This window comes from Chiloscyllium punctatum, chromosome 7 (assembly GCF_047496795.1).
Source record: "Chiloscyllium punctatum isolate Juve2018m chromosome 7, sChiPun1.3, whole genome shotgun sequence".
In the NCBI taxonomy this organism is placed as follows: domain Eukaryota; kingdom Metazoa; phylum Chordata; class Chondrichthyes; order Orectolobiformes; family Hemiscylliidae; genus Chiloscyllium; species Chiloscyllium punctatum.
The window spans coordinates 103,986,569-104,108,464 of record NC_092745.1 but is presented as its reverse complement, the minus strand read 5'-3'; the positions used below and the strand labels follow the sequence as shown (position 1 = coordinate 104,108,464).

The window sequence follows — 121,896 nt, the reverse complement described above, 5'->3', positions numbered from 1 at the left end:
TCTCAGTAACATCCACTTTGTTTCTTTACTCCCTTCTGCAAGAAGAGAGGAATGTGGCTCGGAGTAAGCTATTTAGCCTCTCCGCCCCAAGCCCATGCTTCCATTCAATTAGATCATCTGCATCTTCAACCCATTTAACTTTAGGAGAGAATTAAAAGAAGAACACTACAAAGGGAAAGAGTACACAAAATCAAAGTAACAAGCAATATGAAAGTAAAGTTCTCTGGGCACAGTATCAACAAAAGGAAAATAAAATTCAAATCAAACCTCTTTAGACAGCATCTTTGAAACTGACGTCAATTCCCAATCCCTGAATAGAAAGACAAGAGCAGCACATACAGGGAAGCATTACCACCTGCAAGTTCCCCTCCAAGCCAATCACCATCCTGACAGAGAAATAAATCACTGTTCCTTCACTGTCACTTTGTTAAAATCCTGGAACTCCCTCCCTAACTGCATTGTGAATCTAACTACAGTAGATGGACTGCAGTGGTTTAAGAAGGCAGCTCACCATCATGTCTTCAAGAGCAACTAGTGACGGGTAAGAAATACTGGCTCAGCCAGAGATGCTCACCTCCCAATTTTTTTAAAATTAAAAATAGGAAAACTACAAATGAACTAAACAGAGCCTCCTTTAATGCCAGAGAAATAACATGGGATTGAATAACTACTTGGGCTTAGTTTTTAAGAGGGAAGATAAAGGTAGGCAACACATTTCAGGGTATACTTAAAAAGAATATTAATTCAGAAAACATAACAAGGGAAAAAACTAGCAAAACCAAAAGACGATAAAGGCTTGAATGATATCAGCCCACGCATATGCAAAATAACAACTCCATAAAAAGGGGATTATGTCTGAAAACTAGTGAGCAGCTAATGATGTTCATTTTAATAAAGAGAGAAATAGAACAAAAACTTGGAATGATAGCCCAGTCAAGATAATGTCAGCAATAGGAATAATACTGGGCTTTATACTGAAAGGAGTAATGAAATAGCAGGGACAGGAAGTACAATGTAACAAAAAAGCATGGATTCTGACTGATCAGATTACATTTAATAAAGAGGCGACGGGAAGCATAGACAAGAATAATGCAGTAGATGCTATATTGGAATTTCCAAAACACCTTTGATTTGTATCACACAATAGGTTCACATCAAAGGTGAGGGCATTTGGAGTTGGGGACAAATAAGTAGTGAGTTGGCTCAAAAATAAATTGGAGTAATGTTAAATGGTAGTTATTTAAATTGGTGGATAGTAAAAGTTGGTGCTTCACAAAAATCAGTACTGGATCCACCTTCATTAGTAATATACATGAACTAATGATTTAGAGGCAAGCAAATTATCATCAAAATTTGCAGAAGATACTAAATTGGGGGTATACAGTTGTCCCCCCGTACACATGGGGGGATTCGTTCCAAGACCTACTGTGGAAACCCAAAACCGTGGATAGGAGCTAACCCATTCAGTTAAATGGGAAGCGAACCTTCCCAGAAGCCTCCTGGTCCCTGGTTCTGGAATGTTCCCATAATATCTTTGGGCCACGGTAAAACAAGAATAACTGAAACCATGGAAACCGGACCCATGGATAGCCAATACCGAGAAAACAGTCAACAACGTAATATTAGAAAACTTGCAGACTGGATAATTAAGAGATAAATGTACTTTAACATAAATAAAGATCATACAGAAGTCATTCCTCATTGAGGACAAAACTAGAAATATTACTTGCACTGTAGAAAATAAGAAACTGAATAGTCTGTGCATTCCTATTTGAATTCTTCTTAACTTTGTAGTTCTTGTGATGAAGCATTGACAGTTTCAAGATTTTAATTCCGTGACACTTAAAGAATGTAACATATGTCAATATCAGGATGAGATGGAGGGGAACTTGTAGATGAATGAATTCCCAAGTACTTGGTCCCCTTGTCTTCCTTAGTGGTGGAAGCCATGTGTTTACAAAATGCTACTAAAGGTGATACATAATTGTTATTCTAGTTAAATCAGCGGTCGCACTTGCAGTTATCTTCTTGTATTATTTTGGTATTTTTCTGATTCTGTTGGTAAAGGCAAGTGTGGATATTGCACTGCAGGTGAAAGCAAAATGGCTTGCATTCTTTTTTCAATTAAGTAGCTCAAATCAAGAAGATTATGAACACTTCATTCCCAGACCCACTTTAGTATTTTGATTGCTGCAATTTAGCTCTCTATTTTTGAAATGCTATCATACTATTGCCATTAATACCCTATTTAAAAAGATGAGCTGAGTGCACAGAACATTTGGATGAGAAAATCAGAAAACTTCTTCAGGTAATTGTTCCTCATTGTTATAAAGTTCCAGCCTCAAATAAGGCTTGTTAGGCCAAATCATTTTAGATTTGCTATTTCTAAGACCTGAGAACCCACATAAAGGAATTTTCTTAACTGATTTCATGCTCCTTGAGTGGAACATTCCTGGTAAGTTAGAAGTGTGTAATATTGTTTTCAAAAGAACAAGGAATGTTTTACTAATGGATCAGCCCACAAATTATCCAGCTTCACCACATTGTAGACCAAGTGAGGAATTGCAGATGGTGTTGAATATTGTGCGAGCATCAATGAATATCCCACTTCTGACCTTCCCTTCATCATATGGTTAGAAGTGGGGATATTTCCCAACGATTGCATAATGTTCATCAGCATTCGCCAATCCTCAGATACTGAAGCAGCCCATTTCCAAATGCAGCAGGACCTGGACAATATCCAGGCTTGGTCTGAGAAGTGGCAAGTATAATTTGTGTGACACAAATGCCAGGCAATAACTATCTTCAATAGGAGATAATCTAATAACTGCCCTTTGGCAGTGTTACCATCACTGAATCCTCCACTATCAACATCTTTGGGGTTAACCTTAATCAAAAATTCAACTAGACTCGCCACATAAATATAAGTAGCTACAAGCAGGCCAGAAGTTAGGAATACTGTGGTGAATAACTCTCCAAAGACTTTCCACCATTGAAAAGCACGTATCAGGAGTGTGATGGAATAATTTCCATTGCCCAGATGAGTGCAGGTCCAACAACACTCAAGAAGCTTGACACCATCTAGACAAAACAGCTCACTTGATTGGCACCACTTTCACAAAGTTCTGAGGAAGGATCACTCAACCTGTAATGTTTAACTCTGATTTCTCTCCACAAATGCTGCCAGACCTGCTGAACTTTTCCAGTAATTTCTGTTTTGTTTCTGATTTACAGCATCCTCATTTTTTCAGCTTTTACTTCCACAAACTTCCAGTCCCTCCACCACCGACACTCAGTAACAGCAGTGTGTACTACAAGATGCACTGTCAAAATTCACCAAAGATGCTTAGGCAGCATCTTTCAAATCCACAACCACTTCTATCGGGAAGAACAAGAACAGTAGATACATGGGAACACAACTACCTTCAATTGGCCCTCCAAACCACTCACCATCCTGACTTGGAAATCTGTCACCATTCCTACACTGTCACTGGATCAAAGTCCTGGAATTCCCATCTAAGAGCAATGTGGGTCAAGCTACAGCATGTGGCCTGCAGCGGTTCAAGTAGGCAGCTCACCATCACCTTCTCAAGGGCAACTAGCGATGGGCAATAAATGCTGGCCAGCTAACGATGCCCACATCCCATGAGTGAAATTATAAAAAAACACATTCTCCTTACCTATCCAGACGGTAGCTATGTCTCAAAAGAACAATTTTTCATGAATCTTTCTGCTGGTCAGGATGAGAGCTGACAGAGGAGACATTTTCTCATTTATGGTACATAAAGGATGATTTTATGAATGCATTTCCCCATAGTTGTTTTGGATGGTAAATCATGAAGAGTGTTATTATAATTTCCCAATGCATACACCTAATGTCCATCAAAAACTTAAATTGGTATGTGAGTAAAGAACTTTTGACCACAGCAAGGGTTAAATTTAAACATTTAAAATTGCAACTGTCTTTTATGACCCTGGGGGAATCAGAAATTAATTCACAGACAGTTAAGTACTTTTTAGGTGAAAATAGTGTTCAGACATCAGGACTGAGATGAGGAGAAACTTCTTCAACCAAAGGTTTGTGAATCTTGAGCAGTGTGGAAGCTCAGTTGTTGAGCATAATCCAGGCTAAGATTGATAGTTTTTTAGTTATTAAGGGAGTGACAGAATTTGCAGTCAGGAAAGTGGGAAGGGAATGGAGGTAGAAGATGATCAATTTAATAATGGAAAAGGCTTATTGGCCAAGTTGCCTAGTTCAGCTTCTACTCCTTGTGTTTTTCTCTCCTTGTGATGTGGGAGATTTCTGCACAGCAATGTATCCTAAACTGCAATAAAATGAGTAACAAATTTATAATTTGTGAAGAAAAAATATTTGTTGGGACAATTGTATTCCTCTTGAAGTAGTACCATGGGATTTTTTGCACTTTCATACATTACAATAGTGAGTACACTGTATATTGGAAGGTATTGAGGCAGCCCGGATTCAGTTTACATCCAAATCTTAGCTGGCAGAAAGAGTGGAAGACTCTTGAGTCTAAATTAAAATCCAGTCTCTAAAGAGGAAAAGACAGTGTTCCACGTTACAATTCTTTTCAGTGTACATTGTTGTCAACAGTAAAATACAGAATGCCACAGCAATGAATGTCAATATTGTAAAACAGGTCACATTTTTAAAAACATAAACTAATTGTAAGGACTTTTCAATCTGCAGTCAGCATGTTTGTTTTTAATGAGGTAGAATAAATGTGCAATCAGTTATTGAACAAGGCTTATATGCTCAACCAAGGATTTCAGAAATGCCACTCATTAAGCACTTAGCATTTGCATGGTAAAAGCCTGATAACAATTTCTTCCGTTTTATTACAGTGGCCTTGCAACAGATATGATTTTGAATTGATAGAATCACAGTATTTACTTTCCTCTTTTTCAACAAAACCTTTGGAGGAGATTGTTGAAATGGTCAGAAAGCCATGGTAACATTAAACTCTGCTGTATTTATTTGCTGGACAACAGCAATTCATCCTGCATGAATGGGCTGCTAAGTTGATTGCTATGGTAACTCGTTACTGTAGCAACCACACTGCAGTAACTAGGTGCTCCTTTAGCACTAGTGTGCAAAGAATATGGTAAATGTTTCAGAGTTATAAGTTGAGCCAGTGAAGGGCAAATCAAAAGTAATACAGATTTTTATACAATTTGACCCATTGCTATAACATAGACTGCTGAAACAGGATTCTGCATAGCTGATGAATTAGTCTGCAGTGTTTTCCGAAGCACAATCACAAAAGAGAGGTCATTGGTCATTCCTTCACTAAGTTTATACTATGGTGCACTGCGAGCAGTTCTGGTCACCCTGTTATAGGAAGGATATTATTAAACTGGAGAAAAGAATTAACAGGATGTTGCCAGGAATGGAGGTTTTGAGATATAAAATGGACCAGAAAGGCTGGAATATTTTTCCACTGAGCATAGGAGGATGAGAGGTGACCTTACTGAGGTCTATAAAATCATGAGGGGCACAGATAAGGTCAATGACAAGGGTCTTTTCTCTAGGGTGAGGGAGTTCAAAACTATGGCCATTTTTTAAGATGAGTTCTGGCCTTGTTAGTAATGCCAACATTCCAGGAAACAATAAGAAATAAGTGGTAAACTCGGCCCAGACAATCACAAAGGCCAATCTCCCATGAGTGGATGAGTTAAGATGAGTGGAGAAAGATTTAAAGAGGACCTGAGGGGCAATTGTTTTACACAGTGAATGGTTCATGTGTGGAATGAACTGCCAGAAAGTGGATGTGTGTGCAGTTGCAATGTTTAAAAGATATTTGGACAGGCACATGAATAGGGAAGATTTTGAAGGGATATCGGGCAAACTAGTTTGGTTTGGGAATATGGCATGGAATGGTTGGACCGAAGGGCCTGTTTTCATGCTGTATGACTCTCTGACTCTTACTCTCTGTAAATTGGAAAGAAAATTGGCCCCCAGACAAGTTATTTGTATTGGTACAATGTATGGAAGAAAGTAAAATAAGAAATGCAGAAATAAGGTGTTTTCTTTGTACTGAAGGCCTGATGTTTCCATAGATTTTCCACATAGACATCATTGCTCAGTCCATGCAGAATTTAACTTACTGATTGGCCTTAACTGGGGGACTATCTGGGACATATGAACAAGGCAGAAACATATTCAAAGGAGGCTGTGAATGTTCTGTGGTGAGGATTCATGATAAACTGCAGCTGTTGAATGTTTTGATATTTCAGAAACCATCAGAAAGAATACTCTGGTAACTTTATTTGAATTGAATTGAACTGAATTGAATTTGTTGTTACATGTACCGAGGTGCAGTGAAATATTTTGTCTTGCGAGCAATACAGGCAGATCACATAGTTAAATAGCATAGATAAGTAAATAATAGGTAAACAGTGGCAAAAACAAAAACACAGGTACAGGCGAATGTTAAGAATTTGTGAGTCCATTCAGTATTCTAACAACAGTAGGGTAGAAACTGTTTCGAAACCAGCTGGTATGTGTGTTTAGGCTTCTGTACCTTCTCCCCATTGGTAGTGGTTGTAGAAAAGCAATGCCAGGGTGGGATGGATCTTTGAGAATGCTGGCAGCCTTTCCTTTCCTATGGGACCTTGTAGATTGGTTCTGTAGATGGGAGATTGGCCTTTGTGATTGTCTGGGCCGAGTTCACCACTTATTTCTTATTGTTTCCGGGAATGTTGGCATTACTAACAAGGCCAGAACTCATCTTAAATTTAATGCTTGAGATATTTTACAATAGTATTTTTGAGGGATTGTAGATGAAGGAATGGTTGTCTAAATTGGCCAGATGGCTTACATGTGGATCAGATTTATGGGTTTGATCTTCCCATGTCACCTTCACCTTACCCATAGACAGCACTTTTCCATGGGTAAGCAAATAATTTCCTGACACCTGCCTTTGGACAGGAAGTTCGAAAATACTTTGTATAGAAATTGGTAGCCTTAGAAAGCACAGGGAGGATCTTCATGAGATAATAATAACAAATACCTGCTTTTGTACATGATTGTTGGATCTGGTGTTCACTTTAACTTAATTGCAATTGACTGAAGTCCAGCAATTAAAGTCTGAGTTGGGAGAGCTGATATTAAAAGGCATGCCTGAGACCAGATAAAGACTAACCAAGCTAGATGAAAGTGTCTTTACAAGATTCACATAATTCATTAGATTAACCACAATAAGCAGTTAACATATAACAAAACATCACAATATTATTACCTAGAATATTATCAGACAAAATTTAATACAATTGAACAAGAGATGTCAGACAATGGCCAAAACGATTGATTTTAAGGAGATTCTTTAAGAAAGAGTTTGAACAGATACACACAGATCTTGAGGAAGGGAAATCTAGGGCAGATGAAGACACAGGCATCAACATACTATTAATACAGAATATGCAAGAGGCCAGTCCTGAAAACAAAATATGTTGGAGATCACAGGGGTCAGGGAGCATCCATGGAGAGAAAGCAAGCTAACCTTTTGAACCTAGATGACTCTTCATTAGAGCCAGAGCAAGAGGTCAGAATTGACACAATATTGATGTCTATTATGGTTTAGTTTTGAAACCGATTAAGAAGGGGTTAGTTTATAGAAGAATCTGAAAACAAAGATGAGGATCTTCAAATTGTAGCATTCTTTGCCTGGAAGTGAATCAGTGAACACAGGAGGGATGGATAAATAGGATTTGTTGTGAACAATAGAGTTTGAATGAGCTCATGTTTGAGAAGGGGGGAAATGAGATGCTGGCTAAGAGTGCATTGGAACAGTCGATCTAAAACTCCAGAAGTAAGAAAGGTCTTCAACAGTAGTCAAACAGAGAGACACTCTGGTCATTTTATTTCTTATTGTTTCCTGGAAAATGGGCATGACTAGTAAGACCAGAACTTATCTTAAATTCTTCATTTCCCTGGGTTAACAAACTGTGCAGTCTATCTGGACGATGCAATGATCTTTAGTGAGTCATGGAAAGGTTACATGGTACTGTTGGCAGAGCTCTTCGAATGATTAAGAGAAACAAAATTGGTAATAAATTTAAAGAAAACTGAATTTGTGAATGCAGATGTGATGTGTTGGGACATAACATCGGTCATGGATGGTTGATCCCAAGGAACACAAAGACGAAGGCCATCGAGGGATTTCCATGACCAACCTCGAAGAAAGAGGTGCTTCGATTTTTGGGACTCAGCGGATTATACCGGAAGTTTGTTTCAAACTTCAGCAGCGTAATGGCACTGCTACCAGATTTACTCAAGAAGAACACAAACTTTCAGTGGACAGAACAGTGCCAGGAGGCATTTGACAATTTAAAAGCAGAATTAACCACTGCACCAGTTTTAGCAGCGCCAAAGATTTTGAAACCCTTCAAAGTTGCAATCGATGCTAGCGACGTAGGAGTTGGAGCTGTACTGCTACAGGAAGGTGATGATAGCATTGAACGGCCAGTTGGTTACTTTTCAAAGAAACTCAACACCCACCAGAGAAAACATCCTACCATTGAAAAGGAATTATTGAGTTTGATACTGGCTTTACAACATTTTTATGTATGTGACGAACCATGTGTCAGAGACGGTTGTGTACATGGATCACAATCCTCTTACATTCTTGGAATGATTTGAAGATGGAACTATTTCATTGGCATCTTATGTTACAGACTTTTAATTTATAAAACACACATGTTGCGGATCATAAGAATGTGATAGCAGATGTGTTATCACGGATTTAACAGATAAAGTATAGACAAGATTGAACAGATACCAGTGTTTTATATACATTTATATATATAATGGGGTTAAAAATTTTAAAAAAGCCATCTTTTCGTTATGCTCGTTAACTTTTATTTCTTAGGGGGAGGTGTTATGAAGTTGAAGCCATGGACTGTACCTTTAAGAGAGACTGTAGGTTGTTTTTCACTGAGAGCTTGCAGGCACCTGTCATGTGACTGACTCGCAGACCTAGAGAGTACTGGAAAATTGAAAATATGTCACATTTGGCTGGTTCCACAACAGTTTGAATTTAACCAGTTTACATTATGCACCAGCATACTAAAACCCAACCAAATTTGAATTTTACTGTTTTGACAACATCAAAACAATGAGATGATCTGATGTTTGGGGCATAAATAAGCCAGCATTTTAATAGTTAGCCAGAGAGTGAAACCTGCCATCTGGAGAGAAAATGCAATTCAAAACACTCTCTATCAAAGGTATCTTTTTCATATGAAACATCTTTGCAGCAAAAGACCGAAGACGACCCAGGGAGGTCTTCAGCTGAAAGAAGACAGATGCCGACAATGATAGCTGCTGTTTGGTTTTAAAAATTAAGTTGACGTAATTTTAATAGAGGCTTTTATTGGATCAGTATATTGTTATAGAGTTGGAGGTAGCTAACAGACATTTAAGACAAAGGAGGCTTCAAGTTGTAAATTATTGTTGTTGAATGTTCACTCTAGAGTTAAAGAATAAAGTTGATATTTTTCTTTAAATAGGGAATTTGGGGAGTTCTCTGTCAGTCATACTTTAATAGATTGTGAGGCGAGATGAGCTTTTCTGCGTGTTTGGTTTAATTACCAGAAGGTTCCACCACTGTGCCGTAATACTGGGATGAATGTAAATGAATGGGCAATAAATTTAAGAACCAACCTGTATTATATCTTTGTTTCATATACAAAACTACGAGTGCATGATGCTATGTTTTATGTGAGAAGTTGTAAGTACAAATCACCTTGCAATTGTTTTGGGTATGTATGGTTATTGAAAATGTAAGCAAGAAAGTATACTTCTCTTGAACATTTCACAGGTAGATAGGATAGTGAAGAAGGCATTTGGTATGCTTTCCTTTATTGGTCAAGGTATTGAGTACAGGGGTTGGGAGGTCATGTTGTGGCTGTACAGGACATTGGTTAGGCCACTATTGGAATATTGTGTGCAATTCTGGTCTCCTTCCTATCAGAAAGATGTTGTAAAACTTGAAAGGGTTCAGAAAAGATTGACAAGGATGTTGCCAGGGTTGGAGGATCTGAGCTACAGGGAGAGGCTGAACATCTGGGGCTGTTTTCCCTGGAGCATCGGCGGCTGAGGGGTGACCTTATAGAGGTTTACAAAATTATGAGGGGCATGGATAGGATAAATAGACAAAGTCTTTTCCCTGGGGTCGGGGAGTCCAGAACTAGAGGGTATAGACAATAGACAATAGACAATAGGTGCAGGAGTAGGCCATTCTGCCCTTCGAGCCTGCACCACCATTCAATATGATCATGGCTGACCATCCTTAATCAGTATCCTGTTCCAGCTTTATCTCCATAACCCTTGGTTCCACAATCCTTAAGAGCTTATCCAACTCTTTCTTAAATGAATCCAGAGACTGGGCCTCCACTGCCCTCTGGGGCAGAGCATTCCACACAGCCACCACTCTCTGGGTGAAGAAGTTTCTCCTCATCTTTGTCCTAAATGGTCTACTCCATATTTTTAAGCTGTGTCCTCTGGTTCGGCACTCACCCATCAGCGGAAACATGTTTCCTGCTGCCAGAGTGTCCAATCCTTTAATAATCTTATATTTCTCAATCAGATCCCCTCTCAGTCTTCTAAACTCAAGGGTATACAAGTCCAGTCGCTCCAGTCTTTCAGCGTAAGGTAGTCCCGCCATTCCAGGAATTGACCTTGTGAACCTAAGCTGCACTCCCTCAATAGCCAGAATGTCTTTCCTCAAATTTGGAGACCAGAACTGCACACAGTACTCCAGGTGTGGTCTCACCAGGGCCCGGTACAGCTGCAGAAGAACCTCTTTGCTTCTATACTCAATCGCTCTTGTTATGAAGGCCAGCATGCTATTAACCTTCTTCACTACCTGCTGCACCTACATGCTTACCTTCATTTACTGGTGTACAAGAACACTCAGATCCCTTTGTACTGCTCCTTTACCTAAATTGATTCAGGCCATTCAGCGTCTCATATCTGTGTTGTCATTTTGTAAAATCATACCTGATCTGCCTGAACTCCTCTTTCATGTTAGTTCCTCACAGAACTCAGCCCCTTGATATTTCAATAACTTACCTCTTTCCTCTTTAAACATTTTCAGTGATCTAGCATCCCCAACTCTGTGGATATAGAATAAAACATATTCACTGTCTGCTGAGAGAAGAAATCACTTTACATCTGAGTTTTAAAAGAGTGCCCCCAAATTCTGTAACTATTGGAAACATCTTCTCCACTCTACCCTGTCAAGCCCCACGGAATCTTATTTCAATAAAATTCACTCCTCATTTCTCTAAACTCAAATTAATAAAGGCCGAACCTGTTTAGCTGTTCTTGATATGTCAATACTTTCGTCCCAGGAATCAGCTTAGTGAATCTCTTTCAAACTACCTCCAATGCCAGTGTATCCCTTCTTAAATATACGAGCCAAAACAGTACACCATACTCAAGGGGCATCCTCACCCACACTCTGCACATTTGCAACAAGACTTTCCTATTCTTAAAATCCAAACCTATAAATAAAGATTTAAATCCTATTTACCTTCTTAATTATTTGCTGTATTGACATGTTAACCTTTTTGTGTCATGCACAAACATTCAGATACCTCTGTTCTGCATTGTTTGGAGTCTCTCTATTTTAATAGCATTATTTAATATTATATTATAATTGAATATTATTTGATTCTTCCTAGCAAAATGCATGACCTCACACTTTACTACATTAAACTCCATATACCAAGTTTTGCCCACTCACTCAACCTATCTATATTTCTTGCAGATTCCTTATATCCTCACCACAACATGTTCTCGCATGTATTTTTGTATCATTAGTAAATGTAGATACACTGCACTCTTCCACCTCCTTGAAGTCAATAACAGTAAATAATTGGGGCCCTGGTACTGTTTCTTGTGGTACTTCACTAGTTACATGCTTCCAACCTGAGAAAGGTCAGTTAATCCCAATTTATGCCTTTTTTGTATTAACCAATCCTCAATCCGTGCTAACTTACTATCTCAGTACCATGAGTTTGTATCTTTTGCAAAGACCTTTCTCTGTACGGATTGTTCCACTATAACACATGTTTCATTAATACGAATTCACTACAACGCGATGGACAAATTGGGAACACTGATTCTAAAACGTGAACTTTTAAAGTGTGTATTGATTATAAAGTGATTCTGGCCCCATTAGGTGCTGCTTTTACGTGATTTTCCTATAACATGGGATTGCACGAAAATGGAACTACCTCGTTATAGCAGAACCGACTGTAATACCTTATCGAATGACCATAAGACATAAGAACAGAAATAGGCCATTAAACCTATCTGGTCTGGCCCACCATTCAATGAGATCATGGCCAATCTGAAAATCCTCAACTCCACTGTCCTGCTTTTTCCCATAACCCTTTATCCACTTACTTGTAGTATTTGCCAACTTACTTAACATGTGTATGTCCATCTGCTGATTTGTTTGTGTCACTTGCCTTGCAAAAAATTATTGGGTCACCTACAAAGTAAGCTTCAGTACATTTACTTTCCACATCCAAGTCATTCATGTATATTTTAAATAATTGTGGCCCTTGCACACATCCCTGTGGCATCTCTGGTAGATAGAGGTTGCCAAACTAAAAATGCCCCACATATCGCAATCCTCTTCGTCCATTAGTTAGCCAATCCTCTATCTCTACGAATATACATGATTGGAAAATCACAAATAGAGTCAGTGTGGTTTCATGAAAGGGAAATTGTGTCTGACTAATTTGTTTGTGTTTCTCAAGGAAGTTTCAACCACTATGTGCAGAGGGGACCCAGTAGATGTGTTGTATTTGGATTTCCAGAAGGTGTTCAATGTGGTGCCTCACAAAATGTTAAGTCATAAGAGCCCATGGTGTTGGAAATAATATATTGGCACAGGTAAACAATTGGCTATTGGGCAGGAAACAGTGAATGGGGATAAGAGGTTTTTTTTTTCAGATTGGTCGCTTACCAGTAGGGTTCCATAGGGGACAATGCTGGAACTGCACAGTTTATATTATATATTAATGATTTGGAGGAAAGCAACAAATGTACTTTAGCCAAATTTTCAGTAGAAAAAAGAATAGGTAGAAAGGCAAAAGAGATACAAACTGTTTACAGAGAAATGTCAGTAGGTTAAGTAAATGGGCATAAAGTAGCCAGATGGAGCATAACATGGAAAAATGTGAAGTTGTTCATTTTGAACAGGAGAACAAAAGAACAGAGTATTATTTGAATGGAGAGAAACTGTAGGAAGCTACAACACAATGGAACTAGGGAACCTGTGCACAAAACACAGAAAGCTAGCAAATCAGTACAGCAGATAATCAGAAAGGCGATTGGAATGTTGGCCCTTGTTTCAAGAGGTCTAAAGTATAAGAGTAAGAGAGTCCTACTGCAACTGTACAAGGTTCTGGTAAGATGACATCAGGAGTATTATGAGCAGCTATGGTCCCCTTATTTAAGGCAAGATATCCTTTCATTGGAGGAGGTTCAGAGAAGGTTCACTAGGAAGATGCCTGGTTTGGAGGGATTGTTTTATGATCAAAGGTTAAACAGGCAGAGACTCTATTTATTGGAATTTAAAAGAATGAAAAGTGATCTCATTGAAACATATTGGATTTTTAAGTGGCTTGACAGGGTGAATGCTGAGAGGATCTTTCCACTCATAGGAGAGTCTAAGAGCAGATGACATAGTCTCAGAATTAAGGGGTGCCAATTTAAAACTAAATTTCTTCTCTCAGAGGGTTGTGTATCTTTGGTTTAGCTCAGTTGGCTGAACAGTTGGTTTACAATGCAGAGAAATGCCAATAGCTTGAACTCAATTCTTGAACTGGCTGAAGTCACTATGAAGAATGTGCCATCTCAACTTCTCCCCCTGCCTGAGGTGTGACTACTCCAACCACCACCAGTCATCTCTCCCTGATGAGAGACCAACCTTAGGACATAAGAGCTGGAAGCAGAAGCAGGCAATCCAGCCCCTCAAACCTACTCTACCATTTAACATGATCTTGGCTGATCTCATCTCAGCCTCAACTCCACTTTCCTGCCCACCCTTCATAACCCTTCAACCTGTTACTAATCAAGATCTATCTAATTTTTCCTTAAGCTTACTCAGCGTCCCAGCATACACATCACCAGTTATAAATTCTGCAGATTCATGACCCTTTGAGACAAGTAATTTCTCTTCATTTTGGTTTTAAATCTCCTACCCTTTATCCTAAAATTAAGGTGTCTCATTCTAGATTGCTCCGCATAAGACAAATCCCTCATCTCCGATTATGAACCTCCTCTGAAGTGCCTCCAAAGCACAACATCTCTCCTCAAGTAAGGGGACCAAAACTATATACAATACTCCAGATGCGGTCTCACTCATGCCTTGTACAGTTGCAACAATACTTCCTACTTTTATACTGTATTCCTTTAACAATAAATGCCAAAATTCCATTTGACTTCCTTATTACCTGTTGTACCCATTAAATCTTTTATAGTAGGCTTCACTATAATAATAAAATGTTAATTTTTGAAACAACAGATGTTAAACTAACTGGCCTACAGTTACCTTATGGATTAGAGTTACAATGGAAGTTTTCCAATTTTCTGGGACTTTTCCAAATTCTAAGGATTTTTCAGAGGTTACTAGCAGTGAATCTATTATTGTTTCAGTCCAGGATGAATCCTGTCAGGCCCAGTGGACTTATCTGCCTTTAGCTCCATTAATTTCCTTAGTCCCTTTTTTCTTGTGGTAACGATTGTAGCTATTTCCTTTACTCATTTTCTCCCTTTATTATTTAAGATTTTTTTGTTCCACCTCTGCCATGATTTTATCTGTGATGTGGAGGTGCTGGTGTTGGACTGGGGTTGACAAAGTTAAAAATCAGCTAGGTAAAAATCAGCTAGCTTTTATTCCTGATGAAGGGCTTTTGCCCGAAACATCGATTGTACTGCTCCTCGGATGCTGCCTGAACCGCTGTGCTCTTCCAGCACCACTCTAATCCAAAGTTAAAAATCACACAATACCAGGTTATAGTCTAACAGGTTATTTGGAAATACAAGCTTTCAAAATACTGCTCCTTCATCAGGTAGCTAGCTGTAGCTACCTGATGAAAGAGCAGCGCTCCGAAAGCTAGTGCTTTGAAATAAACCCGTTGGAATGTAACCTGGTGTCGTGTCATTATTTTACTAGTGGCAGGAGAAGGGGCAGGCCAGAGTTTTACCTCAATGTTTTAGGTTCCATAAAGGTGGTGGCAATGTGGAACAATGAATGTCAGGATTTTAGACACTTTAATAATAAAAGTCCCCATCACTCTTCTAAACTCCAGTGGAACCAAACCCAGCCTGTCCAACCTATTCTCCTAAGGCAACCTACTTATGCCAGGATCAATCTAAGTAAACCTGATCTGAACTGCCTCTGATATATTTGCATCCTTCTTTGAATAAGGAAATCAAAACTGCACACAGTATTTGAGGTGTGGTTTCATCAATGCTCTCTATAACTGAAGCATAGCATCCTTACTTTTATGTTCAATTCCTCTCATAATGAAGGACACTTTACGCTGTCAAGTTAAAGACATTTCACAGTTGCGAGTGGCAAAAAAATAAGCAGCTGCAAAAATTGCAAAAGATCATTCTCGAGGGATGGCTTGACATTATTAAAGGCGTACCCAAGAATATTTATTCGTTTTCACCATATGGGGGGAGCTTGCATTAGCATGCCAAGTCATTTTCAGGGACGAACAAATCTTAAATGTAAAACATTGCACCAAGATATCATGTCATAGAGTCATAGAGTCATAGAGATGTACAGCATGAGAACAGACCCTTCGGTCCAACCAGTCCATTCCGACCAGATATCCCAAGCCAATCTAGTCCCACCTGCCAGCACCCAGCCCATATCCCTCCAAACCCTTCCTATTCATATACCCATCCAAATGCCTTTTCAATGTTGCAATTATACCAGCCTCCACCACTTCCTCTAGCAGCTCATTCCATACACGTACCAACCTCTGCGTGAAAAAGTTGCCCCTCAGATCTCTTTTATATCTTTCCTCTCTCACCCTAAATCTATGCCCTCTAGTTCTGGACTCCCCGATCCCAGGGAAAAGACTTTGTCTATTTATCCTATCCATGCCCCTCATAATTTTGTAAGTCTCTATAAGGTCACCCCTCAGCCTCCAACGCTCCAGGGAAAACAGCGCCAGCCTGTTTAGCCTCTCCCTGTAGCTCAGATCCTCCAACCCTGGCAACATCCTTGTAAATCTTTTCTGAACCCTTTCAAGTTTCACAACATCTTTCTGATAGGAAGGAGACCAGAATTGCATGCAATATTCCAACAGTGGCCTGACCAATGTCCTGTACAGTCGCAACATGACCTCCCAACTCCTATACTCAAAACTCTGACCAATAAAGGAAAGCATACCAAACGCCTTCTTCACTATCATATCTACCTGCGACTCCACTTTCAAGGAGCTATGAACCTGCACTGCAAACTCTCTTTGTTCAGCAACACTCCCTAGGACCTTACCATTAAGTGTATAAGTCCTGCTAAGATTTGCTTTCCCAAAATGCAGCACCTTGCATTTATCTGAATTAAACACCATCTGCCACTTCTCAGCCCATTGGCCCATCTGGTCCACATCCTGTTGTAATCTGAGGTAACCCTCTTCGCTGTCCACTGCACCTCCAATTTTGGTGTCATCTGCAAACTTACTAATTGTACCTCTTATGCTTGCATCCAAATCATTTATGTAAACGACAAAAAGTAGAGGGCCCAGCACTGATCCTTGTGGCACTCAACTGGCCACAAGCCTCCAGTCTGAAAAACAACCCTCCACCACCACCCTCTGTCTTCAACCTTTGAGCCAGTTCTGTATCCAAATGGCTAGTTCTCCCTTTATTCCATGAGATCTAACCTTGCTAATCAGTCTCCCATGGGGAACCTTGTCGAACGCCTTACTGAAGTCCATATAGATCACATCTACTGCTCTGCCCTCATCAATCTTCTTTGTTACTTCTCCAAAAAAACTCAATCAAACTGTGAGACATGATTTCCCATGCACAAAAACATGTTGACTATCCCGAATCAGTCCTTGCCTTCCCAAATACATGTACATCCTGTCCATCAGGATTCCCTCCAATAACTTGCCCACCACCGAGGTCAGGCTCACCAGTCTCTAGTTCCCTGGCTTGTCTTTACCGCCCTTCTTAAACAGTGGCACCACGTTTGCCAACCTCCAGTCTTCCAGCACCTCATGTGTGACTATCGATGATACAAATACATCAGCAAGAGGCCCAGCAATTACTTCTCTAGCTTCCCACAGAGTTCTCGGGTACACCTGATCAGGTCCTGGAGATTTATCCACTTTTAAACATTTCAATACATCCAGCACTTCCTCCTCTGTAATCTGGACATTTTGCAAGATATCACCATCTATTTCCCTACAGTATATATCTTCCATATCCTTTTCCACAGTAAATACTGATGCAAAATATTCATTTCGTATCTCCCCCATTTTCTGTGGCTCCACACAAAGGCTGCCTTGCTGATCTTTGAGGGGCCCTATTCTCTCCCAAGCTACCCTTTTGTCCTTAGCATATTTGTAAAAACCCTTTGGATTCTCCTTCATTCTATTTGCCAAAGCTATCTCATGTCCTCGTTTTGCCCTCCTGATTTCCCTCTTAAGTATACTCCTACTTTCTTTATACTCTCCTAAGGATTCACTCGATCTTTCCTGTCTATACCTGACATATGATTCCTTCTTTTTCTTAACCAAACCCTCAATTTCTTTAGTCATTCAGCATTCCATATACCTACCAGCCTTCCCTTTCACCCTGACAGGAATATACGTTTTCTGGATTCTTGTTACCTCATTTCTGAAGGCTTCCCATTTTCCAGTCGTCCCTTTACCTGTGAACATCTGCCTCCAATCAGTATATGCTATATCAGGGAGACATGGTTATTGAATATACAAGACGGTGATCACATGAATCTGTCTACTGGCCAGGAATAAATCATGATATTCAGCATGCTTTGAGGCATGTCAAATGTCTCAACTCCAGCAGTGGAGTGAACCACTGCATCCACATGATGCTTGATCCACACTTTGAATGGGGAAGATTATACTCCTGGGTGGATTCTTTCTCCAAATTTCCAATTTATTGACAATTTAGCAATGCAGCAAGTGTGACCATGCTGGTATGATGATGCTATGTTCAGTTTATTCAGTGCTCCAATCAGATCATGGGTGACAACAGACAACAGTACACTGGCAAAATCATTTCAAGGTATGGGAAATGACCCCCTGTTGCATTGTCAGCCCATTATCCAGACTCAAACATCTAGCAGAACATATAATGTGTACTATCCAATCAATGATCATTAAAAGTTGAGTAATAAGGCACAATTTTCACATTGCATTGCTGCATTTTCAGGCAGCTCCAGAAGTTATCTCCAGGATAACTTCTGCTTGGAAGGCAAATGTGAATGATTTTGCCCCGCAGTCAATTATCTAACTATTTATAATACAGGAGAATGAAAGAGCTACATAACAAGCAAGCAGGTAATGAACTTTTGAAACTGTGCACCTGGAAGAGACTGCAAGTCAGAAATCGAAATATGAATACTTGGATATTGGCTAAAATTTATAAAATGTGCAACCAACCCAAAACATATGATGTCATTATAGATCACGATGCTATTGGGAAGGATCAAAACCCAACTTAGACCAAGGTACAGCACACCGACCATGCACATAAACAGTGAGGAAGAATACTCCCACAATGATGGTTGTACAGCCATGTTGAGTGATAGTAACCAGCAACAAGATAACCAAGTTATCCAAGCAGTAAAGCTGAGATCAACATGCACCTCTTCAGATGGACATAAGGTCACCAGTTCGGAATAACTTGTCGAATCTCCAAAGTGCTACAGTGAAGTTTGAAGTGATAGTCTTATAAAATTTGTATTACCTGTTTATATAAGTATTGAATTGTCAACACATCCCTATGTAAAACCACACATTAATCAGTTTGGGATAAGCTTCTACTTTAGAATATATTTTGGTATACTTTTAAGTGACAACATTATATCACAGCAAGTTCTGATGAAGAGTCACTGCACTTGAAGTGTTGACTCTGCTTTCTCCCCATGGATACTGACAGAACAGATGAATTTTTCCAGCAAATTTGGTTTTTGTTGTGTCATAGCGTGTGACTTGAGCATACAAAGGTCTCATTCTTCATCTGACTTTGTACTGCTTGAAGCATAACACTTCACTGGAAGCATGCTGCTTTGTTGTTACCTAATGGCGTAATATTAGCCCAGGAATTTGCATGAAGAATGTAACATTTTTTACATAATAGTTAGTTGTTATAAATTTCTATTGGATTCTTTAATATCATAATATTCAGTCCCTGTTTCACATGTTTGGGAGATAACATAAGCGTTGTCACATCAGGTAAAACACTCTGGTGGCAAATTCACACCATACTACACCTCAACTTTCTTTTTGCACTTATTAGACTTTTACAATTTTATTATATTCCATTTTTCATTTATCTAAATGACTTCTATCTTTACTTACTTATGAATTTTTGAAACATCTTATAATTTCATTTGCTTTTAATGAAATTTATTTATTCTATACTGCTAATATATTTTGAAAAACTCTCACTGTTACTGATATCCTGTAATATGCCCACACTAATACAACATTAATATGGAGCACTTCAATTCTGAATGCATCACTTCTTCTCTGCATTAATCATCCTTCCAGTATCTATTTAACTGTAGTGCCATGCAGCCATTTTTCTTATTTCACTTTCACTCCGGATAAGACCATAAGACATGGTGGCTCGGTGGTTTGTACTGCCACCTCACAGCGCAAAGGATCCAGGTTCAATTCCACCCTTGGATGACTGTTTGTATGAAGCTAACAATGAGCCACCACCACACTCCCGTTTGCATTGTCATTCACCTCTTCAGGTGGCATAGTAGTTAGCATTGCTGCCTCACAGCGCCAGAGACTCGGGTTCAAATCCCGCCTCGGGCAACTGTCTGTGTGGAGTTTGCACATTCTCCCCGTGTCTGCGTGGGTTTCCTCCGGGTGCTCCGGTTTCCTCCCACAGTCTAAAGATGTGCCGGTTAGGTGAACTGGCCATGCTAAATTGCCTGTGATGTTAGGTGAAGGGATAAATGTGGGGGGATGGGTTGCTCTTCGGAGGGTCAGTGTGGACTTGTTAGACCGAGGGGCCTGTTTCCACACTGTAAGTAATCTAATCTAATCTATTTAAGAGCAGAAATTAGGCCATTCAGCCCATTGAGTCTGCACCATGGCTGACAAGTTTCTCAAGGTGAAAGTGAGGGGCTGCAGATGCTGGAGATTAGAGTTGACAGTGTGGTGTTGGAAATGCACAACAGGTCAGGCAGCATCCTAGGAGCAGGAAAATCAATGTTTCAGACAAAAGCCCTTCATCAATTTTCCTGCTCCTTGGATGCTGCCTGATCTCCTGTGCTTTTTCAACACCACACTCTTGACTGATAAGTTTCTCAACCCCATTCTCCTGCTTTCTACCCATAACCCTTGATCCCCTTGACACCCAATAACCTATCTAGCTCAGTCTTAAAAATACTCAGTGATTTGGCTTCCACAGCCTTCCGTGGCAATGAATTTAATAAGTGTCAGTTTAATGTGAAAATATTATTAGTGTTAAATTGTCCAGCTATTTGTAGTTGTGAGTTTTGAAAAATGTTTGTAGTGAATTGGAATTAAACTTGAACTATAAAGCTAGGTTAATATTTAACAGTACAAGGAACCTTTTAATGTCAAAGTTAATGCTCCTACAATGCCACTCTATCTTTCTGGCCAAAGAAATGAAAAATTTAAACTATGGATTCTAATTGATGTGACTAAATTGTTCTTAAAGATTTTTGAAATTCAAGTTTAAAATCTTTGTTTTTCCTTACTTTCCTACTCCTTTTTCTCTCATTCTCTTAATCCAGTATTTCTTTATTTAGTTTAACTTCTCTATCTACACTTGATTTGATCGTAATTCACCCAAATATCTTTTCATTATACTTTTATGTTTCTCTATCCTTTGAATATATTGGCTGCGGATCATGATATAAAATGTGGGCTATTTAATAATTAAAACCTTATTAATTAACTTAAAAGCCTTGGACTTTGGGTTAAGAGAAAAAAGTTAAAAATAGACATGGAAACATTGAAATGGCTGGAAAAGTAACCAAACTGCCAGGAAAATACAAAGGAACGTCTTAGTTGGGATTGGCTACCACACTGGAAAGGCTATCTGATGGATAATTACCTGAATATTAACCTATGTCATCTGGAATATATAATCCTCAATGAAACTTCCAAATATCTCTGGGGACAAGAGTTCCTAGCTATAGGTATTGCGAACACAAAGACTTAAACCTGAAATCCATTTTGCAAAGGGGAAAATTGAAGCCCCTCTATCTATGTCAAAGGATAGCTAGGGAACTCTGACAATGCAACAGCAAAGCTTTTAAAAATGGATTGTCCCCATTGTGGACTGACATCCAGTTTTTCACACATCTTCTGAGCTGTGGCTTTTTGTTACAGAATGAAATATAGACATCTGGAATAATGGTGTTAAATCCATGAATTTGCATTAGCATCAAGAATAAGGACTGTTGCCCAGTTCTGTAAAAAGTGATCAACTGAGAGAAAACTGACTGCAACTTGAGATTGTTTAAAAAATTTAGACTACTATACAAATGTCTCCAAGAGAACTTCCTCCACTTTTATATATCTGTCTACTTAGAACATAGAACATTACAGCGCAGTACAGGCCCTTCGGCCCTTGATGTTGCGCCGATCTGTCATACCAATCTGAAGCCCATCTAACCTACACTATTCCATGTACGTCCATGTGCTTGTCCAATAACGACTTAAATGTACTTAAACTTGTTTGCATTCTGTGTGTATTTGGGACTTCTTTTATCTTTTAAACATATTTTATATCTCACTTCAGTAAACTAAACTCCTTTAATTATGATAAACTTAAGGAGGTTTGTCTAACATTTTCTTCATAGCTTTACTGCACGTAAAAGCACTTATAGACTAAGGAGAAACCACATATTTTTAAACATTCAAATTTTGTTATACCAATGTTGGAAGTAAGAAAGGAGGAATTTATTCTGTTTCTGGGCTTGTTTATAACACTAGAAAGACTGTTAGTCTTATCATTCACTAATGCCCTAGGTGTTCTTCTTCACACCAATAACAATTTATATTTCCAACGTAAAAGAATTTTAGCTGAAAATTGAAGTGAACAGTCAAATGCTAGTGCCACAAGATGTGCAACTGCAGAAAACATTGAGCCATTAATGAGTTTTTCCTGTGATGACTTAAAAAAAAAATTTTTTTCTAAGACATTATACCAGCAGAATTTTTTTAAAAAAAAGTTTGTTCATAGATGTGGGCGTCACTGTCACGATCAAGTTGTCAGTCTATTCTTAATTGCCATGTAGATGGCAGTGCTGAGCTACTTCCTTGAATTGCTGCTGTCAACATGATGTAGATACACTCACAATGCCTTGTGGGAGAGATTTCCGGCATTTTGATCCAGTGACAGTGAAAGGACAGTGAAGGAACAGTGATATATTTCCAAGTCAATATAGAGCTTGACTTGGAGGAGAACTTGCAGTTGTTGATGTTCCCATGTGTTTGGTGCCCTTGTCCTTCTATGCAACAAAGACTGTGGGTTTAGCATAAATGATGGAGAATGAGACATTTCTTCACATTTGGTACATAAAAGGCAATTGTACCAGATTAAAAATCACATCGAGTCTACTACAACTTCCCAATATGCAGTCTTGGTGTCCACTGGTTGCTCAGTGATGTGAAAATAGTCCGTAAAGTGTTAAAATGAAGTACTCACGGTGCTTCAACTAAGCAAGGGTCAAAAAGAAACAAGTCTCATTTATGTATTAACCTTCACAACCTCAAGATATCACAAATTGCACTACTGATAATGAAATACTTTTGAAGTTAGTCATTGTTGTAACAGAAAAATACTGTGGCCTATTTGCACAAAGCAAGACTATATAAACTTCATTAATAAATAATCTGCTTTCATGCTTTTCAAATTTAAACTTGAAAACGTTAGTAATTAATTTTAATTGTGTTGGGTTGACCTTGGGATAATTTACGAATTAATGCTGCATGTATATACTGTTCCAATACAATAACATTTTATAAACACACTCCTCAGCAAAAAGGCAAATTCAGAAAAATAGAAACTTGATGTCTGTGTCGATATGTGCGATCTTCTTGGAGATCCTCTCCACTTTAAGCCGGCAGTTTGTGGTGTCGATAGTAGTCATGATTTGGAGATGCCCGTGAAGGACTGGGGTGTACAAAGTTAAAAATCACACAACACCAGATTATAGTCCAACAGGTTTAATTGGAAGCACACTAGCTTTCAGAGTGCCACAACCTGATGAAGGAGCAGTTCTCCGAAAGCTAGTGTGCTTCCAATTAAACCTGTTGGACTATAACCTGGTGTTGTGTGATTTTTAACTTTGTACAGCCCAGTCCAACACCGGCATCTCCCAATCAGAAAAATAGATTTGTGTCATAGGAAACCCAGTAGCAGAGAAAAACCCCAACTTTTAGCTGTAACTGAGAGAGGGAAAAGATAGCTTCGACATCTTCAAAACTGCAGCAGCTTCTGCTCTGGTGAGACTCCAACATCAGTTGCTTAAAGCTAAACCGGAAAACCAAAAAAACCCTCAAAATCCTAGTCTGTGAGAGCTGGCCATACCCATCCAGGCTGCTCCTACTGTTCCAACCTTTTAAAAAAACCCAAGGCCTCACAAGCTATTTACTTTACTGGCTTTTCCAAGCAGGCAGCATGGTACCTCTGTCTTAAAACCTTTCTCTGCAGAATGAATGTGCTCATGCATCAAATGCTTGTGAAAAGTGCCGCACTGTCAAGGGGGCAATGGGATGAGTGGAAAATATCAATTAAGTATGTGATGATATTGGGGCTTTAAGAGGTTATTTTGTCCTTTTTTTAAAAATATGTGCAAAGATATATTTCCATGTTAAGTGTAGCTGCAGTTTGCAAACATATGCTTCATGTATTGTCCCTTCAATGTCCTAGCATCCAACAGACATGGATCTCATGCTTTTGACCATCAAACTGACACTGATTCTGCCTCCCCTGACCATTGTCTCAGCTACTTTCAAACTTCTTTTCCAATCTAGAGAACAGCATATAATGGCAGGGAATTATCTCACAGTGGATACCATTAAAACTGGGCTCTGCCTGGTCATTAGGTACACCCCCAGAGTCTCCATGCCTCCTAGTATCTTGTTCTACCCCAATAGCTCATTTCCACCTATCCCCAACATCATATGGAGACTCACCCATCAAACTTTGCCTCCTACTGCCCTTCCCACACCCTATAATTACATCTTAATGATGCCCACCCTGCTCTTCCATGCTTCCCCTCTGAAGGCAATGGTGGTGGTCACCAAGAACCATTTCCCCCTCATAGCCAACCATGCCCTCCAATGCTGTTCCTCATCACCCCCTAGAGATTCTCCTCATCATTGTCCTTGTTCGCACCTCCACTAATTCCTCATCTTTCCATCCTTCCCTGGCCCCCCCAAACAGCCTTGACACTCTCTGCTCCTGTTCACTGTGATCCCACACAGCATATTAGATATTAGATTAGATTAATTACAGTGTGGAAACAGGCCCTTCGGCCCACTTGCCTGCCAACCTTTTTAAAAAACCCAACCGGTTCACACCGACCTGCCAAAGCGAAACCCACCCAGACCCATTCCCCTACATTTCACCCCTTCACCTAACACCACGGGCAATTTAGCATGGCCAATTCACCTAACCTGCACATTTTTGGACTGTGGGAGGAAACCGGAGCACCCGGAGGAAACCCACACAGACACGGGGAGAACGTGCAAACTCCACACAGACAGTTGCCCGAGGTGGGAATTGAACCCGGGTCTCTGGCACTGTGAGGCAACAGTGCTAATCACTGTGCCACCGTGCTGCCCATAACCACTATGCCACCGTGCTGCCCATCTTTAGGCTCTCCTTGTGTCTTCCTATATGATCGACGGACAGATCCCCAGGACAGTATTCACTGTTGGCATCTGACTGACTTCAGCAAGCAGCCTTTAGACATGACTAACTAGAGCTCTGATGGCTGCTTTTGCAGCTCCCTTACTGATGGTGTGTGACTCCCATGGCTGCTAAGAGACTGATCATTCCCCATTCTCCAGACTGCAGTTGGACAGATCCCCGAAAGGTGAGCATACTAAATGGATGACTGACTGTGGCCAAACCCATGGACTGTATATGGACTGTGCCTCTGTTGACAGTCCCCTTGACAACAGCAGGTCCCTCTTGTGGGGCTAAGAATTAGCCCCAACCCACTTCCCAGTTTGGCCGTTTGATTGAAAATACACGTGCAGTCTGTCTGTCGTGCAATCTGCTGGCACTCGCTGTAGGTGTCAGATTGATGTCTCAACATGTCGTACAGCAGGAGCTCTCCCACTCCCCAATCCATATTGCCTACCTGTGTCTCTGTGCAAAAGAGCATGTCAATACAGCAGCGGTGACAGTCTTTGGCTTGGTCTAACGTACCAGCACGTGAACACATATTGCATGGCAAGGCGAAGAGTGGATGCTGAGAATGTGTAAGTAGGCACTAAGTAAGTGAACGCTCAGAAGGCAAGTGAGTTCATGGATGATGGGTACCCAATGCTGGTACCCGTCGATTGTCTCTGAGGTGCTGTTTTGTGCTGAGCAAAAGGAAGGCACTTTACAGCTGAAGTGAGCTGATGTTGTCGGATAGCCCACTCTGACTTTCATATTGAAGTTTCGTAGTTTGTTTGGCACGTTTGCTAAGATAGGAGTTTGAATATTGCTGCTGTGAGGTGTGGCATTAATTAGTCATTTATATAATCTCCCTTAACTGACAACTCCTCACACCTGAGTGAGAAACTCTCTGCAGTGCATAGCACAAAAGATGCAGCAAGAAGCACCTGACATCAAGACAGACTCTGCCAGGCTGAATGTTTTCAGCATAGTCTGCTTTTGTTCCAGATTTCCAGCATCTGCAGTATTCAGCTTTTTGCACTTGCCTTGATTAGGGCATTTTCTGCTACAGGCTAAGTTTATACTTTCCTTGCTATCTGCTTCTGCAAAGTTAACAATAAGCACAGTTAGCCGAACTGGCTTTACTCTTGGAGGTCAGGTCATTTCAATTCATTATTCCTTGTACAGCTTTGGTCTTGAGCACAAAGCAAACCTGAAGCAGGGACATGGAGTGAAACATCTGGCCAGCTGATTAAATACAAAATGATGGCTGTAATTATAGTAATGTGTCCCAAATGCAGACAAATATTATTGCTGTTAAGCTAATGGGGAGAAGCAGCAGCAGCAACTGACCAAGTAGCATGGCAACCCCTGTTGCAGGCATGCAGAGGGTACCCTCCTAGGTGTTTGACAGTGCCATGATAAACATAAACAGAATGTTTCCCTAACACGGTCTGACCAATCTCTGAGAATATGTGGGCGACAAAATGAAAGGCATGGCATTAAGACAAGGTACAGTTCCTCAGAAAGGCACTATCATTTGTGATTTTATGTTGCCTTGCTTTATGCACAATTTGAAAGATGAGAGGTCAGCCTGAAAGAAGTCCAGGAAAAGACAGTACAGCTTCAATCTTGGGACAGAACATTAGAAATTGTTCTGAGCAAGGCAGTGCAAGGAAGGCTCATCATTGTTGGCTCAGGCATGCTCCTCACAAACCTTCCGTCACACAAAGAGATGGCAAAGTAGGTCAATGCAGTGGCTATTGTTATGTGCTCTTCCTCTCCCAAGGGGAAGACGCTTCTGAGGGAAAGTATTATTACTAAGGTCTGAACATACAAATTAGGAACAGGAATAGGCCCCTCTATTGCTCCAGCTTGCTCCCCATTTAATACAATAGTTGCTGATCAGATTACTCCATATTCCTGCTTACCCACAACAACCTTTCAATCCTTTAACTCAATTTCTTTCTACTGGTGCTCCCTGACCTGATGAGTTTTTCTAAAACAATTTCTGTGCAATTCCCCTGGCCTGTCACACTCTTTGCTTGAGCTGAACCAACTGTGGTACTAAAGTCTAAGCATTTGCATTTGATATTTCATTTGCATGGACTTCTTGCACAAGAATAAGACAAGCTACATTTATACATGATACATATTTTACGTACTTGAATATTGTTTTTTTGCAAAGCTTTTCTTCTGGCAGTCAACAGGGCAGTTTGTAAGAATGTCAACATAAAGGGGAACAATATTTTTATTCTACAGAGTTAGTAGAGGCATTGCTATTGGGAATGCATCAGTTAGATTAAGACTGACAATTAACTGCCAAGCTTTGTTTAAATTTAAACTAGGCAGGATGACTCTGTTTGGCCAAGTTAATACTTTGAAAAATAAACTAGAGAATGGTTGTCATTTGTTCAGTTCAGTCAGAACAGGTGAAATTTGTGTGTATGTTCTTGCTGCCTACGATGGTTGGAGCCCTATGCATTTCTATATAAAGTTCAAGCCTGTGCAAGTGAGTCACACCACAAACTCAACTGACAATTTTAAATTGGTTGTCAGCATCATTCTTAACACACTCAGAACTATTTAGCAAATACTTAAAATTGTGCCATCACATCCAATGTGGGACCCTATGTTTAGAGTTTTGTAAGCAAAGGCTGGTTGGCCATATAGTATCTTGCCTGTTCAAAATAGCCAAAGGGATATGATGTTTGATATGATCTGCCAGTCTTTGGAACATCAGGCCAACATCATATCATTACTGAAATTTAGGTACTAATTTTGTCACTTGTATGACAGGAAAAACTTCTTTTTGACTTAACGGCAACACCATGGAGCTCATTATTCTCAACCAGCCTCTGCAGGCTCATTATCATTGGATTTATGTTCCTCTGTAAGGTTATTGTGCCCTGTGGCATTTTGTTGTGAGGGAAATTATTAAGTACCACAACATCTTAGCATGTGTAATCTACTGAAAAATATTAGAAGGCTTCTCTTACATAAGAAATATAACATTTTTATGCTTTTACTGGAACAGCTATCGAGCAAAATTGTGTAAGCCTGAAGCTGTCAACCTATAAGGCAGAGCAACAATTATTCTACTAGCTCCAAGCAATAACCCAGGAACCGAAGCAGATGAAACTCAAGGCATGAGTGAGGAGCACAGGCAGCAGTCATGGACAGGGCCAACATTATGACCAGTTTTAGGGCTGTGAGACTGTGTCGATCTCTCTCTCTCTTTCTCTCTCTCTCTCTCTCTCCACCCCCCACCCCACCCCCTGCCCCCACCCCCACTCACCGACTCAGTTGGAAGATGTGTGTAGTAGCAGAGATAGCAGAATGGTAGTCTATTCATGGATATCCCAACAGTGGCATGTTTCTCAGGGTATGGCAAGTATTAGCAGTGGGCTAACATTGGACTAGAACATCACTAGAAGGGTTTAAATAGTTAGAGGCAAGTTTGGTAAAAAGTTCTGTTGTACCTTGCAGAGAGAAATACCATGCAATTTGACAAAATTGACACATCTAATATATGACAAGCTTTATCCCTTTGAATTTGTTCATTCAGTAAAGTAGGAAGATGGGCGGCACGGTGGCACAGTGGTTAGCACTGCTGCCTCACAGCGCCGGAGACCCGGGTTCAATTCCCGCCTCAGGCGACTGACTGTGTGGAGTTTGCACGTTCTCCCCATGTCTGCTTGGGTTTCCTCCGGGTGCTCCGGTTTCCTCCCACAGTCCAAAGATGTGCAGGTTAGGTGAATTGGCCAAGCTAAATTGCCCATAGTGTTAGGTAAGGGGTAGATGTAGATGTAGGGGTATGGGTGGGTACGCTTCGGCGGGGCGGTGTGGACTTGTTGGGCCGAAGGGCCTGTTTCCACACTGTAAGTAATCTAATAACAGAGTTCATTATGCAGCTGAATAATTCTTAAGGTAAAATCCAAAAGGCCCTTATACCATGATAGTTTGCAGCTTTCTACAAAAAATTGCTTTCAAATTGCAGCTTCACAGATTGGAATGAAGAATGTCCAGCCTGACTGTGTTTTTTAAATTTATTGTTTTTATGGGATTGCCCTGATATGAAACAAAGCCGCAATGTCTAGTTGAAAAAAGGTTAATACTTACATTAAAGGCAGACAGTCTTCTATCATACAAATATACAATGCAATCAAATGCTGGTATTCCAGAGTTCAATGTTAATGGTCTTGGGATGAGTGGTTATTAAAATGGTGATTGCTTGAATGAAAACTACAGGCTTACAGAAAAAAAAGGCGTAAATTGAATTCTGTGGCATAATCATTCTGTACTTTTGTAATCTCAGTATTATTGCACCTGCATAAATGTTTGTATCTGATCTCGTGAAGAGCATTGATTGGTTTTAAATAGAGAACATTGTATCTATAGAGATATTAACATGTTGTAAAAAAAGTTCTGGAATTCCCTCCCCAATGGCATTCTCACTTTATCGGCAGCACATACACCAGGAAGTGGCTCACCACTACCCTCTCAAGGGTAATAAGTACTGGCCATATCAGTGACATCCACATCCCACAAGTGAACTGAGATAAAAATGGAGATTATAATGACAGAAATTAGTCTTATTTTTCTGATGTAGTTTGGTGAATTTGTGAGAGTACATATTTATTCATTATTTATTCATGGGATTTTGGGCATTGTTGGTTAGGCCAGAATTTATCGCTCATTCCCAATTGCCCTTGAGAAGGTAGGGATGAATTGTTTCCTCAAACTACTGCAATTCTTGGGATATAGATACCCACAGTGCTGTAAAGGTGGGGGGTCCCAGAAACTTGGATAAGTGACAGTCAGAGAATGGCAAAATAGTTCCAAGTTGGGATGTTTATGGCAATAGTTGCCAAATGTTTGGAAGGAGCTTTTTAAGGAGCCTTGGTGAGTTATTGCAGTATCTTGTAGATCGTACACATTGCTGCCATTCTGCATCGATGATGGAGACAGTGAAGTAGAACATGTTAGATAGGGTGACAATCAAATGGGCTGTTTTACCTTGGTGAGAGTATTCCATCACAGTTGTGACTTGTGCCTTGTAAGTAGTTAAGAAGCATTGGGATGTCAGAAGGTGAGTTAGTCATCACAAAGTCCTTAGTATCTGACCTGTTCTTGTAACCAGTGTATTCAAACAGGTGGTCAGTTCAGTTTCTGGTCAATGGTAATTCCAGAACGTCGGTCTTTGGGGTTTCAATGATGATAATGCCATTGAATATCAAAGGACAATAGTTGTATTCTCTCTTGTCGAAGATGGTTACTGACACTTGGATGGTATGACTACATTTTGCCACTTTCAAGACCAAGAGACAGAAAAACCTACAGATGCTGGAATCTAAAGTAGACAGGCGTGAGGCTGGAAGAACACAGCAAGCCAGGCAGCATCAGGAGGTGGAGAAGTCAACGTTTCAGGTGGAACCCTTCTTCAGGAGTGGGGATGGGCGTAGGGAGAGCTGTAAGTAAAAGGTGTGGTGGGTACAGGGTGGTGAAGTGGGGATAGGTGAAGACAGGTGGAGGGTACGACCTGGTTGGTCAATGGGAGGAATGTATGTGGTCAGTGGCAGGGAGCGGTGGGAGGGCTGTAGGCTGCATTATGTTCCTCCAACAACTTCCACCTGGCCAGCCTACAGCCTGCAGGACTCAATATTGAGTTCTCCAATTTCAAATAACCTCCAAACCCATCCCCCAACTCCCACCCCAGCCCCCTTCATTCCACTCCTCCCATCCACCAACCAGATTCATTCCTCCCATTGACCAACCAGGTCATACCCTCTACCTGTCTTCACCTATCCCCACTTAACCACCATGCCCCAGCCACCCCCTTTATCTGTAACTCCCTCCACACTGACCCCCAGTCCTGAAGAAGGGTTACACCTGAAACATCGACTTTCCACCTCCTGATACTGCCTTGCTTGTTGTGTTCTTCCAGTCTCCTGCTTGTCTACTTACTAGTCCAAGCCTGAATGTGTCCAGGTCTTGTTACATTTGCATACAGATTCCTTAATTATCTGAAGGTTGTGAATAATGTTGAACATTGTACTATCATGGGAGAACTTCTGATCTTATGATGGGGAGAATGTCTTTGATGAAGACAGGTGAGCTGAGGGAAGGTTTCCTCACCCATCTTTGACCTCATGCCATGAAATTTTATGGGGTCCATAGTTAATATTGAGGACTCCAAGAGAAATGCCCTTCCAACTTTATATTAGTGTGCTGCCACCTCTGGTAGGTCTGTCCTGTTGGTGGGATAATGATGATAATGTCTGGACCATTCTTGTGAGGTATGATCCCAGGAGAATGATTATGTCAGACTACTGCTTGACTGGTTTATGGGACAGATTCCCCAATTTTGGCACAGGACCCCAGAAATTATTAAGAAGGACTTTGCAAGGTTGACAGAGCCTGTGTGCCATTCTCATTTCCTGCGGTTAAGTCAATGCTGGTGGCCCTTCTTCCTTTATACTTCTTTTTATCTGACATTCTATGATTCATAAAACCCGTACAGCATTTCAGAGTGCATTTAAAAATCAACCACATTATTGTAGTCCTTGAGTCACATGTAGGCCAGACCAGGTAAGAATGGTAGATTTTCCTTCTCTAAATAACATTACCTAACCAAGTGGATTTTTAAAACAATATAGTCATCATGACAGTGACTTTACAAAAACTTCAATTGTTATTGAATTCAAATTTAAATTCTATAGGCTTTTGTAATGGTTTACTATTGAATTCAGACTCTCAGCCCTAGTGCAACAACTGGAGTATTCATGAGATTGGTCTAGTTGAATATCTGGACAATGGTGACCATGGGATGTCAATGTTGGGAGATTTGACAATGGTAAAGTCAATGAATATGCAGGGGGTATGGAGGGAGGGTCGTAGCTTGATTCTCTCTGTTGAAGATGACCATTCTCTGGAACTTGTGTGACATTACTATTACTTGCTTTTTACAGCTCAGGACCCTATATTTTTCAGGTCTTGCTGTATGTAGGCACAGATGGCATCTACAATTTGAGAATTAGAGTATTGCATACAGTTCTGGTCACTGCATTATAGGAAGAATATGGAAGCTTTGGAAAGGATTTAGAGGTGATTTACTCGGATGTTGCCTGGTATGGAGGGAAGGTCTTATGAGGAAAGGCTGAGGAACTTGAGGCTGTTTTCATTAGAGAGAAGAAGGTTGAGAGGTGAATTAATTGAGACATATAAGATAATCAGAGGGTTAGATAGGGTGGACAGTGAGAGCCTTTTTCTTCGGATGGTGATAGCGAGCACGTTGGGACATAGCTTTAAATTGAGGAGTGATAGATGCATGTCTGGCAGCTTCCATGGAGTAAGAAACAGAGTTAATGTTTAGAATCTGATATGACTCTTCTTCAGAAACATTAACTCTATTTCTCTCTCTCTAAATGCTGTCAGACACACTGCATTTATCCAGCAATTTCAATTTTTATTTCAGATTTCTAGCATCAGCAGAATTTTGTTTTTAAAGGAGAAATACTGTTGGTCAGATTGAATTTAGCAATCGACATTTTGAAAAGAAATAAAAGATGGCCTGGCAATCATTTGACAGTATTAGATGCAACTTAGTGCTATTGGGAGTAGGTAAATGACAGGTTCAATAGAGGTTAATTAGTATAATTCAAATACTTTGTTGCCTTCTCATCCATAATGTATTGGAGTGAACAGCTCCTGTCCTGCTGAGGACTGCCTATCATTGCCAATGTGATGTTTTGTTCACAGTAAACTCCTACACTATTCAACTCAAACATTCAGATATGAGAGTCACTTGGTTGCTTGTAAGCTAGATTCCCCTCATTTAATCAGTCTTTTTCATATACAATTACAGAAGTGAAATAACTATCAGATTTTCTGTAAGTGAATGAAATATGTTTTATTAAAACAATTGCAATTCTTTCAAGTCCATAAGCCTATATCCAAGCTGTGCAGCCCAGTTACATCCAGTTGTAAATGGTGGTGAACAATTAAATACCTGACTGGCGATTCTGTTGGACTGCTGTGGACAGCTCTGCCTAACAGCCAAGGCATACCAATGTTTTTTGCCATCCCTGGCCAACTTATGTGGTGAAATTATTAGTTTAAAACCTTACAGAACACGTATTTGTTAATATTTGGGAGTAGGAAGGATGCCAAAGGGAAAAGGAACAAGCAAACAGCAGCAGGGAGGACACTCCCCTGCAGCACCTACCACACCAGAGACTGCAGCAGCAGCAGCCTCTCCTGAACCCCCCAGGGACCTGACAGACTCACAGGCATTGGCTGCAGCGATGGAGAGACTTACCTTGAAAGTTGCGGCTGCGATTGAGGAGATCCGTGGGGAGATTCATGCCCAGGTCCAACCTATCGCATCCATGCTGCAGAAGCATGAGTAGGAGATCCAGGGCCTTTGGGAGAGGTTGGAGGAGGTGGAGGGTCGAACTAAGGCTTCGGAAGCTGCAATGGAGTCCTCATCCAGTCGGATCCAGGTACTGGAGCGAGAGGTGAAGGCCTTGTGAGACTATATCGACGACCTCGGAGGATAAATCTCTGAATTGTCGGGCTCCCTGAAGGTGAGGAAGGTGAGCAGCCTGTCAGCTTCTTTGAAAGGTGGCTGCCGAAGTTTTTGGGCCTTCACATCGAGTCCAGCAGGCTACAGATTGAAAGGATGTATCGGGTTACAGTGCATAGGTCAGGCCCAGTGCAGCGCCCCCGCTCGGTCCTAGTGTACTTCCATTCATGTACAGACAAGCAAAAAGTCAGAAGCTTCCAGATCCCTGGGGAAAGATCCGCAGGCACTGCTGTACAAGGGGTCAAAAATCATGTTTTTCCAGGATTTTTCAGCAGCTGTAATTCGATAAGAAGAAGTCCTTTGATGAAGTTAAAAAGAGGCTGAGGAACCTGGTCATCCAGTACTCTATGAGGTACCCTGCAGTGCTTCATTTCAGCCACGAGGACTCAGTTTATACATTTGACTCTGCGGATAATGCTAAAAGCTGTGTGGACACTTTAAAATAGATGGATTGGCCTGAAGAATATGGTTAATGCTTGTGCTCTTTTCTATCTGTGAGAAATAAAACTCGCATATTAATAAATTTCAGTCCGAGTCAAATTCTGAAGCAGTGAATTTTATTAATACATACTTGCAAGAACAGGTGCTTAATGAGTAAGCACCCCGATCTGAGGGTTACATTCTGATTTATACTGTTCAGCTGCATCTCTTGGTCCTCCCCTTTCACCCCATTGGTTACTTTTACTGTAGCGCGTAGCCTATCACAAGCTCTAGCTTCACTCCACCTTTGTCTAGCTTCTCTCCGCCTATGTTTACTTCTCCCATGACTCTAAGCCTGTTGCCCCTTATTCTTATTTATCTCATTTCTTATATGTGACTATCCTGTCATAGTTTGCTGTCTTCGTGCGATCATCCTGCCAAACTAAATTCCATCCGTTGGCCACATCCCTCCTGAGACTGGCACACTATTCTTCTGTTACTGGTACATCCCGCTACACGGTCGCTCTGCCCTATTAGTCATAGATAATTCGGGCTGTTTTCGCTTCTCCTATTCTCCTATGCCTGGTACATCCCGCTACACGATTGCTCTGCCCTATTAGTCACAGATAATTCTACCTGTTTTCGCTTCTTTCTGTTTTCTTATGCCTGGTACATCCTGCTCCACGATTGCTCTGCCTTATTAGTCATAGATAATTCTATCTGTTTTCGCTTCTCACTGTTTTAGTATTTGCATGCGCAGCCTAATTTTATAATGTAAGCTTTTGCAGAAGCAACACCTGTTACCTTATTCTGCACAATTTTAACCCTATACCTTACATATCTTTCCCCATGTTTTCCCTTCCTTTTTTTATTCCTTTCTTTCTCCCTAATAATTTCCTTTTTGGAAAGGGGGCAAAAGACTTTGGAATAAGTTGTCCCTTTTTTTTAATAACTGGATTTTCTGATAGGAAATTTTGTGGATGTTCTTTGTTGGCTCTCCCCTTTTTATTTTGTTTGTTCTGCTTCTCTTTTAGTCACAAGTAGGGGTGACATGAAGCCAGGGGTGGGTGGAGTGCTCATCCTGACTTTGTCTTTTTTTCTGTTGATTTAAGGATCATATCCTTATTTTTTTCTCTGGCCTAAGGCTGGGGCACAGTCCGGGTTTGAAGGAGCTGTGAAGGAGGGGATGGGTAGGGTGAGTGCCCCTTATGGGCAGGGGGAAGAGTCTTCCATTCAAGGTTCTATAGTTGGTTTTCTTTGTAGTTTTTGGGTAGTAATAGTTGTTTACAGTTATGATAGAGTAGTTTTTTGTATATATATTTTTTTGATTCTATGAGTCTTTATTTACTTATGCTTGGCACTTTGTAAGCAGGGTTCTCCCTCCGAGGGGTTCAATGGTGTCTGAAAGGGAATATGGCTAAGTGTCTTATTAAATGGTGCACCTGGAACATTAAAGGAAGTCATTTACCAATTAAAAGGAAAAAAGTGCTTTCTAGCCTTAAGAGGGAAAGGGTTGATATCGCTTTGTTGCAGGAAACCCATCTTGATGATGGGGAACACCTGAAATTACAACAGGTGGGTTATGACCGGGTATTCTTTTCATTCTTTACTACTAAAAGTAGGGGAGTGGCATTACTTATCCAGAACAATCTTCCGTTCACATTATTAGAGCAGGTGAAAGATGAATAGGGATGGTTTGCCATACTTAAAGCCCTGATACATGGGGAGGAATATGGCATTTTAAACGTCGACTGTCGTCCGGCGCAACCCCTCAAATTTTTGATTAGTGCTTTCTCTAAGTTGACTGCTTTTGCAACATGGCACATTATTATGGGGGGCGATTTTAATTGTCTTTTGGATCCAACAGTGGACAGGATGCCTTGTGGACCTCCAACTATTTCTTCACAGGCCAAACAGGTGGTTGATTTATGCAAGGAGTTGGGGCTGATAGATATTTGGAGATGTCTTCACCCTACCAGCAGGGACTTCACCTTTTCTTCAAATCCACATAAATGTCACACGAGAATTGACCTCTTTCTGGCTCCCTCGGCCCTTCTGGAATAGATTATGAGTTGTAAAATTGGGAATATAGCTATCTCTGATCACGTGGCAGTATATTTGGAGGTTAAGGCCAAGAGTGAAGGGCTAGGTGTGTGGCACTGGCATTTGGTCCCTTTTCTCCTTAAGGATTCCAAATTTGTGGAATACTTTTTGAAGGAGTTTCAGGAATTCTTGACTATCAACTCAGGCATGGCGAGTAGTCCATCCATGCTATGGGAGACTGCTAAGGCCTTTGCTAGGGGATTAGCTATTTCCTATTCGGCTAGCTGGAAATGACAGAAGGAGGAACAACAGCGTCTGAAAGCTACGAAGGCAGCACATTTTGCGTGGACTTTGGTGACTAAGCTACAGTGGATCACGGCCCTTTGGGCTGCCTTGAATTCAAAACTGATACAAAACGCAAAGAAAGAACTTGCTTTTGCTAGACAGAGGCTGTTCAAATATGGGGTTAGGCCAGGGAAGTATTTAGTGTACCTGACTAGGAAAAAGCATGCTCCCCGATCCATTACTGCAATTAGAGACAGTGCCAGGGTCCTTACATACAATGTTAAAAGATTAATGAGGCTTTTCGGAGCTTTTACTCTGAATTGTATTGGTCTGAAGGTTGCGAAGACAGGAGGGCTAAAATGGAGACCTTTTTCAAGAACTTGGACCTCCCAGGGATAACTTTGGAACAGGACTCTCTCCTTAATGCCCCTTGACAGTTCAGGAAGTACAGGAGGCAGCTAGGCAACTTCAGAGTGGAAAAGCGCCTGGCCCTGATGGTCTTCCAGGTGAGTTTTATAAGGAGTTTATAGGGATTCTGTCAGGGCTGATGTTGGAGATGTACAATCACTCCTATATGCATGAATGCCTACCACTGTCTTTGAGAGAAGCTAATATTTCCTTAATTCTTAAGAAGGGGAAGGTTCCTGAGGATTGTGCCTCATGCAGCCCATCTCTCTATTAAATTCAGATTTCAAGATTCTATCAAGGTTCTGGCGCTGAGATTGGAAAGGGTGTTGCCCCGTATTATTAAAGAGGACCAGACAGGCTTTATAAGTGGCCGTACATCCTCTAATAATATTAGAAGGTTGCTGAATGTGGCCCAAGTTTGTCAGCAACAATCAATTCAGGGGTCGGTGATTTCCTTAGATGCAGAGAAAGCATTTGACCAGGTGGAATGACCGTATTGTTTTTATGTCTTAGAACAGTTTGGGTTGGGTGGAGTCTTTGCGAGGTGGGTGGAAGTGTTATATCGCCACCCTCTGGCCGTGGTCATCACCAATGGGGTAAAGTCTGGGAATTTTAGGATTGGTAGGGGTAGTCGTCAAGGCTGCCCCCTCTCTCCGCTGTTGTTTACGTTGGTGATAGAGCCACTGGCAGAGGCCATTTGTCAGAACATCCACATAATTGCTTCGGAAGTGGGATCGAAGGCACACAAGATTACACAGTATACGGATGATGTCCTTCTGTTTTTATCGAACCTGATGATCTCTGTACCCCATTTGATACAATGTATCAATTCATTTGGGGCTATTTCAGGATATAAGATTAACTTTGCAAAATCGAAGGCTATGCCTTTGGGGAACCTTAAGGATGTGCCAGAAGTTGAAGGTGGCCCTAAGTTCCCTTTTAAGTGGTCACGGGCAGGGTTCCGGTACCTAGGCATTTTTATTACCCCCAAGTTTGATCTGTTATGTCGGACTAACTTTGTCCACTTGCTCGACAATATTAGACAAGATCTGCAGAGTTGGGAGGCTCTTCCAATTTCATGGCTGGGTCAAATATCTCTCATTAAGATGAATGTTCTTCCTTATTTGCTTTGTCCCATGAGTATACTCCCAGGTCAACACTGCAGAAGCTTATGGGGTGGTTTGGTTCCTTTGTCTGGCATCGTGGGCGGCCCCTCATCAAACTTACTAAATTGCAGTTGCCTCAAGGAGGGGGAGGAGTTGATTTCCCAGACATCAGGAGTTATCAATTGAGTTCCCTGCTGTCCTTTGTCTGTGATTGGGTAGGTAACGATCCAAACTCAATGTGGCTGGATATTGAGGCCTCCCAAGCAAAGTGTCCTCTTATTAACCTATTGTTCATGGATAAGATGAGGACAGCTACGGACCACTGCCGGAACCCCATTGTCATTAGTACAGTCAGGGCTTGGAGGGTGATGCACCAGAGTGAGGGTTGTTTATCCAAGACTTTGTCACTTACATCTATAGTTGGCATACAGGGTTCTGACCAGGGATGATGGACTCAGGGTTCAAACTATGGGCAGCGAGAGGAGTTTCTAGTTTGGGCAACTTGTATGATGTCTTTTGAGCAACTGAGCTGCAAATACGGGTTACCCAGCAGAGATCTTTTCCATTTTTTTCAGCTTAGGGATTTCATCCAGAAGAAGACTACACTTCTCACTGAACCTTACAAGCCCAATACAGAAAGGTTGTTGCTACATTCCACAAGCACCCTTTCAGTTAGTGCCCTCTATCACCTGCTGGGTGGCAGGGCCTGGCAGAGTATTAACTAGTTATCTGAGGTCTGGGAGCAAGAGCTAGACTGGAGATCTCTTCTGAAACATAAGAGAACATATGGGAGAATACTCGAAAGATCTCAGTCGGTAATAGGACATGCGCTACTCAGTTAAAAGTTCTGCACAGGGCTCATCTGGCACCAGACCATCCGGTGAAGTTGAAAAAAGGGGCATCCTCAGTGTGTCCCAAATGTAAAATAAGTGCAGGTACTCTTGCCCATTGCTTCTGGACATGCCACAAGCTCCCTGTTTATTGGAGCATTGTGGCAGGAGAGATAGGGAGGGCATTGAGGACTAAAGTCAAAGTAGGCCTGATATCTCTCCTCTTAGGTCTACTGAATTTACCATCTTTAGACGGGCATGAAAAGAAACTATGTAGTATTCTTGCATACTGTGCACGGAAGAATATTCTGATGAATTGGGTGTCTGAGAAGCCACCGGGCTTGCTGGGATGGCAGAAATTAATTATAGAGCACATTCCCTTGGACTTTTTTACAAACATAGTGCACCACACAACAGACCATTTTTATAAGACATGGCAGCCCTACTTGAGTTATTTGGATATAGATTTGTCAGTTATCTTAACTAGGGCATTTGTTTAACCAGAATTATTAGATTTGTAAAGCCCTGGGCCTTGGAGAGGATCTTCTGAGATAATACGGGTATATATACAATGCTCCCATTCCTCTGTTTGGGAGCTTTGCGCCGAGCATAGTTGTTCTGTATTCTGTGTTTTTTTTTTGTTTTTTGTTGCTTTTCTTTCTTTTTTTTGCTGTTTTGTATTAGAGGGTAGGTTAATAGTTAGGAGACAGTAGTTGCATTGTTTTTGTGTTTGTTTTCTGTTTATTACACTGATATTTGTTATTGATTGTATTTTTCAATAATTTTATATGTTCGTAAAGTTAAAAACAATTTGCTAATAAATATATTACAAAAAAAACCTGACTGGAAGACGCTCCACAAATATCCTCATCCTTAATAATGGGGAACACAACAGATCAGTGCAAACCATTATGGCTGAAACATTCAGGACAATCTTCAGCCACAAATGCCCAGTAGATCATCTATCTTGGCCTCCTTCAGTGATCCTCAACATCACAGATACCAGTCTTTGGCCAATTTGATTCACTCCATGTGCGAGAACAATTGGAGGCGCTGCATACTGCAAAGCCAACATTACACCAATATTACTGAAGACAAATGCTCCAGAACTTGCTGCAGTCTGAACCAAACTGTTTCAGTACAGCTACAACACTGGCATCTACCAGACAATGTGGAAAATGCTCAGGTATGTTTTATCCACATAAAACATGACAAAACCAACCAGGTTAATTACTGTTCCTTCAGTTTACTCTCATACATCAGTTAAGATGGCACCACTATGCCACCATGCCATCCTTACCTGTTTACTGCTTACTAACACCGAACTTGGGTTCTGCCAGGGCCACTCAGCTCCTGACCTCATTAGTTGAAACATAGTCAAAAGAGCTGAATTAAACAGGTAATGTGAGAATGACAGCTCTTGGTATCAGGGCCACATTTGACCAAGGAGTTGCAGCCAAACTGGATTCAATGGGAAAATTCTCCCCTGGTTAGAGTCATGCCTGGCACAAAGAAAGGTGTTTGAGGTTGTTGGAGGTCAGTTGACCCAGCTCCAGGGCATCCGTGTGGAAGTTCCTCAGGGTAATGCTCAGACCCAGCCATCTTCAAAGGCTTCATCAATGACCTTCCCTTCATCATAAGGTTAGAAGTTGCTAATGATTGCACAATGTTCAGTTCGTGTAACCACTCTGGCACTGAAACAATCCATGTCCACATGCAGCAATATCAGGATATCCAGGCTTGGGCTAAAACGTGGTGAGTAAGATTCGTGCCACATAAATGTCAGGTAATGACCGTCTCTAAAAAAGACAAAATTTGCCATCGACATTCAATGGCATTACCATTCACTGAATACCTCACTATCAATATTCTGTGGGTTACCATTAACCAGAAACTGAACTGGACTGACCACACAACCACAGTGGCTACAAGAGCAGATCAGAGACTAGGAATTCTGCAGTGAGTAACTCATGTCCTGACTCCCCAATGCCTGTCCATCATTTACAAGGTACAAGTCAGGATTGTGATGGAAAATACCTCACTTGCCTGGACAGATGCAGCTCTAATAACACTCAAGAAGATTGATGCCATCTAAGACAAAGCAGCCCAATTGATTGGCACCACAACCACTGACATCCACTCCCTCTACCGTTGATACAGGGTAGCTCAGTATGTACTATCTACAAGATGCACTGCAGAAATTCACCAAGGCTCCATGACAGCAGCTTCCGAATCCAGAATCACTACCATCTAGAAGGACAAGCACAACAAATACACGGAAATACCACCATGTGCAAGTTCTCCTCCAAACCACTCACCATTCTGACTTGAAAATATATCACTGTTCCTTCAGTGTCACTGGGTCAAAATCCTGGAACACCCTCCCTAATATCATTGTGGGTGTACCTATAACACATGGATTGCAGCAGTTCAAGAAGGCAGTTTACCACCACCATCTCAAGGTCAACGAGGGATGGGCAAAAGTGTTGGCCCAGCCTGTGACACTCACATCTCATGAATGAAGAAAGACAAAGGAAATTTCCACATTAATTCAATTTTTTATCTGAAATATTTTGCATTGTTTTACATACTTTATAATAAATTGAAAGTTGACATCTCATGGTGCAGTGGATTGGGTCTTTGATCCAGAAGCTCTGTCTTCACTCCAGAACATAATGCCAAACCCTAGACCTGTAAATCTTTCTGATCCATGAAGAGTGACTGGGTCAGCAATGCTTAACCCTTGAAACTTTATCCTCCAAAGGCAGGTTAGCGACCTGTTCCAGGCTAGCTATTGAAACAAAGGCATGCATGTGCTTAGTCTGCCTCATTATCATTAGACACAGGGAGGAAAGAAGAAAGGCAACCTATATTTATTAATTTGAAGTGAATTATTCAGTTGATAGTTTAGAAATTGGATTAATATCAGTAATCTGGTCCCTGACCTCCAATTTCTGATTTACATTATGTGGAGATTTCATTTGTTCTGTGTTGGAACAAGTGTGCATAATAATTGTATTTACTCTGCACTTCATGACTTTAAAAACAACATATTTTATTTATTGAAAATAGATCAATTTTAGAAAAAATGTTCCCTTACAATAGCTTGTGTACCTCCAAGGAGAAAAGAGAAACCTTCTATGCTTTCAGCTCTGTGTGAAGTTTGTAAACAACAAGACACTCTGATGACACTGTTGATTAATAACAGATGTAAATGACTGGGTAAAGAGACTACGAGTGTTAGAATTAAATAAGTTGTATCTTTGGTCTGGTAATTCATCACATAATGTGATAAGGAACACTCTGGCACAAATACTGCAGCGGTGATTGTGCCTGAAAACAAGCAGCAAAGTGAAAGGCCACACATTGTAACATGGACCATTTGAAATTGCTGCAACAGCTGAGAAAGGTATACAGTCATTACCACTGTGTTGCTTCTTGATTGCATACCTGTTTGGGTAGCTGTTCTGCGTGTAGGTGCCCTATGCCACTTAAAGATTGCCTTCCTTTGCTGCTGCTGGGAAGAAATTGGCTGCAAGGGTTGTAGATCAATCCCCTGAATTCTTCAATATTGAAGACTCTGTTCCATGTGGATGGTCAGAGGCTGACATGGGGTGTTGGAAGGAGAAGTCTCACTAAGCAACACAAAGGCCACTAATTGGAAGAGATTTTCAAAGAGGTTAATGCAGGATATTTAGCTCTCAGACAAAGATACAATGCTGAAAAAATGTTTAATGAGCTCTGAACAGTCATCAAGGTAAGTATCCTTCATCTAAACTGCAGAAACTCTCCACTCACACCTACAGCTACCTGAAATCTCAGTAATCACAATGCTATCCTCACTGTTTCTCTTTATACTCCTGCACCTTTCATTCAAACTCTATCTCACCATTAGCGTTTTTTGAGATTTGTATCTCAGGTTGATGATAAGTATGTAAGTTAGTTCACTGAGCTTAAAGGTTCGTTTTCAGATGTTTCGTCACCCTACTAGGTAATATCATCAGTGAGAGTCTCTGGTGAAGTATTGGTGATATGTCCTGCAACTTTATTTATAGTTCTTGGTTTCTTAAGGGGACTGATGTCACTTCCAGTTCTCTTTTTCAAGGGAAGGTAGATAGCGTCTAAATCAATGTGTTTATTGATGGAGTTCTGGTTAGGATGCCATGCCTTTAAGAAATCTCATGCATGTCTTTACTTAGTCTGTCCTAGGATGTGTGTGTTGTCCCAGACAAAGTGGTGTCCTTCTTTATCTGTATGTATAGAAACAAGTCTTTTGGGGTCCATGTTGTACTCAACCACTGTACACCTCATACTTTCAGTTCTTCACATCTTGAACTAACTGGCATTTCTTGACCATGGCAGGTATATTCTTGAAAGAATGACATGGTTATCACTAACAAACATCCTTTCAGGGGAATTTCATAAACTTGAAGTGTCTGACAGTGGCTAAAGAAGCCTAATATTGAATGCAAGATTTTCCCCACTTGGGAAAGGGGTGAATCATAGATGTGAAAATGGTAAAGCTAGATGAAATGACATGTAGGGTGTTGACTATTGAACAGATTTCAGAAAAGCAAAATGCTTTTAAGACAGCTTGAAGTGCAGGTTCATAGCTCTTTGAAAGTGGAGTCGTAGGTAGATAGGATAGTGAAGAAGACATTTGGTATACTTTCCTTTGTTGGTCAGAGCATCAAGTACAGCAGTTAGGAGGTCATGTTGTGGCTGTACAGGGGTGTTGCTTAGACCACTTTTGGAATATTGCATGCAATTCTTGTCTCCCTCCTATTGGAAGGATGTTGTGGAACTTGCAAGGGTTCTGAAAAGATTTACAAGGATGCTACCGAGTTTGGAGGATTTGAGCTTTAGGGAGAGGCTGAATAGGCTGGGGCCGTTTTTCGTGGAGCGTCGGAGGCTGAGGGATGACACAATAGAAATTTATAAAATCATGAGGGGCATGGATAGGATAAATAGACAAGGTCTTTTCCCTGGGGTGGGGGAGTCCAGAACTAGAGGGCATAAGTTTAGGGTGAGAGGGGAAAAATGTACAAAGGACCTAAGGAGCAACCTTTTCATACAAAGGGTAGTGCATGTATGGAATGAGCTGCCAGAGGAGGTGGTGGAGGTTGGTACAATTACAACATTTAAGAGGCACCTGGATGGGAATAGGAAGGGTTAGAAGGATGTGGGCCAAGTACTGGCAAATGGGACTAGATCAGCTTAGAATATTTGGTAGGCATGGATGAGTAAGACCAAAGGGTCTGTTTCCATGCCGTACATCTCTATGACTCTGACAGTTAGGTGACATAACTGTACAGACAAACAAACAGATGTAATATTGTTGCAAATGGTTAGTTATTCATGAACTTCAAGGCATCTGTCCAAATAAGAACTCAGATCTCTGTGGTACCTGTTATATGGCTATATATAGTAAATCACTAGAAGGTGCTAATAGCAAGTAGAAGTTGGTTCTAGTAGGTTTGCACAAAGGGTTCAAAAGAAGTTAAGTTTAATTTATCAGTCTTACCTCATTCCCTGCAAAGCTCTTTTCTGCCTTGACTATTAGAATTGCTCCCCTTACCTCCTGTACCAGTCTCAGCCTTTTCTCTTTCCTCACAAACACTTTGGTTCCCTCCCCCCCAACCCTCTCTTATTAGTGTAAAGCCTCCTGAGTAACACTAGCAAATTTCCATGCAAGGGTATTGGTCCCCTTTCAATTCAGGTGGAACCTGTCCATCTTATACAGGTTCTTTCTACCTCAGAAGAGATCCCAATTGTCCAAAAATGTGAATCTTTGCCCCCTGCATCAAGCCCGCAGCCACACATTCATCTGCTCTATCCTCCTATGCCTATACTCACCAGACATGGCACTGGTGGTAGTCCAGATATTTCTACCTTCAAGAACCTATTTTTAACCTCCAGCCTAGTTTCCTACATTCTCTCTGAAGAACTTCATTCCTTTCCTTACCTACCTCCTGCTGGTTACTATACCCTTTCAGAATATTCTGCACCTTGTCCAAGATATCCTTGACCCTGGCACCAGGGAGGCAACACACCATCCTGATATCTTTCGGATAACCACCTGTCTATGCCTCTGAGTTCCTTTTAACAATTGATCGCTTGGCACCTGACATACCCCTCATTACAGTAGAGCCCGTCTTGGTATCAGAAACATGGCTGTCAGTGCTATATTCCCCTGAGAAGCCTTCTTCCCCGACAGTATCCAAAATAGCAACTTGTTTGAGATGGAGATAGTCACAGAAAACTCCTGCATTACCTGCCTTACTCTCCTACCACTCCGAGCAGTCAGCCATATGCCTCACTGTATCAGTGGTGTATCCACCTTCCTGAAACTGCCAAGCATCACACCTCCTTGCTCTTGTAAACTCCTCATTGCCTCTAAATGCTGCTCTAACAGATCCCAGTAACTGCAGACATAGTCTCCAGGAACATTCAAATTTTCCCTGACCTCTCACATCTGACAGGAAGACCACATTAGCCATTTTAGCCCCTTTAACAACCTATAGACCCAGAAATTATCTATAAGCGAACACAACGTTTTGCTTAAAATGCAGCATTAGCACAGTCTTACTGCTCAAAACTACTGCTCTGGGATGACTTAATAACAATCTTTAAGATTATAAGTCAATCAAGAGACAGATCACAGTACAAACATAAAAAAGAAAGTCCTCACTTTTGGAAAAACATGAAGATTATAACATCAACACACTGCTAGAAGAGAGATGCAGATTTGAAGCAATTGCAGCAGGATAGCAGCCATTTGCAGATGCTTGACTCTGCAACAACTACTGCAGCTATCAGTCAGGACAGTAAACATGTATATGATCTGGATTGTCTCAACCCATGTCAAGTAATATGTGACAAATGCAAGTTATGCTCCACAAGAAGACATTGGACTAAAATATGCAGGAAGTCCAAGTTCTAAGAGAAACCCAAAGTGCATCACAGTTCTGTATAGCAATGTGAAGAAGATCCAACAAAGATATTTTCAAACTCCCACCTACGGCACATAAACATGCCAGTAAATTTAAAAGGTAACTGTAACATTACAGCTTGCAGACCCCAGTCATGCAGTACATCATGAGATATCACATAGATAACATCAGAAAAGCTGAAGCCTTCACCTTGATGTAAGTTCTCTACACCAAAATGAATGGATAGTATGTGTTATAGGTCAATATTTACACTTATACAAGTCCACATATTATCACAATTCACAAAGCAATGAATTCCAGCACCAAAAGTTTCAGACTGCAACACTGAGTCTATCAATGACCTGTCCAAACTTACCTTTATGATCCTTCCAAGCTTACCATGCTGGAAGCTGATATATCCAGAAGGCCTCAGAACATGCATACTCAGGCTGACAAGGCTATTATGTTTGGTTCTTGTGACAGCTCAGAGAAAGTACTTCAACATTGATAGGGAAACCTTGCTGTTGTTTTTGGAATACAAAGGTTGGGCATGTACTTATTTGGCTTGCATATAATTGTTCATTTCAATCATAGAATATTAAAAATGAAGTGTTGAAAATTTCTCACCTGTGCATCTTCATGACTACAATGCCTATTTGAGAAGATCCAAGGGTATTTCAGGGCACAATACAAACTAGGCTTACTGATTACCATTCCTGATAGTTTTAGCTGACTTCCAATTCCTGATAAGAAGAGAGTTATTCCTCTTGATTTATTGTCAATTCTGAACGAAGAGGTAGTCTTCACATTGATTTAATTGATTTTAGTTGTAGGCAAGGAGAACAGAGTCAGCATGCAGCACCTGATGTGACCTAGTTTAGGAAGATTATCATTGTTGGATGGCCTGAATACATTTAATGGGTGTCTGAGGAAAGAATCTTCTGGTCATTCTTTCTGGTCATTCAGAAATTAAATCCAACTTTCCAGGAACATATTTTCAAGTGCACACAAGTGTTAATTCCACAAGCTCTATATTGAGATATGCTTGATCAGATACACTCAGATCATGTAAGTGCAGATAAAACTAGAAAGATTGGCTCATGAATCTATCTACTGGCCAAGTATCAAAAAGGATAATGACCATTTGATCAATAATGTAAACCAGACAACTCCAACAATTTCAACAATCAAGAGAAACTTTCTTTCTCCACATAATTCCTTCTGAGCTATAGGCCAAGTTCACAATTGATGACTTCCATATCTAAGGATAGGTCTATAGTCTAGTGACTGATTATTTCACCAAATTCTCTTTTGTGAAACTAGGGTTGTTTTTCAGACTAGAGGCCTGTGGCCAGTGGTGTTCCATAGGGATTGGTACTAGCTCCACTTGTGTTTGTCATTTATATAAACGATTTGGATGAGAATATAGGACAGTATGATTAGTAAGTTTGTAAATGACACCAAAATTGGTGGTACAGTGCGCAGTGAAGAAGGTTATCTAAGATTGCGAAGAGACATTAATCAGTTGGGTCTATGGGCTAAGGAGTGGCAGATGGAGTTTAATTTGGATAAATTTGAGGTATTGAATTTCAGTAAAACAAACAAGGGCAGAACTTATCCAAATCATGGTATGGCCCTCTGTGGTCCTGTAGAACAGAGAGACCTAGGGTTTAGGTACATAATTTTTCAAAATTTGCATCTTGGATAGACAGCGTGGTTAACAAGGTGCTTTTCATACTTGCCTTCATTGCTCAGGCTTTTGAGCATTGGAGTTAGGACATCATGTTAAGGTTGTGCGGGGTATTGGTGAGGCCACTTCTGAAGTACTGTGTCCAGTTCTGATCACCCTGCTATTAGAAAGATATTATTAAATTGGAGAGAGTTCAGAAAATATATACCAGGATCTTGTTGGGAATGGAAGATTGAGTTATAAGGATAGGTTGGATAAACTGTAACATTTTTCACTGTAGCATAGGAGGTTGAGGGGTGACATTATAGAGGTTTATAAAGTTGCATGGGCCATAGATAAGGTGAATTGCAAGGGTCTTTTCCCTAGGGTGGGTGACTTCAAAACTAGGGGCATATTTTTAAGATGAGAAGCGAAAGTTTTAAAAAGGACGTGAGGGACAATGTTTTTATACAAAGAGTGGTTCTTGTGTGTAATGAACTGCCAGAGGAAGTGGTGGATGATAGTACAGTAACAGCATTTAAAAGACATTTGGATAGGAACATGCATAGGGAAGGTTTGGAGGTATATGGTCCAAATACAGGCAAGTGGGACTAGGTTAGTTTCGGAACATGGTTGGCATGGACTAGTTGGACTGAAGGGTCTGTTTCTATATTGTATAATTCTATGACTCTCCCACTAACACAAAAGTTGTCGGTATCTTAACCTTGATATTCAGTATGTTTGCCTTTTCTCAACAAATTGTGTCTGACAATAATTCAATCGACAAGTGCACCCATCCAAGACACTGCATTAAGTGGGATGTTCAACACATTACCTCCTCTCCTCACTATCCTCAATCTAATAGCCTTGCAGAATACACTATATAGTAAAGTTTATGGCTACTAAATGCTCGGCTACATGCTAAGATGTTAAGTCTACATGTTACTTCACAAGGAAATGGTTTACCCTCACTGAAGTTGTCTGTTTGGAAGACAGATCCACACAGTTCTTCCCTCACAAATCATACCACCCAAACATATGAGCACAATGCATTCTTGGTAAGAAGGGAGAACATGGTACAAGAGCATGATCTATGAGCATACAGACAGTTATCCCAACTTGGAACCAGGATAAATCATCAGAGTTTGAGGTCAGTGTTCTGTCTGAGCTGAGTGACCATGTAGCTGCCCAGCCACTCGGAGGCCCCGTGCACATGGATCAGTGTGCAATGTATTGACTTTCACGCCATTTCTATCAGTGTCTTTGTGAGTGTCATACAGGTTGGGCCAGATGTGACAGTTTGTATTTCAGTTCTCAAGATCCAAAGCCAGATGATGTCAGCCATTACAGATTCTCGAAATATCTTCAATAAAAGCTGTAAGGTCTTGTTGCCATTTAAAACTGAATTCAAATTGTCAAATTACCATAGTCAGATTTAAACTCATTCTCTGAATTGGAAGTCATAACCAGCCATTGATGTACCCTATACCATCCCTCATAACTAAGGAAATTCCTTTACACTGCTTGCAGGCTGTTCTCAAAGAGTGAAATTTAGTTAATTCTCAAATTACCATATGAAGCATGAAAGCTCAGTTAGGGGGCTTGAGAGCTATAAATTAGCCGAAATTAATCTAAAGAGAGGGCTAAGAAGAGCCAGGAGGGGTTATGAGAAGTTGTTGGCGGATAGGATCAAGGAAAACTCTAAGGCCTTCTATAGGTATAATCAGGAATAAAAGAATGACGAGATTAAGATTAAGGCCAATCAAAGATAGGGTGGAAAGTTGTATGTGGAATCTGAGGACATAAGGGAAGTGCCTAATGAATACTTTTCATCAGTATTCACATTGGAAAAGGGCAATATTAATGAGAATACAGAGATACAGGCTACAAGATTAGATGAGATTGAGGCTGACAAAGAGGAGATTTTAGCAATTTTGAAAATAGATAAGACCCCGGGCTGGATGGAATTTATCCTCGGATTCTCTGGGAAGCCAGGGAGGAGATTGCAGAGTCCTTTGTTTGAATCTTTATGTCATAATTATCGACAGGTGTAGCACCAGAAGATTGGAGGATAGCAAATATTGTTCCCTTGTTTAAGAAGAGGAGTCAGGACAACCCTGGTAATTATAGGCCAGTGAGCCTTACTTTGGTTGTGGGAAAGATGTTGGAAAAGGTTACAAGAGATAGGATTTACATTCATCTGTAAAGGAATAATTTGATTAGGGGTCGTCAACATGGTTTTGTAAAGGGTAGGTCATGCCTCACTAACCTTACTGAGTTCTTCGAGAAGGTGACAAAACAGGTGGATGAAGGTAAAGCAGTTGATGTGGAATATGTGGACTTCAGTAAGGTGTTTGATTAGATTCCACCTAGTAGGCTATTGCACAGACTATGGAGTTTAGGGAATGAAGGTAATTTAACAGTTTGGATCACAAATTGGCTATCTGAAAGAAGACAGAGGGTGGTGGTTGATGGGAAATGTTCATCCTGGAGCTCAGTTACCAGTGGTATGCTGCAAGGATCTGTTTTGGGGCCACTGCTGTTTGTCATTTTTATAAACGATCTGGCAGTGGGGGTAGAAGGATGGGTTAGTAAATTTGCAGATGACATTAAGGGAGGCAGAGTTGTGGATAGTGCTGAAGGATATTGTAGGTTACAGAGGCATATAGGTAGGATGCAGAGCTGGGCTGAGAAGTGGCAAATGGAGTTTAATGTGGAATAGTGTGAGGTATTTCACTTCGGAAGAAGTAACAGGAATGCAGAGCACTGGGCTAATGGTAAAATTCTTGGCAGTGCAGATGAACAGAGAGATCTCGGTGCCCAGGTGCATAATCCCTAAAAGTTGCAACCCAGGTTGAAAGGGTTGTTAAGAAGACATATGATGTGTTGGCATTTATTAGTAGGAGTATTGAGTTTCAGAGCCACAAGGTCACGCTTCAGCTGTACCAGACACTGGTCAGGTCGCACCCAGACTATTGCGTGCAGTTCTGGTCACCGCATTATAGGAAGGATGTGGAAGCTTTGGAAAGGGTTCAGAGGAGATTTACTAGGATGTTGTCTGGTATGGAAGGAAGGTCTTATGAGGAAAGGCTGAAGGAATGAGACTGTTTTCATTGGAGAGAAGAAGATTGAGAGGTGATTTAATCGAGACGTATAAGTTAATCAGAGGGTTAGATAGGATGGACAGTGAGAGCCTTTTTCCTCAGATGGTGAAGGCTAACATGAGGAGACATAGCTTTAAATTGAGGGGTGATAGATTTAGGACAGATATCATGGGTAGTTTCTTTACTCAGAGAGCAGTAGGGGCGTGGAATGGCCTGCCTGTAACAGTAGTAGACATTAATGGCATTTAAATTGGCTATGGAGATACATATGGATAATAATGGAATGATGGAGGTTAGATGGGCATCAGATTAATTTCACAGGTTGGCGCAACATCGAGGATCGAAGGGCCTCTACTGCATCGTAATATTCTATGTTCTATGTTCTAACTCATTCGGGTCCTTGTGTATTTGAATACAAATCTCACCCTTTATAGTTCAACTATTTTTTTTTGCTATTGCAGCTGAGCTTTACTTGATACCGAGGCTAACTTGGTGCACACCTCCTAATTGCAGTCAATTTAAAAACTTGGTATAAATACATGAACGTATGGTAAGCATCGAATTGATGCGCAGTGACTGATTACTTTCACTAATAGTCTTTCTGAGAAGGCACAATTGTAGCTCAATGCCTCTCTACAATGTTCCGTAAGATAAAACTATGAAAATTTGTGTTCTTGAGAGGATGACTTACAATACATGGACCAAAAGTGATCTTTGTGTCTTATTTTCCATGCTATGTTGTTAAATACTAGCCGGTGCAAGATGGGGCAGATTCACAGGGCTGCATGTAGGCTCTTGCCCCGAGCTAATCTGCTTCCATCTGCTTTCCTTCTTTGTTTTACTTTTGCTTCTGCTCTTTGCTTTCGCTTTATTTTCCTTTCCCTTTGGTCTTTTCTTCCTTTGATTCTGCAGAAGGCTGGTTGGCAGCACCGGTGTGGCAGCAAAAGCGGATTGCATGTGGAGCGGTGGGCATGGCTTCTCCAAGTGATTGGAGGGAGTGGCATAGAGTGCAATCTTCGGGTGTTTGGGGTAGCAGCAAGGTCGTTATCCTGGCATTCGGGACTGGTAATAGTGAGGTCATTACCCTGGTGTTCTGGTCTGGTAATATCGAAGTCATTCTCCCAACGCTTGGGGCTGGTGATAGCAAGATTGTTCACCCAGCGTTCAGGGCTGGTAATAGCGAGCTCATTATCCTGGCGTTAGCGAGGTCGTTATCCTAGCATTTGGGGCTGGTAATAGCGAGGTCATTATCCCAGCGCTCGGTCCTGGTAATAGCGAGGTCATTATCCCAGCGCTCGGTACTGGTAATAGCGAGGTCATTATCCCAGCGCTCGGTCCTGGTAATAGCGAGGTCATTATCCCAGCGCTCGGTGCTGGTAATAGCGAGGTCATTATCCCAGCGCTCGGTGCTGGTAATAGTGAGGTTTTTCTCCCAGCGTTCAGGGCTGGTAAGTGTGACGTCATTATCCCAGCATTTGGGACGGGTAATAGCAAGTCATTATCCTGGCGTTTGAGGCTGGTAATAGCAAGGTTGTTCTCCTGCCGTTTGGGCTGGTAATAGTGAAGTAATTATCTCGGTGTTCAGGACTGGTAATAGCGAGGTCATTCTTCCGACTTTTGGGGCTGTCAATAGCGAGGTTGTTATCCTGGCGTTCGGGGCTGGTAATAGCGAGGTCGTTCTTCCAGCAGCAGCAGACTCTTTGGCTATGGTCAAAGTGTGATTCGTGGCTTGGCCACAGGCTGGTCTGGCAGCTGAGCCAGGGTGTCTTGATTGTGGGGCAAGTGTGGGTTCAGTGGCATCGACAACATGGGCCCATCAGCGATGAGATGGCCCTTAATATTGGGTGACACTTATGTTGGTGGATCTGGCGCTGGCAGCAGTGAGATGATGGATATCTTCATGGACTGAGTGAGAAAGCCTGATATTCTGAACTTTTCACTTCTTTGTTTTTCTAATTTATTCCTCAGTTCTATAATGCTGGACTATTTATTTCTTTACCTTTCTAATTTTTCTGTTTCCTAAGAGTTTGATCTTAAGTATCTGTGCCGAGGTACCTTTGTACCTAAAATGGTGTTGTATTGCAGTGACTGTAAACTTTTTACTGTACTCATTTCGGTACATGTGACAATAAAGCTAATTCAATTCAACCCAATTCCTGTAATTGATATTTGTTTGCAGATCTATAATTGTGAATTGGATTTCAGTGCAGGGAAAATGCTGGACTGTGGAGGGAGTATATCAGTATCAGAGTGAGATAAAAAAAAATAGTGGAGTGTATGCTGTGATAATAGCTGAAGGCAGGTATTAGAATTCATATACTCTCCACTACACCTCTTAGTTTCCTGACAAAACAGACTAAGCACAGTTAAATCTGCTTTCTATCTGACCAATGCACAGTTATAAAATACAGTCCTTCATTTACTGGCAATAGGTAAGCATTTTGTGCAACACTAACTCCTATATACAATGAAACCTCCGTGTCAGCAAATATGGTTTCCGCAATTTCAGTTATCTGTGGTTTACCCCAACCTGAAAATATTATATGGAACATTTCACAAATAATTCCAGGAGTCTGCAAGGGAGGTAGATTTCCCATTTAAATAATAGGGTTCGCTACTATCTGCAGTTTTGGGCATCGGTAGTAGGTCTTGGAACGTATCACCCGCGGATACAGGAGGTGGGAGGGAGCACCTGTAAAGCATAAAACATTTCGTGTTTCAATTAAATTAATTTATATAACTATGAATGCTCATCATTCCAATCTGTCAGATCTTTATCTAACAATGAGGGGACTAGATTTTTCCAAAAACACAGTCACCGATAAACAGGGCTACCAGGGCCAAGGCTTCACACAGACCAAACTGTCAAAGGGAGAGAATCTTCCAAGTGAAGCTCACTTCTATTGAGAACTAGAATGGCTCTGCAAATTCTTGGGAGCACTCATACATGGAAAGCTGGACGTTTCAGTGCAGTTGAATGGGCTCCAGTGGACCAGAGTTGGCAGGTAAATCACAGTGGGAGTTGCAATTAAAATTATATCAATTAGAAGACTGAAAATGATTTTAATAAACACTTACTTGTCATTGAGCTGAAGATGGAGCTCAAGGGACATTTCTTAAGCCAGGAATGTAATAGGAGCTATAGCTTCACTGGGAAAATGTCTTGCCACTAGACTCACTGCAGCCTTTCACCGAAGTAGAGCTAAATTAATTTGTTTCACCACTGACTGCAAGGCCTGTGGTGAACTGCCATTTATAATCACATTTCTTCCATCGGCAACTTTAACAGCTTTCAGTTTCCTGGTCCTGGCCATTTGTTATTCACTACTGATGCCCCTTTCCCTCACCAGGTTGGTCTTAGAGCCACCCACTGGAGGTCAAACCAGTTCCCACATGCCAGTACCTTCCTCTGCATGGCTGAGGTAGTTTTCACATTGAACTACTTCCCATTCACTTCCTCCAAATGTTGAGGTGCTGATTTGGGAACCCAAGAAGTGAGTTTCAACTGCGTCTGCCTTTGCTTTCTTTGTTCCAGCATAACTCAAGGTCACTTCAACACCTATCAGCTGAGGGAGGAGAACGCATAATAATCAGTAGGAGGTTTCCTTGCCCATGTTTAACTTGAAGCCATGAGTCTACATGGGGTCCAGAGTCAATGTTGAGGACTCCCAAGGCAACTCCTTCCTGACTGTACACCACTGTGCTGCCATCTCTACTGGGTCTATCCTACTGGTGGGACAGGACATATCCAGAGATGGTGATAGTGCTCTCTGGGACATTGTCTGTATAGTATGATTCCGTGAAAATGATTATTTCAGGTTGTTGCTTGACTAGTCTGTAAGACAGCTCTCCCAATTTTGGCACTAGCCCCCAGATCTTAGTATGGAAGACATTGCAAGGGTGACAGGGCTGTTTCAGTAATTTTCATGTGCCTTGGTCAATGCCACATGATCTGTGTGGTTTAATTTCTTTGAGACTTTGTAGTGATTGATACAAGATGGGATATTTTCAGAGGACAACTGAGAATCAACCACATTGCTGTGGGCCTGGAATCACAGGTAAGGATGGCATGTTCCTTCCCTAAAGGGCATTAGTGAACCCGATGGGTTTTTCCAACAATGATTTCATGGTTGTCAGTAGATTCTTCATTTCAGATTTTTAAAAAATTCTGCGATGGTGGGATTGGAACCTGGATTCCTCTTAAAGCATTAGGTGAGTTTCTGGATTAATGGTCTATCAACAATAGAACTGGGCCAATGCCTACCCTCAACATTACTATTTCCTCTGCTCCTCTTGCCCTCTTTTTCCTGATTGTCTACTTATTTGAAACCTGATGCCTTTCTACATTCTCCCAATTATGGCAAGAAGATATTGATCTGAAATGTTAACTCTGTTTCTCTCTTTGCAGATGCTGTCTGACTTTGCTGAGAATTTTCAGCAATTTCTGGTCTTATTGAAGAATTATAGTCTTTACAAGAAAATAGCAAACTGAAAATCACTGGGGTTGATATCGAACGGTAAATATTATGGAGACCATGGAGTTCACAGTCAATACCAGTCTTGGTGGGATGTGACCCTTAAATGGCATTAATTAATTAAAAGTGGGGATTAAGTAGTTAATTGATGCTGCACCTCTCTTATCACTCCATCATGACCTATTGCCTATTTTCTAGCTTGGCACTCCCATTGAAAAAATGTTCCTGGGCAAGATCCACCATCAGACATCGTTTGGATCAAGGATTGGGGAACACACAAAATCACTAAGAAACCCCTTGAGACAATTCCCATCTGTTGAATGAAAATGTGGTCCTTGTTAAACAGGATCAGGCCAAAGTAGAGCCCCTGCTCAGCCAAACCTCTACAACTGGGGCCTCAGTACAAACCCATTATACACTTTCAAATATGAAACTATATAAAAGAGTGAAAGACGTAAACAGATCTGCATGTTTCTGAGAAGTGTCCTCACTAAGTGGCAGAATAATCACATTAAACTCAGCAATTCCAGGAGGCTATCACTTGACTTTGGGGGGGGGGGGGGTTTGTATTTGTTAATTAAAACTGCCTATTTATCTTAAAAATTAAAACCTCCCACTTTGAATAGCTCAGTTGGCTGGAGGGTTTGTTTGTGAAGCAGAGTGATGCCAACAGCTGGAGTTCTATTCCCACACCAGCTGAAAGGTCCCACCTTCTCAACCTTGCCACTCACCTAAGCCATGATGACCCTCAGGTTAAACCACCACCTGTCACCTCTCTGTTTTGAGAGAGTAGGTCTTTGGTAACTTTACCTTTGATGTGCATTATATCTAGTCAACACCAAGTGCCACTATGTACTGAGGTCTTACTTGTCCCCTGTGAAGGGTGGGACTCATCTTGTTGCCGCAGAATGCTCCAAGTAGTTGGACTTTTCTGGATCACCTATCCTTCGTGGATACATTTGCAAAGAAAAACATCTTTGACTACAAGTCTATCAAGAAATCAATCACGTAGCATCCTCAAGAGCCTGAGGGAAAAGGAGAGGGTGGATTCTGTCGGGTTGTCCCTGGAGCAGACTGTCATAGTCATTTGGCAGAATGCTTCATCACCAGAACTTTCCAAGACATCGTTTGGCTGGTGGTGGGAATGGCACTACTTGTGAGATCTTTCACGTACACCAAATTCTCTGTGCCACTGTATGCTGCTCTCAAAGTGGCTCCAAAAGGGTAGAGATTGTCACAGACCTCCTTCTGAAATGTGCCTTTGCAAAGGAAGTCTGGAGAGACCTGCAGTGGTTTTTGCCAAGGTTTGTCCTGAGCAGCTTTGTGATGCAGGACTTTGTGCTCTTATGCGCTGTTCCCCAGGATGCACACTTAGTCAAACATTGACTGGGCTTCGAGGACCATCAACTCGGTGAAAGACACTCTTTGTTCTGCCTATAACTTGTTGGTCTTCCAGAGCAAGAATATGACCTCGACCTAATGTTTTCCAAGATCCAGGACTATGTACTGAGGGACATACTCAAATGTGTGCACGGTAAATACAAGTAAGAAATGCCTTTGATTTGTTTGTTGGATAGAGTCAAACTCCAATGTTTGTTTGTTCCTTCATATGCTACTGTACAGAGCCAAACTGCTTTAGTGACTATGTATGTATAAAAAGGTATGTTTATGAATAAAGTATACTTCCGAAATAAACAGAATGCATTATGTCTGTGTGAAAACTCCTAGAGGTATTTCCTACTGATTCATAGGGCACAGCGTTGGATATTCTGTCCCTTGAACCTTTTTCATCTATTAATTAGATTATGGCTCTATGTCAACTCCACTTATTCTTCTTCGATTCATATTCTGTGACTGCCTCACCTAATAAAAATCTGTCAACATTAGGTGTGAACATTTAAAATGACCTAGCATCCACGATCTTTTGGGAAAGACAGACAGTTCTAGAATTCCCTAACACTTTGTATGGGGAAGAATATGGTAATTTCACTCTTGAATAGCCATGCTACAATTTTAGGACTACCCTGAATTCATCTACAAATGAATATCACCATCTCTTTGCATCTATGCAGTAGAATCTTCTTATTGTCTTAGGCAGCTCAGTTAACTCTCCATTCAAATTCCATGAAAAAAAAACCCAAACGAGTTACTTCTCTAAATGTTGGCAAATGATATTGATAAAAATAATGAGCAAGTAATCACAATAAAAGGGAAACCTTACACAAAATGTTTGCAGCCAGTTGCCTACAGCAAATACACTGGACAACACAGGGACAATTAAGGAGAAGTATTAATTGTTTCAGTTCCTCCCTCTGGTGTGTGCAGTCCCTCCTTTAAGTATTTCAGTTTTCAGGCAGCCTAGTTTCTTAATCCATGGGCTTAGCTAAGGTCATCTTTTTATCTCCTTGTGGCTTTTTTTCATGTGACTTATAAATATTTAACTGGCTACAATCCATGTACCTGAATGTGATCATCTACTTTTAATTAATGAGTTCAGCAGCCCATTTTCATCTTGTACTTTGGCACTGCGGTTTGCAGCTGAACAATCTGTAGATAGAACACAAAACAAGCAGCCGGAAGACATTAAGAGCAAATGAGTAATTTTGTGAGCATGTCACAATAGCAGAGATCATTTATCTTGCAAAGTCATTTGTAACAATATTGAAGGCATGCTCAAGCAGTTCGCACAACTACAGTGAATTCCTGATCCTGAATTTCATCTAGTAATTTATATCAAGTGTCATTTCAGTTTTGTCAAAATTTGAAATGCTGCTTGTATGGAAGGCAATTGTGAAAATTAAAATCTAGCCGGAGTAACAATCCTTCATTACTCAGATTATCCCATTACTGATGTTCCCCAGAATTCTAGCATCAAGGATTGCACATTTTATTGGGTGCAAAGAAGGTCTACTCTGCACCAAATGGGAGCCATGTTATGATAAGGTGATGGAACACTGCACAGGATGCCAGAAACTTACATTTGGTTTTGTGTGCAATGCTTTAAAAGTTAATTTGGAGTCCTCCTTACAATTGGACTCCTGGAGTGCCTGAACAGCAGTGAAGATATTCAGTACTCATGTGCCCAATCTCTGACAATCACTTGAGGTTCAGCTTGTGAAACTATGATGACATTGGTATTTTACAAGAATCTCAGTATCTTGCCCTTTCCTTATTGTTTTATTGGGCCATTGTTTGAAAATAAGGGGTTGCCCATTTAAAACAGGGATCAGGAAACATTTTTTTCTGTCTCATAGTGTTGTGAATCTTTTGAATTGCCTTCTTCAAAAGGCAGTGGACGCAGAATCTTTCAGTGTTTTTAAGTCAGAGGTCGATTCTTGACTACCAAGGAGCTGATTATCGGGGATATGTAGGAATGCAGAGTTGAGGTTAAAATAAAATCACCGAGGAGAAAGTGAGGACTGCAGATGCTGGAGATCAGAGCTGAAAATGTTTTGCTGGAAAAGCGCAGCAGGTCAGGCTTATGCCCGAAACGTCGATTCTCCTGTTCCTTGGATGCTGCCTGACCTGCTGCGCTTTTCAGTTAAAATAAAATCAGCCATGATCTTATTGAATGGTCGAGCAGACTTGAAGTGCTGTGGGCCTACTCCTTGTACATGTGTTTGCTGGTAGATACTTAGGTTCTCACGCCATTTCTTAAACTTTTAGACCTTTGGATTGCCTAGGTAACACTCCCAATATTAGCCTATCTAATTTAGAACAGTAACGTGTTTCAATTGAGAAAGGACCAATATAGGATTTATTGTGCTAATATTGTCAATGATCAAGGAAACCATAATTGTCCCATTAGACCATTTGCCAGTTGCTGTGTGCTGAGGGGTGTTCAATCACCGTATACAAATTTATTCTACATATTTTCTGGGTATTAGAAATATATTGTACACATATTTTAATTTGTATTATTTTAATAACTTGTATAGTAAAGTTATTATTGTTTGTTCAAAACGGTGGAATCTTGTGGAGTTATTCTCTTAGTAAGTTCCCTGGATCTCACCTTTTGTCTATTTTAAAAGTAAAGTTTAATGATCCTTAATAAGATCAAAACATGAAGTTGGTGGCCTGGTTCAGATGAGGCAGTATACATTATACATGAGGCAGTAACAAAATAAATTCGACTTTACGCCAAATCTATTGACTGTGTCCTAAGTGAGCATGTGACAGCTCTGCAGAGGTATCTGCAGCTATGAAAGAAGTTGATATTTTCCTGGTCTGGACCGCACGGCCAGAGTAGACAACTGACTCCACCTCAGGACCTGGCTTAGCTTTGTGTAGGCTCAGGGTTGTATTTGTAAGCTCGAGAATGATTATCTACTGCTTGATTTCTGGGATCAGGCCACTTTAGCTGCAGATTAACATGAAAATCCACAAGGGATGAAGCATTTGACCATTTTCAGGAGAGGATGAAAGGTGCTTGGGATAGAAATTGGTAAAATTCGATTTCTCAGTTTGTTTCTTAGCTCACCTTTCGTTTTATGTACCTTGGAACTGCACATTTCTGTATCAAGGAAGAGGAGAGTCTCACCGAACAACTTTCAGTGGTGTTTAATTGAATAACTTGTCATTAGGTTAACTCCCTTGGCTCTCAAGCTGGTTTGAACAGATCCAGGATCATTTGGTCTTGCTGTTTCTTCAATTCAATGGGCTGAGATGTGGGAAATGGAGCTTAATTCAGATAAATGCGAGGTGCTGCATTTTGGGAAAGCAAATCTTAGCAGGACTTATACACTTATTGGTAAGGTCCCAGGGAGTGTTGCTGAACAAAGAGACCTTGGAGTGCAGGTTCATAGCTCCTTGAAAGTGGAGTCGCAGGTAGAAAGGATAGTGAAGAAGGCATTTAGCATGCTTTCCTTTATTGGTCAGAGTATTGAGTACAGGAGTTGGGAGGTCATGTTGCAGCTGTACAGGACATTGGTTAGGCCACTGTTGGAATATTGCGTGCAATTCTGGTCTCTTTCCTATCGGAAAGATGTTGTGAAACTTGAAAGGGTTCAGAAAAGATTTACAAGGATGTTGCCAGGGTTGGAGGATCTGAGCTACAGGGAGAGGTTGAACAGGCTGAGGCTGTTTTGCCTGGAGCGTCAGAGGCTGAGGGGTGACCTTATAGAGGTTTACAAAATTATGAGGGACATGGATAGAATAAATAGACAAAGTCTTTTCCCTGGGGTTGGGGAGTCCAGAACGAGAGGGCATAGGTTTAGGGTGAGAGGGGAAAGATATAAAAGAGACCTAAGGTGCAACTTTTTCATACAGAGGGTGGTACGTGTATTGAATGAGCTGCCAGAGGATGTGGTGGAGGCTGGTACAATTGCAACATTGAAAAGACATATGGATGGGTATATGAATAGGAAGGGAATAAAGCAGGTGAGACTAGATTGGGTTGGGATATCTGGTCGGCATGGATGGGTTGGACTGAAGGGTCTGTTTCCATGCTGTACATCTCTATGACTCTATAATTGTCTGAAAGGAATTCATGCGAACCCTAGTGGTAAGCGTTTCATTGAGATCATGCAAGGCCATGATGGATACATGTTCTAGTATAGCCCAAGAACCGCTCAAACATTACATTGACATGGCAGATGGGAATCTCAACTGCTACATCTTAACTACAATTTGACTGAGAGTGATAATGGTATTGGAACTGTTTGGAAGAAGGGTCACTTGGACCTGAAATATAAACACTGATTTCTCTTCAACAGATGCTGTCAGATCCGCTGAGAATTCCTAGCAATTTCTGTTTCTGTTTCAGATTCCCAGAATCTGCAGTTCTTTTGGACTTTGTCTCGAATCTATTAGAAATGGATTCTGCACTAATTTCCATCCTTGGTGGCCACAACATGCAGACACCTCTCTGTGAACATTTTTAGTAGCATACACAAGATTTCTGACACTTGAATAGTTTAAATACTGTTATATTAGAATTTAAGTTAAAAACAAGAAAACATAGTCTGACTTGTCTGGAATTTGAAGGAGTTACCATTAATTCAAGGTTAAGGTTATAATGCAAGTCCAGGTGAAACAATGTTATGCAATGCTCACTTTCCTCAGAAACTTCCAGAAGTAATGTTAGAAAGTGAGAGGAAACTAGTCAGAGAATATTTGACCAAAATGATTAAAGGTTCCCCTTCTCTTCAGTACAGAAGTGGTAGTTGATTGTTGGACTGAGCAATTTGTAAGGGATATTTACTTTTAAATATGAACCCTTCCAAATGGGCAGATCAGTTTCCATTTTAAACAGGAGTATATCCAGCAACAAAGAAACCCAATTGCAAACTCTCAACCTGTAAGGGAATACCAATTCAATGTAAAACTTTCATAAGGGATAACTCTCTCATGTTAATGGATTACTGTTGACCCAAACTGAACGTGAAACATGCAACTGAAGACATTTGAATGATATACCAGGGCAAGACACAGGGACGGCATGGATTTTAACTGAAAAGTAAATGAACAGCATTAGTGTCAACCAGTTATACTGCCTGCGTGTATCCTGCTCTGCTGTATCCATTATGGCAGGCTGCATCATCTTAGGAGTCTCCAGTTACTGTGGGGCTGATGCAGTGGGTGGCATTTTTCTTGGTGCAGGTGCATTAGGTAGGTACGATAATCTGCTGTCAGACATTATTAATATTTAAGGCATTAGTAACCTTTTTGAACTGTCTTAATGCACTGAGATCAGATTTTGCATTTATATGCTTCACTTTAATATACTCAACCTACTTATCTGTAATATATTCAACTACTTTGTACTTCAATTAAAGCAAATGGAACTGTGGGGAAATGTACAATGTACAATATTTCTCTAATACATCTTCCACTTAAACTTTAGAAGTCCTACCTGCTAAGAAAGAAATAACAAAGAAAGATTTGCATTTTACCTGTGTTTTTCATGGTCATCAGACTTCAGAAAGTGCTTAAAGGACCATGGAGCATTTTTGAATCTTATAGGAGCCTGTATGATGGGGGCTATGACAAGGTTATACCAGAATCTGACAGGAAGTCTTGTGAGGCTAATTTGGCATCGAGAACACCTCAATGCATCCTCATATATTTGCCAGGCAGTGAAATGAGTTTCTCGCTTGGCATCATTGAGTGACCAATTATGGAGAGTTTTTGCCTGGGTAATAGACCATGCTTGGTTACATCTCAGAGCTGCTCACTTGTTCTCTTTATGCTCAGTCACTTCGGGCCTATTTGCATGCTTGAAGCGTCTGTGCCTTGCCTTGCTATGTCATGACATATTTATAAGCATTTTGGCCTAAAGGCTATCAGTATCAATGTATCAACATGTTCTTTTGTGCAGACATATAGATATGTTTGTCAGGGGAGATATGTTTGGTGTGTTGGGTGGCTGGGTGGGGGTGGGGGCTGTGGTGCTGATCTTTCTGTATGGTGGGGGTGGTAGGTGATGCACCGTTGGAGGGCATAGTAGGGATGGTTTTTGTCAATGATCACTGTCATGAGCTCCATAGTGGGAGCAAGGAGGATCAGGGTAGGCATTATTAATGTGTAATGTTGGGGTTTGGGTTGCAGGGAGGAATGTTGGAGACAAATGAGGCTCTCCACATGGAGTGCTGTTGTGGTTGTCTGAGGTAAAGTAGGAAATGGAGTCTCTGGCTGTGTGGGTGAGGGTGGGTGAGTGGACAGCTGAGGGGGTATTGGACCTGTTGACCAGGAAAGTCCAGTGATGTTGGTATCCACCATAAGCTGCATTCCCAGCCATCATGTTCCGTTTTCTAGAGGCAAAATGCAGCTGGAAAGTAACTGGACAACACCCAAGAAGGGTAAGTTTGATGGGTGCAAGTGCAGGATTCATGTCTGCTGGATGCTAAGACATTGAAGCATAGGAACATAGAAAGTAGGAACAAGAAAGGCCACTTGGTCCTTTAGGCCTACTCTGCCACTCGACATGATCATGATTGATTCCTTCAGCCATTCCTGCATTCACCTCCATACCACTTGATCCCTTTACTTAATATATGAAATACATAAGGGTCTAAATACAAAAGAGGAAATTGTGTGAAGGATGTGTTTACAATTTGCAGTTACACTTAATTCGCAATCTTTATTTGCCCATTTATAAAGCATGCTGAGTGAATGTACTGAGCCTTCAAATGCTCTTTGAAGGTGATTTGTACAGTACTATTAACGTTTGCAAATCTGTCACAGCCATCTCAGTGATGCAAAAGTGGCCGGCAATGACTTAAAAACAGATGAATGCTCGTCAAAGGTGGCACATCATTTGCAAAACTTCCAGGGGCTCTGTGGGAGGAGGGGAACAGCATCTCATCATATGACATGAAAGTATGATGATGGACTTTATTGAATGTACTGAAACTTTGAATGATTAATATGTGTCTGGAATGAGAAGTGGGTTGGAGGGCAGCAGGTACTGCCTTTTTGATGTACTGTGTTGCTGATTCCAACAGCATATTAGTACACTAGCTGGTACACGAGCTGTGGCCAGGGTGGTGCTGGAACAGAAAATAAGGCTGCTGAAAATGTGGTTCCACTGCTTGGACCAGTGTTGGACCAGCCCTCCAGTACAGTCTGGACAAAGTGTGCTACATCATCTTGGCGTGCGGTGCTCTCAACAATTTATTCAGGCAATGAAACAATGTGATAGTTACTGAGGAACTGGGAAAATGGGAGCAGTCTTCCAGCAGAAGGATGACGACTTTGGTGAAGGGGAACCTGTCCTTTGGTTGACAGAGCTCAGCTTCATCAGGGGCTACAAGCCAGATAGGACCTGACTGATACCCTCTTCCAGCAGACGAGACGTGGCTACAGCAGACCATCATGGCATGTAGAACTATCAATTGGATATGATAGCAGCATTTGAGTTGCATTTTTGGGGGTGAATTGCAGCCTCTACCTGATATTCAGTTCCCACCAATGTTGTAATGCAGGAAATTCAACAGCCAATGTGCACATAGTAAATTAAAAAAAAATAGCAGTATGATAATCAACAGATTGAGGGTCAAAAGGTGGTTAGGGCAACATGAATAACCCATTTTATCTTCATTTGAGTAGTGCTATCAGATCTATTCCATCTCCACAAACAGATAAATGTATCTCTGGTTTAAGGTCAAAAAGACAGCGCCTTCAACAATGCAGTACTCCCTCAATTTTACTTTTCATGCTCAAGCTCTAGAATGGAACTTTAATCTTAAACCTTGCGACTGAGAGCTGAGAATGTACCAACTGAGCAGCAGTTAACAGAAATCCTGGTGAGATTTTTGGTAGAAAGAAAATTTGAGCAGAAGAGTCAGTCATCCTTTCACTGAGTTCTAATGAACAGACATGAAAGTTAACTCTGTTTCTCTCTCTGCAGATGCAGCCTGACCTGTTGAGTATTTGCAGAATTTTCTGTTTATATTTGCTGACATGAGGATTGGTTCCTGTCCTTTCTTTGATCTTGACTGTGAGCTAATCTCAAAAGTCTCATGGGAATAAATTACTCAAGACAACATATTCCTCCCAGTTTAGACTTTTGCATTTTATACTAATTGCAAATAACATCAAATTTCAATAACCAAAGTGCTTGGTTAAATATCTCTTAATATTTAGTTGCAGTGTTTGCCAATGTATTATTTTATCCTATTTGCTGTGTGACTAAGCTGTGCAGCATTACATGCTAACAATTCTTAGAAATAGGTTTGATCACAATAGGATATTTTCAAGCTCAGATTTTGAGCAGTCTTGATGTTCAATTTGCAGTGTGGACTTATGATCCTTGGAGCAATATTAAGACAATTACCAACTCATTTCACTTAATAGTTGCCAGTGATTAAAACTTACATTTCTCTAACCACATAATTCAGATCTGTGGTGACATAGAATGGAGGCTTAAAGACCTCCAAATGGAGTGCATTGCACCTTTTGCTATAGTATGTATGGTACCTTATGTTGGGACAGTACTTATGCTGGCATGTACTTCAATGCCATGCCACTTGTGGCACTGCTGCCAGGTCACCTACTCCCAATTTCTTCTGACAGTGTCCTTGAGAGCCTGCTGACTCTGGAATATGGAATTCCTTATCCCATCCATCATTGTCGCTAAGGCTCCTAGTACCGTATCACCCCTCATCCATGATGTTTCATCAGTGGAGCAGTCTGCACCTCTGGATTTTATTTCAATGAATGAATTGTCTCATTAATACATTCAGAGAATCAGAATAGCACTTCAGATGTTCCACTGCTTAAGAAATTCTTTCTACTTGATGTTAGAGACTCCAAGGTATTGGAATAATTCTGCCAGCAGCTCCTATGTTTCTTTCCACCTGTTTCAAAAAGAACATCTTACGTTTATAAATCTGAAAACACCTCAAAGGTGATTTTCAGAGGCTTGAAGAGTATTCAAAACACATTCTTCTGCATTGGAACCAAAGGAGCTGTTAAAGGTGAGAGAGAAATTTATACAGCATTGGTAAGCATCCTAGCACCTTGCTTCCCCTGATTCCCTTCTGTACGTAATTTGCATGAAAGTGATTCCATGACTCACATTCAATGGGCCAGGTTTCCTAATTGCAATACTTGAGTTGATTGGTAAGGGATGTTGTTGCAAAAGGGAGAGGACTGATTAATTTAAGTTGGAGTGGAGGTTGTTGATTAGTATAGATAGATCTGGGGCTTCTAAATAATATATGTTGTAACAGGATATGTAATAAGAATGGATAATTGGGAATACAGCTTTGGGTTAGTGCAGTGCAGGTTAATTAGAATGGATGGGCTGTGGGGATGCTAGTTGAAGTGATTGGGTGATGCTGATGTGGACTGTGAACAAATGTGGACTGTGATATTGATTGGAGAGTTTGATTGTAGCAGGATGTTATTTATGAAGTATAGATATTTTCTAATCATCCTGTTCAGAATTGTTAAAACACACTTCTGGATCCAGTAGGATTAAACACAGGTCTTCTGGTCTAGGCATAGAGACCCTAGCACTGCACCACTTACTTTTGAAATATAAGTTGAGTAGTTCTGCTTTGACTACACAGCTCAGACATTTGTCAGGGTGTCACAATATACACTTGCATTAAATATGCTTGACAAGATCATATTTTCTGAAAAGCTGTATTTCTACCTGTGGCAGCTCTTAAAACTTTGAAATGATTAATTACATACCATTCGATTTGTTTATTTTGTTGTTCTACCTCGATCTAGTTCTTTTTGTTTCTCACAATTTGAATTTTCATTTCATTCCATTTCTTTCATCAGAGAAAAATGGGTGCATTTCCACAGATTATGCAGGAATTCAACATTTTGACATAAAATCTCATGAAAATTTCTGGTCTACAAGTTTTAACTAGAGAAAATGCAAGTGTGTACTCTCTCAGAAATGCAAGTAGTTTTAAATGGTATAAAAAAGTGATTGAGATACTGGAAGACAGAAAAAGAAAACAAAAGAAAGGCTTGCATTTGTGTAGCACATTTCATGACTACCAGATATCCCAACGTGTTTTGCAGCCAATGAAATCCCTTTGAAGTGTAGTCTCTGTTGTAAAGCAGGAACTACATAAATCAATTTTTACACAGGAAAATCTAGCAACATGATTTTGACTGCATAACCTGCCTTTCGATGATGTTGAATGAAGGATTGGCCTGGATACCAAGAAAAGCGTCCCTCCTCTTTTTTGTTGTCTATTCAGCTGTGCCAGCATTTATTGTACATCCCTAATTTTCTTGGAAAGGTGGAGGTGTCCATGTGATGTATGTACATTCTTAGTGCTCTTAGGGCAGGAGTCCCAGAATTTTTGACCTAGCAACAATGAAGGAACAGCAATATATTTCCAAATCAGGATGGTGAGGAGGGGAACTTGCAGTGGTGGTGTTCCCACGTATCTGTTGGTTTTCACTTTCTAGATGTTGAAGACATGGGATTAGAAGGTGCTGTCTAAGGCGTCTTGGTGAGTTGTTGTAGTGCATCTTGTAGAAATTGTACACTGTGCTGATGGTGAAAGATCTAAACTTGGAAAGTGGAAGATGTGGTGCTTCTCATGCAGAATGCTTTATCATAGATGATATTGAGCATTTTGAGTGTTTTTGGAGCTTTATTCATCCAGGGAGTTGGTGAGTATTCCATTGCACTCCTGATTTATACCTTGCAGATGATGTTCAAATTTTGGATAGACAGAATATGAGTTATTCGCCTCAGAGTTCTTAGTGATTTGATTTGTGATTTTCTATATATTTATCCACATAATACACACCACAGGAAGTTGAGCTTGATGTTTAATTGCAACATGAATTATTTATATGGCTATAATATCACAGACTTAAACACACACTCTTGGTTCTGTGCTTACTAATGACGCTGTACATTACATATCTATAGCTGACTGACTGAACACTACACAAACTCCATGACAGATTGACTGAAGGCAGGATATGTAGTTTTATACCGTCACATGACACTTTGGGTTACAGGACTGTCGTATGTAGAATCTAACAATGCAGAGTCTTGTTTCTGACCTTTTTTTTAGCCACAGTATTTATACAGATGGTGCAGTTCGGTTTCCAGTCAATGGTAACCTCCAGGACTGCTTCAGTTTCTGAGGAGCCATGACTGGTGCTGAATATTGTGCAATCTTCTGATTGGAAGAAAAGTTATTCAGCTGACGGTAGTTAGGTCTGTGGAAGATCTACAGTGATATATGGCACTGAAAGGATTGACATCCAATAACCACTGCCATCTTTCTTTGTGCTAGGTATGACTCCAACTAGTTAAAATGTTTCCTCTTGATTCCCATTGATTGCAATTTTATAGGACTCCATGGTATCACATTTGATCAAGTGTTTTCCTGACGTCAAGAGCACTCATTCTCACCTCACCTCCAGAATTAAGCTTTTTAGTCTATGTTTGATCCAATGTAGTAAGAGATCAGGAGCTGAGTGATTCTGGTGTGATAGCAAGTTAAAGTTCACTAAGTGCTATTTGACAGCATTAGGACTTTTCCAGTGCTTTGCTAATGACCAAGAATAGTCTGATGGGGCAATACTTAGACTTGCTGGATTTGTTATCCTTGTTGATGACAGGGCATAGCTGAGCAATTTTCCACGATGCCAAGTAGGTGCCAGTGTTGTAGCTGTACTGGAACAGCTTGGCAAGGGGTGTAATGAATTCTGGAGCATGAGTTTTCAGTACTATAGCTGAAATGTTGTCAAGGCACATTGCCTTTGTCATATTCAGTCCCCCTTCAGCCATTTCTTGCTGTCATGTGGAGTGAATGAAATTGGTTGAGCACCTGCAGCTGTGATGCTGAGACCCCAGGAGGAGGTGAATCATCTACTCAGCACTTCAGACTGAAGATTTTTGTGAATCCATTTTTATCTTTTGCACTGAAATGTTGGACTGTTTTTTCTTGAGGATGAGGATATTTATAGATATAGATATTTATATATTTACATCCTGTAGTTAGTCATTTAATTGTCCATTTAATTGCCAACCATCATCCACACTTGATGTGACAGGATGATAGAAATTAGATTTGATCTCTTTGTTTTGGATTGCCTAGCCCTGTCAATTGCATGCTGTTTCATCCTGTGTTGTAACTCCATCAGTTTTGGCATATGATATAGGATGTGATACAGCACCTCATGTATGCCCAGTTTCGTGTTGCTCAATCTGTTTGGAATTTGTGCCATTTAGCACAGTGGTAGTACCACAGAGTACAATGGAAGATATCGTCATTGTGAAGACAGAACTTGATCTCTGCAAAGACTGTTCACTCCTATCAATGCCAATAATGTGATGGACAGATGCATCTACGATAAGTGGATCTGTTAGATGAAGTCAAATAGGTTTCCCTCTTGCCGGTTTGCTTACCATCTGATGCAGAATCAATCTAATAGCGGCTATGGCCATCAAAGTCAGTAGTAGTGGCTACTACACCACCCTTGATGATGGACATTGACATGGACATTCTGTACCCTTGCTGCTCTTTCGTCAATTAGTTAGTGTTCAATATGGAGGGGTATTGATTCATATGTGAGGTCTAATGGGATCCAAAGTCAATTTTGAAGACTCTCAGGGCAATATGTTCTTGCCCATAAACCACTTTGCTGCCAGCGGTTTAGAACATACCCAGATCTAGAATTCCAAAATTCAATTTAACTTAAATTATAAGCCTTGGATCCAACTAAGTACAAGACCTTTCTGGGACCAATGTGCTTTGACAAGATTCACAAACTTGTTAAGTGATCAAACAAGTACAACAGAAATATCACTGTGCAATCAGCCGCTCCACAGGAGAATATTGATCCATAGCTGTCTGGGGTACTGTCTCTTCTTTCTCTTTTCTCTTTCTGTACACACAATTACTGAAAAGTATGCATTATTTAACCTTTCCAAACCACAACCTATTGTAGCATCAGAGATGTTTCTGATTGTTCATCCACTGTATGATTCTTAAGTACTTCTGTAATCCATAGATTGGTCAGGGAGTGCAGTGATTATTTTCCTGATATGTAGTGGTTGTCTTCCCATTATTGACTGATCAGTCCTTTAAAGTGTCATTAATTTGTGAGATTTTCCCTGCTCATTATAGATTTATCAATCATTTTATTAAATTATATATGGTTTATCACTGGGATAACAAAATATTTTAAGATGTTGCGTTTGCCCATTTGTTTAGAATAGGAACATGGATGCTGTCATGTCCGCGTGAATGACACCTTGATTTCATTATCTGTTTCTTAATTGCTAAAATCCTTCATTAATTCCATATCAATGACTATTGTTGTGTAAAGTTGTTGCTTGACTATTTTAGAACATTACAGTGCATTATGGGACACCTCTCCCAATTTTGGCACAAACTCCTAGATGTTAGTAAGGAAGGCTTTGCAGCATCGATAGTGTTGGATTTTCTAACCTCCCTTTGAGTGATGGATTAATCCTGGGTAATCTTTTGACTTCACTGCTTTTAGACTTAGTAGCAGTTTAATTTAACTGAATGGCTTCCCTGGCCATTTCAGAGTGTAGCTAAGATGGTGGTTGGTGAGCCCGAATACAGTTGGCTACGGTGGGCAGTGAGATGGCAATGTGGAAAACGAGCCCATTGCTGGTGAAAGACCAAGCCTGGCATGGTGGAAAGTGTGCCCAGCACGAGGGAGAAATGAAGCGTTCGTGTGGAATGTAAGCTGTTCTGGGGAAAGCCCAGAGAGCCCACCAGGCCCATGGTAAAAGAAGGACTGTAATGCTGAACTTTTGGCTTATTTTATTATTTTTCTACTTTGTATGTAAGATTTTGTACCTTGGTATCTTTGTACTAAGGTGATACTGGGAATAACAATCTCGTAATTTTTACTGCACTCCTGTACTTCAGTGCTTGAGTACATGTGACAATAAAACCTAATTCTAATTCCAAAGAGTCAAACACAATGCTGATGGCCTGGTGTTACATGTAAGTTAGACCTGGTAAGGATAGCAGATTTCTTTCCTGGAAGGGCATTAGTGAACCAGATGGATTTTTACATCAGTTGGCAATAGTTTTGTTATCAACATTACTGAGAAAAACTTTTAATTTCAGTTTTATTGATAGATTTTATACTGCCCCATGTATCTTGTTTGGATTTGATCTCAGGCCTGTAAAAACATTACTAAGGGCTCTTTCCAGTGCCTTCACCACTATACTATCTCTTCTATGAAATAGGGCCATGGAACCTTTTTACATCCAAATGAGAGGTGAGACAAGACCTCATCTTAATGTCTCTAAATCCAGAGAGTAGAATTAATGGCAGGAGGATTCCATATTCCGTTTCTTTAGCAAAATCCTTATTTTTTGTTCTTTTACTCACTCTTGTCTGATATAAAAATAACTAAAATTATAACTTTATTCAGCAGTGGAGAGGATTAGTATTAAGAATGGACAAGGTTTCAGGAACACCACGGTTAGTGACCTTGGTTTGTTGATGAATATAATCAGGTTAATTTCAAAGTATCACCCTTTAAATTAGCTAATATTGTCTAATGTCCTCTTTAATCTGCAGGCCTGATGATTTCCATATTTCCTTTTATTCGAACATGGTTGGAGTATAATCGGGTTTTGCCATTTCTGGGTAAGATAACACTTTAATGTGTAGAACAGCTGCAACACCACATTTTCATTTTCCTGTTAATTATTCTTTCTCATGCTGATGCTAGATGAATGGTAATAGGATTTATGTTTAGTTTTGTTTAAGGCTGTTCTTTCTGAAAATATTTCACACACAATGCTCAAGCAGATTTCAAATTAACCAGAATTGCATTGATGCCAGCACGTCTGCTCCAAAATAATTAATTTTACATTTTTTAATGATGTATTTGATTCCAAGGAATTAACTAAATACAGTCGGCTCTACTTACCTGGATGTAAGGGATAAATAGGAAATAGCGGGAACAGTAGACGCTGGAGAAGTCAGAGTCGATAAAGTGTGACACTTGAAAAAGCACAGCAGGTCAGGCAGCATCTGAGGAGCAAGAGAGTCAATGTTTCAGACATAACCCTTAATCAGGGGTAAACCCATAACGTCAACTCTCTTGCTTCTCAGATGCTGCCTGGCCCGCTGTGCTTTTTCCAGTGTTGCACTTCATCGACTCTGTGAAGAACAAATGACTACTTAAAAATGATAACTGTGTTTTTGTCCTTTCACTTACCTTTAATTTGGAAAAAAAAACATTCCTTTTCCTAACTTACATATTGATGGTAATTTGGATTCATTAAAGGCAGGCTGAATTCATTAATATATTTAAGCCCCGTTGGTAAATGACGTTATAGTAAACATCACAACATGAACTTCCCTAATGAGACAGGTAGGTTGAAACAAAACAATGTTGACAAATCAATATTAAGTCAGATTTACAGTATCTGCACTGCAGGAACTCACCCAGGCTAATCTTATCGCATCGCTCTCTGCAGTGAGTTCTATCCAAGAAGAACAGAAGCAGTAATGCCCTGGGAACACCACCTAAATTGCCCTCCAAATCATACGCCATCCTAATTTGACCACATATCATGATTCCTTCGTGATATTAGATCCGCATTCTGGAATTTCATGCCCAACACTACTTTAAAATCTACATCACCATAAAGATCACTGAAGGTGGCAGGACTGTTAACAATATGATTATATATAAAACATCTGCCTTTATCAATCATGACATAGATTATAAGAGCAAGGAGGTTACGTTGAAGCTGTACAAAACTGTTTGGGCTACAGCTGGAATGCTGTGTGTAGTTCCAGTCACCTCACTGTAGGAAGTTAGTGTCTGATTTGGAGGAGTTGCAGAGCACAATTACCAGAATGTTGCATAGATTGGAGTATTATAGCTATGAACAGAGACTAGATAGGCTTGGGTCATTTTCTTTAGAGTAGAGAAGTTTGAGGGGGTGTATACAATTATGAGGGATATGGACAGAGTGAATAGGAAACAGCTGTTCCCCTTGCATAATGGTTCAATAGCAAAAAGAAGGACAGGATATTCAGAGGGGATTTGAGGAAATTTGTTTTCACCCAGAGGCTGTGGGAGAGTGGTAGAGGTGGGAAACCTCACAACCTCTAAAAGGTATCTGGATGTGCATTTCAAAGCAAGTGAGGATGCTCGAGATCTGATATAAAAACAGGAAGTGTTGGAGAAACCCAGCAGGTTTTCAAATCTGTGGAGACACAAAGAGAGTTGAAGTTTGGAGTTCAAAATGATTCTTCTTCAGAACTCAGTAACATTGAACTTGAAAAACTAACTCTCTCTGTGCAGAGGGATGGCTCACCAGCATTTTTGAAGGTGACTGGAGATGAACGATGATTGTGTCTAGGCTCATGCCATATCTGAGAACAATTCATATCAATTCAGAATTCAAATTAAAGTCCATGTATTACTTAAACAAGCAGTGGTAGCATAGATACAAATTGGCAAAAGGACCAAGCATAAAGAAGTGGTGTGTGAGATTGTCTTTCAAACTGAAGAGATATACAATGGTTTATATCAAGATTATCTGTAGATTCAGCTGGTACCATGGTTGATTTTCTTAATGCTAGACATTTATGCAGGAAAGAGTTCAAATTTTTACTGATACTGTTTTCTGCTATGGTTGAGACACTAATAGTCTGACTTAAGAGATAACCTTAGACCTGTAAGGGAATTGGAATCCCACAATGTGCACAGGACTTCAGATTTATTTTAATGACCTGCAGGTCTTCCCGGTACAATCTGTTGTTCAAGAGCAAAGGTTCTTTGCAGGCAAGTGTAAAAATTAGTTTTGTTGCACCAGGAAGAGCAGAAAATAATCTGATTTAAAAAAAAGCTTACTAATCATTCAAATTGCTTTAAACAGCCACTCATTTTCAATTTAAACAGCTTAAAGTAACAACAATGTTAAGCTGAAATCTAATTAAATCTAATGGCTTTGAAACTGTAGTTTCAAAGCCACATCTTCTCTTTTGCAAAATAAAAGTTGATGTATGTCACTGTAGATCAAGTTAGCTACTCCACGTTAGCATCTTTAATTTAATGCATCCCAATGTTGTCCTCAATTTTGAGTACAGATTTTTAAATTGAAACCACATTCATATCTCACGTAACTTGAAATATAAATCCCTGCTATGACTTCCGAACTCAAATTGCCAATTTTTCTATTATGTTCCCAGGCCACAAAAACAAGGAAACCTCACATAGTTTAAATCAGCTCAACCAAAATAAAATATCTAAAAAATGTGAATGTGCATAGAACAATTACTGTACTTAACTTAAAGTAAGAAAAAACATTGATAAAAATGTTTAAAACACCTTCAAAGACAAAGCTACCTTCAGTTAAGCTGCCTTTTGTTCTATGAACTGTGTGGAGGCTGACACTAACAGTAAAGTATCATGCAGATATTTTGATCTGTGAGACTTTAAAGCAATAGGAATGCATATATTTGTTAAGCATTCATCAAGAAATTTGCATTCATCACTTTTGCTTAAACTGAACTTGCTTACTATTATCTGATTTGATTTTTGACAGAGCTCCTTGGCTCTGAATCAATTCCTCCACCTTTTGATATCAAACCCTTTCCTAACATCAAAAACATCACTAATTTGAGCATGAATAACTTATACGGCTGCCTCAGGTTTTCTAACATTGCTTGAATTTACCATTGTTAACAAACTGTCACCATGCAACTACAATGTGACAAGTTTCTTTAGGCTTTTACAGAGGTTTCCTTCCTTCATCAACTACGTGATTATCCACATTAGTCCCTAGGACTCTATTACTCTATATTCTAAAGTATGTCAATTTCTCCTTCCTAACACCCTGTTGCAGTCACCAATCTGTAGTCCATTACGATCCTAGGATCAACTTGACAATACTGACTTATTGGTTATGCTTATGATTTTATTTGACATGGTACAAATCACAGCCAATATCTATAAAAAATTCCTAGGCATCTCTCTCCTCTGGGGAGAGACATTTGGTACGTACAGCTTGAGAGTAACTGCTCCACATGCACATGGAAGGTGAGGAGGCAGGACTTCATGAGCTATTACAGCTTTTATGGGGATTGAACCCATACTGTTGTCTTTATTCTGTTCAACATTTCAACAGAACTGATTGACTCTGTCTTTATTTGACAAAGCCAAGAACTAATGCACTGGAAAATTTAACAGCAATGTGCAAAGTACAATTAAAGCTGCTTTTATTCCTTTTCTCTTTGGATAGAAAGTGTGGCCCATCTCCTTTACCATCTATTCACATGTACTAGTCTATCCTTCTGGTGCCTTCTAGGGATATTCCATACGTATAGAAGCTCAAATGTTCAATCAGATCTGCATCAGAAATAGATTACAGCCTGAAAGAAAGAACTATAGAAAAAGTTAGACAATTGTATTACCTTCAATACACTATCTAATCATGTGGTCAATGCATTCATGCCCATACCCGGGCAATGTGCTGTGATTTCTTGAACTAGAATTTCAAATTGGGCTTGGGAACTTGATACCCAAATTATTTTCCCATCTTGACCCAGCCAAATGTTAGTATTAATGTGTAATGCCAAACTCAAATATGGACCAACTAACTGGGCAATGCCGAAGTGTGACACCGAATCTGCAGTGCCAGCACTGGTTTGAAAATGGGAAAAGGCTTACAATACAATATTGGAAGGCAGCCACCAGCCATGGCTGGACACTTTACTGCCTTGTTGATGAGTGCAGGAAGGAGACCAGACGTTCAAATGCACTATAACAGTTTAAGTTGCTCATTATCAGCTTCTCCAAAGCAATTAGTGATGGGCAACAAATACTTGATGTCCACATTCCATGACAGAATAAAACAAACTGTTTTTCTAAAAGTAGTTTAATTCAATGGACCAACTGATCAAACCAAAGTTCCAGATCATTAAACCTTTTGAGCCAAAACCCACCAAACTCACTCCTAAACATATATTTTCTTACAGGTCAAATAAATTACTGCCAAAACAACTGATGTTTTAATGGAGACACTCCAGACAGCGTGCAACTCTTGACTAATGAAAATATCGTACCATTGTCTATTTGTAATTCAAAACTATCACTGCCTTCCAAAACATATGTAAATAGCAGTTCAAGTTGCTGGTCATTCTCATGACAAGCACGCACACGATTCATGAAGTACCTTAGATTACTTAGATTACTTACAGTGTGGAAACAGGCCCTTCGGCCCAAGAAGTCCACAACGACCCGCCGAAGCACAACCCAGCCAGGCCTATTCCCCTACATTTACCCCTTCACCTAACACTATGGGCAAGTATCTCTGAGGGCTAGCTAAATGTTTAAGATTAGATTCCCTACAGTGTGGAAACAGGCCCTTCAGCCCAACCAGTCCACACCAACCATCTGAAGAGTAACCCACCCAGACCAATGCACCTAACACTATGGGCAATTTAGCATGGCCAATTCACCTGACCTGCATATCTTTGGACTGTAGGAGGAAACCAGAGCACCCAAAGGAAACCCACACAGACACGGTGAGAATCTTCAAATTCCACACAATCGTCTGAGACTGGAATCAAACCTGGGACCCTGGTGCTGTGAGGCAGCAGTACTCACCACTGAACCACCGTGCTATCCCTTGCTGCAGATGCTTTCGAAGCACTAACATATGAACTGAAATGTAAAACTTTGAGTGTAAATGGCTCAACTAAGCTTGTGACTTTTGAGTATTCTATACAATATTTCGCAATCACTTTCAAAGCATCCTTTAATTTCATTTCCAAGCATGCTAACATTGAATTATATTCTAAGCTTTACGTAGCTACCTACCTGTCATCAGGAGGTTCAAGCGCTTAATAAATCAAAATTATGAACATGGCTTTATACCTTCTTTATTGTTGTAGGAAACTTGAGAATCCATCCCCAGCAACCAAACAATCATCCAGAATTAGCATCTGTCAGTTATACAAGAGAAGGTAATTTGAATATTATTGTATATCTCTTTGAGAACACTGTTAATATGATCTATAATTTATAGATAAAAGGTTTCAAAGAAGTTTGTCTCACTGTTTTACCTCTGAAGATTCCCTCTTCAGTATTTTTTCTGCAGTCATAAATGATGATTTGAATTTGTTTTGCTGCATCAGAAATAGTGATTAGAGGATATCATTACACGTAAACTTATATTGTCGCTAATTAATAATTTGTACTCTATAGTATGAATCTTGCAAGTCAAAGCTTAGCTTTTATTTTGGGGTTTAACTTCATTTGATGACATGAGGATTAATTAATGGAAGATCACATCAATCCTAAAACTACATTCTGTGGACAAAATAAAAAGAGAGGGAGATTTAGGGCTGTCTAACCACAAACCTGAAGAAGGTAGGAAGGGTTAACAAAGCAGTCAATAAGCATATGGGGTCTGGTGCTTAATGAACAGAGGCACAAAATACAAAAGCCAAGAAAATTGCTAACTAGATTGAAGGTTTTGGTGATGTAACACCAGGCATTAAGGTGGTACCTGTGGACTTCCAAAAGAAATATGATGAAGTGCTTTGTAATGGTTTATGAGCAAAGTTTAAGCGCATAGAATAAAAGGGATAATGACAGCACAGAAACAAATTAGCTGAGTGATTGAAAGCAGAGAGTAATTCTGAATGGTCAATTGTTTTACAGACTGAAATAAATATATAATGTGACCCCCAGGGGGTCAGTATACAGTAATGCCTCAGTCTGAGTGTACAGGGTATAAGGACAGCTTTGGAAGTATAATGCATAGTGAGGAAACTAGTCACAGATTTCAACATAGTCTAAAAGAATGTGAGGGGAGTCGATAGGCGGTTCTGTGGCTGAAAACAGGACTCCCGGATGGTATGTTGCCTCCCAGGTGCTCGGGTCAGAGATGTCACTGATCGGCTGCAGAGCATTCTAAAAGGGGAGGGTGAACAGCCAGTTGTCTTGGTGCATGTCGGCAGCAACGTTATAAGTAGAAAGCAAGATGAGGTCCTGAAAGAAGAATTCAGGGAGCTAGGAGAGAAGTTAAAGGGGAGGACCTCAAAGGTAGTAATCTCGGGATTACTACCAGTGCCACAGGCTAGTCAGCGTAGAAATGAAAAAATAGACAGGATGAACACATGGCTTGAGAGGTGGTGTAGGAGGGAGGGGTTCAGATTTGTTGGACATTGGGACCGGTTCTGGGGAAGGTGGGACTATTACAAAAGGGACGGTCTACATCTGAACCAGACCGGAACCAATGTCCTTGGGGGAGTTTTTGCTACTGCAGTTGGGGACATTTTAAACTAATGTGGCAGGGGACTGGGAACCAGAAAAGAAAACAAGCAGGCAGTGAGGTGGAGACTGGAAACATGTGAGAATTATGAAGATAACATTAATAAAGGGAAGAATAGGCAGAGAGCAGGTGAGCGCAAAAGAACTGGTGGCCTGAAATGCATCTACTTTAATGCAAGGAGTATAGTGTGTAAGGCAGATGAACTTAGGGCTTGGATTGGTGCCTGGGAATATGACATTGTTGCCATCACAGAGACTTGGTTGAAGGAAAGGCATGATGATTGGCAACTAAATGTTCCAGGATATATATGCTTCAGTCAGGACAGGGAGGAAAGTAAAAGAGGTGGGGGGGAGTTGCATTGCTGGTCAGGGACGTTATCACGGCTGTGCAAAAGGAGCACACTATGGAGGTCTTGGGTAGTGAGGAATTATGGGTGGAGCTAAGAAATAAGAAGGGTGCAGTTACATTGTTAGGGCTATATTACAGGCCTCCCAACAGTAAGCATGAGGTAGAAGAACAAATAGGTAAACAGATTATGAATAGATGTTGAGGCAATAGGGTAGTGGTGATGGGAGATTTTAACTTTCCCAACATTGACTGCGATACACTTAGCGTCAGAGGTCTGAATGGAGTAGAATTTGTACGAAGCGTCCAGGACAGTTTTCTAGAGCAGTATGTCAATAGTCCGACGAGGGAGGGGGCCATAATGGACCTGGTACTGGGGAATGAGTCAGGGCAAGTGGTAGAAGTTACGGTGGGGGATTTCTTTGGGAACAGTGAGCACAATTCTGTAAGTTTTAGAATACTCATAGATAAAGAAGAGAGTGGTCCTAAAGAAAGATAACAAACTGGGCCAAGGCCAATTATATCAAAATTAGGCAGGAGCTGGGAAATGTGGATTTGAAGGGAAGTCCACATTTGAGATGTGGGAGGCTTTCAAAGATAGGTTAACGGTAGTGCAGGATAGGCATGTCTCATTGAAGGGAAAGGATAGGAAGGGCAAGATTCGTGAACCGTGGATGACAGGAGAAATTGTACAACTAGCCAAGAGGAAAAGGGAAGTGTACACAAGGTCCAGGCAGCAAAGCACAGAACAGGCCCTGGAAGAATATCAGAAGTGTAGGACAAGTATCAAGCGGGCCAAAAGGGGTCATGAAATAGCTTTAGCACGCAGAATAAAGGAAAATCCCAAAGCATTTTATTCTTATATAAGAAGCAAGTGGGTAACTAGAGAAAGGATTGGTCCACTAAAAGATAATGAAGGAAGGCTGCGTGCCGAACCTGAGAGAATGGGTGAGATTCTGAATGATTACTTTGCATCAGTGTTCACTGAGGAGAGGAACATTATGAATCTTGAGATTAGAGATAGAAGTTGATTAGTCTGGATCATGTTGGCACAAGTAGGGAAGATGTGTTGGGTATGACAAATCCCCAGGACTGGATAGGGTCTATCGCAGGTTGATGAGGGAGGCAAGAGAGAAAATATCTGGGCCCCTGACAGATATCTTTGTAGCATCCTTAAATACAGGTGAGGTACCTGAGGGCTGGAAAGTTGCTTATGTTGTTCCCCTGTTCAAGAAGGGTAGTAGGGATATTCCGGGTAACTACAGACCAGTGAGCTTGACATCGGTGATGGGGAAGTTGCTGGAGAGGGTACTGAGAGATAGGATCCATTTATGTTTAGAAAAGAATGAGCATATCAGTGGTAGGCAACATGGTTTTGTGGGAGGAGATTGTGCCTTACCAACTTAATAGAGTTCTTCGAGGAAGTGACCAAGTTGTTAGATGAAGAAAGAGCTGTTGATGTCGTATATGTGGACTTTAGTAAGGCATTTGATAAGGTTCCCCATTGTAGACTAATGGAGAAAGTGAAGTCACATGGTGTGCAAGGTGTTCTTGCTAGGTGGATAAAGAACTAGTTGAGCAACAGGAAACAAAATAGTAGTTGAAGGGAGTTTCTCGAAATGGAGAAAGGTGTCCAGTGGTGTTCCACAGGGGTCAGTATTGGGGCCACTGTTGTTTGAAATATACATAAATGATCTAGAAGAGGGCACTGTTGGTATAATCAGCAAGTTTGCAGATGACACAAAGATTGGTGGAGTAGCAGAAAGCATAAGGGACTGTCAGAGAATACAGGAGGATATAGATAGACTGGAGAGTTGGGCGGAAAAGTGGCAGATGGCTTTCAATCCAGACAAATGTGAGGTGATGCATTTAGGCAAGTCTAATTCTAGAGTGAATTATTCAATGAATGGAAGAGCCCTGGGAAAAGTTGATGAGCAGAGAGATCTGGACGTGCAGGTCCATTGTACCCTGAAGGTTTGTGCACAGGTGGATAGAGTGGTCAAGAAGTCATATAGTATGCTTGCCTTCATTGGATGGGGTATTGAGTGTAAGAGCTGGCAAGTCATGTTAAAATTGTACAAAGCATTGGTTCGGCCGCATTTAGAATACTGTTTACAGTTCTGGTCGTCACATTACCAAAAGGATGGGGACGCTTTGGAGAAGGTTTACGAGGATGTTGCCTGAAATAGAAGGTGCTAGCTATGAAGAGAGGTTGAGTAGGTTAGGTTTATTTTCACCAGAACAAAGGAGATTGAGGGGGGACCTGATTGAGGTTTACAAAATCATGAAGGGTATAGAAAGGGTGGATAGAGACAAGCTTTCTCCCAGGGTGAAGGATTCAATAACGAGAGGTCGTGCTTTCAAGGTGAGAGGTGGAAAGTTTAAGGGGGATACATGTGGTAAGTACTTCACACAGAGGGTGGTGGGCATTTGGAACACGTTGCCAGGTAGAGGCAGGTACGGTAGATTCATTTAAGATGTGTCTGGACAGATGCATGAGTAGGTGGGGAGCAGAGGGATACAGATACTTTGGATTTGACCGACACGTTTAGACAGTACATTTGGATTGGCTCAGGCTTGGAGGGCCGAAGGGCCTGTTCCTGGGCTGTAAATTTTCTTTGTGCTTTGTTCTTGAATGGAATGGGCAGAATGTGCCACATGCAACTTAATGCTGAGATCTGTGATGAAACATTGACAAATGAGAGAAGGCAACAGTCACTATATAATTCTAAATTGGTTCAAGAACAGAGCTTTTAAATTATAAATGCACAAAGAATTGAAGGTGGTAGGCAGTTGAGAAACTGAATAAAAGGATATGGGATTTTGGGATTTATAAATAGATAAATAAAACACAAAAAGCGAAGACATTACAGTGAACTTTGATAAAATACTGTTTCAACCTCAACAAAAGTATTGGTCCGTTTCTGGGCGTCAAACGTAAGGAAGGAAGGAAGGCTTCAAAGCAGATACAGAAAGCTTTATGTGAGTGGTGCTGGGACTGACAAACTATAGTTTTGTGAATAGAGAATCTGAGTTTGTTCTTCTCAGAGAAATGAAAATTAACATGAGATTTGATAGAGGTATTGAGGATCACGAGGAGACAGAGTAGATAAGAACAAATTTTTCCCATTGGCAGAGGTTCAAGAACCAGAGGACACGGATTTTAAAGTGATTGGGAAAAGGACCAAAGGCAACATGAGAAAGCCACTTTTACTCTGCAAGTGGTTACCATCTATAATGCACTGAAAGGGTGCTGAATGCTGATTCACTTAGAATTTTCAGCTAAATTGGATAAACATCTGAAGTCAAAAAGAAAAATGCAAGTCTAAGGGGAGAGGTGTGGGAATAAGTAAATTCCTGTTGTTGTGAACTGACATAGACCTGAATAACCTGCTTTTATGCTTTAACAATTCTGTAAGTCAAACATTACTTTGGTTCCCTTTGAGGTATTCTTTCCAATTCTAGGTGGCATCATGCTTCATCAATTACTTTTCCTCTATCATAAGGGAATGTTTGCTGATGATTGCACAATGTTCAGCACCATTTGTGAATTCTAAGATATGAAGCAGTCCATGTCCAAATACAACAAGTTCAGGACAATATTGAAGCTTGGGCTAATAAGCTTCACGCCTCAAGTAACATTCACGCCACACAAATACTAGGCAATGACCATCTCTAATAAGTGGCAATTTAACCACCATTGCTTGACATTCAATGGTGTAACCATCACTGAATCCCTCACTGTCTACCTCCTTGGAGTTACCATTCACCAGAAACTCAACGGAACTCACCACATAAACATAGTGGCTACAAGAGCAGGTCAGAGGCGAGGAATACAATGGCGAGTAACACACCTCCTGACTCCTCAAAATCTGTCCACCATCAATAAGGCAAGTTCGAGGGGTGATGGAATATTCCCCACTTGCCAGGATGGGTACAGTTCCAAAAACACTAAAGAAGCTTGACACCATCCATAAAAAAGCAGCCTGCTTGATTGGTACTATATCCACAAACCTACACTCCCTCCAACACCGATCCTCAGTAGCAGCAGCCTATAAAATTGACAATACACATTGGACAAATTTGTCAAAAGTCCTTGGACAGCAACTTCCAAATCCATGACCACTTCCACTTAGAAGGACAAAGGCAGCAGATATATGTAAATGCCACCACCTACACATTCCCCTCCAAGGCACTCACCATCTTGACTTGGAAATATATCATTGTGCCTTCACTATTGCTGGATCAAAATCCTGGAATTCCCTCCCAATGGGCATTGTGGGTCACCTGCAGCAGTTCGAGAAGGCAGCTCACCTCCAACTCAAGGGCAACTAGGGATAGACAATCAATGCTGGCAAGCAAATGATGCCCATGTCCCATGGGTGAATTACAAAAGGAAGAACATGGAAGTTTTCAACAAGCTACAGCAGTCATTTACTATAATGGTTCCAGGGAAGATGGATTACAGTTACTTGATAGACTAGACAGAGTGTATGTGTTCTTCTTAAAGCAAAGAAGAACATAAGTCATAAGAACACAAGAAATAGGAGCAGGAATTGGCCATTCATTCCTTTGAGACCTCTTTCCCATTTGGTGAGATAACAGCTGATCTTCTACTTCGACACAATATTCCTGCAATATTGCTGTATCCCTTGATGTTTTTGATACGTGAAAATCTATCAATCTCAGTCTTGGAAATATTCAATATTTAAGCCTCTACGGCCCTCACCTGCAAAGAATTCCAAACATTCACCACTCTCTGAGTGAAGAAATTCTTCCTCATTTCAGTCCTGTTGCTCCTCATTCTGAGGCTGTCTACCCTTGCTCAGGAAGATTAAAAGGAAATTTGAAAGAAGTGTTTAAGATTGTGAAAGGTTTGGACATATGCTAATTAGGATCAGGAATTGGTCATTCACCCTCAAATCTACTCCTTTACTCTTTTCTGTGATGCAGTGCTAGTTTTTAAACTATTAAATCTCAGCATTATTTATTTCAGATAAACGGTTAGCAAGGCATTCGACAAGGTTTGTCATTGGTAGACTGGTTAGTAAAGGGAGGCAATGGCCTAGTAATATTAATGCTGGACTGTTAACCTAGAGACCAGCTAATCTGGGTTCAAATCCCACTGTGGCAGGTGGTGGAATTTGAATTCAATAAATACCTGGCATGAAGCGTGTAATGATGTCCATAAATCCATTGCCAACTATTGGAAGAACCCATCTGGTTCACTAATGTCCTTTAGGGAAGGAAACTGCCATCTTTACCTGGTCTGGCCTACATATGACGCCAGACTCACAACAATGCGATTGACTCTTGACTTAGGGATTGGTAATAAATGCTGGCCTAGCAATCAATGCCCTCATCCCATGAATGAATAAATAAAGGTTAAATTATACAGAATGCATGGAGAACTAGCCACTTGGGTACAGAGGTGGTAGTGAGGGTTGCTTTTCAGATTGGAGGCCTGTGACCAGCAGTGTGCCACAAGGATTGGTGCTGGGTTCGCTGTTTTTTGCCATTTGTACAAATGATTTGGATGTAAACATAGGAGGTATGATTCGTAAGTTTGAAGATGACACTAAAATCAGAGGTGTAGTGGACAGTGAAGAAGGTGACCTCAGATTACGACAGATCTTGATCACATGGGCCAAGGAGAGGCAGATGGAGTTTAGTTTAGATAAATGTGATGTGCTGCATTTTGGAAAGGCATATCAGGGCAGGACTTCTACACTTAATGGAAAGGTCCTGGGGAGTGTTGCTGAACAAAGGTACCTTGGAGGGTAGGTTCAATTTTCCTTGAAAGTAGAGTCACAGGTAGATAGAATAGTGATGAAGACATTTGGTACACTTGCCTTTATTGGTTAGTGCATTGAGTATAGACGTTGGGAGGTCATGTTGCAACTGTATAGGACATTGCTTCAGCCGCTTTTGGAGTATTGCGTGCAATTCTGGCCTCCCTCCTATAGGAATATGTTGTGAAACTTGAAAGGGTTCAGAAAAGATTTACGAAGATGTTGCCAGAGGTGGAGAGTTTGAGCTAAAGGGAGAGGCTGAATAAGCTGGGGCTATTTTCCCTGCAGTGTCAGAGGCTGAGGGGTGACCTTATACAAGTTTATAAAATCATGAAGGGCATGAACAGCGTAAATAGGCAAGGTCTTTTCCCTGGGGTGGGGGAGTCCAAACCTAGAGGGAATATGTTTGAGGTGATAGAGGAAAGACATAAAAGGGACCTAAGGAGCAATGCAGAAGTTGGTGCATGTATGGAATGACCTGCCGAGGAAGTGGTGCGGGCTGGTACAATTATAACATTTAAAAGGCATCTGGATGTGTATATGAATAGGAAGAGGTTAGAGGGATATGGGCCAAATGCTGGCAAATGGGTCTAGATTTATCTAAGCTATCTGGGCAGCATGGGCAAGTTGGACCGAAGGATCTGTTTCTGTGTTGTATATCTCAATGACTCTATTTAATAAAGAGAGATTCTTTCCAGGGATATAAAGGGTTGATAATAAAAGGGATGGGACTTAAGGTAATTGGCAAAAGCACAAAAGACTACATAAGTAAAATATTTCTTAGTAACAAGTGGTTAGCATTTCCAATGCCCTTTGTGATTTAATAGCAGGTATGGATTCAATCCTGGCTTTCAAAAGGAAATGTTTGAAAGAGAAAACAATGGCAGGGATTCTGGTCTCCTTCCTATCGGAACAATGTTGTGAAACTTGAAAGAGTTCAGAAAAGATTTACAAGGGTGTTGCCAGGGTTGGAGGGTTTGAGCTATAGGGAGAGGCTGAACAGGCTGGGGCTGTTTACCCAGGAGTGTCGGAGGCTGAGGGGTGACCTTATACAAGTTTATAAAATCATGAAGGGCATGAACAGCGTAAATAGGCAAGGTCTTTTCCCTGGGGTGGGGGAGTCCAAACCTAGAGGGAATATGTTTGAGGTGATAGAGGAAAGACATAAAAGGGACCTAAGGAGCAATGCAGAAGTTGGTGCATGTATGGAATGACCTGCCGAGGAAGTGGTGCGGGCTGGTACAATTATAACATTTAAAAGGCATCTGGATGTGTATATGAATAGGAAGAGGTTAGAGGGATATGGGCCAAATGCTGGCAAATGGGTCTAGATTTATCTAAGCTATCTGGGCAGCATGGGCAAGTTGGACCGAAGGATCTGTTTCTGTGTTGTATATCTCAATGACTCTATTTAATAAAGAGAGATTCTTTCCAGGGATATAAAGGGTTGATAATAAAAGGGATGGGACTTAAGGTAATTGGCAAAAGCACAAAAGACTACATAAGTAAAATATTTCTTAGTAACAAGTGGTTAGCATTTCCAATGCCCTTTGTGATTTAATAGCAGGTATGGATTCAATCCTGGCTTTCAAAAGGAAATGTTTGAAAGAGAAAACAATGGCAGGGATTCTGGTCTCCTTCCTATCGGAACAATGTTGTGAAACTTGAAAGAGTTCAGAAAAGATTTACAAGGGTGTTGCCAGGGTTGGAGGGTTTGAGCTATAGGGAGAGGCTGAACAGGCTGGGGCTGTTTACCCAGGAGTGTCGGAGGCTGAGGGGTGACCTTATACAAGTTTATAAAATCATGAAGGGCATGAACAGCGTAAATAGGCAAGGTCTTTTCCCTGGGGTGGGGGAGTCCAAACCTAGAGGGAATATGTTTGAGGTGATAGAGGAAAGACATAAAAGGGACCTAAGGAGCAATGCAGAAGTTGGTGCATGTATGGAATGACCTGCCGAGGAAGTGGTGCGGGCTGGTACAATTATAACATTTAAAAGGCATCTGGATGTGTATATGAATAGGAAGAGGTTAGAGGGATATGGGCCAAATGCTGGCAAATGGGTCTAGATTTATCTAAGCTATCTGGGCAGCATGGGCAAGTTGGACCGAAGGATCTGTTTCTGTGTTGTATATCTCAATGACTCTATTTAATAAAGAGAGATTCTTTCCAGGGATATAAAGGGTTGATAATAAAAGGGATGGGACTTAAGGTAATTGGCAAAAGCACAAAAGACTACATAAGTAAAATATTTCTTAGTAACAAGTGGTTAGCATTTCCAATGCCCTTTGTGATTTAATAGCAGGTATGGATTCAATCCTGGCTTTCAAAAGGAAATGTTTGAAAGAGAAAACAATGGCAGGGATTCTGGTCTCCTTCCTATCGGAACAATGTTGTGAAACTTGAAAGAGTTCAGAAAAGATTTACAAGGGTGTTGCCAGGGTTGGAGGGTTTGAGCTATAGGGAGAGGCTGAACAGGCTGGGGCTGTTTACCCAGGAGTGTCGGAGGCTGAGGGGTGACCTTATAGAGGTTTACAAAATGATGAGGGGCATGGATAAGGTAAATAGGCAAAGTTTTTTCCCTGGAATCGGGGAGTCCAGAATCGGAGGGCATAGGTTTAGGGTGAGAGGGGAAAGATATAAAAGAGACCTAAGGGGCTACATTTTCATACAGAGGGTGGTACAGGTATGGAATGAGCTGCCAGAGGAAGTGGTGGAGGCTGGTACAATTGCAACATTTAAGAGGCATTTGGATGGGCATATGAATAGGAAGGGTTTGGAGGGATATGGGCCGGGTGCTGGCAGGTGGGACTAGATTGGGTTGGGATATCTGGTCGGCATGGACAGGTTGGACCAAAGGGTTTGTTTCCATGCTGTACATCTGTATGACTCTATGACTCTAATTGGAAGCAGTGAAGCTTTAATGGGCCAAATGGTGCAATACTGTTTCATGATCCTAGGATAAACCAACTCCTCAGCATACACAGCTATAAAAAAGTTAAAACAACCAATTAACTTGATTTATTATGTGGCTTGATTTTTTAAAACTCTTTTGCAGGACTAATGTTTAAAAACTAAAATTCTTTCCCTTTAATTGCTCCTTGTCTGATTTACATCTCCATGTTAAGTTCTGCTTGTGTTCCACATGGCTATAGTGGAATTGGAACTCAAGAATTGCAAGGTTTGAAACCTTTATAAATGGAACAGAAATATCTTTAGCATGATCATTGCATTTACCTAAGTTTTCCAACAGAATCAACCCACCCTTTGCTGTAGCAGCAGTAGAAACATGGTTAAGTGTCACTGCTGGCCAGTCCATATATGGACTGTTCACTTTGACTAATTTCCTGGGGTCAAGTCATTAAAATAATGTTTGATAGATAAATGTTGGAGTACGGTAAGGGATTTTAGTGAGACAAAAGCTTGCAATGGCAGTTCACTGCCATGGAACTTCCTGTCTGATGCTCAGAAAGTGCTATCCCTTCCTACAAAAAGCTATCACAAGGCATCAATATGTAGTTTGGGGCAGTTATTAGGCACCAGTTTTCATACAGTCATGACAGTAAGTTTGAACTCCTCCAGCAAACTGAGATATGTACAGGACACTATCCAGAGTGCTGTTTGCACACAGAAAGGAGAGATGGCAAAGACAATAAACACCAACTCACTATCTCCCAGACAGCTGTGCAATACAGAAAGGGGCTTAATTACTTTTCTGAGGTTGGGCAAAAAAGACCTACCGTAGCATTAATGCTTTTGGAATTTTATGCCTAGGTCAGAATGTTAACGATACCGGAGAACTTTAGTTGTTGGAGGATGTGGTTCTCGTGAAGTAAGAATGTCTACCTGTTTCCTAATAGGTTTACCTGATTGGCAATTATGCATTCTCCCCACAGAAACATCAAAACAAGACCAACCAAAAAACATAAACCTTCCAGAAAAAAAGACTGCTGACATCAATTCACCAGATGAAGGGTAAACAAAATATTTTAGTTTAAGTAATAATGTAGAAACACAGTAATTTCTGGGCATCACTGGCCTATCAAAACTTACTCTTTCATACACTCAAGCAGGTTTTGTGTTGTGATCCTAGAATCAATGGAATGTTAAAGTGTGGACAGGAAAGCAGTGCGGTGAGAGTGCACGTAAGTGGCATTGAAATGTCCATCAGTCATGATTGAATGGCGGAGTGGACTCAATGGGCCAAATGGCCTTACTTCCATTCCTATGTCTTATGGTCTTCTGGTCTAATTAGAAGACATTTTGTAGGGAACACACAGATTTGATCCTTCATGGTCTTGAGTATCATGTTCCTTGCTCTGTTTATGATGGGCTCAACGTCATTGTTGTTATTAAAACGTTTTTTCCCCAATTTTCTGCTTTCCTTTCATGTACCCTCTGAAAATGATTTGACACTAGGATATTATTGGATTAGTGGTGCTGGAAGAGCACAGCAGTTCAGGCAGCATCCAACGAGCAGCGAAATCGACGTTTCGGGCAAAAGCCCTTCCTGATGAAGGGCTTTTGCCCGAAACGTCGATTTCGCTGCTCGTTGGATGCTGCCTGAACTGAAGGGCATTTGCCCGAAATGTCGATTTCGCTGCTTGCTGGATGCTGCCTGAACTGCTGTGCTCTTCCAGCACCACTAATCCAGTATTTGCTTTCCAGCATCTGCAGTCATTGTTTTTACCTCACTAGGATATTATTCTACATTGTCACTCATACTCCACCTCTCACTATTCTTGTGTGAGCAGTGTTGGCATTTTCGTTGACGCTGGAGGGTCGCATTGAAGTAACATACTGGCAGTGTACTCACAAAATAGTCACCTTTCCACCAAAGGATGCACATGCAATTGCTTTACCGAACAGTCATATGTGCTTTGCAGAGCATTGTAAAGAACTCAGTTATTGGAAATAAAAACAATGAGTGTTGGAGGAATTCAGCAAGTCTAAACATCTGCAGTGTCAGAACCCAAGTTATCGTCTCATATACAATACATCCCTTTTGCAGAACTGAAAGTTATGGTTGTTTTGCTGTTTTACTAGAGGAGGAGTAGGTAGAACAGATTGTGAAGATGCCCAGAGTAAAAGAGGTGATAATGATGATAAAGGAGAAATAGGAGAAAATAGGTCTGCTCTGTAAACAACAAAGTCAACATGATACAAAGAAGGCACAGCTGGGGGAGGATGGGGAAATCTAAGAAAAAAAGACATGGAAGAGGAAATTAATTATGGAAATCCCACCGAAGTTTAAGCTCCTCAACACATCTCCCCAAACCACCATCAGCTCACACCAGAATATTGAACCTATCTGGAGCCTTTCCATTATTCTGTCAGCACAGCACCACATGATGCACTTGCCCATTGTGTATAGGAGGCAAGTTTAATGTGTCTATTAAGACCTCTGTCCATGATGAGCCATGTCAGTCATTTGTTTTACATTGTGAGATATAGTCCAGATTCACCAATTAGCAACCTTACTGGTACTTTGAGATTTTGTGGGTATTGAAGCATTCATTGGATTTAAATGGAAGTCAAAATTAGCCACAAACATTGTATTATTTTGAAAAAGGATAACATGAAGCCTGGAGGCAGATTTTAGCAGCCTAATCTCATAGAGCAGATTGCTTGCTCTATCCAGTATAGAACCCAACTGATTTTCAGACATGGTAAACAATTTTCTCCATCAGATCACAACTCCAGCAGTGAAGGTAAAAGTCTACCACAAGAAAGATTGAGCTTTAAGATTCATAAATTGACCTGATGGCCATTCCTGCAAGTGCATTTACAGAGCAAATGTTATCCCAGTGCCTAGTGATCTGAACTCTGCACCAGGAATTCTCATCACATTTCACTTTGAAATAAATAACACAGGCAATTTGCACTTCATTTCAGTTGGTATGAACCTGAAACCATTTTGCCCTAACACTAAACTTATGGAGTGTGATTGCATAATTAGATGACTAGTGTAAAGAAGGGAGATGGCAGTAAGAAGAATCTCATCGACAACTCTAGCAAACATAAAACATAGAAAATAGGAACAGGATTCAGCCAATTGCCCTTTGAGCCTGCCCTGCCCTTCAATATGACCATGGCTGATTATCCAACATAATGCCCTGTTCCCACTTTCTTCCCATAACCTTCAATCCCTTTTGCCCTAAGAACTTTAACTTCTTCTTGAATGTATTAGACAGAAGGTAAATGTATAAAAAGAAAAGAAATGATATAAAAGATGAGGAATACCAGAAATGTTAAATTAATTCATTATACTTTTCTTTACAAATGTCTGTCTATTTCTCTCGGTTCCTTGCAGAACATCAGCTGAGACACCACAACCAGACATCATTCAAAAAGGGAAATTTATTCAGCCATCCTGAGAATAGACTGAAATAGAAAATAAAGCAGCGAAATGTCAAGTGTGTGTGTGTTTATATGTATATTTATGGCTGGTGGATATGTGGGTCTGTACATGTGCACAGTTTTCCAGTTATGCAAATATATAAATGCATGAGTGCAAATGGGTGTCTTTATTGTGCTTACGTAAGTTAATGTGTGATCTGTGTACACATGTTTTGTTTACTACCCGTTAAGAGCCTAAGTGTTTTGGATACTTGGAAACAATTTTTGAAAGAGCAAGTAAGTCTTGCTGCAACCCTATCACAGTTTGATGACACTACACCTGAATCATTGTGTACTACTTTGGTCTCCTTAATGAGGGAATGATTGACATGACTTAGAAGGAATCCAATGGAAATTTAGTAGATTGATTCAAAGGGTGAGATGATTGAACTTTGAGGTGAGATTGAGTAGAAAGGATTTATCATCCATAGAGATTAGTAGAATTAAAGTGAAATTGTTGAAGCATATCAGGGATTTTTTTCATTTTCTTGATAGAGTAGATGTTGAAAAGGTTGTTTCCCCTTGTTCCCCTTGAGGTCATGACTCAGAATAAAAAGTGACCTTTTTGTACTGAGAAGACGCACAAATTCTTCACCCAAAAAGTGACGAATCTTTGAAATTCTGTATGCAGAGAACTGGATGCCTTAGTTGATGAGTGCATTCAAGACTGAGATTGATAGATATTCTAGCACTAAGAATAAGGAAATCTGGGATCAGTATGGGAAAGCAGGGCTTATGCAAAAGTGCAACCATAATCTTATTGAATTGTGGAGTATGCCTGATGAGTATTTTGGTCTTCTCCAGTTCCTATTTTATATGTTCCTATATTCTTTATTTAATCTGCCACAGACACAATGTTGTTCTTTTATGAGTATCGCATGACATTTCTTTACAAACTATTGATTTAGTTATTTGCTATCAGGAGATGTGTTTGGGGTGATGACGGGAGTTTGAAATGCAAGATTTGGTTGTTTCTGATGTCTCGTAGTTAGGTTTTGAATAAACAAAAACAACAATATTTCTGTGTTGACGACTTTACAAGACTTTGTTACATTTAGAGACAAGGAGACCACTTCAGCAGGTCAGAGGAGTGTGGAAAATTCATACACATTTCCAATCAGGGATCATGGTGGTGTTGCTTAGAAAAGGATGGGTGCTGTTTATTGCTTAAGTCAGCCTGCTGGAGTGTAAGGTCTTTTGAAGGTTACTTTTTATTTATCATTCAATTTATAAACTATTTATATTTTTAGACTAAATGCTGAGGTCGACAGAATAAGATCTCTCTTCAAAGACTCTCCATCATGTGATCTTTTGCATCACTTTAGATGTAACTTACTATTTATATATTTAATTATTAACCCTATTCTCTGCATTTCCTGCCAATTTTTTCTTTATACAATACTTACAGCTTCCTACATCACCCCCGCCCCCCCCCCCACCCCCAGAGAGTCATTGTTTCACAGGAATAAGTGTTTTGATTGTTTCACTAATCTCGTTAATCTCATTCATAGTTCCCTTGGAGATGCTCAAGGATTTGTGTTTGCCAAGTTTTCCATGAATGATCGCTTAAGTCATCAGAGACTGTTAGCTTGTGTTCTAGTTCATGTTGTATTCCTGTACATCACTGTTCCATTCAAATGACATTTTTCTTTCCTTATAGCAACTAAATCATACCTGTTTCATCTCATTCCTTAATCCTCCTCCCACAGCAGAAAGTGTTTATTGTATGAATGAATGTTCATCTGTTCTTTGTAAATTTTTTAAAAGATTATCTAAATTCCTGTAACTTTCTTGCTATTGCAAAATTTCCTCAATAAAAGTCTATTCCACCTGTGCTAATTGTTCATTTAGGATTCTTGATAGTGATCTATTGTGGTTTGATACTTACTTTGAACATACTCTTGTAGCATCATATTTCATAAAGTTTATTCAGAATCCTAGTACCCTTGGTACTATTTTTTGCAAATTTATAGGTGTTCAACCACATTATCAATTACTTGTTTTGTGTTTCTGTCAATGATCTGGGCTCAAAAGAGACTGCTCCTCTGTTTCTGTCTATCTGAATTTGGAATAATGCTGCCCCTAGTCTCATTGAGGATACTTCAGCAGCTACCATTATTAATAGTTCTCAATCATAATCTGCTGAAATTTTTGATGAAAAAAACATATCATTTATTTTCTCAAAGGATTCCTATTGATTTTTGACCCAACGCCATGTCTGATCCTGTTTGAGGTTTGTTCCAATGCTTCCTATGTGTGAGATGTGCGAACCATTTTTCCACTTCGTTGACCAATCCCATGAGCTTCTGCAGTTCCATGATATTTCTGGCTGATGGAAACTCTTTAATCATTCTTGTCTCCTGTGGGCCATCGGTAATGCATGTTGCTTGAGCAATAAGTTCTAAGAGCCCAACAATAGACTGTGAGAACTCATATTTCTCATTTTAAGTTAGTCCTTCTTTCTGCAAAGTTTTCAATATTGTTCTCACCCTTTTGTCCTATTAAGGGGTGGTTGAACCATTAATTAGAATGTCATCTATATGACAGATAACATCTTCTAATTCCTCTAAGATGTTTGTGATTTCTCTTTGGAACATTTCAGGGGGAGAAGGTAAACAGTTAAAGCAATTTCCCAACATGATGAGCATGATGAAGTGTTTAGATTCTTCATTCATATTTTTCTCTCTACTGTTTTATTTGGTTGCGTAAAATTCACACAAACTCTTAGCGAGTCATTCAGTTCTGGAAATGATACCATCCCAGAACGCCTGGTCATTGCCTTGGACACAGGTGAAATCACTCCTCAGTGAAACATTATCTTACTCTCACTTTTTATAGTTTTCAAAGTTCATGCAGGGTACATCTTTTAAAAGTTGTAAATGTACCCCTATTCACCACTTCCTCAGGAAGATCATTCCACATGTGAGCTACGCTCTGTGTAAAAAAAAAATTGCCCCTCGTGTCTTTTTTAAACTTCTCTCCTCAACTTAGAAATGTGCCCCCTAGTCTTGCTAATTTAATCGTTTTTGCAAGAAATTCAAAATGGCTTCCTCCAAAACTCAGACCACTATCTGATCTCCAGGCAGGACTGTTATTAGTGAAATGGCAAATTGGTTTGGCAGCTACTCTCAGTTTCAAGTGGTAAGTTGACTTTACCTTCCCCAAGTCCACTGAACAATTTTGGGAATTCACTTCTAAATTCTTCACATTTTTCTGTCATTTTCATTGACCTTGTAAATAAGTCTCAGATCCATACCAGCATTTCTGCTCAGCAAAGAGCATTCTTGAATCAAGTATCGAGCTTCAATGATGATTCTATCTTTATACTCTGGTCTTGCAGCTTACTGACATTTTACTTTTAGTTGGATACATCCTGATCTTTAGAATTGATTGGTGGGTGTTTGAAGTATTTCTTGATTCAACAATTTCATTGTATCTGAACTGATAAATATGCCCCAGTGTCAAGTCTGAAATTTGTTTGCTGGCCACTTACTTTATGTCAGCATTCCAATATTCCCTTTTTGAATCTTTTATTTGCCAAGGAATGTTGTTCTTCTATTTTCAATCACTTATGGAATATAGGCATCGCTGACTGGGCAAGGATTCATTGCTTATCTCTAGTTGCTCTTGAGAAAGTGATGATGAGCTGTCTTCTTGAACTGCTGCAGTTTATGTGCTTAGTAGACTCACAATGCCTTTAGGAAGGGTACGTCTTTTAAGCGTTGTATTTGTACCCCTATCCACCACTTCCTCAGGATGTTTGTTCCACACGTGAACTTCCCTCTGTGTAAAACAATTGCCCCCATGTCTTTTTTAAACTTCTCTCCTATCTCTTTAGAAATGTGCCCCCTAGTCTTGTTAATTTCACTGTTTTTGCTTAAGTTAATTTTTCTTGGATTGCAAGAAATGCAAATGGTTTCCTCCAAAACTCAGACCACTATCTGATCTCTAATCACATCATCTTAAATACTCCATGGTCACAGTTTTCTGTTAAACAATATAGATTGTTGACTATGAATCAATGCTCTTTCTACATTTTTGTTTCATCAAACGCTGCTCCCTTGATGATTATATAACATCAATGTATTCAGAAGTTTCTTTGTCTATTCTCTACCTTGTCCACAATGCTGCTGATCACATACGATAGGATACTGTTCTGATCCTTATTTAATTTAGCTACAAACCCTAAACAGGTCCTGTATTGAGAGGATCACCAATGCCAGTTCTATCACTTCTGAACCTATCATGGGGCTTCCTCATGCTCAAATAATTCTGGTAGCTGTGGTATCTGTTCCATGGCCTCCCCTCATTGGAGCTCGGTACCCCACTGTATTGTTATACTCTCACTGTGTTGCCAGTTCTTCACATAAAGCTTGGCTATTTGTTTAGAGATTTCCTTGCTTCTCTGTCTTGCTGCTGAGTCTTTCACTTGGTGTCATCATTTGTTATGTCAGTGGTCGGTCTTGGAAGAGGTTGGGTGCTCTCAATCACTTAAGAGGGATTGCAGGAGTTTAAGGTCTTCTTAAGGTCATGTATCATTCAGCATTCTGTGAACTATTTATATGCTTAGACTTAGGGTCTACACAGTAACATCTCTCTACAGATTCTCCATACCATGTGATCACTTGCACTACTACTGGCATACTTCACATTTCTGAGTATTAACTTTTCACTCAACATCCACTAGAACATCATCATTGCATAGACACAGACAGCCTGACAAGTCCCCAGAATTTATCTAAGTATCAATGTAACAAGCAGAAATTCAATGAGTGTGATGGATGGATGACATATATCAAAACAGCAAATAGAAAGTTCTATAGTATTATAGCAATAGATTGTAGGGTAGAACAGCAATGTGGAATAAAAAAAAATGTTACAGGGGAACACAGGGATGTGTAATAAGGCTGTAGGGGAAAAACATGCCACTACACAATGCAGGAACAAGATGCTGGAGGCAGGGCATCAATAAGTTACAGGGGACAGGACAGCAGCAAGTCATAGTTTGGACAAATGACAAATGATAAAATTTCATATCAAACTTTGGTGACAAATATCTGAGTGAGTACGTAAGCCTGAAACCCATTATATAAAATTGTGTTACTGTAATCTCATTATAATAACTGTTTAATTATATTGAATGTTGGAATTCAGACATAAAGAAGATGAAGGTGTTATGGTATATTATTCTTGACTGTCAATGTGTGATCACGTGAGAATACTGTGTGTTATCTCACCAAAATATAGCAAATCACAGAATGACGCATCTAAAAATACTCCAGATATCAAGGATAATCTAATGCTGTTTCAGTTTAAGGCTGTCTGCAAGCAATGTTGATATGAGGCTGTGGATAATGTACCTTATACGCTGTGATTAATTTTTGAAGAGATAATACTGAAAGATGTAGGGCTCTGGCATTGTTGAGAAACAGAATGTGTCCAGGCGTTATCCTGAATCCCCATATCTGCAGCACACTTTCTAATTAAAAATAAACACAACCAGGTTGCCCCAGAGTTTCTAATAGCTCTTTGATTAAAATTAAAACTGATAACAACTGTAATATTTAATGTATTTGCATTTAGTTGCTACACGCGCACTTAAACACCTGCTGATAAAGATTGTGAGAATTATTTCAAATGCTGCCTCATTCTACGAGTTATTATTGTATAGATATTTGAGCTGGATTGACAATGTCTTGCTATTCTGTGTCCTTGGATCACAGAGATGTAAAAAATAAAATTGAATAAAATTTCAGTTAATTATGTCAGAACAGAAAAGTATTACTATAATTTTGTGAATTGCACTTATCAGGAGGTACTATGGCTGGTTTGAGGAAGTTGAGGCTTGCTGTACAATGCACTAACATCTCATATACCAAAGCTCTATTTAAATGTGCACCTAGTCAGCAGCACATTTTCACTGCCTTAGTCATTGTGTTAAGTAGGCAACAGGTTTCCCCTCTGGCAGCCTCAACTTGATCAAGGAACAGGTATTCATGTATTCCAATCCCTTTGCCTGAAAACAGACATGATTCAATTATTCTTCCTTAAGCTGCATCTTACTCCAAACTGGGTTGGAGCAAATTTTCTGTATCTCTACAGTGACAAAACACTCCCTCTAACTGTCTTTGAACACAAAAACAGGAATAATCCTTTGAGCCCTTCAAGCATTCAACAAGATTGTAATTAATCTGTACTTCAACTCAACTTTTACCTCTTAGTTCTCTTACCATTTAAAATCCTTGTTCAATAAACATCAACAAATCTTCATTTCGAAATTTTCGATTAAGCTAGCCTCAACAAATTTATATTATGTGTGTGTTATGAAAATCGTATCCAGCCTAAATCAAGGTAATTGAGAGTTTTCTGATGGTTTGTGACAGTAGGACCTATATATGTCCAGGGCAACAACTAATTTGAGAAATAAACTTTGCACTTAATACACTCTGAGATCAATCTGCCATTTTTCTCTGTGGTTAGCTACAATGTGTTAAAAGGAGGTTATTACATTCTCTCTTATATGTGTGCTAAATGTTGTTACTTTGCTACAAACTTTCAGCCCTACATTTTGAGAAAAGGCAGATGCATTTGTATCTCAGGCCAGCAGATCTAACCTACTGTTACCAAAGAGGATTGCTTGCCTCATTTCAACGTGTTTAATCTAATTCCATTCACGTACCTTCCTGATTTTTTGTTCTTCATATATTTACCTAATTTCTGTTATATGCACCTGTGCTATTATCGTTAAATGCTCCTTGTTGTAGTGAATTCCATACTCAAACCACTTCTTGAATTCCCTACTGAATTTATTATTGATTACCTTATACTTAAAGCCTCTAGTTCTGTCCAGTCATAGAAATGGAAGCAGCTTCTCTGTATTCATTGTATAAAAATCTTCCACTGGGCCATATCTACTTCTGTTTTTATTTCTTACATTTCAGCATTTGAGCTCAGCTGATTCCCATAGTCTGACCACAAACTGTATCTAATACAAAATAGCATGGTTGAAAGTCAGTATTTCTATCAACTGCATTATGTCAAGGGAAAGGGGTAAATTGAATTGAATTGAATTGAATTGAATTTATTGTCACATGTACTGAGGCACAGTGAAAAGCTTTGTCTTGTGAGCAATACAGACAGGTCACAGAGTTAAGTAGCATAGATAAGTAAATAATAGGTAAACTGCAGCAAAAACAAAAGAAACACAGGTACAGGCGAATGCTAATGGTTTGTGAGTCCATTCAGTATTAGATTAGATTACTTACAGTGTGGAAACAGGCCCTTCGGCCCAACAAGTCCACACCGCCCCGCCGAAGCGCAACCCACCCATACCCCTACATTTACCCTTTACCTAACACTACGGGCAATTTAGCATGGCCAATTCACCTGACCTGCACATCTTTGGACTGTGGGAGGAAACCGGAGCACCCGGAGGAAACCCACGCAGACACGGGGAGAACGTGCAAACTCCACACAGTTAGTCGCCTGAGGCGGGAATTGAACCCGGATCTCTGGCGCTGTGAGGCAGCAGTGCTAACCACTGTGCCACCGTGCCGCCCACTATTCTAACAACAGTAGGATAGAAACTGTTTTGAAACTGGCTGGTGCGTGTGTTCAGGCTTTTGTACCTTCTCCCCGGTATTAGAGGTTGTAGAAAAACATTGCCAGGGTGGGATGGATCTTTAGGAATGCTGGCAGCCTTTCCTTGACAGCGGGCCTGGTAGATGATTCTACACATGGGAGGTTGGCCTTTGTGATTGTCTGGGCGGAGTTCACCACTCTCTGTAACTGTCTCCGATCTTGAATGGTACAGTTACCATAACAGATAATGATACATCCAGGCAGAATGCTCTCGATGGCACACCTATAAAAGTTGGCAAGGGTATTTGCCATCATGCCAAATTTCCTCAGTTGTCTGAGGAAGAAGAGATGTTGTTGGGCCTTTGTAACCAATGCGTCCACATGAAGAGTCCAAGAAAGCTTGTTGTGAATAACACTCCCAGGAGCTTGACAGTCTCCACTCATTCTACCTCTGTGCTTCAATATATGGGGGGGGGGGGGGGGCATGAGTAACATCCCGCCACAAGTCAATATTGAGTTCCTTGGTTTTGCCAGCATTGGGAGCTAGGTTGTTCTCAGTGCACCATTTTTCCAGGTCTTCCACCTCCCATTTGTTGGAGTGCGACCATTCGGCGCAGCCACTTTGGCGAGAGCGATTCGGCGCAGCTGGCTTGACTCAGCCCGTTTTGGCGCAGACCCATTTAGGCATGAACGATTTGGCGCAGCTGGTTTGGTGCGACCCATTTAGGTGCAGGACTGTTTTGTAGTTATTCAGTACTTTGTAGTTATTCAGTACTTTGTAGTTATTATTAAAATAAAATATAACCCATTAAAATGATATTCCATTGAAATTGAAGAAATTCAGGGAAGCAGACGCTAGAATACAAACACTTGTAAGAAGATTTAGTGAGAGAAATTACATTGAGTATTTACGAGGGATTGCCCATAATTTTGAATTAATGTCATATTTCACATATTTTGTATTTACTTTATTTCTTTCATTTTTATTTTCTTTTTAACATTTTTACTGAAGAGGATAAACATTATTTTTCTTTTTATTGCTCTCATTAATGCTTGTAACTAAGCCTGAAAACAGTTCTACGCCTAAATGAGTCTGCACCAAAACGGGCTGCGCCAAACCAGCCACGCCGAATCGCTCGCGCCAAAGTGGCTGCGGTGAATGGTCCTATACCCCATATCTGTAGTCAATTTCATCGCCATCTGAGATTCGACCGTCTATGGTGGTGTCATCAGCGAACTTGTAAATGGCATTAGTCTGGTATTTGGCGATGCAGTCATGGGTATACAGTGAGTACAGTAGGGGGCTGAGTTTGCACTCCTGGGGGGCTCCAGTGTTGAGAGTAAGTGAGGATGAAATATTGTCCCAATCTTCACTGATTGAGGCTTGTGGGTCAGAAAACTGAGGATCCAGTTGCAGAGAGTGGCGCTTAGTCCAATATCACTAAGTTTAGTAATCAGTCTCGAGGGGATAATAGTGTTGAAGGCTGAACTGTAGTCAATGAGTAGGATTCTTACGTAGCTGTTCTTGTTGTCAATATGTTCTAGGGAGGAGTGAAGGGCAAGTGATATGGCATCTGATGTGGATCTGTTGGTCTGATAGGCAAATTGGAGTGGGTCAAGAGTAGTGGGGAGGCTGGATTTGATTAATGCCTTGACCAGCCTTTCAAAGCACTTCACGAGCACCAAAGTTAGGGCCACTGGGCGGTAATCATTGAGGCATGCTGCATGAGCCTTCTCAGGCACAGGGATGATGTCGGCCCTTTTGAAGCAGGCAGGGAGAGTGGCCTGCAGCAGGAAGAGGTTAAAGATATCTGAGAAGATCTCTTCGTGCTTTGAGTGCACGGCCTGGTACTCTGACTGGTCCCATCGCTTTCCTTGAATTCACGCAAAGGAAAACTGACCTGACCTCTGATGCAGTGACTGGTGGGATAGGTATGTCAGGACCTGAAAGAATAGGTGTTATCTCTCTGCCAAAATTCTGCTCAAAGTGAGCATAAAAGGCGTTGAGATGGTCTGGGAGGGATGTATCATCATTTTCTATCTTGCACTGTCTCTTTTTTGAACCTGTGATGTCATTCAGTCCTTGCCATAGCCGCTGGGTGTCTGTCTGGGTCTCTAGTTTGGATCGGTATTTGACTCTTTTTATTTCCAAGTGCTTGTGTCCATGAACAGAGGCGCTTTATTCCCTATTTTGATCTCTTTTGAAACAGACTGTGGCTTTGTGAAGTTCAATTATTGAAGTGACCTGCAACAAATTGTCTTTGTGCTTAAATTAGAAGTAATGTTTATCCATGTATTCAAGCCTGGGAGATAATTGTCATAATATGCATGCATACAAAGAAAAGAGAAAGAGAAACGTTTCCACCAAAGAATAACTTAGAAAATACAGATATAAATTCACATGATCTATGGAGTCCAGTGAATTTTTTTTCCTGCAGGAAATCAGATTCAGGAGGGCTTGGCCATCCACAGTAGGAGTTACAGAACTTGTTTTGTCTTTGACAGAAGTGCAACAGTATTAGGTTGATTTTTCAAGAAAATTAATTTATGTTTCCATTCAATATAATTATTCTTGAGGAACTAAGTTTCAAGGATGCTCAGACTGGAGGGAGAATTAGCTAAGGCGTGAGTCTGGCTGTGGTGTCACCAATAAAGTTCTCCCCGTGTCTGCGTGGGTTTCCTCTGGGTGCTCCGGTTTCCTCCCACAATTCAAAGATGTGCAGGTCAGGTGAATTGGCCATGCTAAATTGCCTGTAGTGTTAGATGAAGGGGTAAGTGTAGGTGAATGGGTCTGAGTGGATTGTTCTTCGGAGGGTCGGTGTGGACATGTTGGGCCGAAGGGCCTGTTTCCATATTGTAAGTAATCTAAATCTAAATCTGAATCTAAATCTAAAGTGAAGAGGCGATGGCCTAGTGGTGTTATCGCTAGACCATTAATCCAGGTAATGATGAGGGGACCCAATTCCGAATCCTTCAATGGCAAATAGTGAAATTTGAATTCCATAAGCATCTGGAACTAGGAGTCCGAATGATGTCAATGAATCCATTGTCAATTGTCAGGGAAAAAAAACATCTAGTGCATTAATGGCCTTTAGGGAACGAAACTGCCATCATTACCTGCCTACGTGTGACCCTAGACACACAGCAAAGTGGTTAACACTTAACTGCCCTCTGGGCAATATTCCACTGGCCTAGCCAGTGATACGCTTATCCTGTAAATGAATTTACAAAAATATTAACAGTAGACTGATTTTAACTAGACTAAAGCAAGGTTTCCTAACTTACCAAAGACCAGGGGAGTTTAGGTAATGTGAAGGGGTTGTTGGGGGGGTTTCTTTACTTAATGGTGTCATTTCTATGCTTCTGGTTTAAACCAATGTTCATCATATAAACTATGCAATAGGATATTAACACTTGTTCAAGCATAGTGTAGTTAAAGGTTATTCTTAGTTTATCAGATCCTAGTAGGGATACATGATATATATTCTTTTGTGTTTGTTGACTATAAAGTACATACAATGTCAAACTGTCAGATTCCAATTGGAGAGTATCTAGAATTCTGTCCTCATTACTGCTGCTTGGAAGTTTTCGGAAATTGTAGTCAACTTGCATCTGATCAGCAACAGCTATGCTTTAGTCCACCAAAGTCCATATTTTAAAAATATATACTCTTTAAAAACAATTTATGATCTCTTTTCGACTTGTGGACCTACTACGTAACTGATTGTGTTGACAACTGCTATGCAACTGATTTTGTTCAAGCTGCTGACATTTCTAAGGGCAGTTAATCTGCAATTTGCACTGATGATTTAATTGTGAGAAAAAAAGATTCCTTCATATTTGTGCATAGAAGCAACTAGTATGAACCAAAACACATTGAATTCTTGTCCTTTTTTGCAGGTATCTTCAAGGCCTAGTTCACCTACAACATTCTCTCAGCCTGTGTCCTTCAGGGCGTTCAGTCTGACTTCCTGTCTTTCCATCTTTTCCCTGTTTTACTAATGGGTGGCAGAGCATCAAATTAGTGCACGTGTTTGGAATACTTTCTCCCCGAATCCCTCTGCTTTCACCTCTAGAATCACAAAAAAGCTCTCAAATACTTTTGGCAAGTCTCCATTATTAGTTTGTTATCTGAAATGAAATGAGATGGGATATTTCAAAGGCCTTCATCAATGTTGTTTTTATATTTCATAACATTTACAAGAAATGTTCCTATTATCATACTTGTAAAATGATCTTAATGGAAATAAAAATGCCTATAGCTGAATATTTTGCAACGAAGGCAGATGAGTTATCAATCATACTTTCACTTTTTCATTGTAGAAGAGTTTCTGCTCACAGATGTTCATTCTAGCTGTCTTGTCACATTAGGTAAGGTGACATTCAACAACAAAATATCATTATAATTACAAATGCTTAACTTTAGATGAAATTGTAGGCAATTAAGTCTGAAAAACAGCCAGAGGGCAAATGAAGAAAAATATTTGAACATATTTCTGCATTACCATTTATCAACCCAATGGCACGATGCCCATTATTCCTGTTCATGTTCAAAACATTGCTAAATTCTGTGGAAATCAGTAATGGGATATCAATCAATTAGGTGTGATAATTGAGATAGAAGGCTATGAGATAATTGACATAGCTCCACCTAGCTAATTTATAAAAGGCAAGACATTGTGACCCCTGAGAAATTCTTTTCCTTGAGAAACATTGGGCTCTAAAGTGGACCAGTGAAAATGTTTAATGCGCTGATTCAAGAAACCTGCGATGGGATTTTGACTGCAGCTTTACAACATTGCTCTAGATGCGCATATTATGGAAAACTATTGTCCCACAAAATGGTGTGTAGCACTACATTTTCCCAAACTACTATTATTTGTTATAATTGGTAGGATAGAACTTGAATATTGCTGAAAAAGACACATTTTGTCAAATCTTTTCATTTTGCACTCATAAGAATCATTTGCACGAAATACCAAAGCAAAGAACACAAGATTTACACTCTGTGAAGGGGCAGTACTGTCTGTACACATGCTTCACCTGTTTCACTTTAACAAAATAGGTGACAGTTATTCTCTGGTTGTTTCTCAGGACAGTGCCTTGACAAGTCAAAGACAACTTGCATTGTTTAAAATTAAAAGGAAGCTTCATAAGTGATCGTCATTCATCAGTAACTCATGCATTCTCTATGGTGATGTCTCTACCAATCAGAACTCTCTTCACATTTGGTTCAAATGCTGCCTTTACTTTGGTGTTTCTTGTGAGTAGCCCTCACAAGTGGAAAAGAAAAATCTTCAACAAATTGTGTCCTTTTACGGCAGTAAGTAAACATTATTTTACAGCTATATAGATGCTTTGCATTCCTTAAAGCTCCTTGGATGCTGCCTGAACTGCTGTGCTCTTCCAGCACCACTAATCCACATTGTGATAATAAGTTAGTTAAGATCTAACAAGGGAAACTCAGGGTTGGAACAACAAAGAGAAACAAAGTCATTATCAAATGTAATTAATGTCTGGTCACCGTATCTCTTTGACAAACTTTACAAGAAAAAGGAACTTCTATAAATTTATGTGATATGATTAAAATATCCTTGACATACTTGTCCAAGACAATAAATCAAATAACATCAGACAAGCAAAACATATGTGACTTCTAAAGCTTTTGGTAACTTTGGTACTACTACAGCAGTTTTGCAATTATAAGGAGTTATGAAGTAATTGATCATAAAAACATAATTATAAGAATCATAATGATCATAAGAACAAAAGGAAACCAGTCACCCATCAGCTGTGAGGTGGCATGGTGGCACAGTGGCTAGCACTGCTGCCTCACAGCACCAGAGACCTGGGTTCAATTCCTGCCTCGGGTAACTGTCTGTGTAGAGTTTGTACTTTCTCCCCGTGTCTGCATCGGTTTCCTCCCACAGTCCAAAGATGTGCAGGTTTGGTGAATTGGTCATGCTAAATTGTGCACCCAATACCCTATTACATAGAACATAGAAAAATACAGCGCAGTACAGGCCCTTTGGCCCTCGATGTTGCGCCGATTCAAGCCCACCTAACCTACACCAGCCCACTATCCTCCATAAGCCTATCCAATGCCATTTAAATGCCCATAAAGAGGGAGAGTCCACCACTGCTATTGGCAGGGCATTCCATGAACTCACGACTCGCTGAGTAAAGAATCTACCCCTAACATCTGTCCTATACCTACCACCCCTTAATTTAAAGCCTACAACCCCTCGGAATAGTTGACTCCATATGTGGAAAAAGGCTCTCATGGTCAACCCTATCTAAACCCCTAATCATCTTGTAAACCTCTATCAATTCACCCCTAAACCTTCTTTTCTCCAAAGAAAACAGCCCCAAGTGCCTCAGCCTTTCCTCATATGATCTTCCTACCATACCAGGCAACATCCTGGTAAACCTCTTCTGCACCCGTTCCAGTGCTTCCACATCCTTCCTATAGTATGGCAACCAAAACTGCACACAATACTCCAGATGCGGCCGCACCAGAGTCTGATACAACTGCATCATGACCTCAGGACTCCGGAACTCAATTCTTCTACCAGTAAAAGCCAGTACGCCATGTGCCTTCTTCATCGCACTATTTACCTGGATGGCAACTTTCAGAGATCTGTGTACATGGACACCAAGATCCCTCTGCTCATCCACACTACCAAGTATCCGACCATTAGCCCAGTACCCAATCTTTTTGTTACTCATACCAAAGTGAATCACCTCACACTTACCCACATTGAACTCCATTTGCCACCTTTCTGCCCAGCTCTGCAGCTTATCTATATCCTGCTGTAACCTGACACATCCTTCCTCACTGTCAACAACTCCACCGACTTTCGTATCATCCGCAAACTTGCTCACCCAACCTTCTAGCCACTCCTCCAGGTCATTTATAAAAATGACAAACAGCAATGGCCCCAAAACAGATCCTTGCGGAACACCGCTAGTAACTGCACTCCAAGATGAACCTTTACCATCAACTACTACCCTCTGTCTTCTTCCAGCCAGCCAATTCCTAATCCAAACCTCCAACTCACCCTCAATGCCATATCTCCGTATTTTTTGCAGTAGCCTACCATGGGGAACCTTATCAAATGCCTTACTAAAATCCATATACACCATATCTACCGGTTTACCCTCGTACACCTCCTTAGTCACCTTCTCAAAGAATTCAATAAGGTTTGTGAGGCATGATCTGCCCTTCACAAAACCATGCTGACTATCCTTGATCACATTATTCCTATCCAGATGTTCATAAATCCTATCCCTTACAATTCTGTCTAACACTTTGCCCGCAACAGAAGTGAGACTCACCAGCCTATAGTTACTAGGGTTATCCCTACTCCCCTTCTTGAACAAGGGAACCACATTTGCTATCCTCCAGTCTTCTGGCACTATTCCTGTAGACAACGAGGACATAAAAATCAAGGCCAATGGCTCTGCAATCTCCTCCCTTGCTTCCCAGAGAATCTTAGGATAAATGCCATCAGGCCCAGGGGACTTATCTATTTTCACCCTTTCCAGAATTTCCAACACCTCTTCCCTACATATCTCAAAGCTGTCCATTCTAATTAATTGTGACTCAGTATTCACATCGGCAACAATGTCCTGTTCCTGAGTGAATACAGAGGAAAAGTATTCATTCAGTGTCTCCCCAATCTCTTCAGCCTCCACATGCAACTTCCCACTACTATCCTTGACTGGACCTATTCCTACCCTAGTCATTCTTTTATTCCTGACATACCTATAGAAAGCCTTTGGGTTTTCCCTAATCCTACCAAGTAAGGATTTTCATGTCGCCTCCTTGCTGCTCTTAGCTCTCTCTTCAGATCCTTCCTGCCTACCTTCTAACTCTCAATCGCCCTAACTGAACCTTCACGCCTCATCTTTACATAGGCCGCCCTCTTCCCTTTAACAAGGGATTCCAATTCCTTATTAAACCACGGCTCCCTCACACGACCCTTTCCTCCCTGCCTGACAGGTACATACTTATCAAGGACACTCAATAGTTGCTCCTTGAACAAGCTCCACATATCAATTGCGCCCTTGCCTTGAAGCCTACTTTTCCAAGCCACGCATCCTAAGTCATGCCTCACCGCATCATACTTTCCCTGCCCCCAGCTATAACTCTTGCCCTGCAGTGCACACTTATCCCTCTCCATCACTAGAGTAAAAGTCACCGAATTGTGGTCACTGTCCCCAAAGTGCTCACCTACCTCCAATTCTAACACCTGGCCTGGTTCGTTACCCAGAACCAAATCCAGTATAGCCTCACCTCTTATTGGCCTGTCTACATATTGTGTCAGGAAACCCTCCTGCACACATTGGACAAACACCGACCCATCTAACGAACTTGAGCTATAGCTTTCCCAGTCAATATCAGGAAAGTTAAAGTCCCCCATAACAACCACCCTATTACTTTAATTCTTCTCCTGAAACATCGTCGCAATCCTTTCTTCTACGACTCTCGGACTATTAGGAGGCCTGTAGAAAACTCCTAACAGGGTGACCTCGCCTTTTCTATTCCTAACCTCAGCCCAAACTACCTCAGATGGCGAGTCTTCATCCATCGTCCTTTCCACCGCTGTAATACTATCTTTGACAAGCAATGCCACACCTCCCCCTCTTTTACCCCCACCTCTGACCCTACTAAAACATTTAAACCCTAGAACCTGTAACAGCCAATCCTGTCCCTGTTCTACCCATGTCTCCATAATAGCCACAACATCGAAATCCCAGGTACCAACCCATGCTGCAAGTTCACCTACCTTATTTCGTATACTTCTTGCATTGAAGTATACACACTTCAAGCCACTTTCCTGTTTACAGGCACCCTCCTTTGAGATTCATGCCATGTTCCTAACCTCCCTACACTCCAGGTCCTGCACCTGAAAGCTACAGTCTAGGTTCCCATGCCCCTGCAGAGTTAGTTTATAACCCCCCCAAGAGCACTAGCAAACCTCCCCCCAAGGATACTGGTGCCCCTCAGGTTCAGGTGGAGACCATCCTGTTTATAGAGGTCCCACCTTCCCCAGAAAGAACCCCAGTTATCCAGATACTGGAATCCCTCCCTCCTGCACCATCACTGGCTATGCTAAATTGGCTATGCTAAATTGCCCATAGTGTTCGGTAAGGGGTACATGTAGATGTAGATCTAGATGTAGATGTAGATGTAGGGGTATGGGTGGGTTACGCTTCGGCGGGGCGGTGTGGACTTGTTGGGCCGGAGGGCCTGTTTCCACACTGTAAGTAATCTAATCACTGTAGCCACGCATTTAACTCTTCTCTCTCCCTATTCCTTGACTCTCTATCACGTGGCACGGGTAACAAACCAGAGACAATAACTTTGTTTTTTCTAACTCTGAGCTTCCAACCTAGCTCCCTGAAAGCCTGCCTAACATCCTCAGCCCTCCTCCTACCTATGTCATTGGTGCCAATGTGGACCATGACTTTGGGCTGCTCCTCCTCCCCCTGAAGGACCTGGAAAACACGATCAGAGACACTACGTACCCTTGCACCTGGGAGGCAACATACCAAACGTGCATTAGTCAGGAGTAAATATCAAGTAGGGTAATGAGTGTGGGTAGATTGCTGTTCAGAGGGTTGGTGTGGACTTGTTGGGCAAAATGGCCTGTTTCCATGCTGTAGGAAATCTAATCTAAAAAAAACCTGGTTCATGATTCATTTAGACTATGGTTTACTCCATTTATTGACCTTTTCTCTTACTGAATACAATCTAATCTTAATCATGAAATTAGACAATAGACAATAGGTGTAGGAGTAGGCTATTCAGCCTTTCTAGCCTGCACCACCATTCAATATGATCATGGCTGATCGGTCTGAATCAGTATCCTCTTCCTGCCTTATCTACATAACCCTTGATTCCACTATCTTTGAGAGCTCTTTCCAACTCTTTCTTAAATGAATCCAGAGACTGGGCTTCCACTGCCCTCTGGGGCAGAGCATTCCACACAGCCACCACTCTCTGGGTGAAGAAGTTTCCCCTCATCTCTGTCCTAAATGTTCTACCCCGTATTTTTAAGCTGTGTCCTCTGGTTCGGCACTCACCCATCAGCGGAAACATTTTTCCTGCTGCCAGAGTGTCCAATCCTTTAATAATCTTATATGTCTCAATCAGATCCCCTCTCAGTCTTCTAACCGCAAAGGTACACAAGCCCAGTCGCTTCAGTCTTTCAGTGTAAGGTAACCTCACCATTCCAGGAATTGACCTCGTCAACCTACGCTGCACTCCCTCAATAGCCAGAATGTGTTTCCTCAAATTTGGAGACCAGAACTGCACACAGTACTCCAGGTGTGGTCTCACCAGGGCCCAGTACAGCTGCAGAAGCACCTCTTTGCTTCTATACTCAATCCCTCTTGTTATGAATGCCAGCATGCTATTAGCCTCCTTCACTACCTGCTGTACCTGCATGCTTGCCTTCATTGACTAGTGTACAAGAACACCCAGATCTCTCTGTACTGCCCCTTTACCTAAATTGATTCCATTGAAGTGGTAATCTGCCTTCCTGTTCTTGCCACCAAAGTGGATAACCATACATTTATCCATATTAAACTGCATCTGCCATGCATCTGCCCACTGACCTAACTTGTCCAAGTCATCCTGTAATCTCCTAACATCCTCATCACATTTCGCCCTGCCACCTAGCTTTGTATCATCAACAAATTTGCTAACGTTATTGCTGATACCATCTTCTACATCATTAACATATATTGTAAAAAGCTGCTTTCCCAGCACGGATCCCTGCGGTACCCCACTGGTCACTGCCTGCCATTCCGAAATGGAGCCGTTTATCACTACCCTTTGTTTCCTATCAGCCAACCAATTTTCAATCCAATCTAGTACTTTGCCCCCAATACCATGTGCCCTAATTTTACTCACTAACCTCCTGTGTGGGATTTTATCAAAAGCTTTCTGAAAGTCCAGGTATACTACATCTACTGGATCTCCCTCGTCCTTCTTCAGAGTTACATCCTCAAAAAATTCAAGATTAGTCAAGCATGATTCCCCCTTCATACATCCATGCTGACTCTGTCCTATCCTGTTACTACTATCCAGATGTGCCATAATTTCATCCTTTATAATAGACTCCAGCATCTTTCCCACCACTGAGGCAAGACTAACTGGTCTATAATTTCCTGCTTTCTCTCTCCCACCTTTCTTGAAAAGTGGTATAACATTAGCCACCCTCCAATCCTCAGTAACCGACCCTGAATCTATCAAACTCTGGAAAATAATCACCAATGCATCCACGATTTCCCGAGCTACCTCCTTCAGTACCCTGGGATGTAGACCATCAGGCTCCAGAGACTTATCAACCTTCAGACTTAACAGTCTCTCCAACACCAATTCTTGGCAAATATAAATTCCCTTAAGTTCAGGTCCTTCAGCCACTGTTACCTCAGGGAGATTGCTTGTGTCTTCCCCAGTGAACACAGATCTGAAGTACCCATTTAATTCTTCTGCCATTTCTTTGTTCCCAGTAATATATTCCCCTGTTTCTGTCTTCAAGGGCCAAATTTTAGTCCTAACCATTTTTTGCCTTGCACATACCTAAAAAAGCTTTTATTATCCTCCTTTATATTATTGGCCAGTTTACCTTCGTACCTCATTTTTCCTCTGCGTATTTCCTTCTTAGTAATCTTCTGTTGCTCTTTAAAAGCTTCCCAGTCCTCAGTTTTCCCACTTATCTTTGCTATGTTATACGTTTTCTCTTTTAACTTTAACTTCCCTCGTCAGCCACAGCTGCCCATGCCTCCTACTGGGATCTTTCTTCCTTTTAGGAATGAACTGATCCTGCAACTTCTGCATTATACTCAGAAATATCTGCCATTTTTCCTCCACGGTCCTCCCTGCTAAGATATTGCACCATTGAACTTTGGCCAGCTCCTCACTCATAGCTCCATAGTTCCCTTTATTCAACAGAAGTACTGTCACTTCCAACTGTACCCTCTCCCTCTCTGGTTTACTCCATTTATTGACCTTTTCTCTTACTGAATACAATCTAATCTTAATCATGAAATTGTAATTAACCCACCATTCATATTCTCTCAGGAGAGAGAGGTCTTGATTTCCACTACTGTTACATCAGCTCAGCAGGTCTGGCAGCTTCTGTGGAGAGAAATCAGAGTGAAAGTTTTAGGTCGAGTGACACTTCCTCAGAACAGCAAAGAAATACTTTTTCCTGTACTTTCCCCACTGCATTCCTTTATCATTTTAAACACCCCACACTGTGCCTCTGAGAAAACCATTCAAAATAAAAGAAAGGAATAAGAAAGTGCTGCTGAAAAGGATTCTGGGAGGAGTCATCTCAGTACCTTTGACTGAGGAGGGAGCGCAGAAGAGCTGGTGTCAGCAAACCGTGTGAGGGCATCCAACAGAGGGTGCTGCTGAGAAGGATTCTGGGAGGAGTCGTCTCAGTCACTACCCAGGAGTAGGTAAAAGGAAGGTAAGCCAGAGTGGAACGGGCATTTTGAGAAGGTTGTAGTGCTGCTGGAGGTTTAAGTGTAGGCTTAAATGAATAACTTCAGTGAGGAGGGGGAGCAGCAGTGAGGTAAGGCAGTCAGAGAAGGACCAAACTACTACAGCTTCTGAAGACATGAGGTTAAAGGAGAAGTAGAACAAAATTTAACTGTGAAGTAACAGGCAGCAGGCAAATGAGTGACTGGTGAATAGTACTTTTTCTCTTTTACTCTCTTCACTATGTTACTGTTGTTAACTTAAGGGTTACATCATAGCAGGAGATCTCAGACCTGTGTCATGCTCCTACTGTGCGATGTGGGAATTCAGGAACCGTTCTGATATCCCTAACTCCTTCATGTGCAGGAAGCGTGTCCAGCTGCAGCTCCTGTTTGACTACTTGATGGCTCTGGAGTTGGGGCTGGATTCACTTTGGAGCATCCAGGAGGCTGAGGGCATCATGGATAGGATGATCAGTAATTTGGTCATACAGCAGATAAAATTACTGAGGAATATAGGGAATGGGCGACCAACAGACAGACAGAGGAAGAATAGGAAGGCAGTGCAGGGGTCCCCTGCGGTTGTCTCCCTCCAAAACAGATGTACCATTTTGGATATTGTTGGGGGAGATGGCTCACCAGGGGAAGAAGGCAGCAGCCAGGTTCATGGCATTGTAACTGGTTCTGCTGCACAGGAGGGCAGGAAAAAGAGTGGCAGAGCTATAGTGATAGAGAATTCAATTGTAAGGGGAATAAATTGGCATTTTTGCAGCCGCAAATATAAGTCCAGGATGGTATGTTTCCTCCTTGGTGCAAGGGTCAAGGATGTCTTGGAATGGCTGCTGGACATTCTGGGGTGCAAGGGTGAAAAGCCAGCTGTCATGGCACATATAGGCACCAACAATGTAGGTAAAAAATGGAATGAGGTCTTACAAACTGAATTTAGGGAGTTAGGAGTTAAACTAAAAAGTAGGACCCCAAAGTTAGTAATCTCAAGATTGCTATCTGTGCCACATGCTAGTCATAGCAGGAATGGCAGGATGACTAAGATGAATACATAACTTGAATGATGGTGCAAAAGGGAGGGATTCAAATTCCTGGGACATTGGAACAGGTTCTGGGGATGATGGTACCAATACAAACAGAACAGTCTGCATCTCGCCAGGACTGGAACCAATGATGTGCTGGGAATGTTTGCTGGTGCTGTTGGGGAGGGTTTAAACTAATATGGCAGGCGGATGGGAACCAATACAGGAAGTTGGAGGGAAGTGAAGTGCGGACAGAAACAAAGGACAGTAAGGGGAAAAGTGAAGGTAGAAGTCGGAGAAACCAAAGACAAGCATCAAAAGGGCCACATTTCACAATGATTCTAAAAGGGCCATAAATGTTAAAAAAAAATGAGCCTGAAGGCTCTGTGTCTCAGTGTAAGATGCATTTGTAATAAGGTGGCTGAATTAACTGCACAAACAGTTGTTAATGGATATGAGGTAATTGGGATCACAGAGATTAGATTCCAGGGTGACTAAGGCTGGGAACTCACCATTCAGGGTTATTCAATTTTCACGAGAGATAGACAGAAAGGAAAGGGAGGTGTGGTAATGTTGCTGGTTAAGGAAGAGATTAACACAATAGTAAGGTATTGTGGACAATGTGGAATCTATATGGGTGGAACTACAGAATATCAAAGGGAAAAAGACATTAGTTGAAGGTAGTGTACAGACCACCAAACAGTAGTTGTGAGGTTGGGAACTGTATTAAACAGGAAATTATAGATGCATGTAGTAAGGGTATAACAGTTATTATGGGTAACTTCATTTTACATATGAATTGGACTAACCAAACTGATAGCAACGCAATAGGGGAGGATTTCCTGGAATGTATGAGGGATGGTTTCCTTGACCAATAAGTTGAGGAATCAAATAGAGAGCAAGCTATCCTGGACTGGGTATTGGGTAATGAGAGAGGATTAATTAGCAACATTGTGGTGTGAGATCCTTTGGGGAAGAGTGATCATAATATGGTAGAATTCTTCATTAAGATGGAGAGTAACACAATTAATTCTGAAACTATGGTCTCCAACTTAAAGAAAGCTAACTTTGAGAGTATGAGGCATGCATTGACTTGGATAATCTGGCAAAAAATGTTTAAGGAGTTGACAGTAGCAGACATTTAAAGGACACAGGGATGAACTTCAACAATTGTACATCTCTGCCTGGCATAAGCGTAAAACAGGGAAGGTGGCTCAACCATAAATAAAAAGGGAAATCAGTTAAAGCCAAAGACGAGGCATATACATTGGCTAGAAAGAAAAGCAGCAAACATAATGAGTGGGAGAAATGTAAAATTCAGCAGAGGAGGACAAAGAGTTTAATACTGATAGGGAAAATAGGATATGACAGTAAGCTTGCAAAAAACATAAGAACTGACTGCAAAAGTTTCTATGTATAAGTGGAGAAAAAAAGACTAGTGAAGTCAAATATAGGTCCCCTGCAGTTAGAGCTGGAAATGTGTTGCTGGAAAAGCACAGCAGGTCAGGCAGCATCCAAGGAGCAGGAGAATCGACGTTTCGGGCATGAGCCCTTCTTCAGGAACCTTGGATGCTGCCTGACCTGCTGCGCTTTTCCAGCAGCACATTTTCAGCTCTGATCGCCAGCATCTGCAGTCCTCACTTTCCCCTGCAGTTAGAATCAGGTGAATTCATAATGGACAACAAAAAGATGGCAGACCAGTTGAACAAATACTTTGGGTCTGTCTTCACTAAGGAGAACACAAATAATCTTCAGGAAATGCTAGGGGACAAAAGGTCAAGCATGCAGCAGGAACTGAAGGAAATCCTGACCAGTCAGGAAATGGTATTGGTGAAATTGATGAGATTAAACCCCAATAAGTCCCCAGGGCCTGATGTTCTACATCCCAGAGCACTTAAGGAAGTGGCCCTAGAAATAGTGGATGGATTGATGATCATTTTTCAGCATTATGTAGACTCTGGAAGAGTTCCATTGAACTTGAGGGTTGCTAATGTAAACCCATTCTTTAAAAAAAGGAGGGAGAGTAAATTGGGAATTATAGGCCAGTTCGCCTGACATCGGTGGTGGGGAAGATGTTGGGAGTCAATCACTAAAGATGTAATAACTGAGAGATTTGCAACGCAGTGACAGAATTGGTCCTAGTCAGCATGGATTCACTAAAAGGAAATCATGCTTGACAAACTTCCTGGAATTTTTTTGAGGATGTAACCAATAACATAGACAATGGTGAATCAGTAGATGTCTTATATCTGGACTTTCAAAAGGCTTTTGACAAGGTTCCATACAAGAGGTCAGTAAGGAAAATTAAAGCTCTTGATTTCATGGGTAATGTATTGACATGGATAGAGAACTGATTGGCAAACAGGAAGCAGAGAGTTGGAATAAATGGGTCCTTTTCAGAGTGGCAGGCAGTGACGAGGGGGCTGCCACAGGGTTCAGCGCTGGGAACTCAGTTGTTCACAATATACATTAATGATTTGGACGAAGGAATTGAATGCCATATCTCCAAATTTGCTGATGCCACTAAGCCAGGTGGCACTGTGTGCTGTGAGAAGAATGCACAGTGGCTACAGGGTGACTGGACAGACTGGCTGAGTGGGCAAGTACTTGGCAAATGCAGCATAATGCGGTTAAATGTGAGGTTATCCCCTTTGCTCACAAAAACAAAAAGGCAGATTATTATCTGAATGGTGATAGTTTAGGAAAACATGAGGTGCAATGAGACCTGGGTGTCATGGTGGAACAGTCGGTGAAGGTTCACATGCAAGAGAAGCAGGCAGTGAGGAAAGCTAATGGCATGCTGGCCTTCATAGCAAGAGGATTTGCGGATCAGTGTAGAGATGTCTTGTTGCAGTTATAGAGTTATACACCTTGGTATTGTGCATAGTTCTGGTCTCCTAGTCTGAGGAAGGGTATCATTGCTATTGAGTCCAGCAAAGGTTCACCAGACTGATTCTCCGGATGGCAGGATTGATGCAGGAAGATGCAGGAAGAATGTCCCTATTGTTGGGGAAGTCCAGAGCAAGTGGTCATCATCCTGGTACCTAAGAAGGCATATGCAATGTGCCTTAATGACTACCACCCAGTGGCTGTCACCTCAATAATCATGAAGTGCTTCAAGAAGCTAGTCATGGCTCATATCAACTCTAGTTTCCCAGCCTGCCTCGATCCCCTACAATTTGCCTAATGATGCAACAGGTCCACAGCTGACATCATATACCTAGCCCTGCACTCATCACTGGAACATCTGAACAACAAGGACACCTACATCACAATCCTGCTCATTGACTATAGGTCAGCCTTCAACATCATTATCCCCTTCAAACTAATCTCGAAAACTTCAATTCTTTGGTCTCGACTCTGCCCTCTGGAACTGGATCCTCAGCTTTCTGACCCATAGCCTGCAATCAGTGAACATAGGTAACTGTACCACCTCCACAATAGCATTCCAAACTGGAGCCCCCCGGGATGCGTCCTCAGCCCCCTACTGTACTCCCTGTACACCAACGACTGTGTTGCCGAATTCTAAATGAATGCCGTCTATAAGTTCACTGAAATCACTGTGGTAGGATGAATACCAAACAACGACGAGTCAAAATACAGAAGGGAGATAGAGGGCTTGGTGACGTGATGCAGTGAGAATAACCTCTCTCTCAATGTCGACAAAATTAAAGAACTGATCATTGATGTCAGAAGGAAAGGAGGCAAACCTGCCCCAATCTATATCAATGGGACTGAGGTTGAGAGAGTGGAGAGCATCAAGTTCCTCCGAGTGATGATAACAGACAACCTATCCTGTACTTCCCATGCACATGTGACAGTCAAGAAGGCACAACAATACCTCTTCTTCATCAGGCATTACAGGAAATTTGGTATGTCCATCAGGAACCTCAACAACTTCTACAGATGCACCATTGAAAGCAAAATGATGCATAAAGGCCTGGTATGGCAACTGCTCTGTCCAGGGCTGTAAGAAACTACAGAAGGTTGTGAGCATAGTCCAGACCATCTCAGATACCAACCTTTAATCCATGGATGAATGTTGAAAAATGTGGTTCTGGAAAAACACAGCAGGCCAGGCAGCATCCGAGGAGAAGGAGAATCAACGTTTCGGGCATAAGCCTTTCTTTGGGAATGAGGCTGGCGTGCCAAGTGGGCTAACATAAAAGGTAGGGGGGAGAGAAATTGGGGGAGGGGCGCTGGGAATACGATACGTGAAGGAGGTGAGGGTGAGGGTGATAGGCCAGAGAGGGGTGGGGGGGAGAGGTCGGGAAGAAGATTGCAGGTCAAGAGGGCGGTGCTGAATCCAGGGGTTGGGACTGAGATAAGGTGGGGGCAGGAGAAATGAGGAAGCTGGAGAAATCTCCATACATCCCGTGTGGTTGAGGGGTCCTAGGCGGAAGATGAGGCACTCTTCCGCCAGGCATCGTGTGGTCAGGGTCTGGCTGTGGAGGAGGCCAAGGACCTCCATGACATTGGCGGATTAGGAGGGGGAGTTAAAGTGTTCAGCCACGGGGCGGTTGGGTTGGTTGATGCGGATGTCCCAGAGGTGTTCCCTGAAACGTTCCACAAGTAGGCAGCCTGTCTCCCCAATGTAGAGGAGACCACATCGGGTGCAGCAGATGCAGTAAATGATGTGTGTGGAGGTGCAGCTGAATTTGCGACGGATATGGAAGGATCCATTGGGGCCTTGGAGGTAGGTGAGGAGGGAGGTGTGGGTGCAAGTTTTGCACTTCTTGCGGTTGCAGGGGAAGGTGCCAGGAGTGGAGTTTGGGCTGGTGGGGGGTGTGGACCTGATGAGGGAGTCGCGGAGGGAGTGGTCTCTCCAGAAGGCTGATAGGGGTGAGGAGGGAAATATATCCCTGGTGGTGGGGTCTGTTTGGAGGTGGCAGAAATGACGGAGGATGAGACGATGCATCCGGAGGTTGGTGAGGTGGAAGGTGAGGACCAGTGGGGTTCTGTCCTGGTGGCAATTGGAGGGGCGGGGTTCAAGGGCAGAGGTGTGGGAAGTGGAGGAGATGCAGTGGAGAGCATCGTCGACCACGTCGGAGGGGAAATTGCGATCTTTGAAGAAGGAGGCCATCTGGGTTGTTTGGTATTGGAATTGGTCCTCCTGGGAGCAGATGCGGCAGAGGCGAAGGAATTAGGAACATGCGATGGAGTTTTTACAGGGGGCAGGGTGAGAGGAGGTGTAATCTAGGTAGCTGTGGGAGTCGGTTGGTTTGTAGTAAATGTCTATGTTGAATCAGTCACCCGAGATAGAAATGGAAAGGGTCTAGGAAGGGGAGGGAGGACTCTGAGGCGGTCCAGGTAAATTTGAGGTCGGGGTGGAAGGTGTTAGTAAAGTGTTCAACCTCCTCATGGGAGCACGAGGTAGCGCCACTACAATCATCAATGTAGTGGAGGAAAAGGTGGGGGGTGATGCCAGTGTAGCTGCGGAAGATGGACTGTTCCACATATCCGAAGAAGAGGCAGGCATAGCTGGGGCCTGTGTGAGTGCCCATGGCTACTCCTTTGCTTTGGAGGAAGTGGGAGGATTGGAAGGAGAAAAAACATCGAAGAAAGTAAATACAAAAAACTTTCATGTACTCACCCCCACACTCCGGATTCCTCAACCATTCCTGAACCTTCTCGCAACCTCTGGAACCGCTCGGGCGCCATTTCCCACGTGGCTGCTGCAGCCACCACCGCCACAGCGAACGGTGACGTCACTTCCGCCCCCACCGCCGCACGGACAACAGCCACCACCGACCATACAGCTTCCACGATTGCTGCCCAGATAACCGCCTCCATGATCGCCAGGAAGACCATCGTAGACAGATACGCGGCCGCTGCGGGATCCACGGCCACCGGGACCAGCGCCATTTCTGCCCGGCGCACCACTTCCACCCCCGGAGCTACCGTCGCCGCAGCCACTTCTGCCCCCAGTGACATCACTTACCTGCTCAAGGACCACACTGCACGCTATGCCACTGCCACGTTGATCTCTGCCCCACGTCGATCTTCGCCCCCACGACTAACTCCGCCCCCACAACTAACTCCGCCAGATGGCCTCCTTCTTCAAAGACTGCAGTTTCCCCTCCGACGTGGTTGACGATGCTCTCCACTGCATCTCCTCCACTTCCCGCACGTCCGCCCTTGAACCCCGCCCCTCCAATCACCACCAGGACAGAACACGACTGGTCCTCACCTTCCACCCCACCAACCTCTGGATGCATCGTATCATCCTCCATCATTTCTGCCACCTCCAAACAGACCCCACCACCAGGGATATATTTCCCTCCCCACCCCTATCAGCGTTCCGGAAAGACCACTCCCTCCGTGACTCCCTAGTCAGGTCCACACCCCCCACCAACCCAACCTCCACTCCTGGCACCTTACCCTGCAACCACAAGAAGTGCAAAACTTGCCCCACACCTCCCTCCTCACCTCCCTCCAAGGCCCCAATGGATCCTTCCATATCCATCACAAATTCACCTGCACCTCCACACACATCATTTACTGCATCCGCTGCACCCGATGTGGTCTCCTCTACATTGGGGACACAGGCCACCTATTTGCAGAATGTTTCAGGGAACACCTCTGGGACACCCGCACCAACCAACCCAACCGCCCCATGGCTGAACACTTTAACTCCCCCTCCCACTCTGCCAAGGACATGCAGGTCCTTGGTCTCCTCCATCGCCAGACCCTGACCACACGATGCCTGGAGGAAGAGCGCCTCATCTTCCGCCTAGGAACCCTCCAACCACACGGGATGAATGTAGATTTCTCCAGCTTCCTCATTTCCCCTCCCTCCACCTTATCTCAGTCCCAACCCTCGGACTCAGCACTGCCTTCTTGACCTGCAATCTTCTTCCCGACCTCTCTGCCCCCACCCCCTCTCCGGCCTATCACCCTCACCCTCACCTCCTTCCACCTATCGTATTCCCAGCGCCCCTCCCACAAATTCCCTTCCCCCTAACTTTTATCTCAGCCCACTTGGCACACCAGCCTCATTCCTGAAGAAGGGCTTATGCCCGAAATGTCAATTCTCCTGCTCCTTGGATGTTGCCTGGCCTGCTGTGTTTTTCCAGCACCACATTTTTCAACTCTGGTCTCCAGCATCTGCAGTCCTCACTTTCTCCTATTCAATCCATGGACTCCATTTACATGGTTCGTTGCCACAGAAAGACTATCAACATCATCAAAGACCCATTGCACCCCGGTAATGCTCTCCTACGGTCTCTTCCATCAAGCAGAACATACAGAAGATTGAATATACACACAAGCAGGTTCAGGAACATCTTCTTCTCTGCTGTTATTAGATTGATGAATGGACTCTCCAACCTCAAATAATGCTGATCTTGTTAATGTCGATGTCATCTGGCGCATACTCTTTGCAATATAACTTGTATGTCACTGTCTATGTTTTGTTTACAACCTTTGATCTGTACATCTCTGCTTACTATGGTCTGCCTTTATTTCTTGGAAACAAAACTTTTCACTGTATTTCTCCACACGTGGCAATCAATCAATCAATCACAGTCAAAGAATAAGGATTAAGCTATTCAGGACTGAGATGGAGAAGAATTTCTTCACTCAGAGAATTGTAAACCTGTGGTATTCTCTCCCACCGGAAGCTGTTGAGGGCAGGTCATTAGATACATTCAGAAGGGAGCTGGACAAGCCCCTTGTAGCTAAAGGGATCAAGGGTTATAGGGAAAGGGCGGGAATGGAATTCTGAGATTTCACCTGGACCATCCCTGACATCTCTCTCCCCTTCCTGGACCTCTCCATCTCCATTAACGGTGACCAACTCAACACAGACATTTTCTATAAACCCACTGGCTCCCATATCTACCTGGATTACACCTCCACCCACCCTGCCTCCTGCAAAAATGCTATCCCTTATTCCCAATACCTCTGCCTCTGCCACATCTGTTCCCAAGAGGACTAGTTCCACCACAGAACACGCCAAATGGCCTCTTTCTTTTAAGACCACAATTTCCCCTCCCACATGGTTGATGATGACCTCCAGCGCATCTCATCCATATCCCACACCTCTGCCCCCGAATCCCACCCCTCCAACTGCAACAAGGACAGAACTCCCAGGGTCCTCACCTTCCACCATACCAATGTCTGGATACATTGCAACATCCTCCGCCACTTCTGCAACCTACAAACGGACCCCACCACCAGAGATATATTTCCCTCCCCACCCCTATCTGCTTTCCATAAAGACCGTTCCCTCTGCGACTACCTCATCAGGTCCACACCCCCTAACAACCCACACTCCCCTCCTGGCACCTTCCCCTGCCACCTCAGGAGTTGCAAAACCTGCACCCACAAGTCTGCCCTCACCCCTGTCCAAGGCCCCAAAGAGTCCACATCCATCAGAGTTTCACCTGCACATCCACCAATATCATTTACTGTATCCATTACTCCCGATGCGGTCTCCTCTACATTGGGGAGACAGGACGCCTACTCACAGAGTGCTTCAGAGAACATCTCCAGGACACCCACACCATTCAACCCCTCCGCTCCTGGCCGAACACTTTAACTCCCCCTCCCACTCTGCCAAGGACATGGAGGTCCTGAACCTCCTCCATTACCACTCCCTCACCACCCGACGCCTGGAGGAAGAATGCCTCATCTTCTGCCTCGGACCCTCTAATCCCATGGCATCAATGTGGATTTCGCCAGTTTCTTCATTTCCCCTCCCCCCACCTTATCCCAGTTTCAACCTTCCAGCTCAGCACCATTCTCACGACCTGTCCTACCTGTCCATCTTCCTTCCCACCTGTCCACTCCACCTTCCTCTCTGACCTATCACCATTACCCCCACCTCCATCCACTTATTGTACTCTCAGCTACCTTTCCCCCAGCCCCACACCCTTCCCATTTATCCCTCCATCCCCGCGGCTCCCAGCCTCATTCCTGATGAAGGGCGTTTGCCTGAAACATCAATTTTCCTGCTCCTCGGATGCTGCGTGACATGCTGTGCTTTTCCAGCACCACACTCTTGACTCTAATCTCCAGCATCTGCAGTACTCACTTTCACCTACTGAGATTGCATGATCAGCCATGATTGTATTGAATGGTGGTGCTGGCTCAAAGGGCCAAAGGACTTACTCCTGCTCCTATTTTCTATGTTTCTATGTTTCTAAAGGCATGCATTTCAATCCCACAATATCCATGGACTCATCTGACTAGCCTCTTACATCCATTATATAAAATATCAGTTACGTCTATTGTAGAACCAGATAGGAATATTAAATGAGCTTTTCAAAGCATTTTAAAACAACATCATTGATTTGGATTTCAAATCATTTCAGGTTGAAGGAAGACATTAGGTTATGACCAACAGTAGCCATCCTTCATCCTGAATGTGCCTTAGGGTTTGACTGGGCTTCATTACATCACTTGACTTCAGGTAATATTAAACTAAGGGACACTTATTAAACTGGGTAATTCAGAATATTACTTCTTAATCTAATGCCTTAACATGATGTAATAGTAAATTAATGGGGATGTAAAGTGAAAAATGACTTTCTAATGACTGAATGGTAATCAAACATAATTGTTACATGCTTACAGTCAAAAATACCCTTAACAATTCAGGGAGATAGTCCTGCTTTTGCTTTTTAATGAAAACCTTCAATATTTTTGCAGAGTTCAGTCTCAATATCATGTCATGAAATATTTTATTACATCAATAAGTTAATATGGTTAAGGTATTTGTAAAATGTCAATATAATGGAAGTTTGAAAGCAACACAGAAATCATTACGCTTTACTTAATCAATATGAATTCAAGTACAAATCTGTATCTGAGTTTACAGCACCCCCACTTCTGAGGCAATTTCTCAACAATGGAAGGAGATAATGTTTTCTGTCAGATATTCCTTTCATGCTCATTTTTGATGGGAATGGAACAATGTGGGAGATCCTGATTGTTTTATTAAATTTATGACATGCATGTATTAACTAACCGGCATGAGCTCACATCTGCACAGTATGCTGCCTTGAGGGAACGCTTGCATAACTGACATGAATTCAAAAACATGGCAAGAGCTTTATCAAGTGGAGGAGAATTGAAGCTGTTGCTGCTTTGCATTCTTGTACTCCTTTCCAACCCTCTCTCCCCACTATCCCCTATCAGCAAGAAACAGCTGGGAGGTGAATATTGTCAGCAAACCTCACCAAAACTGACCTCAAATAAAGAAGCTGGTTAATTTCAGACTTTAAACTCACACAACACCAAATTATAGTCCAACAGGTTCATTTGGAAGCTTCAGGCAGCTATGAGAGTACAGCAACTTTACAGTTTCCAGCACAAAGTAACTGCTTCGAATAGGAAATGCCAGATAGGTTTACTCTTTGCCTGTCACTCTTTAAATCATGCTTGTACAAAATTCATAGGCAATCTTACTGCGTTTAAAATTTTTACCAGACATGTCCATCACGCTGCAGGTTAGTACTGAACTGTTTAGTTCATGCTAGTGACTTAGAAGAGCATCAAACAGTAAATCCTTCT

At 41.3% G+C, this 121,896-nt stretch overlaps 1 protein-coding gene across 1 annotated transcript; it reads left to right on the top strand.

The window, feature by feature from the left end:
- Positions 1-470: 470 nt before the first annotated feature.
- kncn (kinocilin) lies at positions 471-90,581 on the top strand. The gene is made up of 5 exons (XM_072574493.1): positions 471-541; positions 71,009-71,077; positions 76,349-76,420; positions 87,766-87,844; positions 90,183-90,581. The coding sequence occupies exons 2-5, from the start codon at positions 71,014-71,016 to the stop codon at positions 90,244-90,246; spliced, it is 279 nt and encodes a 92-aa protein (XP_072430594.1). The 5' UTR covers positions 471-541; positions 71,009-71,013; the 3' UTR covers positions 90,247-90,581.
- Positions 90,582-121,896: the final 31,315 nt, after the last annotated feature.

Coding starts and splice junctions, on each gene's coding strand:
- kncn (XM_072574493.1), top strand. CDS start 71,014: ATGATTTCCATATTTCCTTTTATTCGAACATGGTTGGAGTATAATCGG. Junction 71,078..76,348: donor TCGGGTTTTGCCATTTCTGG/GTAAGATAACAC, acceptor TTATTGTTGTAG/GAAACTTGAGAATCCATCCC. Junction 76,421..87,765: donor TGTCAGTTATACAAGAGAAG/GTAATTTGAATA, acceptor TTCTCCCCACAG/AAACATCAAAACAAGACCAA.